This window comes from Euleptes europaea, chromosome 5 (assembly GCF_029931775.1).
Source record: "Euleptes europaea isolate rEulEur1 chromosome 5, rEulEur1.hap1, whole genome shotgun sequence".
In the NCBI taxonomy this organism is placed as follows: Eukaryota; Metazoa; Chordata; class Lepidosauria; order Squamata; family Sphaerodactylidae; genus Euleptes; species Euleptes europaea.
Genome location: NC_079316.1, coordinates 95,645,896 through 95,790,074, shown reverse-complemented (window position 1 = coordinate 95,790,074; position 144,179 = coordinate 95,645,896). Strand labels below are relative to the sequence as shown.

Below are 144,179 nucleotides of genomic sequence, written 5' to 3'. Positions count from 1 at the left end.
TTTAGCCCTTTTCAGGTGATGTATGGTAAAGACTTCGGTCCCTTGGGAAACTTGAGTCTCTTGGGTGGGGAGACAGATACCGAGGTGGGTGAATGGGTGAACATAGTGCAAAACACCTGGCCCTGGTTGCAAAAGAACCTGGAAAAGGCCAAGAACCGGTACAAGGCTCAAGAGGACACACACCATTCTCCAGGGTGGGACATCAAGGTGGGAGACAAGGTCTACCTGTCCACAAAAAACCTTCGCTCCCCTCGCCCGTGTAAAAAGCTCAGTGAAAAGTATGTGGGGCCTTTTTCGGTGTTTCGGCTCATAAATGACGTCACTGTGGAACTCGATCTTCCTAAGTCTTTGAAAGGTATTCACCCAGAGTTCCATATCAGTTTGTTATAAAAGTATGTGGCTGCCCCCGAGTGGCATCCCGAACCTGCCCCAGGTTCCCCGGTGTTGGTACAAGGTGAAGAACATTTCAAGATTTCCAAAATTTTGGACTCTCGGGTGCGTAATAAGACCCTACACTACCTGGTATGTTGGAAACATCTGGGTCCCAGTCATGATGAGTGGGTGGCGGAACACCACATAGCTGCCCCCCGCCTGGTCCGTCAGTTTCATGAAGCCTATCCTGAAAAGTCTTGTCCGTCGTTAGGGGAGGTGGAGGGGGCCTTAAGGGGGGCAGAATGTCAGGTTCTTCACCGAACATAAGATCCAGACGGGCTCTTGACATGAATTCAGGCCACGTTCTGGCCACAAGTCAAGTCCTTGGTTCCCAGGGCTTGGAAGCTCTTGTGTATACTTCGTTAGTGCCTGTTATCACAGCTGTGGCGTGTTGTGTCTTCATTCATGGGAAATGCCTATCTCCCTGTTGCCTAGCAATGTTTATCTTATTCTCTTGTCCCAATGCTTTTAAGCAGGTAGCCTGTACTAGCTCTCCATTGCTAACCTTGCCTGCGTGCAGTTCTTTTAATTTGCTTTTTAGTTCCTAATAAAGTTTTACTGCTTCAGATCTACCTGTCTGGATGAGTATGCTTGAGGGATGCTAAAGGCAAACGCCTGAGACTGACAGTAGGGAGGGGAAATATGGGAGAAAGCGAGGTGCCCCCCACAAGTCCTGAAGTCCACCACCATTCAACTAGCTCAGCTAGTACTGGGCAATTGGGCCTGACATGGCGACTGGTACAACACAATCATTTTGACAGGCAAAGGTTTCTGGGGGGAGAGTTGAAGCTGAAAATGGGGGGTGATATATGTAGGTAGGCTGGTGGGTGAGAAAAAGGCAGGAAAAAGGGAAAGGCTATATAGGGATTTTCAGGGAAGGGAAAGAGAAAATCGTGAGGGAGGGGAAAATGAGAGGCCCCCTGCAGGTCCCCAGCTTGTGGATACTTATTTTTTCAGCACAAAAAATTATGTGTTCTAGAAAATAAACCTTTCTCCCCACCACTAATAGCTTCAAATTTTATATCCCTGTTTTATACCCCTGTTGCGAAGAATACTCAGCAACCTCACTAAACTTGTTAGTGATATTTTTTTGGATTAGCATGAAAGTTAAACTGGTATAACAAGGGAGCTTTTAGCTGAGAGAACTTGCTAGGTCTGCTTCATTCACCACTGCTGCTGAAATGAAATGTATAGCAGTTCTCAATTAGTAAGCAAATTGTTAAGGCTCTCTACATGATTTTGACTGTATTATAACCTGGTGGGGTTATATCTGGGTTGATGAAGTGTGTGTTCATCTTTGTAAAGGAAAAAAACTTGAATGATCATGTTTTCGCTTATTGCAATAAACTAATGGCAGTACAAGAACAGTGGCTTCTTGGGATGTGTTGGAGGCTCACATGACAGCAGAAGTTGGCCAGACTGTCAGAGATGCTTTCATGCAGGCGGGAACAAAAGGTTTTTGAATCTTGTTGTCTGCTGCTTACACTTCCAATCCTTTTAAAGAACATAATGACAAAAAACAAGAATTCATAGTTTGACCTGTGTTGAAATATGAATACAGCCAATTGTGTGTGTGTGTGTCAGATGTATTTAAAACTAAAATGGATCAGCTTAACTGTTTTCATTCTTTCTCAGGTGCGGTGGATGATGTACTGGATTGTGTTTGCACTTTACACTGTTACTGAAACAATAGCAGACCTAATGATCTCTTGGTAAGAGCCATCTGAGCGCTAAACATAATACAGCTATAATGTATTTGTGACATACAAAGTAGGCATTTAATGATGTCAAAGATCGTATCAGGTTATCCTGTGAAGCGTAGAGTTATAATGTAACACTTTTGCATTTGGTTTATGTACTATAGAACTAGTATTCTCCCCATGAGCCCTGAATTTTTTTAAAAAAATGCTTAAAATGTCACCTTGGGTGCAGTGCAAAGCTAACTGAAAAAGCATAGTTGGTTTTTAAGAGCGTGTAACCTGATTCTGGACTCTGATTTATGTATTGCAGGTTTCCACTGTACTACGAACTGAAAATTGCTTTTGTTATTTGGCTGCTCTCTCCATATACTAGAGGGGCGAGTTTAATTTATAGGAAATTTCTTCATCCCCTTCTTTCTTCAAAAGAGAAGGTGAGACTTTCTCTAGGATTGTATAAAATACTTAAATGCACATACTGCTGGAGCAAAGGGGTATTTTTTTAAGTGTGTGTGTGTGTGTGTGTGTGTGTGTATGTGTATATATATATATATATATATATATATATATATATATATGTGTGTGGTGGGGAGAGAGACCTGCAGTAAAACCTTGTGTTTAACGCTAAGAAATGTATATGTTGTGGATTGTAGATGTCAGATTAGATTCATGTCTGTCTTATGGTGATTTTTTTTCTTTTTCCCTTTAGGAGATTGATGAATATATTGTGCAAGCCAAAGAACGTGGCTATGAAACTATGGTTAATTTTGGAAAACAAGGTTTAAATTTAGCTGCTACTGCTGCAGTCACTGCAGCAGTAAAGGTAAATATTGCATATTATTTGTTCCGTGTAAAAATATAGTGTGGGTACACAAAGAAAAGCTGGGTGACTTATTCTAACAGCATGTTCTAAAAGTGTGTTATCTTTTTAAACACTGAATCTATTATGACTTTTTAATGGTGAAGATGACCCTTTCTCTCTCTCTTGTTGCCTTTTCTTGCTGGTAATCACACTCCATAGGATTTCTGGCCTCTTTCTGCTGTTTTCCTTCAATCAAGTTGAGGTAATTGCTTGTGGAAAATAAAGCATGGAATAATGCTACTCTCCATACAAGTGGGAAATGGACATGAATCCATACAGAGCTCTTGTTTTGTTTTTGGAGTAAAATATTAATTCCACTACATCAACTTTTGCTACTATGGCTTGAAGTTGTATAATACTAGGAAGTGTTAGTTTGGCTGGGCTGTTTGATATGGACTTGGAGGTCCTCCTGGCTTCCTGTAACTTACCCAAAGTAATGACCGGCTCAATCCTTACTGTAATGCAGGCATGTAGCTAATAGTCACTAATACTATTATTGTCTTTTGTAACTACAACAACATAGAAAAAGTACCTATGTACCACTGAGCACATGTTTGACTGGAATGGAAGGTAAAACAGCATTTCCCGTTTTACCTTCAGTGAATCTGAATAAGCAGAAGGCAGTTTTGGGTGGGTAGCTTCGGTCTCCTTTTCTTGACATATAGGAGTCTGGGTAAAGGTATCATTGGGGTGGAAGATGGCATTTCCTTCACAATGCCAAATGTTCATGCTATATAGACTTTCTGATGAACTCTCACCACATTTCTTCATGTCAGTGGAGATGGCAAGAGAAGTCTACGAGAACTCTACGAGAGCCTGTGCTGCAAGAACATTTGGGATTTTGATGGTGCTTCCAGGAGTGCCTGATGAAAGATTGGGGTAGGGGAGACGTTCTGGAGATCTCATAAGGGAGCGATCCCTTGTGGTCTACCTTGAAAAATTAATCCTAACTGGAGGTAGGTCATGGTAACAGCCAGTACTCTATTTGCCATTGTGGCAGTGAAACTAAATCCCCTATTCACAATATACAAAAAACGGGGGGAGGGGAAAGAAATCCAACCTTTCCCCCTTTTTTAACAGCCAGTACTCACCATGTACCAAAGACTGGCAGTTCAATTATTATTGTATTTTAATACAGTTGTAAGTACATATACAAACTTCATATGTATTTATCTGGGGAATTAGATAGCTACAACCACATAAAATACTTTGAATAGTGAAAGTATTTTCTTTAGCAGGCTGAACTGAAGATTTAATCTGTTAGCAGCTCTTATAAATGTTGAGAAGGAACTCCTTTAGTGGTAGACTTGTGTGTATTTGTGAATACTGGCATGCAAAAAAAGGGTTTATAGCAATAGAGTTTTCTTTTCTACCAGATACTTGCAGATTTATGACAATTGTTTACAATGCTGATCTGATTAACTTTGAGGAGGTGAATTGGTATTTCAGCTCACCTCCAGATATGGGAATGTCTGTCAAATAGGTCTGTCTGTGCTTGGTATGGAAGCCAAAGATTATCCTACATTGGTTCTTGTAAGTTATCCGGGCTGTGTGACTGTGGTCTTGGTATTTTCTTTCCTGACGTTTCACCAGCAGCTGTGGCAGGCATCTTCAGAGGATTAACACTGAAGGACAGTGTCTCTCAGTGTCAGTGTTAATCCTCTGAAGATGCCTGCCACAGCTGCTGGCGAAACGTCAGGAAAGAAAATACCAAGACCACGGTCACACAGCCCGGATAACCTACAAGAACCAATGAACTCTGACCGTGAAAGCCTTCGACATTATCCTACATGTTCACAACATCTGAAAGCTGGCTTAAAGGAAGACTCCCAGCACAACCAGAATGGTTTTTATATATGGCAACATTCACTCGTGGAAACAATAAAACTCTCGTCGCTTGCAGTATCCTCAGAGCAGTTCCATCAGGCTTCACAAGAGCATGGTTAGACGTTAGTGTTTGTCATGGAGTACTGTTAAGGGAAAACCTTTTCCAAAAATGATTATAGGGATAACATTTTAACTGTGCCTCATGTTTTAGCTCTTGGTGGAACATGGCAACTACTCAAATTGCATACAACTGTTTTGTTCAGGAAACAGAGATTACTTTAATTGAAATGGCAGGAGGTACTGGGGGGAGGGTAAATAATTCCTAGTTGGCAAGGACTAAGCATTGCCATTCTTGGGGAGACTGCTGGATCCTTAATGGTTGCTACTGCTTATGCCATGTCTGATTAGACATGCCTGCCATTGGCATATGTTTCTTAGCATCTTGTGTGACTCTTCTTATTAATTTAGTAATCTCAAATATGACCCTGGCATGACTTATTTGCCAATGACATCCATATGAGTAGAATGTGAATTTGTCTTCCTTTATCTTGTGAGAGGACCAATAGATAAAACATTCTTAAAAATCAGGTTCTGGTAGAGCATAAGAGAAATCTTGGAAACATTTTCTAGGGTGCGGGCGACAGGAGACGGAACTCTGGTGTTGATGTTTAGCATGACTGAGTCTTTGTGTTTCAAACCTTTATGCTGAGCTATCCTTGCAGTGACCTTTTTAAGGAAGGTGATTGTCCACTGCCTAAAGATGGAGAATTGATAACGTGACAGTTCTGCAATGTTTTTGGAAATGCAGGCCAGCCTAAGGTACAGGCAAGGGTTCTAATCTTGCTGTGTGCATTCATTATCAAAGCAGGCTTGTCCTCTGTATCACACAGCTTGATTTATTTATGTAGGGGCAGGGGAGGCTGCATAAGACCATATGATGCTCAGCTTCCACACTGTGTGGCTTGTTTATGGATTCCACAATCGAGATGCCTGGTGTATCTTAAAGCATTTTACTTCTTCTGTTTAAACAGTGCTAACGCCAGATGGTGCACAGCCAAAACAGCTTCTCATTTTGCTTTCTAGTATAATATCAAATACTTGGCCATGGTTTGTCTGTTTACCAAATTCTTATCCTTGGATCTAGCTGTTAGTAACAGCCATTATGTTTTTGAATACATAATCTATTGTTGGAGAGATTTCCTCTACTAGTTTATCTGCAAGGGGATCATCATGGCCTTTGGCCAAGGCTAACTTTGTGCAGCTTTCTGCTCAAGTGGATTTTGTGAGAGAGCTTCAGACTGTTCTTGCCATGCTGCAATTTTGTTTGGATAGTTACTACACATCATGTGCCTCTAAGAAAAAAGTTTTTACTAAAATGTTAAGATTGAAAACCTCATTTCTTTTATTTTTGAGTTATCTTTTCAGTCATAATATCTATTCTTTGCTAAACCAAATGTCTCTCCAAATGTTGTTAATGGGGCAGCTATTATTGAATTAATGACAGCAGAGCTAGTGATGATCAAATTGTATAAGAAGAAAATACAATTATATGCTAATAAATTTGTAAATGTGCCTTGAAAGCAGTAGCTGGCATTTTATACTGAATGCAGTATTTTAATTTTAATAACACCTGGAACTCCTTGGCCAGGAACCAGGTGATACCAAATGGAATGGCTCTGTGAGGCACAGCTAGAGTGTCAAAACCTTGTAGGATAAGCATTCAAGGCTGGATAGGATAGCTGGGCTTATATATGTTTTCCTGAAAATCAGAAACCTCTTAAGACTTCCATAAAGTTTCAAATGTAACTGCATAGCTACAAGAGTATTAGAAATGGTTTAATTTTTAATGGAATGCAGAGAGACATGCTGTTTGGGGTTAGAAGATTAGAGTTTTGGAAGCTTCCAGTACAATTTAAATCAACATAGGAGACTTGCTAGATCTACCCTGAGTATTCTAATGCATGAAGTCTGGTAAAGTAGATGTACTGTGGGCATATTGTCCACTGCACTAAAGTTTTGCTGGTGATCTTGAGATGAAATTGGGGAGTTGGCTAAAGCAGAAAATATTATGATAAGGGATAACTTCAATTATTGGTCAACTGAAGGAATAAATATACATTCAGGTGGTGACAGAATACACAACACTTTTAGATGCAAGTGATTTGTGTGTTAGGCTAGTCATGGAGTTGACTTTTGACTTAGCATTGAGTGGTAGCCAGTGCAACACTGGAACATGTCCTTCTTAGGTACTGTTACTATAGGGAGGACAGGGAGAAGATACTTGGCCCTCTTTTAAGAAAGAGCACTGGTTATCCTGAATTTGTTCAATTTTATTCAGTACATGACTAGCAGAATTACAAAAAGTCTAATACACAGTTGTATCTAACCCGCCATCCATTTGTTAGAGTTAACATCCTTCTTAAGGATGAATTTTCTCAGGTAACAAAGTTAGTGGCCAAGTTTTGTAGAATAGTGTTTAATTATAGGAAATCTAAATAGAAATGGAAAGCTATAGAGTGGATTGATTGTTTAATTTTATATTGCTGACCAGTTTTAAAGAGAGTAATATTTTGTATAGTGTTTTAACCAAAAGGTATTGTTTTATACTGTCAGTTTGGGTAAGGCAATGTACCTGCAAACATTTTATGTTTGGTCTAAGGAACGTAAAATTGAATTTAAAAAAATTGAGTGGTAGTCAGGATCTAGTCTGAGATGCAGTTGTTGCCAACCACTTTGCAAAGAGTGGCCACCAAATACAGCATCTACATAAGTGAAGAAGTGCCCAGAAATTCCAGCTGTCACATTTAATTTTAGAAGAGGACACTTGGAAAATGATTCAAAAAGAAGGTAAAAGTGAAGCCCGGGCAGTAACATCCCTCTGGGAAGCTTGAAGAGTTATTAAAAAGCACTCCAGGAGAAATTCTTTTAAAATATATACCACAGATTAGAAAGGGTAAGTCAAAGATGACATAAAAAGCAAAGCTTCTGTTTTTAAAAGTGGAAATCTTGCCCTTGAGGTAAATAAAAAGGCCACAAACTCTAACAAAGCAAATGCAATAATTAAAGCACGTGAAGAAGGAATTCGAAGAACGATTTCATGCCTTTAGCGGTTCAGACATATAGTTGATGGGAGTACAAATAATTGCGTCATCCCCCACATCCATGCTGGCTTCTGACCTTTGTATGTGCCAGTTGTCTTGATTTTCATTACCTTTGTAACTTTATGACTTTGGTAGACAGGTATGAGACTCAAGGTGGCTTGTGAGGCTCAGGACTGTTTCAGACTTTTACTACCCTGGTCTCCTGTTCCAGGAGCAAACTTCTGCCCTTACTTCACGGTGTCTGATGACCTCCTGCATGAAGCAGGTTTTCCCCCGACATCCTCTTGACTGTTCTTCAGTATCTGCCCAGGTCCTGTTAAAACCAATTATATCAAATGATCGTAACTGCAATTATAGTGTAGTCAGATAAGATGACTTGGATGCTACAGGTAGACCTGTGTTTGGGCTTGGTTGAATCTACAGTTTAAACTTAGAACTTGGCTCTAATGAGAGCTATTGATTTTAAAACTCAACTATTTGAAGTCTTCAGTCCTTCAGAAATCAAAATCTAAATTCTAACTGCTTAATGATGGATTTCATAATTGGCTCTTCCTCTCATGAGAAGGTGCTAATAGCCTTTTCTCAAGGCAATGTAGCTCTATAGCCAAACCGATACGTAAAACTACTTTTGAAACATCGACCTGGTTTGATCATGAATGTTTAACTCAAAAAAGGAATTTGCGATCGGTTTTTGGGAAATCTAGGAAAGGAGGCCAAACAATTGATATGGAGCAATATTTATCGTCAAAAAAAGCTTATCAGGAATTAGTGGTTAATAAAAAGAAAGCCTATTATCAAAAAAGATGGGACCAGCTCTTTTTATCTCTGAAATCAAGTGACAGTAAAACCTTTTGGAGAACAATTTCTTGTCTATTAAACAACAAACCCTCTCCTGACCCAGGTATTATGCCTCAAGTATGGGTTGATTATTTTTCTAATGTATTTGGCCATCCTTTGGTCCCTCCATCTGATAATGAGGAAATTATTCCTGCAAATATCCCTCCATGGCATGCAGTAAGTAGGGAAGAAATTATGACCCTAATTTCTAAACTAAAAAGCGGTCGAGCACCAGGTCCTGATGGGCTCCCCGTCGAACTCTTTAAGAAATATGCTGACTGGTGGGCTCCACTACTAGCCAGTCTTTTTACATCACTTGATCATTATGGTATCCTTCCTGATTCATGGCTGAACTCAATATTAATGCCAATCTATAAAAAGGGAGACCCCAATCTACCGGGAAATTATCGTCCTATTATCTTGCTAACAGTACTGGGCAAGTTATATGCCATACACCTTGAGACCCGCCTTTCGGAGTGGTCTCAAGCTAAATCCATTATTGGCCCAGAGCAAATAGGATTCACTAAGAACAAATCATCTTTAGATCACTGTATCGTTTTATCCTTTCTTGTGGAAAAATACATGAAGATAGGTGGGGGGAAATTGTTTGCAGCTTTCATAGACCTAAAAAGTGCTTTTGACTCTATTCCTAGAGAGAAACTGTGGGAGAAATTGTCAAATCTAGGAATTGACCCCAGGCTGCTAATACTTTTAAAGAAATTACACTTAAATACCACCTGCCAAGTTAAATACTCACCTAATGGTGGACTGACTAAGAAAATCTTAATTCAAAGAGGCGTTAAACAAGGGTGTGTTTTAGCTCCCCTACTTTTTAATATTTTTCTTTCTGATCTAGTGCAGTCATTGGGTTCAGTTAATGGTCATCCACCTAAATTAGGGTCCCAGTCTTTACCTCTACTTCTTTATGCGGACGACACTGTCATTCTTTCTTTCACTAAAGTAGGCCTCCAATGATATTTAGATGCTTTTAATAATTATTTCCATTTTAATTTACTTTCTATTAACTCCTCCAAATCAAAAGTAGTGGTATTTTCCAAAAAATGGTCCTCATACAAATGGCACATTGGGAAGGATTCCATTGAACAAGTTAAAAGCTATAAGTATTTGGGAATTACTTATAACTATAATCTCAATTGGTCTATACATCGACAAAATACTATTAAAGCCACCAGGATTTCCTTAAATCAACTCAAGCAGTTTTTCTACGTGAAGGGGAATCAGTGTGTTCCTGCAGTGATCAAAATCCTGAATTTGAAAATATTTCCCCAACTTCTGTTTGGTGTTCCCTTATGGCTTGGAACTCTTAATCAAGAAGTGGAGAACATCCAAGCCATATTTCTTAGACAAATATTGGGAATACCTAAATGTGTCTCATATTTCACAATTTGTCGTGAAACTGGGCAAAACTTGATTGCCACCAAAGCCTGGATTCAAACAATAAGATATTGGCTCAAATTATATTTTCAAACTGAGCCAGGTTCCCTTTTATATTTCTTGAAAAGTGAACTTCATTATTTCTCATGGGACATATTGATTAGATCTAGACTCTGCCAAATTGGAATTGATTTAGATAATCTTGCTCTGGCCAATGAATCTTACATCTTTAAAAGAATCAAGCAACGTCTCCTTGATGTAGAATTGCAGAATTTTAACCCAGCTCTCCCCCCCATCTGCTCTCCGGCGGCCCTAGGCCTTAATAATGGATCGGGTAAAATGGCTAGGTATCTAGATAACCTAGAGATACCGTCTCAACGCCGTGCTTTTCTATTAGCTAGGGTTAATGCATTCCCATCTAGGATGCTCTTAGGCAGATACCTCCAGATCCCTAGACATGAACGCCTATGCACATGCGGTTTAAACTTGTTAGATACAATTGACCACATCCTTTTAGATTGCCCCTTCTATGTGACTCTGTGGGATAAACTGTTATCTACTTTGCTCCAGTACAAGACATACAGGAGTAATGAAGCGAAATGCAAATTTCTTTTGAGTGACCATGATCCTAAAATTACGGCTACCGTGGCTGAATTTCTTACAGGAGTTCTTAAAGAACAAGAAAAGTTTTATTAACCTGACTTGTAACTTATATGTATTGCCCTTTGGAGGTATATTGTGTTTTTTTTTCTATCTCTGTCTTTTGGTATGCCAATAAAGGTTAATGAAATGAAATGAAATGAAAAAATAATGATGGATTTCGAGCTAAATCTAGAACTCAGAATTCCCCCTACAGCTTTTGGTCTTTTAAAACTTGTGTTGGAGGTTTGCGTTTTTATTAATGTCTGGTTTTAAAGAAACAAAATCCTACTTTTTGGACAAAATTCATAATCCACAGTGAAATGGATTCTACACCTTTTAAACCTTTGATTTCTTTCCTAAATGTGATATCCTTGGCTTAGTTTTCAATATGAGAGGATTTTTAATTGCTACGTAATAACACTTGATTTCCATCTCAGGATCTAACTACTTTAACATTACCTTATTAGCATGTTCTGTTGTTATAGTTCTACCACAAAATGTGCTGGGGGTTAGGGTGCAACTCATTTTGGAATTTTGAAGGATAAGTAAGAGTGATGCGCTTGTACTAGTCATCTCTCTCTGTGTTATTGATCTAGACTGTCTTCAAGGTGCTAACTAGTTGTGGCTGTCAGTAGGTACCACTTCTGGTACCTTATGATGGAAGGACCCCTTATGCAAGTGATAATATTGCAGTATTTAGGGCTATATGCTTTTCCACAGTTAGAAGTAAACACTGAAACCTGCTATATATAACTTGTGAATTTGGTGCTGCAAAATTAGGAAGTTACTATTGGGCAGTAGATGGTTTGTGCTTGAGCAGAACTCTAATGTCAGACTTGAGCTACATTAAAACTTATAAAGTGAGAAAGAATAGCTTTATAAATTGGTTTACTAACTTATAAAATTCCTTCGTAAAATGGGGAAATGTTAGGACTGAACGAAGTGTTACCCAAAAGAACATGAATACTTTCTTGTTGGAGTCAAACATAAACATGGCATGCACAGTCTTGTCACAGCACAACCATATATATATTGAACTACCACAAATCAGTTTGGAGAAATAGATTTCTACCTCCTTGCAACACTTTTTCTTCCTCTTTTACTGTTCCAGAGCCAAGGAGCAATAACTGAAAGGCTGCGGAGCTTTAGTATGCATGACTTAACAGCTATTCAAGGTGACGAGCCAGTGGGACAAAGACACTATCAAACTTTACCAGAGACCAGAAAGAGAGGCAAAAGCTCCACCAATGAATCCTTAGGTTTGTACATTACTAAAAGAACTTTGGCTCTCTGTTTTTGTGACATCGCCTTCCTGTAGAAGACAAGAAGTGTCTTACATAGATACAGTAAACCTTGTTCTCGCTCTGAGGATGAAGGCATTTTGTAGCTTTGGGTTATTCCTGCCCACTGCTCAGGGAGGCAGGATCACTTTTTTCTACTTCATGTATGGGAAAAACCCCTTGGAGCTCACTTTATTACCTGCATAGAAAGGGAGCGCACGGAGAAAAGAGCTCTCCTTAGCCTTTGTTTTTTCGTTTTTTCTCTCTGAGTTTTTCTTCTTACTCCCCACAACAGCTTAGCTCCTCTTGCCTTCATTAGCTGCAAAATTGCTTTCCTTGTGTTTCCTTTCCTTGTGTACTTTGTGAGTACTTATTCATTCCCCACCATCCTCTTCCCATTCACTATGGAGGCTTCAGAGGTCAGAGAGGATCTTAGCCGAGATGGTTCTCTCTCTGAAGAGGATGTGGATCCGAACCTCGTGTGAGCCACACACATAGCGGGGGACAGAGAGGAGCCAGAGGAAAGAGGAAGAGAGCCAGCAATGTGGGGAAAAGGAGAGGTGCCAAAATGAAAACACCAAAACACGCAAAGGAAAAACGGCTGGAAAAGGACCTTAACCACAACAACAATGGTGACTGGTTCGGTCATACAAGACTATGATGGTGAGCCAAGCCCCCTGGAGGAGATCCCAGTCTGCCAACTACTGTCAACAGAGCGACCAGGGTGTAATGTACAGTCATTTCCCCTCCCCTGAGGTTACAGGCGGGTGGCCATCTTGTTCATCGGAACTAATGGAGGTGGTCATGGTGTTGATGGAGGAACTGCAGCATATTCGCTCTTGGTCTCCTCCATCCTCTTCCTTTGGGTCCCATTATTCTGCAGCAGATTTCCCCCTGCACGGCCCACTATGACAGGGACCAGACATGTGGAGGGGCAAACCAGCCCCCGCAGGGAGACTTCACATCAATGGCCTACCAAGTGGGCTAGGAAAGCTGCATACTCCAGCGCCACCCAGTATTCAGGCAGTGAGTCCCATTCCTCGTTCCCGCTCTGAGAAAGAAGGGCATCTTGCAGCTTGGATTATTCACGCCCACTGCTAGGGGAGGCAGGACTAAACTTTAACTTCCTGTCTCCTAGGGCGGGAATAGCCCCAGCTTCCCAGTTTCCCTCCTGCCTTGCTGGGGAGACAAGTGTATAGCAGAGCTCCTGCTAACTCTTAGATAATGTAGGGGACTACTGTCTCTGTCTATCCCGTTTTTTTTACCTTTTCTCCTTATCTAGATTCAATTCAATTCAATTCAATTCTAATTCTACAAAAAACCAAACCTCAGACCTGGCCTAAAGGGACAAAGGTCTACTTCCCTAGAGTGGGTGAAAAGAACAAAAAGGTACCTCTACCCGACTACTTCAAAAGACTAATCAGTTCAGAGTGGGACAAACCCACTATTAATAGACAGTTCCCATCTGCCATTAGGAAACTTTATGATATGTCCTCCCCGGCTATGGAACTTTTCCAACTACCAGTCGTAGGTGCTCCAATAGCAGCGTTGCAATCCACAGAGATTTTTTCAGAGGATGGAGTCGGTTCGATTAGAGACCAATTAGACCAGAAAATGGATTTTTTGTCTAGAAAAATTCATGAATCATCCACCCTATCCCTACAGGCCCCTACCATGGCAGCCATTATTTCCAGGGCTTCCATTGCCTGGGCGAAGAAGCTATCCAAGCTCCTGGTAGGGGCTGATAGCAAAATTGTAGGAGTAGATAGAGTGCTTAAAGCGTCCTCATTTCTAGCAGATGCCTCCTTGGATGCGCTTTCCTTCTCAGCCAGGTCAGTTGCTGCTAACACAGCAATCCGCAAGGGACTCTGGCTTAGAGCTTGGCAAGGTGGTTTCAGATTAAAGTCCCTTCTTCTGGCTCATCCACTACAGGCAGGTAAGCTCTTCGGAGACCATCAGTGGCCTACCAAGTGGGCTAGGAAAGCTGCATACTCCAGCGCCACCCGGTATTCAGGCAATGAGTCCCATTCCTCGTTCTCCACTGCAGAGAGAGAGGAAGGAGAGTTCTCCTTGGAGGAGGAGGAACCCATGGTTGAGGAGCAACAGGCTCGACTTTTTAATGGGGAAGACTCAGCAAGGCCGTAATGGCAATTTCAGAGTCTAACAATATGGGTGAGGATGAATAAAGAGAAAAATCTTGCCCCAAGGGTAGCAAGGAATGTTTCCCTCACTTCACTCCTTCAGAGAGATTGGTCCCCTTTCCAGAATATTTTGAACACCTCCTTAAGACTGAATGGGCAAAACCTCTGTCAGGTTCCAAATCCCACCAAAAAGATATATACACTGGCCTGGGATCCCTCAAAGATTTCCTGGATAGGAAGGGGGACTGTGCCTCCAGGAAGGCTCATGAGGCTAACACATTAACCATCAGAGCCACAGCTACAGCGGTCCTGATATCCAAGGCCTCTATTGTGTGGGCCAAGAAGCTGAGCCATCTCATCCCCAGAAATGACAAAAGGGCCACAAGAGGAGCCATTCAGCTACCAAGGGCAGTTACCATCATGGCAGATGCATCGCTTGATTCCATGACCTTTGTGGTCCATTACATGGCAGCATTGGCCACCACAAGGCACGCCCTATGGTTAAGAGCCTGGCAGGCAGATCTCCACTGCAAATCCATTGTTCTGGCCTATCCCTTTCAGGGGGGCAGACTGATTGGAGAAAAATCCTGTTTGGAGAAAAATCCTGTTTGGAGAAAAATCCTGGTGGATAGAGACAAAAAAAAGCAATGCCTAGGAACCCAAGGAAGGACGAGAGGAGAACATTCTCTTCCCACTCCTTTCGATCTTACCACACTCTATCCAGGTTCCAGTACAACTAGCATAGAAGCCAGTGGTCTAGCAATAGAGGCTCATTCAGAAGGGGCTCAATTTCAATTTTACTGTCCCGACAGGTCTGAATAATCAACCAAGCAGGGGAAGTAGTGATGCCAGGCTCCTGCCGGTGTGTGGGAGACTTCAAGTATTCCAGAACCAGTGGTTAAGATCTCAATTGTATATTTGGGTACAACAGGCCATCCAGTCCAGTTATTCAATAGCGTTCCCTAGTCTTCCCCCAGACCAGTTTATAGCATCTCCCAGGTCCATCAGGGAGGAAATATATTTAAGAACACTGACAGCAATAAAACATCTGATAATTATCTGAGCAATAGAATCCATCCCAACATGCTACGCTCAGCATCTACTCCGTCTTCTTCGCCATCCCCAAGAAAAACGGAGATTGGAGAGACATCCTAAACTTAAAAATATGTCAACAGGTTAATAATAAACAAATGCTTCCGTATGGAAACCCTGCAGTCCATCACAGAAGCCCTAATGCCAGGGGTATTCATGACATCAATAGACCTTACAGAAGCCCACCTACACATTCCCATCCACAACGGACATTGCAGGTTCCTTCGATTCTCCTACATGGACCATCACTTTCAATTCAGATCTCTCCCCTTTGGCCTTGCATCTGTACCAAGGGTGTTCCCAAAAGTACTAGTGACGCAGGTTGTGGTAGCTCACAGATTCACTCGTACCTAGACAATATCCTGATTTGCTCTCCCTTAAGGGAACAAGCCTTCAGGGACACTAAACACGTAATACAGATCCTAGGGTCTCATGGCTATCTTCTCAACAGGAAAAAGAGCAGCCTCAATCCTTTCCAGCAGTTAAACTACCTGGACATTACTATAGACTCACAAAAGAATATATTTCTTCCAGAAGACAAGGTGAACAAAATGTCATCCACAGCCAAGACTCTTGTCAAGGCAAAAGCAGCCCAACTGATGGCATTGCCTTGAGCTCAAGGTCTGATGATAGCTTGCATCGGTTCGGTTCCATGGGTACATTTCCATTCCAGTCCACTCCTGTGGTTCCTGCACCCTCACCAGTAAGTAGTCGCCCAAAAAAGGGACAAGAGGTTGATGTTTGCACCATCACTGCACAAGAGCCTGTTGTGGTGGACAAGGAAATGTGACTTAAGAAAGGGTCTTTCATACATTCAGGCTCAAGTGATCCAGATTTTCACCAATGCTAGTCTATCAGACTTAGGAGCTTCCCTACACAATGTTCCAGCTCAGGGTCTACGGTCCACGGAGGAAAGCAGAATGAGTATCAACATTCTGGACTTAAGGGCCATCAAAAAGGCACTATTGGCTTTTCAGGCACATATCAGGGACCAACATGTCCTAATCTGGATGGACAATGTTTTTGGCAAAAGTTCATATCAACAAACAAGGGGGATCCAGATCATCAGTCCTACACAGAGAGGCCAAGTTCATTGTATCATGAGCAGAGACCAATCTATGATCGATCACATCCGAGCATATACAGGGGGTCCTCAAAGCACAGGTGGAGTGGTTGAGCAGACAATGGATAGACAAGAATGAACGGAGTCTAAAGAAGGAAATCTTGCAATAGATCATGCACAGATTTGGACTGCCAATAGTGGATCTGTTCTTGGCGACCATCCACCAAGTTCAGCTTTTTTTACACTCGATAACTTCACCCTTGGGCGGAATGTGTGGACACGTTGACCTCTCAATGGCCAAAGGATCTGCTGTACACTTTCCTCCCTTAGTCAGGGTGGTGTAGTGGTTAAGAGCAGTGGACTCTAATCTGGAGAACAAGTTTGATTTCCCACTCCTCCACATGAGCAGTGGACTCTAATCTGGTGAACTGGGTTTGTTTCCGCACCCCTACGTGTGAAGTCGGCTGGGTGACCTTGGGCTAGTTATAGTTCTCTCAGAACTCTCTCAGCCTCACCTACCTCACAAGGTGTCTTGTGGTGAGAGGAAGGAAAGGCGATCGTAAGCCAGTCTGAGACGCCTTAAAAGTAAAGAAAATTGGGCTAGGAAAACCAACTCCTCCTTATCCTCCTCCTTATCCTCTTTTCCTCCTCTTCCTGCTGCTCCTCTTTTTCTCCTCCACCTCTTTTTCTTCCATTACTTCCAAAGGTCATATGAAAAATCCATCAGGAAAGAGAGGAAGTCATACTAATAACACCAGAGTGGCCATGCAGACCGTGATTTCTGGCTCTGATAAAAATGTCAATGCAAAAACCATGGTGTCTTCCAAAGAACCAGGACATTCAACAACAAGGACCAATATGGCATCCAGATTTGACATGGCTAGGTCTGACCGCATGGCACTTGAAAGGAGACGGTTTCTACAATTAGGCTATTCACCAGAGGTAACAGAAACAATCATGGCATCCAGAAGAAAAAAGGGTCTTTCAAATATACAACACTTCCAGGAAAGCGTTCTATAGATTGTGCCAAAGAAAACATGTAGACCCTTTAAAACCAGGATTATGACAACTTGTGTCTTTCCTTCAAGTTGGGGTTGAACAAAACTTAAAAGCAGCCACCTTATGATGACAGATAGCAGCGATAACAATGGTACTTCCTCGAATAACAGGAGGTCCTCTGACAAGTCACCCACACATTATTCAGTTCCTAAAAGGTGTGACACAGAACAATCTACCTTGTGATTCACTGTTTTCCTTCCTGGAGACTTTATGTGGTTCTATTGGCCCTTACCAAGGCACCCTATGAGCCCCTAAGAGAAGTGTCATTAAAATGGATGCACATGAAAACATTATTCCTGACCGCTGTGACCTTGGCTAGAAGAGTATCTGAATTAGGAGCCCTTTTGGCAAGAAAAGCCTTCTGCGTTTTTCAAGGGCAAGGTGGTGCTCCACCCAGATCCCACATTCATCCTTCTGTCCACAATCCAGACATGATAAAGAAAGGGCATTGCACATGCTAGACCTGAGAATAGCCCTTAAAATCAGGATAACAGTAGACATCAGGAAGACTGACTTTCTCTTCATTTCCCTAATAGCACCAAACAAGGGACTAAGGATGTCCAGATCGGCCATTAGTTACACCATCAGAACATTCATCTGTGAGGCGTATAAGGCCAGCGATATGACAGTGCCTCAAGGCATCACAGCTCACTCAGAAGTGCTGTTACCAATGCAGCTTTCGACTGTCAAGCTTCGGTAGAAAAAATATGTAAAACAGCCACATTGTCTTTTATATCAACTTTTGTCAAACACTACAAGCTTAATATCTTCTCATCTGCAGATGCACCTTTCGCGTGCAGGGTGCTCCAACATGTAGTGGAGGAGGGATGATGCCCACCCAGAATGGGGACACTGCTATTGGACATCCCAAAGCTACAAGATGCCTTCCTCCTCAGAGCAAGAACGGAACCTTGGTTACTCACCGAGAGGGTTCCTTCTGCTCTGAGGTAAAGAGGGCATCTTGCCCACACACCCCAAAAAATTAATTGAAAGAAGACACTGTTAGCCGTAAATAAACTGGAACGTCTTCAAACAAATAAAGTGCAGAAGAAGGAGGCTTGGTGATCTTCTGCATCCCAGAGAAGCTTTAGTCAAGGGAAGATCAAGGAAAAACATTGGATATTTCCATATCTCCTCACAAAATCCTCATTCTGTTAATGTTCCACTTAAGTTAAATGAAGTTGCCGTTTGTTCATTCCTTCTCGCGTTATTGTTACTGTTATATGTATGTTATATCCTTCGTCTTAACTCTAGCTCTGGAAGTAATCGAACTGAGCTCTGAGGGGTTTTTCCTGTGCTGAGACAGGAAGTAGAAAAAAGTAATCCCGCCTCCCTGAGCTGTGGGCGGGAATAACCCAAAGCTACAAGATGGCCTCCTTACCTCAGAGCAGAAGGAACCTTCTCAGTGAGTAACCAAGGTTGCGTTCTATGTACTTGATAAGAATGGCCAGAGACTTGGCATGATGTGACGCATCTCCCTCTTTACCTGGAATACATGAATACCATGAAACAGCTGTTTGTGTCTAGGCCTGAGTGATGATATCCTTCTTCCCCTGTCATGCTAGTTCTACTGAATTAATGCTTTCCTTATAGTTGATGAGATAGTTTGGTTCATCTTCGGCCCGGGTGCAGCCCCACATTGGGACTGCTCCTGCGCGCAGGCCTGCCACTAGAAGGTTTTTTCTAGCTGTTAGCCTATCAGGGGGTACCCCTCTCAGGAGTGAGCGGGAACAGCTTCCCGCCGACACCATCACATGACTCCCAGGAGGGCGCCTCCTTCCCCACAGTTCCTTCTCTGCCGCTGCCAAGAAAGTAAGCAAACTAGCGTTCTAGCCTTTTTGACGACATTTCTGTGAGTACGGGCTGAGACAGTCTTCTGATATTCTGTTCTATTTCCCCCACCCATCAGGCAATTATGGCCTCCAAGATCCTGTTTAAAAAATGCACCAGCTGCAGGACAAAAATGCCACACTTGGACGAACACGAGTTCGCTTGGGAGATTTGCTTGGGAGAGGCCCACAAGGTGCAGAGTTGCAAAATCTGCATGAATTTCACTCCCAAAGGCCGCTCAGACAGAGCAGCGCATTTGAAAGCAGCTCTCTGGTAAAAGGCCCTGTGCTCCCCTACCCTGGGAATGAGCTCCAGAACCCCACAAGGACCTTCACCGGCTCCACCAGCACCACCCGGTTCGACCTCGAAACAGCCATCCGACTCAGCCTCGATCCGTTCGAGTTCTGTTGCCTTTGGTCCGAGATTGTGTCCCACCTCCCTCGGATCCAAATTGACCCCTGCTCAATGCGCTCAGTTTATAGGTGCTACATTAGATTCTGTGCAAGGTAAAGCCTTCCTACCCCCTGACAGGGTCAAGGCAATAGGCACCCTGGTGTCATAATTTCAAAGATCCTGCTGGCAGCCAGCTATACTCATTCAGCGTTTATTAGGGCTCATGGCTTCCAAGTCACCCCCTTTGCCAGACTACGTATGAGAGAGCTCCAGAACTGGTTTATAAGGAGATTTAATCCCATGGTGAATAGTCAACACCGCCACCTTTCAATCCCTAGATTGGTCATCCGTTCTCTCGTTTGAGGAGGAGAGGAGTGCAACCTGAGACAAGGTCTCCCTTTTGGGGGATGGAGTCCCGACCACACACTAACCACTGACGCCTTGTTGATGGGCTGGGGGGCTCACTGCAGGGGCATGTCCATACAAGGGGTATGGGAACCTGAGTTTTCCATAGCTCACATCAGTTTACTCAAATTCAGAGCTGTACGTTATGCCCTTACCTCTTTTTCAGATATGCTCAGAGGCTGCAACGTTTTAATATAGTCCGACAACATGACAACAGTTTTCTACATCAACAAACAAGGGGCACAGGCTTTTACAAGGAGTCGCTGAGAGAAGATGGCTATTTCCAACGAGATCTCCTTAATAACCATTCATATCGCGGGAGTGCGGCATACTCTCGCAGACCGCCTCAGCAGGGTCCTTCAGACAAATCACGAATGGTCCATTCAGTACAGATACCTCTGCCCCATTTTCAGGGAATGGGGTGTACCCATGGTGGACCTATTTGCTACCCGCCTCAACAAAAAAGCAGTAGAGTTTTGTTCCCTCATGGGGAACGACAGCCTATTACTGGGGGATGCCTTCCAGTTACGGTGGGTCAACTGTTCTACGCTGTCCCCCCATTTCACTTATATCAAGGGTACTATCCAAAAAAGGGCGGAAGGTACAAGGCGTATTCTGATAGCACCATTTTGGCCCCACCAAATATGGTTTTCAGAACTGAGAAAGCTGGCAAACAACCATTACATCGGTTCTTGTAGGTTATCCGGGCTGTGTGACCGTGGTCTTGGTATTTTCTTTCCTGACGTTTCGCCAGGCATCTTCAGAGGATTACATTACATCCATCTGCAGGTAGCCCCAGACTTACTGAGTTGGGAAGGTCTCCTACATCACAATGTCAGTCGTCTACATCTCACAGCATGGTACATCGATCTGACACACTAAGATTCTCCAATAGGGTCCTTAAGGCCCTGTCTCATTCTAGAAACCATCAACGAAGTATTCATATGCCAGGAAATGGGAGTTGTTTGATGCAGGGGTTAGAGAGAAAGGTTCTACACCCTTTTCATTCCCCGTGCCATTAATACTAGCACACGGGTTTGTCTGTGGCATCAGTGAGAGTATCTTTCAGCCCTCTCGGGCTATCATGAACCAATAGATGGTCTCACGGTGTTCTCCCACCCATTGTCCAAGAGGCTCCTGAAGGGGTTGTTAAACTTGTTCCCACCAGTGCCTATCCTGGTTCCCCAATGGTCCCTTTCATTGGTCCTATGTCAAATGATGAGTTCACCCTTTGAGCCACTAGCTTCATGGATGTCTTGTCCATGAAGGTCTCCTTTCTGGTGGCTGTAACATCAACTAGGAGAGTGGGGGAGTTAGCTGCGTTAAGGATGGATGCCCCCTGTTGTGTATGTACTTAACACCCCCTTTCTCAGAGTGTTCAATGAAAGGGTAGTGTTGCATCCTAGTTTAAGTTTCCACCCAAAGATAGTGTCAAAGTTTTACCTGGCACAAGACATCATTCTGCCAGTGTTTTCCCCCACCCCGCCATCGGAAGCAGAAAAAAAACTGCATTCGTTGGATGTACGTAGAGCTCTACTATATTACCTAGGAAGAATGAAACACTTTATGATAGTAAAGTCCCTTTTTATTTGTCACTCGGGTCACAAGAAGGGTAAGGCAGTGTCTTCTCAGACGATTTCCAGGTGGGTGGTATCAGCTATCCGTACAGCGTACGAGGCAGCCAAGGTACCGTGCCCCTTGGGCATAAAGGCACACTCTGTTAGAGCACAGGGTTCCTTGGCAGCTTTCCACAAGAAGGTCCCACTGCAGGAAATATGCAGCTACGTGGTCTTCGGAAGATTTCTTCGCCAAGCACTACACAATGGACCTACAAGCAAGTAAAGAAGCAGAGGTCGGCAAAGCGGTGCTGCAGATGATGTTCCAGTAAGATCGCTACCCGCACCTTGCGCATGTGAGTAAGCTTGCTAAAATCCCAATGTGGGGCTGCACCGGGGCCAAAGATGAAAACGAAGTTGCACTTACCTGTAACTAGTGTTCATGGAGGCACCCAGTGCAGACACACATACCCTCCCTCCTGCCCCGCTGCTTGCTCTCTTACTGCCATCTCTATCCTATACTATTGGGCTGGCGGCGGCAGGCAGGAACTGCGGGGAAGGGGGGGTGCCTCCTGGGAGTGATGCGACGGCATTGCCGGGAAGCCGTTCTTGCTCGCTCCTGAGAGGGGCTACCCCCTGATAGGCTAACAACTAGAAAAAAACCTTCCCGTGGCAGGCCTGTGTGCAGGCACAGTCCCAATGTGTGTCTGCACCGGGTGCCTCGATGAACACCAGTTAAAGGTAAGTGCAACTTAGTTTTTTCATAGTCTGCATGGCCTGCAGCATGCCTCAGCATGGATCTTTTGTGTAATGATATGTAGATTCACAGTCATTTTGTGATTTCCTTGTTGAGCTGTTAAGGTTTGCTGTTCCCTTCTGCTGTGACTCAGCTCATCCCTAACTGGCAGGATTTGTGTTAAATAGCCTAAGGCAGGGAGACATCCTTCCTGTAACAAACTGTAATATTTCTCCCTCCCCCACACACCTTTCTGTTATGAAACATAAATGCATTAACCTAAGGCATGTACATTTCATAGAATCATAGAGTTGGAATGGGTCATATATAGACCATCTAGTCCAACTCCCTGCTTAATGCAGGATCAGCCTAGAGCATCCCTGACAAGTGTTTGTCCAGCCTCTGCTCAAAGATTGCCAGTCAGGGGGAGCTCATCACCTCCCTAGGTAGCCGATTCCAGTGTTGAACAACTCTTAGTGTAAAATCCCCCCCCCCAATATCCAGCTGGTACCTTTCCGCCTGTAATGTAAACCTATTATTGCAAGTCCTATCCTCTGCTGCCAACAGGAACAGCTCCCTGCCCTCCTTTAAGTGACAGCCCTTTGTGGGGGGAATTCTGCTTCCCCCTCTCGGTTCTTTTGTGATTGGATTCTCTGCCTGCTTACTCACCAAAGCAAAGCCCAGAGAATGTGATAGGAAAGGAGACCTTGCACACAGCATACCAGACATATAACAGTAAACCATGCAGTTTATTGAACTTACAAGAGAAATATAAGGCAAAGAAAGAAGCAAATACTTGACTAAATATATATAACAGAATTTAACAAACCCACATACAATTTGACAGACAGACAAACAGCAGAGTGCTCTGGGTCGTTCCAAAGAAGAGACAGAGTGGTCTCTCCCTGAGAAGGACCAAGACTGGACAACTGGACCAGCCTTTTATAGGCTAAACCGTGAGAAGGGGGGTCCCAGCCGGACACCTGCTTTCAAATTCTTCAGGAGATGGATTTTCACAAATCATGGCTAATCTTGTTTGGAAAATATCCTGTTCCAAAATAAGCTTCTCATATCCAGAGTCTCTGACACTGTTTGTTTGTCAGCCCGTGTACAAAAACAATTTTCCCCCATGCCGTAAGCAGATAACTTGCTGCCGGCCTAAATGACCTTGCTCTCCCTAAACATAATTTTGGCTTTGGTTGACTAACTCCTAGCAATGCAATCTCCTGTACCCTTTAAGGTCAGGAGCCTAGTTGAAGCTTGGGGTCAGCTAAAGGCCTTAGTCAGGCCTTCATGTGGTTTCTAAGCTACAGGTTATAATATTAAAAGATGGTTCTTCTTAAGCCAAACTAATGTTTAATATTAAAAATTCTCACCACACCCTTCAAATACTTAAAGAGCCTTTCCTCATAGGGCTTAGTCTCTAGGCCCCTGATCATCTTTATCTTTCTCTGCACCCGCTCCATTCTGTCCACATCCTTTTTGAAGTGAGGCCTCCAGAACTGCACACAATACTCCAGGTGCGGCCCGACCAATGCAGTGTCCAGCGGAACTATGACATCTTGTGATTTGGATGTTATACCTCTATTGATACACCAAGATTGTATTAACCTTTTTTGTCGCTGCATCACACTGGTTGCTCATATTTAGCTTACGGTCCACCCTTACCCAAGATCTTGTTCACACACACTGCTACACAGAAGTGTATCCCCCATCTAGTTTGCATGTAGTAAATGTTCCTCATTTTTGTTACCCAGATGTAGAACTTTTTGAATTGCATCTTCTTTACATCCGTCCGCTTTTCCAGTGTGTTCAGATCTTCAGGCATTTGGTGAAATGAGTTCCAACTCACAAAAGCTACCAGAAAATATTTTGTTAGTCTTTAAGGTGCTACTGGACTCTTGCCCTTTTTGACTACTGCAAACAGACTAACACGGCTACCCACTGTGATTTATCTTCACAAAAGCTTATGCTGGAATAAGTAAATTTTGTTAATCTCCAGGTGCTGCTGGAGTTGTGTCTTATTTTGCTGCTGCAGACCTATTGTTCAAGAGGGGTAATCAGCTGCTTCCAAAATAACCATTTTGTGGCTTTCTAAAAATTAGTGAATATGTTGCAGTATGTTTTTTTATTTTAATCTTTCAGTGTTCAGATAGATGCTGGTCCAAAGAAAAAATCAGAAACAACAGTCATGTACTATCTCTTAAGAGGCACGAAAATAACACACAGTGGTGTGCAATCTTGTGAGTTCTCCAGAACTCTTCACCAAGCTGGATGTTTGGGGAGGGAGTGGAGGATGACATGTTTCAGGCCATGATCTTTAATGTCTTTTGCCCGCATCCTGTGTCGAATGCCCTGCAGACTAATAGGCACTGGGTAGAACTGGTATCAGTTTGTAAAATACTGTGAGCCTTTCAGTATACCAAACAGTGACATCTTTTGCACCCAAATCTTAGCCACCTTTTAGATCAGCTAGGGGAAAAACTGGGAAGTGTGTTAAATGCTTTTCAGTGCTGTGGTCAAGATTCAAAGAGCTGCTTTAGGTGTGCTCAACAGTTTGTATGTTTCCGATGGAATTGTATTTTTTCCTGTTTGAACACCTGACCTGACACTGTCTGTGTGCCATATCACAAATTGCTTTTTCAAAAGCCCTCCTGTTGCAAAAGCAATTTAGCATATAGTGGTATGAGGTGGGGTGCTCTTGAACGAACAAAGGGTCAAAGCTGTTTTGGGAACATGGATTGTTGCACTGCACTGGATCCCCAACTTCTGTTCCATGAACAGTGGAGCCTTTCTCTATTGCAGGGAGCCTTGCTACAGTGAGGGAAGCCCTGACAGAAAACTCTTTGCACTATTGTGGAAGGCTCTACTGTTAACAGAAATAAATCTTTTTACCCAATCCATGGTCTTTGGATCTCTGCCTATGTTGGCTATTTTGAGCAGTTGATCTTGCACCTTGTCATGAATTTAATAATTTGAATATTCTGCCTTTTGTTCAACAAGAATGGCAAACAGTTGGTAAAAATGTCAATAATAGCTCTGGGTATTTTTATTAGGCTTTGGTATTCCAGTGAAAAAGGATTCAGAAGATGAAAAAACTGATGAGGAAAAAGAGGGGACATATTCAGAAGATGAGATGTTTGCTCAAAGAGGTCTCAAGCGAACACAAAGTATGAAATCTGTAAAAACTATCAAAGGCCGCAAAGAGGCAAGTATAATCTTTCAACATGTAAGATAACTAGGATGCTTCATTGTGTACAGCCAGAATATTTTAATAATGCAATTACAATTTCATTACAGAAAAATAATAATTGGTAATACCCAAAAATGACATTTGTTTTAATGGATGAATTTTTACTACTAACCTTTGGTGTCTGTAAACATCAGACAGCTTTGATCAAGTAGATTGGATGGGAAAACTTTTTGCAGCTAGAATATTCTTGACTATATATTGCTGATTTCCTCGACTTACTGTATGGTGGTTGTGATACAGAGGGACTGTGTGTATACTCTGGTTTGTTCTGAAAAACACTCAAGAGCTTCCCCTCCAGAAGGTGTCTTTTCACACTATTGAATTCCCCCAGGTTCAAAAAGCCTTTTGAAGACTTGTCATAGGAGCTGCTTTAAAAGAGGCTTGGGTAGAAGAGATGTGGAAATACCACAACTAAACTCATTTCCCTTTTAAAAAGCTTAAAATGTTTTCTGAACTTGGGGGGTTAAAGTAAACTTGGGAACCCTTTATGAATAAACTGAATGACACAATCTTCCTTTATAAAAAGCTGCTCCAACCAGAACATAACCCTCCTCCGTGCTAGAGCATCTCAAAGCTCTAGAATCTGTGAGCTATCTGCTGTAGTAAGGACAGATGGAGAACCAATGTGATATCTTTGCTAATGTGACCAAAATGCCCAAAATAGAGTGACTTGCATGACTTAAAAATAAAGGTGATAAAATGTAGGGTACTTACAGAATAACTTCTGTCTATTTTTTAAACTTCTAGCCATTTATAACGGTCATCTGGGATGAAACAGCCTTGTGGAATCGAGTCAAACAGCAATTCTTATATTATGTTCATTGTCTCAAGGGTTTCTCCTTTAGCTCGCTAGCTTATATATTCTCCAAATGGCTCACAATAAAATGAAATGCTAAGTTGCAAAATAAAATTAGAAGGTTAAGAAGATTAATACAGTAATTCAACCCAAACATCCTAGCAGTCCAAAGATGTACACTAAAATGGAAAACCCATTTATAATCAACAAAACCCAAATCTATCAGCAGACGTTTCTCTATAATATTTTGATTTTCCCTTTTATTCCTGTCCTTACATTGTGTGTCCACCTATTTATGTCCTAGCCTGACAGGAAATGCATAATAATGCAGAGCTTTTGGATTAGGGAACAGTTCTGGTGTTCCCAAAATGTTTCATGGTTCTCTTTTCTTCCTTTTCAGGTGCGGTATGGGTCGTTAAAATATAAAGTAAAGAGAAGACCACAAGTGTACTTCTAAATTATCTTGATAATTCAGCTTAAAACAAACTGCTGTGTGTGTTGCTTCTGCTACGGGTCTGTTCCTGTTATGCAGAGCTTTCCCGTTCTCTGAAGGGGAAATATTTCACATACGTGTGGATTCCCTGTTGCTAGTGCGAAGCTTTACCAAGCTACATAAAGAGAACATCCTGCATGAGCGGAGCTCTCCATGTCTATTTCAGTAACTGGCCACTGTGTTTGGGAACTTCATTTACCAAACACTGTGGTAGGGATTTATTGCTTTAAAGAGATGAGTAAGATACTTCCGTTTATAATTTTCTTAAAATTGACTTCTAAATATGGGTAAATAGTATTTTAGACTTTTGTATTGTGTAAATGATGAAATAATTTCATGACTGACTCAAAGAGGTTTTTAATTGTGGGTGACATGGGTGAGCATTAAGTGGTTGGTTAGTGTCCAATGCTTAATAAAAATTGCACAGCTCCAGCATTTCCTTTAATGTACACAGGAAATTTATACTTGAATGCATTTTAGTTCTGGCTTCCCATAAAATTCTTAGTATCTAATGTTAGAGAAGGAAATAAGAGGGGAGGGGTTGCAACTGATCTTTTTCATCTGCTTTTTAAACACCATGACTGAAAGCTAAAGTATGTCAGAAAAGGTGACCTGATGGAATTTCTCTTTTTTAAACAGCTGAGCCCCTGCAATACATCACCTTTGTTGGCAGTTCCTTTATTGTCCTGTGATGTGGGAAACATGGTAGTTCTAGTTTCATGGCAGGGTTCACCAAGGAATTATGGCTGCTGATGTCTTCCTACAAGAATAATAGTGTATGTAAAAGGGTGCAGTTAATAAACTGGGTCAGGTGCCTTTTTGTTTTGCTTCAAGTCTTATTTCTCTGTAGCATTATCTGTATAGGAGTTTTAGTACAAGTTTTTCACCAAAACCTTTCAGACCTGTCTATCAGATACTGAAAGTTAGACAACATACTGTGCATTTGATATATCAGTTATAACACAGAAGAGAACTATGCACATTATAAAGTTGCTTATTTCTCCTGTGGTTTAGAGTTCCATGAGTTTTTATTGATAGTTTTTAAAACTTTGCATTTTTGTTTTGTATGTCTTTGCTAAAGGATTTCTGTTGGGGACAGCACTCTGAACAGAAAGCCGTATTAGGAGCACAGAGTAGCTAGATAGTTGTACATATCACGTAAATCCAGCATACTCTGAAGGGTGTATGTTAACTTGATGCATTTATGTGATGTCCTTTTGGTGTGGTTTCAAAGTGGCACTTGATATACTTTTAAATCCTGATGAAATGTTAGCTCACAACTGATTAAATGTTAGCTCAAGAGCTTTAGTATCACCATCTCTAGATGTAAGAATCATGGCAGGCTCCGAGTCATTAGATGGTATTTAGAAATCATGTAATGAGGCTTGCAGTTTAAAACCATGTAATTGTGGGTGCTGGAACATTTTAAATTGAACACTTGAAAAATTGCTGCTGTATTTTGTATCACTTGGTACTAGGCTTTAACCTGAAGAGTTTCCAAAGAAACATAACTTCTGCTGCAGATAAAGGTTTAGAGAGTTCAGACAAAACGTATACATGGCACATTATTCTTATTTCCATACCATGTAGGAGTCTCTTTCTAGAAAAGTACATTAATCTCTTCTGCCAGGAAAGGATGTCACTATTAATGTTCGGTTCTGGCAACCTGTTGAATTTGAGGGACTGAATTACTGCTTTCTCTTCTGCTACAGGCTTTGTTGGTGGGATTGGCAGTATAGGGAAGGCAGTGCCTCCCTCAGCATTGTGTAATATATAATGTGGTTGTACTGACTGTAGAGAATATGTGGCATATGAATCAGAAGTGTGTAGCCACACCCTCTCTCAGTCTCTAACATTCAAGTCTTCCTATTCTGTAAATCTTCAACTAATATAATGCATTGGAGGAATGAAAACATATTGCATGTCCTGAATATTGGCAAGATGTTCCTGTAAACAATCAGGTTTGTTTTCAGTCTGCATCATACTACCATAAGCAGTTTGACACTTTGAAACACTAACCCTGGGTCAGACAAATTGCCTTCTTCTGCCTTCCCACAATTGATTTGAACTAGATGACTTCAGAAGCATTGAACGAGGAACAGTTGTGGAATTACGTATGCAGTCTCCACTACATTTCAGCAACTTGGCAACTGCAGGCTGAGGATCTCTTAAATAATGACTTGCGAGATTCCCTGTTGTAATGGCTATCGACAGGCCTATTGTTTCTGAATTTATCCAAGTCTTTTGGCTAGGAGACTTGACTTCTAAAGTTGGCAGGTTTTAAAGGCCACATTACATTTTTACTGAGTGCCTTTATTATACATGCTAAAAATGTAATGTGCAGTGGTTAAAAAGTGTGTGGGTATACTCCACAGAGAGGTGCTGATTGGTCAGAATACTGGAGGCTGCTTCTCATGAGATGCATGGAAGCTGCAAGTAGGTACACTCAATGAGCATGTCCATCAATGAATTGAGTAAGAGGCAGCCCCATCTCTTATTCTTTAGCATCTTGGGTTCCAAGAATGGCAAGGCAAATGCTAGTTTTAAACAAGGTATAGAGCTTCTGTCTACAAAGTGTTGTACATAAGATGCATGTTCTTAAGGAACTTAGGATTGCTTCCATTAACCAGTTCTTAAAATTTAAATGTCAAAATTCAAATTAAAATGATACCCTTTGAAACGCTGTAAGCTTTTAACTTTTCCTATTTGTAATAACTGGCAATTTGTTTACATATTTGTAGAACTGGGGAGCCTTTCATACATTTTGTACTAATATTTCTTTACCTTTGTAAATGCTATTTTTGAAGGCGCAATGGCTCTTATGACTTAAAAAAACAAACACAATGCACAATAAAATGAGTACACTCATGTCTGATTCAATTTCAATTTCAACATTTTGGGAGGAAGACTGAACACATTGAAGCAAGTGAACCTGAAGGAGTGGTCTCAAGCGGAAATTGCAAATTGTTGATTTTATTGTGTTGGTGAAGAAAAAAATGCAAAAACATTAAACTTTGAGGTACACAAAGGGCTTTATTTCAATTAACAGTATTTTGGAGAACAGCCGAAGCTTGCTGTATGCATTCTTCAAAATATACTGACTACACAAACAGACAATGACATGATATTTGCCCTAATTCCTTTCATTAGCTTTATTGTTTGTCTATGGCAGGGGAAGGTGGGCAAGTCCCACTGTAGATACTTCCCAGGCAATAATATAGAGGTCTGTATTTTCAAAGAGTTTAGTGGGATTTCTTCTAAATCAGTTTTGTCCTGACACTTTCTCATAGGGCTAGATTGTGTTTTACTTCATCATATCTGTAGCCCATCCTTCTTCCAAAGACCCTCAAGGTTGGTTCATAGCAATTACCCTCAGAGACGTTTTGTGAGGTAGGTCAAGCTTGGAGTCGGTGACTGACCCAAGTCAGCAACTTGAGCAAGAAGTGATTGAGATCCTGTTTCCTCCATCTATCACCCTGCCCATTACATTGCACCGGCTGTCACGTTGAGTCATGGGAAGGTAATTAGTAGTATGCAAGGGAGGAATATTAATGGAAGCGCTGTAGCACAATGGATCTATTTTATTTGTTTAGAGCACTGTTATGCTGTCTTTCCATTCCACTTAGAGTCTCCAAGGCGGTGAACAATAAAACAGCTTTTTAAAGTACATACTATAAAAGCAGTTAAAACACACCAACAGAAGAGAGGGCCAGTGAGGGAACACCAACAATACAGAACTCTTCACCTGCTGGTGGAAAACCATGATCACGGGGGACAGATGAATCTTCCTGTGGAGAGAACTCCATAATTTTGGTGCCATGACTGAGAAGGCCTCCTATGACTGCAGTGATCAGGTCGGTTCATATTGGAGTAGGTGGTCCTTAAGGTATGTTGGTCCCAGGCTGTCTGGGGCTTTAAAGAGTTCAAGACCTTGGCTAAACCAATATGAGAATTGTTTTCCAATGGGAAGGGGTTGGTCGAAGTATGGAGCTGAACATCTGACATGAAAACATGACCCACAGGGGAAGAGCCATGGTTCACTCCTCTTTGATCCTGTTCAGGTGGTATCAGCATGTACTGGTTGTTCTTACAATTCCCTGTTTATGGAGGTGTTCAGTCTTCAGACACTAGATTCCTTATTGAAAGCAAGTTGTGTATCTTCAAACGTGGCTCCCAAATTTCTGAAAAGCCCCCAAACTGCTGAAGAAAGAATGGTTAAGTTGTCACTTCAGCATCCTTTACAAAATTATTTTGTTTCCTACTCATGTTCATGTTTTCCACCCTTCCAATTTTAAGTGTTGCTGATAACTTTGGGTAGGAATTGTTATAATTAGAAGCATTTGTGACTGAGCTACACACGAGCTTCTTAGCTTTCTCCCCACTGGGATGCAAAACATGCAATTCTCGCTCAGAGGGAGAAGGGCATCTTCATTATGGGTGTTTCCTTTTCCTCTTATCTCGGGAGGCAGGAACCAAATATTTAAATTTTTCTGACCTCTGAGGGTAAACGCCCCCTTGTGACCAGTTCTATTTCCTGCCTTGAACGGGAGAGCAGCCTTCTAGCAGCTCTCTGCTACAGAAATAATAGAGAAACCTTAACCTTACTTATTAGACCTAAAAATATTCTTATTTTAACAAACCTAAACTTAACCTAACTAATCTACTACTCAATTCTATTTACTGTCTTAATTTTCTGCCTATTCTCCTCAGAAGGGTCTTTTCCCGCCAAAAAATAAAATAAAAAAATGGCGGATCGGCATCAGGACAGCTATATAGCGCCTGCCAATTTAGACCCTAGCCTGCTAGTGGCCTTACCACTACAATTAGATGAACCCTCGGACAGTCACTCTGGTGACCTGAGGACCAAAACTCAAAAGGGAAAGGCAAAAGCGGCAAGAACGGCGCAGGCAAGTACGAACGGCTTGGCTCGACCGCTAACTAGCGCGCCAAATGCCTGCTGCAAAACGCACGCTGCTCTGCCGCGCCTGAAAGACGCGACTGCCAGATCGCAACAGAAAGCGGCTGGGAGAAAACAGCGGCGGTAGCCGCTCCTCCCACACAGCATGAACGGGGGAAATGAAGGAGGCTGGCGGCTCGCCTTTTTGCCTCGCCCGCCGTGCTCCGTCCTTAGGCGGCTCGCCTATTGTTATTCAAGGACGGGAAGCAGCGGGAAGCAGCCAGGAGAACACAGCGGCTATAGCCACTTCTCCCACATTGCACAAACGGGGAAAATGAAGGAGGCTGGCGGCTCGCCTTTTTGCCTCGCAATGCTCCGTCCTCAGGCGGCTCGCCTATTATTATTCAAGGACGGGAAGCATCAACGGAGACATTGACTGCCGGTAAGGTGACTTCGCCCACCCCCCTCATAGATGCAGCCTGTTTTACTCCTGTAAGAGCAGAGCTCTCCGCCCTGATTAAAAACGCCTTCTCAGATGGCTTAAGGGCAGTACAACCTCCTTATCCTGCCCCATCCATACAGGGATCGTAGGGATCACACCCTCCAGCACCACAAACAGTAATCTGATTGCTAAAAGGGCAAAATATCAGCCAAAGCAGGGGAACGGCTGTGGCTCAGTGGCAGAGCGTCGGTTTGGCATGCAGAGGGCCAATTCTGGTAGTAGGTGATGTGGAAGACCTCTGCCTGAGATCCTGGTGAGCCGATCACCAGTCCAAGTAGTACCAAGAGAGTACGTGCTGGCCAGCCTTAAGCAGCGCTGAAAGCTAATTCACGGTCCCAAAATTGCCAATTGGTACCCAGACTGTCTATAGTATTTAACGCAGAAGATTTCCTTCTGCATTGGCATAAAAACCTAGCTACTCTTGATCTCTCAGAGGACTCAGAGTGGGAGAAAAGACTCCAGATAGGTTTGTGCCAGCGCTTGATTATTTCTAACTCTGTTGAAAGCAGAGCGGGAGAAACCAATGGCACCCATACAATGCTCCACAGCCTCTAGGAAGCCTTTATATTTGGTTTATCGGTGCTTCTAAAATTCTAAAAGTGCCTTCAGTAGAATCACCTGTCACTGCCTTCACTCCTTCAACCTTGTTACATGGCCTTGCCATGATTAGGGACCCTACAGATAGGAAGGCAGAGTTAGCAGGCATAAATGCTCAGAGGCCTTGGCACTCACTATCAAGCGCTTCTATCACATCTGCCCTAGTATACAGAGCGGCAATAATTTGGACTAGGAAGTTATATCAACTTTTTCCACAGGAAGAAAGAAACGCCTTTACAGGAGTACCCATGTTTTTTGAGAGTGGTATTCTTTCTAACTGATTCGAACTTCGATACCATACCATATGCAGCTAGGACACTAGCCGCAGCATCAGATGCCAGAAGGGCATCCATGTTTTTTTTTGAGAGTGGTATCCTTCCAGCTGATTATACCTTAGATACCATGTCATCCATGTTTTCGAGAGTGGTATTCTTTCTAGCTGATTCCTCCTTAGATAACATGTCATATGCAGCTAGAACACTAGCCACAGCCTCAGCTGCCAGAAAGGCTCTCTGGGTACGCCCCTGGCAAGCGGAGTATATAGATCAAAATTGGTTATTATGGGCTTCCTGTATCAGGGAAAGACCTTGCTTGGAGACAATTTGGTCCCCATATCAGTGGAGACCAAAGACAAGTTTCTACGCAAGGAATCCAAGGGATCACTCCCTCTATGTCCTTTCGTGCATACCATATACTTCAAAGATACAGACCTGATCAACCTAGAAACCACCGGAACCAGAATCGCAGCTCCTTTAGTAAAGGAGGACGATTCAATAAATCTCCAAAATCCTCCACCTTCCAGGTCAATAAAGGGGATAAACCCGACCGCCCAACCAAACAGTGACGCCAGCCACCAGTCAGTGGAAGGCAGGCTCAGCCTATTACACCGTCAGTGGTCACCTCCCAACCAGGCCTCTGGGTCACAAACATTATCTCACAAGGCTATCAGATAGAGTTTTTCTTACACTCCTTCACATCGACTAGTAATATCTCCAACATTCCCCCCCCCAAAAAAAATCAAAAAAAAAAATCCATAGAACTTCAGAGGCCTCTTAGACATCAAGGCGATGGAGCCAGTCTCACCATTAGAGCATACATTGGGAGTCTATTCAGTATTCTTTACTGTTCCCAACAAAGGCGGCGGATGGAAAGCCATCCTAGACCTCAAGTTTCTGAACAGATTATCCCATTAAAGCGCTTCAGGATGGAGACACTAAAGTCAGTCACACAGGTCCTCAGGGAAAAGCATTTTCTTACATTCTAATACACCCGGCACATTGTTGTTTCCTTCGGTTCCCGTACAAGGGACACCTCTTCCAATTCAGGGCCTTACGATTCGGGTTATCATCGCCCCTCCTTGAGTATTCACCAAAGTTCTGGACACACCAGTCACATCTCTGCGCAAGGAGGGCGTGAGAACGCACCCTTCTCAGACGACATTCTGATTTGCGCAAGCTCAAACTAGCAGAGCATAGATCATTCAGAGAGAGTTCTGAAGAGGTTAACAGAACACGGGTCATAATCAACTTCAGAAAGACCCACTTAGTTCCATCCCAACGATTGAGAGAGATGGGGGATGGACATAGACACACTGACAAACTCCTTATACCTTCCAGTGGACAAAAATCCACAACATTTCATCTCTAGCAAAGAAAGCGATTAATTCCCGGTCGCCTTCTCTAATGTCCCTGACCAAACTGAAGGGTCACATGTCTGCATGCATTCCCGCAGTTCAAGGGGCACGCTTACAAGCAAGACCTCTTCAATGGTTCTTAAGGCCGTACCAAAGAGACATACCAAGGAAGAAGTGACAGAAATCTCATCCTGACCGAGGAAGTCAGATCAAGACTAATATGATGGTTTCAGTCTCAGAATTTGACGAAAGGAAGTTGGTATCTCCGTCCAACACCAATTCAAATCTTCACGGACGTGTGTCTATCAGGTTGGGAAGCCACACTCAAGGGACAATGGCTCAAGCAACATGGACCATCAAGAACAGAATCTTCACATCAGTGCCCTAGAAATCAGGACGATCCTCAGAAGCGACTACATTTTTCCTTGGGCCAAGTCCAACCTCTCATCAAAATCAGCGGAACATATTCAGGGCACAGTCAACATACAAGCAGACTGGCTCAGCAGACAGGACATCAGCGAGGCAGAATGGTCTCTACATCCAGAGGTCTTTCAACTTATTACTCAGAGATTTGGCACTCCACAGATTCATCTGTTTGCATCCAGCATCATCCACCAGCTGCCAAGGTACTATTCCATGTACCGTCAACAGGGGGCGGAACAAATGGACCTCTTAATGTCACCAGGCCACACGACCTACTGTACGGGTTTCCCCCCTTCCTCCAAGGGTATTGAGAAAGGTACTTCAAAAAGCATCAGTCAGATTCATAGCTCCATATTGGCTGCGACGACCGTGGTTCCCATCTATAATTCAGATGTCCATACAGAACCATTGGAGACTTCCAGACAGACAAGATCTCCCTCTACAAGACCCAATATGCCATCCCAATCCAGGGTGGTACAAACTGACCGCATGGGCACTGAAAGGAGATGACTTATAGCCCTAGGTTATAGCCCGGTGGCCGTCACTACCATATTGACACAAGGAAGCCATCAGGAGGGACAGAGCTTAGGGCTAGCTACATGCACTCTACAAAGGCAACTGGCATCTATAGCTACCATAGTACCCAAGGTATCTGGATACCGCTTAACCAAACACCATCACATAAAAGCCTTTTTAAGGGGCGTCAGTTATTTAGCTCCTCCTGTTAAACACAGGTTCACAACTAGAGCCTCCACACAGCTTTGACAGCACTCACACAACTACCATTTGAACCAATTACTGAGATAGGACAAAATGTAGCTGCAAGTTTCACAGGGAGCAGGACATAGTGCTTACATCTTCTGCACTAACCCCAAGAATCCTAAGGAGAAGGCCTGGCACTAGCTAGACCTAAGAAGGGCACTACCTGTTTACATTTATCTTACTAAAATTATTAGGAACTCTGACTCCTTATTCGTTCATATCTCACCACCTGACAAGGGCAAGCATATGTCCAAGGCATCCATTAGTAAGACCATCACCTTATACATAACACAGGCTTATAGAATAAGTAACCTACCTGCTCCTGCGGGCGTTACTGCCCACTTGGGAAGAAGTGCGGCTACTTCAGCAGCCTTCGACTGCCGTGCTTTATGGAAGAGATATGTAAGGCCGCAACTTGGTTCTCGGTGTCCACATTTGTGAGACACTACAAATTAGATCTATACTTGTCAGCAGATGCCGCCTTAGGCAGACGAGTACTGCAAAGTATACTTCAGGACGTCTAACCCTCCCAAGGGCGGGGGACAGCTCTTGTATGTCCCATAATGAAGATGCCCTTCTCCCTCTGAGCGAGAAAGAGCCTTGGCTACTTACCGTGAAGGCTTCTTCTGCTCAGAGGGACGAAGGGCATCTTGCCCGCCCAGACATCAGTAAAATATAAATAAAACAAATAAAATAAAATTACAGGTAATCATGGTTACATCTAACTTCCAGTTGACATTCAATTCAAGTTAAATGCTGTTTGTTGGTTCATGACTTATAGTTATCCTAAAGGTTCATCGTTAATGTTTATTAGGAACTTATGTCTTGTATAGAATTATAACTAACATGTTTCTTCAGTCTATCTTAAATATATAAGGCTCGGAAAGTCTTTAACTGATCACAAGGGGGCGTTTACCCTCAGAGGTCAGAAAAATTTAAATATTTGGTTCCTGCCTCCCGAGATAAGAGGAAAAGGAAACACCCATAATGAAGATGCCCTTCGTCCCTCTGAGCAGAAGAAGCCTTCACGGTAAGTAGCCAAGGCTCTTTTTGCTGAAGACTATGTGTCTTGATCAGCCAAGAGGGTTGGCCATGCTCCTCATCTTTCTGAGTGTTTTATATTCAACACTTTTAACTTTGTAAGATTATAGTTATATGTTGTTAGAAGTAAATTTTTAGATTCTACTTATTTTGTATCTCACCTAAAGAAACTCTTGACAGTATATCTCCATCCATGGGCAGGTGCAGATCTCTAAATAAGTTTGTTCAATCCAGCTAGAAGAAGAAGAGTTGGTTTTTATATGCCAACTTTATCACTTAAGAACGAACAGAACATTTATTAGGTAAATATATAAGTTATTGTTGAAATACGATACAGAAGATGAACAGATTAAGCCTTGTCAAATCAAATGGATGGAAAATCTTAAGGAGATTATAACAACTGACGACTGGGAACAGCTATTTCGTTGAAATCTTAAATTCACCCTTTGCCAAGGGATCCAGGAAAACTGGCTGAAAATGTTACACAGATGGTACATCACACCGAGCGATGTACAGAATATGAATAGTTCGACATCTGGTCTGTGTGGGAAGTGCGGCAAAATCAGAGGCACCTTTTTTCACTGTTGGTGGACATGTACTCTAGTTCAAAAATTTTGGAAGAAAATACACAAGAACCTAGAAGCTATCATCGGTCAATCTATAATATATGATCCAAAACTATTCCTCTTGAGTAAAATACCAGATAAATACAGCAACGACCAACAGGTCATATTAAAATACCTAATCACAGTGGCGAGAACAGTTCTAGCGTCATTGTAGAAAACGGATAAAACACCAAAAATCGAAACTTGGATAGATAAAGCCTATGAATATGTAACAATGGCACATTTAACAGAAACACTACAAAAAGATATTCAAAGACCAAACAAAGATAAATGGAATGCCTTTTATGAACATATTAAAATTAAAAAATAACAAAAAAAAATATATTGGGAGATAGAAGTTGATGATCGAATGTATTATGTTTTTGCTTTTTGTCTGAGTGTAATATTGAGTTTTACAAGGGGGTCGGCGCGGCTCCAGTCCCAGCTCCCCCCCGGGAAATGGTTGGCGGGGCGGTGGGGGGAACAGGCTCGGAGAGGAGACGCCTGAAGGAAAGACCCACCCCACGCAAGATGGGCTGAGGGCGGGCGGAAGAGCCAGGGGAGGGCAACGACGAGGCCCCCGCCCTCTGAGACAACTCTCCTTGCAAGGAGAGGAAGAGGTGCGGGGGAAGGGATCTTTATAGCCTCGGGTTGAGGGGAAAGGGGGCGGAGCCTAGGTGGCTCTCAAGGGAAATCTCAATCGTTGTGCTGTTGATGTTTGGCTCTGTTGACTGGTGAGTTTGCAGACCACTGCCCTAGTCTAATCCTAAGGATTTTAATTAAACTAGGGTAACTCTGCATATGATTGTAGTATCAGTCATCTAAGAGTGCTGCATGCTGTATTAAAATAGTAATGGAGAAGAGAAGCTGCAGAGACTCCTAGAGGAAGGCTATCCAGGAAAAATGGACACACAGGCCCTCCATTCAGTATTTCTGAACATATTGGAGTTGTGTCTATATTTGTTTGTTGTTCTGGGAAAGGCTACACAGAGAACTACCGCAGGAGCCTTTGGATCCTAGCAAACTCCAGGCTTGGAATCCAGCATGGTTGGTTAGAATAAATGAAGGGAAAAAATAAAAAGAAACTGGAGGTGGTTTCCATTGAAGCGGTCAGAACTGCTTCAGGTAACTAGGTTTCTAGATTGTGTATTTTACTGGAAAATACGATACTTAACCAGTTACCCCATAAGTAATGATACAAGCTTTGAATTAAGACATTCCTTTTTACTGTAGAAACTTAGAAAATAGTAACATTAAAAGATATATGCACTATATATATATATATATATATATATATATATATATATATATATATATATATATATATATATACACACACACACACACACACACACACACACACACAGAGTACAATAAATGAATGTAGATCCAACAAAACACAATTATCAACCCATCAATAATCATGCCAGGGATCAAAGTCCCATACAGACAGCACGCAGCATGTCTGGGGGTTAGTGTCCCAATTTCTCTCAATTTCCAAGCCCCTTATATAGGAATTACCTGAGAAACTGTAATCTTGGGGATTTACTTATGACACTTTTCCCAAGGTTTTCCATACGTTCTCAAAACACACTTTAATCCTTTCCATCATAGTTAATCCTGTGCACCTGCTTTACACCTTTACATAGCCAGATGCCAAGTCTGCTGCCGATAAGGATGTTATCAGATATTCAGTGTCTCAAGCAAGGTGTGAAAAGGGCTTAGAAAGGCCATTTAAAGCATCCTTGAAAAGGATCCAGTGCAGTTAAATTACCCCCATTTCAGGCAGCATTCCAAAATTTAAAAGGGTAGCTTTCTGGCCTTCCTATCAGTTTATTTACTTTTTTGAAGGTTATTTGGCCACTTGCCAGGTAATGGCTCACCCTCATTTCTTTCTAGCCTACTATGAAGCGAAAGCATGGAGTTTTTTCTACCTGTCTGTTACTAACATGAAAACTAGCTGTTAATTAGCAGATGTTGCATTAAAATATCTTCTTATAAGCTAAATTATACTTAAAATACTGCTTGCCTACTACACCATCTACGCATTTTATTATCCTTTGCATGGGGAGCAGGGAATTGGATTAATTTTGGGGAAGGTTCTTGCTATACCAGAAGCTGTACACCCCCCCCCCCCAATTTTACCATACCGATTGGCAGAGAGGCAACTAGCAGCTACATCTAGTTTTTCTGACTCTGGCACTGCAGTGCCCACCTGAAAGGGAATTGTCTCTCTAACAAAACAGTTGGTATTTGTTTTAATTTAGTTTATATATTTGCATCCAACTAGGGATGCAGCTTCCAGGTGGGACCTGAGGATCCCCTGGAATTACAATGTATCTCCAGACTGCAGAGATCAGTTCCCCTGGAGAAAATGGATGCTTTGGAGGGTGGACTCCGTGGCACTGTACCCCACTAAGGTCCCTGTCCTCCCTACCCCCAAATCTCCAGGAGTTTCCCAGCCTTGATCAGGCAACCCTTACCCCCCCATTCCCCACTGGTGTCCAACTGTTCCTCCAAGGAGCTTGATGTAGTCTTTGGCAGATTAAGTCCATACTGACTATGATCAATCAAGGCTCTAACTTCAAGTAAGGTACTTTCATGTGTTCGTAATCTGCCAGATCAGATTGAAGCCTTATGCAGTGCCTTTAGCCCTAGAAAAGACAAAGTGCAAAAGTGCTTAAATATCTCTGCATAGAATCAACAGATGCTATAGCAGAGCTCCTAGAAGTCCTATCAGCTTATAGTACAACAAAGAAAAACATGTTCCTTAAGATTATTTTAGCCAGTAAAAAGTTTTCTTGTCCGGTCCTCTTAAAAGTTAGAGACTTCCATTCAAGGTAAAATTGGCAATGAAAATGGGCCAGTACATAAAGAAAATGGTCTATGAAATGCCCTTGAATTGCTATAAATCAGTGTGTGGGGGCGGGGGGCGGGATGCCCTAAACCAATGAGAAAAACTGGCTGTTCCTAATGCAATAAAATGATTTGCTGCAATTACTAGTGGTTTGCAAACATACAAAAAGAAACCTGTTTCCCCCCCCCCCTTGGCTCCAGTGACCCTGGGCTTGCCTCATAGTTGTTTATTAGTCTGCCAGTGAGAGACTCAAGGTGGAATGTACAGTGTAAATTAATGCAATCAGTAGGACGATGCATTTAATAAGCAATGTAATAGGAGTAGGAATTGCAGAAATCTGAAATCAAGTTGAACAAAAGCATAAGAATTAAACATAACATGTTAAACAATGCAGAGCATGGTATTACATTGATAGAAACTGCATTTTCCTGGGCCATTCTATTACAATGTAGCTTTATTTCCTTTATTAAAATGTTGTCTTGAACTCTTCTGTTTTAGATAGTTTGGGAAATGCCTGGAGCTTGGAAACCTTCCTGACCTCAGGCAATTCCACAGGGTAGAGCCCACCCAGAGAAGACGAGTGTAGGCAGTTGTTGGTATTGCCCATCTTCAGGGTGGCATCCACAGAAGGCCCTGTTCAGATGAGCAAAGTTGTTGTAGCAGGACAAAGGTGGAGAAGTGGTCTTGGGGATATGTGGGTCCAAGGCCATGAAAGGCTTTGTATGTGATTGGCAATACCTTGGACTGAGCTCAGTAACAGATGGGCAGCCAATGGAGTAACATCAAAATAAATGTTAGATGTATGCTCTGCCTAGCTCTTAATAATAACCAATCTGTGGCTTTTTGCAACTTCAGTTTGGTTCACACGTTATGTGGTGGCAAATGGGTGCTCCCTCTTATACATCTGTTAGGGAGCAATGGCTGAGTTCAGTGTGTACCTGCAAGATGTACCAAAAGGGAGAATTTGTGATGTGCACACAATATTTTAGGACTACTTATAAAACATTTAATGGGCATACCATAATTTTTAATTGCATCCTGCACTCTCAACACATGTGGATTCACAAACTGGCTTGCAGTAATAAATATGTGGCAGGGGAGGAAAGTTGTAACATCTTAGGGCTAGCTGTGTGAGATCTGGGCAGAGCTTTTCTTCCTCCTGTTTTGCAAGAATTTAGTCTGGGTGTGGCCCTTGTGTGGACTGCAGGGCAAGAGTCAAAGTGCTTTGGCCTTCTACTTTCAGCCCATGGCTTCCAGCCTGTGCCCCAGAATAAGCTAGGCCTGTGATCTGGCTACAGCAGTTCCTTACATATTGGATGTGATTGTTGGATGATGGATAACTGGCCAAGTCATGCTTGCTGCAGCTGGCACACCAGACTTTGCTTTCATTGTAGCATAGAGATCTGTGCCTCTATGTGTAAATTAGGACCTAAGAGGATTGTTGTTTGGTGAGCATGCTCTGTCAAAGGCAATACAACCCTATTCTGAACAGTTGTCTCTGTATTCCTCTACTAGTTTTCTGACTGATCAACAACTCCTTGTGTTATATATATTGGTCCACAGCATATCTCCTTACCACTTCCAAGTACCAATCTATCACATCTCCTGCCTCAGTTTAAAAAGAGAAATAGAGCCAAGTCTCCCCATATACTAATGATACCCTACTCCAGATCGGCAGACAACCACTCCCAGTGGCTTCATGTAGATGTGAAACAGCACGGAAAACAAGTTGGAATCCTTTCATAATATGTAATGTGTATAATGACCCTGAGGTTGAACTTCTTGTTTCATACAACCATCAACTGTTTAAACATGTGACCAGTCATCTCTCTAGATTCTATCAGCATCTAGTTTTCAAAGGAACAATCTGAGCACGGAGCAAAGGGTGGACAGTCACAATCCCAACCCTCATGCTTTTAGGTGGTCCACTGGCACACCCTGTTATCATAGACCCTAATTTCCCTGCACCGTCTTTTGTTTTAAGATTGGAAACTCTGAAACTGGATTTGGCCCAGAAGCCTCCAGTTGCTGGTCCCTATTTAAGACCATTTCCTGCTTCACTCTTGTCAATGTAGGCTGTCCTCTTTAGCTCTGAAACTAATGCTTAAGCTTTTGACTCATGATTTATCCCAGATCATACTTTGTGCCTGGAAGCAAACTGTTTTTGAGAATGCAACTTAGTGGCTGGCCTACCAAGAAGATATTCCAGCAATTCCTTGCTTGAGAACAAAATGTGTTTATTTTGGCACAGGAGTTCTTAGCATGAATTTCCTTTTCCTAGTGACTGCCAAGAGAAATAGCTGTGTGGTTCTCATTTTCTGTATGCATATTGATGGTGGGGTAGTGTACAAGTTGAAAAAAAATTTTTTTGAAGACCCACATAGAATGAGATACATGAGAACTTCCAACCAAAGTGGTCATGGAAGGACAACAATCCAGAACACTCTAGTCAAACTGTTGTTTTTCGAAGCAGGGACTCCCTAATGGAAACATAACTCTCAGTTCCTGTTTTATAAGAATCAAGAAAAACAGGGAGAATAATATTGTGAACTGAGCTTCCATTAAAAGTCAATTTCTTTACAGCTCCAATTTGATTGAGTTAAGGGTTTTACTGCACTCCATCCCAAAGGCTTTGATGGCATTTGAATTTAAAACTGCACAAAGATGTTGTTTTAACTATATGACTAACAAACTGAACAATACACATCCTAACAAAATTAAAATATTCCAGACTCAACCCTTTCCCTTGATACCATTTCAACCTCCTCCACCATGGATTGGTTTAAATATTTCCATGTAGGAAGTGGCATGTAAGTTGAACATAGATCATCTCTTATCAGAACTGGAGATTGTTACATTATGCTGTGCATGATATTATAAAAGTTACAGGTTGATTCCTACCAAAGAGAACCTACCGTTTCAAACCTCTAATGTGCCTAAAATAGCTATAAAAGATACCCCAGCCAAGATCTAGTTCTCATATTGCCTTTTGTTGGGTGGTTCCTGCTGTAATGCTGAACCACATGGAATCCAAACCACTATGTGGGTGCGTAAATAGCTTACACAAGTAGAGTTGCCAACTGCATGGGGGAAAAAAGTGTCTGGTTCCTTTAATAGAGGCTCCATGCCATAAAAGGCTGCAGATACTTCCATATTAAAGGGTCAGGGCATTTTTTTTCCAGGCATGTTGGCAGCTAGGGCTGTGCATATTGATACACCCAAACCGAAAATAAACCTGAAATTAGCTGTTTTGGCAATATTCGGGTTTTGTTTTGGCCAAATACCATAACTTGAGAATCTACCTGAAGCCGATTGGTGATTTCTGAAAAGTCAAATAGATATCCAGCTTTTTCAGGTTTCGGCTATTTGCCTCTGCACAGATGCAAGGCTCTGTGCTTTCTCCCATTTTTCTATCTTTGACTGGTTTTGTTAGGACCCCATAGTTGGGGCCCTTTTGAGGTAGGGGTCATGTAATTGGAGCCAACTTGATCTGATCAAACTATTCATCACAATTCAGTAGAGTAATCTGGATAGTCTGGAGGCAGAAGGGTCATTTAAAAGACAGGGCTCACCCAGTCCCAACTGGCGGGATATACCCTCCAACTAAAAAGTGCCAGCTTCAACAGCTGGTGAACAGGCTTCATTCTGAAGAGTACTCCTCACCCACATGGTTGAGCAATCTCCTTCACAAGAGATACCTTGGTCATGACTTCAGCTGGCTCCGATATCACCCCCCCCCCATGAAAACCTGCTCTCAAACTGAAGGTCACCCCAAAGAGTGGCTTCGTTTCCCTGCACCGTGACTATCTCTTGAAATCAGATTTTCGATGACTACAATAAAGGACGGTTCACAGGAAGTAATTTGCCACCAAAAGAAATGTTTTCTGTGCCTTATTTCTCTTGCATTTAAGCTGTTTTCCTCAGTTTGGAAGCTAATTTGCATGGACATCATGCTATGAGCCCCAGATACGAATGGAGGCCCCAGACTTCAAGGCGCCAGCCTGCCAATCGGCTCTTTTTATCAGTCCAGAGCAACGCTGACCTTCTGAACCTGAAAACCGATTGACAGCTTGGCTCACAAATGCCTGGAGGATGGGGGTGACCCTTTTGCGGGTTCATAAAATTGGACCCCCTGTCCCAAAGTTCACCAAACTTTGGTATTTGTCTAAGGAGAGTCCCTTGCAGCTATGCTGCAAATTTAGTGACTCTGCTTCCAAAAATGCCCCCATAGGAGCTTCAGGAAAAAAAATCCCCATAGACTATAATGGACTTGAATTTGTTCACTAAACCCAGAAATAAAGCCAAATACCCATTTACCGGTTTGGGTATTAGGCTTATTTCGGGTTTACTGAAAAAAATTGTTCCCAATAAACCCGAACCTGAAATTTACCAACAGAACTCACTTTTTTCATATGGTTGCATTGTTGTGGCTAAAATCACGCCCCATGTAGAAATCATACATATGGTTTTCACTTATGTTTGCTTCTCCATGGTTTGGCATGGTGGTAGCAGCAACCATACTGGGAATGTAACAGGAAAACTGGGATGGACCTAAAATCTTAAAGTACTTTTCAAAAGGGCTTAGAGATGTTTAATGTGCTTTATTTTTTTTTAAGTCTATTCTTGGTTACAGGAAATTTTTTCTAGTATTATTGCTTATGTTAAAAATAGCAATGATGCATGCTCTGACTCCCAAAGCCCTATATTAAATGACATGCAAGAGAATTAGGGAACAATCCTAAGCAGATCTGCTCAGAATGCTACTCTAGTCTGTTCAATGAGGCTTAAGATTCTGCTGTTAGATGTAAAGTGTCAGAAAAAACTTGAAGCCATAGATGTGTGTGTGTGTGTGTGTGTGTAGGGGGCGGCGGAACTGTATTATGTTTTTTAAAGAAAACAGACCCGGGTGTGTGAAAATAAAACAGACCCGGGTATATGCTACACTCACATCAGCCTTGCATTCGTTTTACTATTTTAACAACATAAAATGCATAATTTATTATTTAGCAAATAAAAATTTACTGTTTGACATTATGGAATTTAGAAGCATGAATGCATTCGTATTTTACAAGCAAAATTGTAACTATACCCAGTACTAGACACACACACACACACACACACACACACAGAGAGAGAGAGAGAGAGAGAGAGAGAGAGAGAGAGAGAGAGATCTGCAAACTACTGAACTCTATCATAGTTTCTACCATCTGAGAGGGAAGAAAGCTGAAAATAAAACACACAAATTTTGTAGTAAGCAAAAGGAAGATTAGACTGGAATAGAGAAAGCTGGATGCTTATTTTATTTATTCTTTTATTTACTATATTTATTTATTTTGCCGCCAAGCCTCATCTGACTTATGGTGACCCCTGGTGGGGTTTTCAAGGCAAGAATCATTCAGAGGTGATTTGCCATTGCCAGCCTCTACGTCACGACCCTAGTATTCGTTGGAGGTCTCCCATCCAAATACTTGCCAGGGTCGACCCAATTTAGCTTCTGAGATCTGACAAGATTAGGCTAGCCTGGGCTATTTATACTCCACCTTTTTCAGTGAGACTCAAAATGTATTTGACTATGGTAATTTTTACCCAAAAATATAGCAAAAACCAATAGCAAATAAAGTGGGAATTGTTGGAAATGCCAAAATTGTTGGAAATTGTTGGAGATGCCAAAATATGGATGCATCTTTCTATCACATGTAGTGGTCATGCAAGAAAGCAAGGCAATATTGAATAGAGATCCATGATCAAATGCGAAAGATTTTTGAAATTATGTTTGGGATGGACCTAAAAGTGCGCTCTTAAATATATTACCAAGCAGTTTGCCAAAAATTTATAATGAATTATTCAAATATATGGTAACAGCAGGAAGAATAATATTTGCAACAAAATGGAAAGCAGACAAATGCCCAACTCTGGAAGAATGGAAAATGAATTGGCAGAGAATGGTATCATGGCAAGTCTAACATCATCTATACATAACCGACCAAGATTGGAATTTCAGGAAAAATGGAATGCCTTTTACACATATATGGCAGGAGGTTCAGATGAGAATTAAAGGAAAAAGGAAAAGATTTAAGAAAGAAATGTTTTAAAAGAAGATTTTTGATAAGCAAATGGAGATGAAAATAAGATTAAGAGTTATTATGAATGCACTGTAATGAAACTATAGAAATGAACCATTCAACATATATGTAATAAGTTCTATATATAGATGTCTACTTTACTAATTATTCCTATATGTTGTAATAATAATAAAGTATTTTAATTTTAAAAATCACTAAACGTGCTGAACTTTTAAATAATATATTATAAGTGTTATCGAAGGCTTTCACGGTCAGAGTTCATTGGTTCTCGTAGGTTATCCGGGCTGTGTAACCGTGGTCTTGGTATTTTCTTTCCTGACGTTTCGCCAGCAGCTGTGGCCGGCATCTTCAGAGGAGTAACACTGAAGGACAGTGTCTCTCAGAGTCAAGTGTGTAGGAAGAGTAATATATAGTCAGAAAGGGGTTGGGTTTGAGCTGAATCATTGTCCTGCAAAAAGTAACAAAGGTACTGTGCTAACCATTGTCCTGTAAGTATCAAGATAATGTGCTAATGAGGGTGTGGTATGTTAATATGGAACCATTGTATCCTGAAGTGATCTGTTAATGTGTGAAATCCAAAGCTAATCTGCATGGCAATTGTTGACTGTAGCCAGAAAAACAGACCCCCATTTTTCCCCCTGATGTTCTTTGGGCCTTTACATCTCCAAAGAAAACAGAGTCAATGGGATGATTTAGATATACCACCAAATCAATAATGGCTTGGTATTACACACACCATCTTCCCCTTCCTCCTTCCCATATTTTTTGGTTGATCATGATAAGCAATTCCAGTTTGGTGGGAAACTGCAAACCATAGTTTTCTGATCACAAGGGTATAAGGGTGGACATTAGAAAGATTTTTTTTTACAGTAAGAGTAGTTCATAGAAGTCGAAGTCGAAAGCCTTTACTGGCATTAGAATGTAGCAAGAGTAGTTCAGCAGTGGAATCTGCTGTTAAGGGAAGTGGTGAGCTCCTCCTCTCTGGCAGTCTTCAAGCAGCAGCTGCATGAACACTTGTCAGGGATGCTCTAGGCTGATGCCCCTTTCCAACTCTATGATTCTGTGATTCTAAGGTATATGTGCAAACCTGAAGCATATTAATGTAATGCCAAACCATGATTTGGTGTCACACCTGACCGGAGATATTTTCTTGATGCTATAATGCCCTTTTCTAATACAGGATGACAAATGAAATGTTAGATGCTTCAAAACTGGAAACAATCCACCGGAAATCCAAACAGAGACTCCTTCACAAACATCTTCAATGTATGTCTAAGCTCTTTATCAACAGTGAACCACAAGCAGATTGTCCAAAAAATAAGAGAACTCAGGTTCATGTCAGAGTTTATTTAACTTCATCTCTGCAGAATATCAACATTAATTCCCAATGTTTGTATATGCAGGAATTTTCAGAAACTCCTCCTAATACATAAGCACCACCAGCTGGTTTACTGTAGCTTAGCCTCTTATCAGGCAAGCCAGATGATACAGAAAGATAGTTTTCTGACCATATGTGCCTTGAGACAGAGGCACGTTAGGATAAATTAAAAACAGCTTTAGTACTATCCAGCCATTTCCTGACTTTTGTTAGTATAAGCCAGACATTTGTCACAGTTTAGTGATTTGCCTGTAGGTACTGTCTACACAAGCTATTATTCTTCCCCTCTCCACAATCGTGCCTAAGCTAGTTATGAAAAAGTATATTTGCATGAAGAAAAATTAAATTCTAATGCATGGATTGCCTTCTTTGTTTGTAAATGATTATGGGCTAACTTTTTTCCATTAAAACACTGGTTCCCAACCAGTGGTCCGTGGACCACCAGGGGTACGTGAGAACTAAACCAGGGGTCCGCGAAACAAAGTTATAAAGTAAACCCATAATAAAATAATATTTACTCGGGTGCGCGCGGATTGCATGATCCCGTGCGCGGAGCAAGCGTGTGAAGGAGGGAAGGAAGGAAGGGAGCAGAGGGGATCCGGGCGCTGCCAGTGCGCGTTGCGTGAGCGCCAAAAGACAGTGGCGGAGTCCGACACCCGGTTGGTGGGCCAGCGGCGAGCAGCATGCGGGTGGCGGCAGCGCCCCGGGCGTGCGTGGTGAGTGGCTTCTGGGCGTCCGGGGGCTCTGGCGAGCGACCCGCTGCCTGTTGAGCGGGGCAGGGGGCGAAGGGGGAGGGCGGCCGCCCCATCAGAGCAAAAATGCACCCCCAGGTCCTACCCCAGCTCCCGGGCTCCTTTCGGTGGGAGGCACTGTGAGTGCATCGGTCTCCCGGGGCAGGAGCGCCGCCTCTCCCCTTCTCCTCCTCCTCCTGGGAGCCTTTCTCTGCTCCTCTGTTTCGAACTGTTGCATGGTAGGGCATGCATATCTCCCCCCCCCCCCCGGTAGGGATTTGTACTTGGGAATTGTGTTTATGGCAGACAATCAGAAAAGACTTTATTTTTTTTAATCGAAGGGCGGCGTTGGTTGCAGCCGCTCATAAAACAAAACAAAAAAGTACATTAAAAGGTTGTGGAAACCCTTTTTTCCAGTTGGGTGGTAAAAGGTGTTAATGTTGTACAAACCTGGTATGCAGTGAAGAGGATACAAACAAGAGGCATCAAGTGTCCAAAAAATCTTGCAGCTTAAAAAGAAGAAATGCATTTCCATAATCATGAAAGTAGCCCGTGTAGCTCTGTACCTGTAGCTCTGAGCAACAGTATTAGCCCCAGAATTGCCCAGTTTGTAAAAAGGATACAAGCTCAAAAATCACATTGATTTTCAATTAAAAGTTCTCTAGTATAACAAATATATTCAAATAGTATTCTAAGTTTAATGTTTAACTAACAGTTATGATTAAAGTTTATTTTTAAAATTCTCTGAATTTTTATTTTGAACCTTGGGGTCCCTGCACCGAACAAAAAAGTCCTAGTGGTCCCTGGTCAAAAAAAGGTTGGGAACCACTGCATAAAAGGTATTTCTTCAGCAGGGAAAGCTGAACAAATTATCTTTGCTTTGCCTAATTATATTGCAGAAGTATTCAGTCGGAAGGGCACACTCAGCCTCTTCTTTCAGATCAGATTTTCCATCTAACTTAATGCACAATCCTGATTCATGATCAGGACTCGTGTAGAAATAAAAACAAAATCTACAACAGTGATCCAAAGAGGATTATTGGGAAGGGATCAAAACAATAATCTTCATGGCACATGTGGTCCAGTGCTGAAGAGAATGTTCAGTCTTGGGTACATTGTGACTTCTGAGAGAGCCTGCTATTTTCCATGTTAATCTTGAAATTCAAGAATGAAAAAATGTTAATTTAAAAAATATATATTTCAAAAACTATCAGTAGGCATATCAGCTCTGTTGATGGATAGTGCAGATACGTCTGCCAAGTGAGGACCCACAACACAGCATTTGATGAAGTTAGCTATAGTCCATGAAATCCTAGATTGGAATATGGATTACAAATGTCTAACATGGAATATAAATGGACTTAATTCTCCACAAAAAAGGAGAAAAAGTTTTCTTCACTTGAAAAAGTTGAAAAAGGATATCTATTTGGTGAATAAAATTTAGGTGAAGAATTTATTTCTGCAAGTACTAAAAAGAAAAATGGGGTGGTGCTATATGTCAAGTCGTACTTAGAACTTAAAATGATACTGATGGATGACAATGGGATTAAAACTATGATATAGGGAATTTATGCCCCAAATGAAGATAAAGGGGTATTCTATAAAAATGTGATAAGTAAGCTTATAGATTTTTCCCTATGAAACTTGGTATGTGTTGGGAGATTGGAATGGAGTAGTTTCACCACAAATGGATAAATCTTCCCAAAAAGATGTTAAAAGTACACAAGGTAAATTACCAGCTGGTTTAGTGTGTAGGAGCGGGGAAACCAATCCAGTTCACCAGATTAGCCTCCGCCGCTCATGTGGAGGAGTGGGGAACCAACTCCGATCTCCAGATCACACTCCACCGCTCCAAACCACCGCTCCAAACCACTACACCACGCTGGATGAGTACAAATCCCCTGGGCCAGATGGTGTGCACTTGAGAGTGCTCAAAGAACTTTGTAGAGAGCTTGCAGAGGCTTTGTCCATCATCTTCCAGACCTCTTGGAGGACGGGAGATAAACAAGATTGGAGGAGGGTGAACGTTAATTTTCAAAAAAGGGAGGAAGGATGACCTAGGAAACTACAGGCCAGTCAGTTTGACTTCTATCCCAGGGATAGAGGAGCAGATATTAAAGAGATCAATAGGCGAGCATCTAAAGGACAACTTGGTGATCCGGGGAAGTCAGCATGGATTTGTCCCCAATAGGTCCTGCCAGACCAACCTTGTTTTCTTCTTTGATTGAGTGACCAGCTTACTGGATCGAGGGAATGCAGTTGATGTTGTTTACCTGGATTTCGGTAAGGCTTTTGAAAAGGTCCCCCATGATGTTCTGATGGGTAAACTAGAGGACTGTGGCCTGGACCCTAGGATAGTTAGGTGGATAGAGAACTGGTTACAGAACCACACTCAAAGAGTAGTTGTCAATGGCATTTCATCTGAATGGAGAGAGGTGTCCAGTGGGGTGCCACAGGGTTCGGGAACAAGACAAGGCTGTCTGTTGTCCTCTCTTTTGTTTATTTTGGTTCTTGAAATATTGAATAGACACATAAGATCTTATGAGAGGACTGGAGGTATAAAAATTAAGAAGGAGACCTATAAGTTATGAGCATTTACCGATGATTTGGTAGTTATGTTGGAAGATCCATTAAAGGGAGCAGAGTTTCTAATGCTGAATTTGAATGAATTTGGTGCATTAGCAGGTTTTAAAATTAATAAACAGAAAACAAAAGTATTATCAAATATATGACATTACAAGGCCAGATGAAAAACAGGCTTTAAAGTGGAGAAAAGGGTGAAATATCTGGGTATCACAATGACAAACATGAATTGTATGTTCTTTTGAAATAATTATGTTAAGACATGAAGTGAAATTAAAAAGGATTTGACAAGGTGGAACAAACTTCAGTTATCACTGCTGGGGAGAATTTCTGTAATTAAGATGAAAGTTCTACCAAGAATGTTATTTCTATTTCAAACAATACCTGTCTTTTAAGCAATGGCAGAAATATATATCAGTTTTTGCATGGCAAGAGAAAAAACCTTGGGTAAAATATAAAATTTTACAGGATGCTAAAAAAAGAAGAGGTTTAGGGTTATCAGATTTAAAGTTATACTTAGCTGCCAGCTCCTTACTTTGATTGAAGGAATGGATTATTCTGAGAAATGGAATATTGTTAGAACTAGGGGGTCATGATTTGGAGCAGTGGATTCTGATCTGGAGAACCGGGTTTGATTCCCCACTCCTCCACATGAGCGGCGGAGGCTAATCTGGTGAACTGGATTTGTTTCCCCACTCCTACACATGAAGCCAGCTGAGTGACCTTGGGCAAGTTACAGCTCTGTTAGAGCTCTCTCAGCACCACCTACATAGGGTGTCTGTTGTGGGGAGGGAAAGGGAAGGTGATTGTAAGCAGGTTTGAGTCTCCTTTAAGTGGTAGAGAAAGTCGGCATATAAAAACCAACTCTTCTCTTCTTCAGATTTGGTTGGCATGCCTATCTTTGGTATAATAAAGTCAAAGTAAATAAGGATTTTAATAATCATTATGTTAGGTGTGCAATCTTGAGAATATGGGATAAATACAAATTTAGACTGTGCCCCAAAACTCCTTCGTCGTTATCACCAAAAGAAGCCTTACTTAGATGGCAAATGTTATATGAAAACAGATGGATAACATATCAGGATACATAAGATTTTTAAAGAGGATTGTAAAATGAAAAGGAGAGAAGAAATAATGACAGACAGGAATTGGTTTCTCTATGCACAATTAATAAATAATTTAAAATTTATAAAAGATCTCATGGTTTTGAAGGTGGTGAAACTGAATTTGAAACAAAACTATGTACAAGTGATAATCATGTTGTTACTAAAATGAATAAGCTCCTACTGAGAAATGAAACAGAAGAGGAACAAGTAAAAGATTGAATGGTGAAATGGGCTACCAATTTTGGATACATCATAAAAATGGAACAATGGGGGAATATATGGTTAAAGGATCTTAAGTTTACTTTAAGTTCTAGTCTCAAAGAATTTTTTTATAAAATGATGTATTGTTGGTACTTGTCTCCAGATAAATTGGCTAAAATGTATTAAAGTGTGCCAAATACATGTTGGAAATGTGAACAGCACTAATGGCGGACTTGTAAAAAAGCTAATTTTTTGGTCACAATTTCATTCTATAATACCGAAGATTTTAATATTTGTTAATATACATATGAAACCAGAAGTTAATCTTTTGGGTTTTATGGATAGCCAGTTTAGAAAAAAATATGGATGTTTGTTTTTATATATGATTTCAGCAGCAAGAATATTATATACACAAAAATAGAAAAAATCAATGTATATCTGCTATAGAAGAATGGCTTGTCAATATGTTGGAATTAGTAGAAATGGCCAAATTGACTGCTGTGGTTAGAGAAAATAACTTTAAGATTGTAGAAAACTGGAAAACCTTTACTGACTTTTTGCATAATACAGAAAAAAAAATTGATGATTTGTGGATTTGAAGAATAGAATTTAGGCATGACAGAGAAAAGTTTGATTTTTAGTTGTAAGAATAATTAAAAATAATAATTCTATATTTGAATTTGCTTTGCACTGAAGAGGCTAGGTACCGAGCTCAAAACCATGAGGGAGTGCATCTCTGTTCACATTGGCTAGGCTGGAGTTCAGATGGGAAATGCCTGCTGGGAGCTCTACTGCTTGGAACATGGGATTGAGCCAGACGGGCGGATTCCTCACAGCCGGGCCACCAATGGGGGTTCTTCCTTTGGAGCGTTCTTCAGTGAAACAGAGTCAGGCAAGCACAGCCCAAGAGCTTTGTTTGTCGACCTGGAACCATCTGTCATTGACGAGATCCGCACAGGAACCTACCGCACCTTGTTTCATCTGGAGCAACTCATTACTGGCAAGGAGGATGCAGCCAACAATTATGCCCGAGGCTACTACACCATAGGGAAAGAGATCATACAGCCGGTGATCGACTGAGCTCGGAAGATGGCTGACCAGTGCGAAGGCCTCCAGGGCTTCTTGATCTTCCACAGCTTTGGTGGGGGCACGGGTTCGGGTTTCACATCCCTCTTGATGGGACAGCTCTCAAATGAATTTGGGAAGAAAGCCAAGCTTGAGTTCTCGGTCTACCCTGCCCCACGGATCTCTTCGGTGGTGGTGGAGCCCTACAACTCCATCCTGACCACCCACACCACACTGGAGCACTCGGTCTGCTCCTTCATGGTGGACAACGAGGCCATCTACGACAGCTGCAACCGGAACCTGGACATTGAGCGCCCGACCTACACCAACCTGAACCGGCTGATTGGGCAGATCGTGTCGTCCATCACCGCTTCCTTGAGATTTGAGGGCGCCTTGAACGTCGACCTCACCGAGTTCCAGACCAACCTGGTGCCCTATCCCAGGATCCACTTCCCACTGACCACCTACGCTCCCATCATCTCTGCCGAGAAGGCCTACCTCGAGCAGCTCTCCGTGCCAGAAATCACCAACACTTGCTTCGAGTTCTCCAACCAGATGGTGAAGTGCGACCCTCGACGGGGCAAGTACATGGCTTGCTACCGAGGGAACATGGTACCCAAGGATGTCAACACGGCCATTGAGGCCATCAAAACCAGGAGGCCCATCCAGTTTGTGGACTGGTGCCCGACTGGCTTTAAGGTGGGCATCAACTACCAGCCCCCCACGGTGGTGCCCGGTGGAGATGTGGCGAAGGTGCAGCGTGCCGTATGCATGCTGAGCAACACGATGGCCATTGCAGAGGCCTGGGCCCACCTGGATCACAAGTTTGACCTGATGTACGCCAAGCGGGCCTTCGTGCATTGGTATGTCGGGGAGGGCATGGAGGAGGGGGAGTTCACCGAAGCCCGGGAGGATATGGCTGCCCTGGAGAAGGATTACGAAGAAGTGGGGAGGGATTCTGCCGACTGGGAAGAAGAGGATGAATATGAGGACTATTGATCCCCGCGAGGCAGATATACTTTGGGATCAAACAGCAGGCTGCTTTTCAGAGGGTGGCGGCGAGAAAAAAAACAGACCTAATTAAAATGGGTGCTGCAAATAAAACAATAATAATAAAAAATAATTCTATATTTGTAGCTAGAGAACAGGTTGCAACTCTAATTAGAGTTACAAATGAAATCAATACAAATGAAAACGGAAGTATCCCTTTGTTTGTCTGTTTGTAGTTCTTCTTTTCTTTTTTATCTTGTTTATTGTTTTTCTGTAATTTTGTTAATAATAAATTTAATAAAATTCTAAATAAAAAAAAGCTGAGATTGGAATTAAAAAATTGTTCAGCTTTAAAGACACAAGACTCCTGTTAAGACTTGCTATTCATTTTTCAGATCATGAAAAGAATTGCCATTGAGAGAGCAATGCCTCAGCAGTTCAAATGGCAGCTCTATTAAACCTTTAAATACACTACATGTTTTAGAAACCAGCATACATGATGGGATTTTACAAAATACAAAAACTGTCCCTTTATGGAAGGATTTATAATTGTAATATTAAATGAGAAGCAAAACGGGGGGAGGATATAAAGGATAAACGAGGAGGCCTGCATGAAACTCATGCATGGAGAAGGCTGGGGAAAGAGAAAAGAACAGCTTTCCTCTTTGTGCTTTCTCCACATTCTCTGCAAATTTCTCAGCTTGCTCTGTGGGCACAGGAGAAGCTGTGGAGGAGGACCCCACTGGTCCTCCTCACAATCTCCTTCACTGGACCCTTGGGCTGGGCAGGAGGTCAAAGGGTGGTGAGTAAGCATGCTCTCCTTCGGTCCCAATCCTACTGCAGGGGTTTATCTGTGGCTCAGTGGATGACCTTAGGAAGTTTCCAATTCCTCTCTTTCAGGCTCCACATGTGCAAAAGAGAGGCAGCACATAGTACAGGATTTAACATGAAACCAGCTGTTTATGAGGTTAATTGCTTCGGCTTACCATGCAAAGCATACTTAGCAGCCAAGTAGGTCACACTGAAATGTTATTAATTTCAGGGCCAGTGAAATGAGCATCTGTGTGCCACAGGAATCCCAGCCTGGAAAATTCCTGGATATTTGGGGCTGGCTTTTTCAGAAAGCAGAATCAGGGGAGGGAGCTTAGCGGGATGTTATGTCACAACCAGGTCAAAGTTCAACTCCACCCCTCCCAAGCTACCAGTTCCTCCAGTGGAACTGATCTCTAGTCTGGCGATCAGCTGTAATTTCCAGAGAATTCCAGGGCCCCCACCTTCAGGTTGCTAACCCTAATGTTCTAGTGCACTGGTTCCCAACCAGTGGTCCGTGGACCACCAGGGGTCCGCGAAACAAAGTTATAAAGTAAACCCATAATAAAATAATATTTACTCGGGTGCGCGCGGATTGCATGATCCCGTGCGCAGAGCAAGCGTGTGAAGGAGGGAAGGAAGGAAGGGAGCAGAGGGGATCTGGGCGCTGCCGGTGCGCGTTGCGTGAGCGCCAAAAGACAGTGGCGGAGTCCGACGCCCGGTTGGTGGGCCAGGGGCGAGCAGCATGCGGGTGGTGGCAGCGCCCCGGGCGTGCGTGGTGAGTGGCTTCTGGGCGTCCGGGGGCTCTGGCGAGCGACCCGCCGCCTGTTGAGCGGGGCAGGGGGCGAAGGGGGAGGGCGGCCGCCCCATCAGAGCAAAAATGCACCCCCAGGTCCTACCCCAGCTCCCGGGCTCCTTTCGGTGGGAGGCACTGTGAGTGCATCGGTCTCCCGGGGCAGGAGCGCCGCCTCTCCCCTTCTCCTCCTCCTCCTGGGAGCCTTTCTCTGCTCCTCTGTTTCGAACTGTTGCATGGTAGGGCATGCATATCTCCCCCCCCCCCCGTAGGGATTTGTACTTGGGAATTGTGTTTATGGCAGACAATAAGAAAAGACTCTATTTTTTTTAATCGAAGGGCGGCGTTGGTTGCAGCCGCTCATAAAACAAAACAAAAAAGTACATTAAAAGGTTGTGGAAACCCTTTTTTCCAGTTGGGTGGTAAAAGGTGTTAATGTTGTAAAAACCTGGTATGCAGTGAAGAGGATACAAACAAGAGGCATCAAGTGTCCAAAAAATCTTTCAGCTTAAAAAGAAGAAATGCATTTCCATAATCATGAAAGTAGCCCGTGTAGCTCTGTACCTGTAGCTCTGAGCAACAGTATTAGCCCCAGAATTGCCCAGCTTGTAAAAAGGATACAAGCTCAAAAATCACATTGATTTTCAATTAAAAGTTCTCTAGTATAACAAATATATTCAAATAGTATTCTAAGTTTAATGTTTAACTAACAGTTATGATTAAAGTTTATTTTTAAAATTCTCTGAATTTTTATTTTGAACCTTGGGGTCCCTGCACCGAACAAAAAAGTCCTAGTGGTCCCTGGTCAAAAAAAGGTTGGGAACCACTGTTCTAGTGTGATATAGTGGTGAGAGATTAAAATCAGGGAGGTAAGGTAAAGGCAGTCACCTGTGCAAGCACTGAGGTGATGTCACATCTCAATGTTTATTAGGCAGACAATGTTTATGGGGTGGTTTGCCATTGTCTTCCCCAGTCATCTACACTTTACCTCCAGCAAGCTGGGTCCTCATTTTACCAACCTCGGGAGGATGGAAGGCTGAGTCAACTTTGAGCCATCTACTTGAAACCAACTTCTGTCAGGATCAAACTCAGGTTGTGAGCAGAGCTTTCGACTACAGCACTGCAGCTTACCACTCTGCGCCACTGGGCTCTTAAAACCAGGGACAGCTGGGTTCAAATCTCCACTCTACTCATGAAGGTCATTGAATGATTGTGGGCTAGTCACTGTCAATCAGTCTAACCTACCTTATAGGGTTGTTATGAGGATGGATATCCCTAACTTCCCTCTTAATGCCTTCCAAGTTGGCATACTGCATGTGAACCACCTAATCTGCAAACTGAAATGCAGTTTATATACATGGATTGAAGTATAGCAGAAGGAAAACCAAACAGGGACTTAACACATAAGCTGAATACCAAACCTGTGTTTGCATCTTGGAAACACTCCCTCTGCTGTTGGAAATGTGAATTCTGTTCAAATAAATAGATGTTAAGAGACTGTACTGAAAACATACGAACCTATAATGCTGCCTTATATTGACCATTGGGTCCATCTAGCTCAGTACTGTCTCCTTTGACTGGTAGCAGCTCTCCCATGTCTCAGGCACAGAGGTATCCTTTCCCTAGACCAGCTACCCTTTAATTCAAGAAAGTGAAGATTAAGCCTGAAATCTTTTGTGCAAAACTTTGCACTCTACCAATAAGACACGGCACCTCCCATTAATTCGGGTTGGATTTAAGCGCCAAGGCATGGAAGTTTGTAGACTGTACTGTACATTCACGGCAAGGGAAGTTGAGAATGGTTGCTGAACAGGGGCTGGCCTTTTCCTGGATATGATGCTTGTTCCCCTTTCTTCCGCCTCCCTCTGCAGGCATCACGACTCTTAGAAATACTTGCTAACACTACCAGCTGCCTTTGGCTTTGGAAAAAGGAATGTGTGTGTGTGTATTAGTGTTCCTTGACAGCAGTATCTCCTCCACCCCTGCTTTTTGCTTTCAGCTACAAAGCATCACTGTCAGGGTGCAATGCCACACCACAGATACAGCATCTTCTTTTGTTTAGGAAAATAGAGGCAGGCAAGGAGAATCCCAGTGACAACAGCAGAGCAACCATTTCCTAATATAAGAATGTAAGAAGAATCGGCTAGATCAGACCAGTGTTCTATCTAGTCCAGCACCCTGTTTCACACACTGACCAACCAGTTGCCCTGAAGGGCCAAACAAACAGGGCACAGAGGCTGGGACCCTCCCCTGCTGCTGCCTCCCAGAGCTGGTGTCCACAGGTCTGGTGACTCTGGATATGGAGGCTCCTTTCAGTCACCATGGCTAGTAGCCATTGATTTCCTCTATCAGTCTGTCTAACCATCTTTTAAAGCTATCTGTGCTCATGGCTGTCGCTCCCTTCCCTGGAAGTGAATTCCAATGTTTAATTACTTAGTAAAGAAGCATTTCTTTTTGTCTGTCCTGAACCTATTTCCAAGCAATTTCACGGAATGCCTCTGAGTTCTAGTATTATGGGGGTGGGGAAGCTCCCTCTATTCATTTTCTCCACCTCGTGTTATAAACCTCTATCCTATCTGCCCCCTATAAACCTTCTATCTGGAGGGAAGGAGGCATGGTATAGCCTGATGTCATCAGATCTTGAAAGCTAAGCCAGGTTGGTACTTGGAAGGGAGACCACCAAGGAAGACTCTGCAGAGGAAGGCAATGGCAAACTGCCACTGCTTCCCACTTGCCTTGAAAGCTCCTTGCTGGGGTCGCAATAAGTCAGCTCTGACTTGATGGCACTTTACACAACACATAAACCTCTATCATAGGGGTGGGGATCAGGCCCGGGGGCCATTTAAGGCCCATGAAATCATTTGGTCTAGCCCTTTGTGGGTCCTGGCAGATCTCTAGCTCAGAAGGATCTAAGACTATCGATCCTCCCCCTCATGCGGACAGGAATAGCCTTTATTCAAGGCGGATTTGAGGTTGTTTTGCCGAGAAAAGGAACCTTTTCCCCCACTTGCAGAAGAATCATTAGCTATGGAGCTGCTAGGACCGCCCAAGAAACTGTGTTTACCCTTTCCCACCTGAGCCATGGAGAAACGTATTCCCTCTGTACTACAAGAGGGCTGGGGGCGGAAGTGGCGACAATGGAGGGGTTAAAGGGGGCAGGGCCAGAATGTGCGGGGGGGGGAGTTCTTAGCCAGTATATCTTCATTTCATCCCTGCAGGCAGAGGGAGCAGGAGCCGGCTGTAGAATCTGGCCTCGACCATACAGAGCAGGAGCATGTGGCTAGACGGGTATGCCTGGCAGGTGCAACAGACCATCCTGTGCCACCAGGTGGGTGAGTGCGACACCAGTTGGATGCCTGCCTGCTTGCCCACACTGGGGGGGTCATCTGGGGCAGCTGCCTGCTTGGGGCTTGGTCAGCTAATTTTTAAGTTGATAATGTTGTATGGCCCGCAAATGATGTTATAGATATCCAAATGGCCCTTGGCGGAAAAAAGGTTCCCCACCCCTGCTCTATCATGTCCCAAACAGTCCAACCTCCTAATCACCTTGGTTGCACACCTTTATACTTTTCCCATCTCTACAATATTCATTTTGAGATGATGACCAGAACTGCGTCACATCATTCTAAGTGAGGCCACATACTAGCATTAGCAGCAGGCTTTTCAGTTGCATGTTCTGAAAACTGGCAGGGCCCTTTCTACTTGGGCAGTAGAAAGACAGCTGGCCCTGGGTAGGAAAGGGGACCCATGTTATGCAGGATTGCCAGCTGTGGGCTGGAAAATACCTGAAAATTTTGAGGTAGAGGCTGGGGAGGGCAGGGACCTCATCAGGGCATAATGCCATACAGTCCACCCTCCAAAGCAGCCACTTTCTCCAGGGGAACTGATCTTGATCAACTGTAATAGCAGAAGATCTCCAGGTGCTACCTAGAGGTTGGCGGTCCTACATGTATACCATACAAACTGAAAAAGGCATTGGCAAAGCCAGCCCCGTGACATCATTAGCGCAGAGTCAGAAGGAAGTCCAGTTGGTGTTCAATGGCACTGACTCCCAACTGCAATTGCAAGCACTTATGTGACTTCCACTCCAATCAATAGAACTTAATTATGAGGAAACGGTAAATGTTGTACGTGTTCCTAGGACTGAGGCCAGGTAACTAGATCTTGTGCAAGTTTATAATGAAGTTCTACATAAACGTGCGCAGGATTAGTTGATGCAAAACCAGTTAAGCGCTTTTTATTTCAATCAGGCAACCGAATCAGGCAACTCCTGCTAAACCTGAAGGCTGCGATTACTACACCGCCGAGTGACTCCCGATGAACTGAGATTGACCTCTTTGAGCAGGGTAGCGCTATAGGCGTGCACAGCATTACAGACACATAGCTGAAACTCGTGCACATCGCCACTACGTTATTCCACGGGTTGTACTCGCACTTGTGCGCTACACAGTAAAAGGATCGGGCTGCAGTGAAGCATTCTTCACCTCTCTCCTTGCTGTTCTTAACTCTCAGGCTGCAATCCTCAGCCGTTCACTAGACAGCTTACTTTTTGGGGAGGGAGAGGAAGTCTATAACAGACTGCAAATGCATTATTGAGATATATCTATGTATGAGCCTACATCATTAGGCTGGCGCTGCTCAATGGCTAACAGCCGGAAATCCTACCTCCTGTAAGCCCCCGCCCACACAGACCCTCTGTCCCAGAAGCCTTTGCGCTCTTGGGCTGGCGCTCTGGAGAAAGGGGCGGAGTCGAGCGACGCCCCTTCTTGACGCCTCCCCAGGCGCTCTGCGGGAGTTCGGCCAGCAACCGCCAGAGGGCGCGTCGGTTCCCCTCCGTCGCGGGCTTCTTTCCTTTTCCTGCCGCCACCTCAGCGTTGCGGGGATGACGACAGCGCCGCGCGAGTGAGCTCAACGGCCGAAGCCCTGCCGCCGCTCGCCGTTGGCGACTGGCGGGGATGCTGTGGGGAGGCCGAGCGGGGCCATGGAGCTGGACGAAGCTTTCGGCTTGGTGGGGGAGTTCGGCCCTCGGCAGAGACGCCTCACCGCTTTCCTGGTGCTGCTGCAGGTGGGCGTTGGGAAGACCAACCAGCCCTTCCCCCCCCCTTCCCGAGGGCCGCCCGGACACCCGTCCTTCTGCCCCCCCCCCCCCTCAGTCGCTTCTCTGTTGGTTGCCAGGCGAAGCTCGCGCATCGCCGGAAGGGAGGGGGGAGCGAGAGAGAGAGAGACGGTGGGTGGGTGTTGCCAAGGCGACAGGCAGGGCGCCACGCCGCTTGCTTGCTTGCTATTGGCTGGGGAAGGCGAGCGTCCCGACCTACCCGAGCGTCGGAGGGAGGTTCTCTGGAACTGTTGGGTCCGTCACGCGCTGTCAGCCTAACCTACCTCATAGGGTTGTTGTTGGGGTGAAATAATTGTAAAGGAGAGCCGTGTTATGCCGCCCTGACCCTCTTTGGGGGAAGGCCCCTATGCACAAGGTCGGGGGTTTGGCCCTACACTAGAACACCGGCGAGCCAGTGTGGCGCAGGGAGTAGAGTGTGGAGCAGGGATCAAATCCTTATCCTGCCATGGGAAATGTTGTGACAAAACCCCGGGTTCGGGGGGGGGGGGAGAGACCCAAGATCGTTATCAAGAAAACAGTTTATTTGCAGCTGGACCCAGATGCCCTAACGGGCCAAAATCTCTGGGTACCGATTATACTGGGGAAGAGATATTGATCCAAATTCAAGTTATGACGATACATCAACAAGTTATGCATATCTGATTGTATTACAGACAGAAAGGCGACTCAGTACAGTTGCAGTTTCGTCCAGTTTCTCCTTTCCTTGTTTATCGTTCACTCTGACACTCCGTGACTCTTAGCTCAGTTACCCAGTGCACAGAGCAGGCTTGTAGCTAGGCAGAAATTCCTTCCCTGGCAGTCTGGAAGCCAATTATTACCGGGAGATCTCTGGGGTACTGTCACAGTAACCTTGAGTCAGTCACACGCTCAGCGGAACCTACCTCACAGGGTTGTTGTGAGGAAGGGAGAGCCACGTGCACGGCTCTGAGCTCTTTGAAGGAATGTAGGAGACCGAAATAGGTGGACCTTGGCTGGCATCCCAAATCGGTCACTGCTGAAGGTGAACAGTATATAGGCAAGGGTGAGTTTCCCCATACAGGGCTTCAATGGTCCTGGCAGGCAGACCTCCTGAAAGTGACATGGCATGAGCAAAACGAGTCTTCACCTGTGGAATTTTGCCTGCTTAGGCACAGGAGCCCTAACAGAAAAAGGCAACAGTCTAAAATACACTGGGTGGGCAGCATACCCATATTTTGTCCCCGCTTGGTGCCCAGGGTATAAAAACAGCTGGAAGGAAGGGAGCATGCACCAGCCAACCAGTTGCCACTCTGCACTTGCCATATGAATTATATTTGAAGCAGAGCAGCATCTGGTTTCTCTTTGTTTGGCTTCTGAAATGTCAAAACTCTTTACTCCAGGGAAGAAGGAAGCCTGTACCATCCAAGCAACCCTGCATGTAGGATAATTATGGTGGGAATGACAGGAGGGGGCGGGGGGAGAGGAAATGTGTATTTTTTTAATGTAGGTTGTTATGTTGAAAGGCAGTCTTTAAATCGAATACATAATATCTACGTGTGTATGTTTTTCATTTATCTTTCATGGAACTCAAGGTGGCTTATGTAGGGGTCCTAGGTATTGTGCAGCTTAGCTACTAGCTTAAGCTTGAGCATGGTTGCTACATTAAGTGTCTGCCTTGCAGTCATATTTTGGGAATAAAAGTACCAGCAGGCCTGGAGAAAAGTGGCCTATCCCTTTAACAGAGGCTTAACAGGGTATTATCTGCTTGCCTTGAACAGCTCTACCTGCTTGTTTCTGTGCAGGAACAGTCTATTAAAGGGACAGGAGACTTTTCTCCAGGCCTGCTGGCAACCCTGCCTGTTGGCAGTCTTTTCTCAGTTGTATATTGCACTCTTTCTCCAAGGAGTGGAAGGTGGCTTATCTCATTTGTAGGGCTGGTTAATGAACCTTTGGTTGATTGTGTGAACTTAAGGTAATTTAATCAATGGTCTGCATAGATTTTTACGTAAATTGAGCATTAATTCTGAAATGGAAAAACTTTATGTTTAGAAGACGGCTGCATGTGTCATATTCTGCACCATCTTAGAAGAAGCTCAAAGGAAGGAAGGCTGCAGCAAAACCCAGAAAATAATAATGAAGAAGTTGAAAAAATCTGCTTAATTAATTAGGGGTATTTTCTAAGTTGATGAAAATGTGTTTTTAAATTGATTATTCTGCATTTTGCCACCTACCTAGAGTGGATAGAAATCAATGATTTTTTAATTTTTTTTAATTGATATTTTAAAATTTAAATTGGATTTTTAAAAATAACATACTTTTTGAGGAAAAAGCTATCTAAAGATATTTTCTGTTAAACATACATTATAGTACGAAGGTTATTCATCATGAAATAAAGAGTAATTTTTAATTATGTAGCATAAGGCTGTATATTCATAGAATCATAAAGTTGGAAGGGACCACCAGGGTCATCTAGTCCAACCCCCTGCACAATGCAGGAAATTCACACCTCCCTCCCCGAACCCCCAGTGACCCCTACTACATGCCCAGAAGATGGCCAAGATGCCTTCCCTCTCATCTGCCTAAAATTATAGAATCAGGATTGTTGGCAGATGGCCATCTAACCTCTTCTTAAAAACCTCCAGGGAAGGAGAGCTTACCACCTCCCGAGGAAGCCTGTTCCACTGAGGAACCGCTCTGTTAGAAAAGTCTTCCTAATGTCTAGATGGAAACTCTTTTGATTTAATTTCAACCCGTTGGTTCTGGTTTGACCTTCTGGGGCAACAGAAAACAACTCCGCACAATCCTCTATATGACAGCCCTTCAAGTACTTGAAGATGGTTATCAAATCCCCTCTCAGTCTTCTCCTCTTCAGGCTAAACATACCCAGTTCCTTCAATCTTTCCTCCTAGGACTTGGTCCTCAGACCCCTCACCATCTTTGTTGCCCTCCTCTGGACACGTTCCAGCTTGTCTTCATCTTTCTTAAATTGTGGTGCCCAGTACTGAACACAGTACTCTAGGTGAGGTCTAACTAGAGCAGAGTAAAGCGATACCAGCACTTCGCGTGATCTGGACACTATACTTCCGTTCATTCAGCCCAAGATTGCATTGACCTTTTTAGCTACCACATCACACTGCTGACTCATGTTCAGTGTTTGGTCTACTAAGACCCCAAGATCCTTTTCGCACACACTACTGCTCAGACAAGTCTCCCCCATCCTATAATTATGTATTTGATTTTTCCTACCTAAGTGCAGAACTTCACATTTATCTCTGTTGAAGTGCATTTTATTAGTTTTAGCCCAATTCTCCAGCCTATCAAGATCATCCTGTATCTTGGCTCTGTCTTCTATCGTATTTGCTACCCCTCCCAAGTTAGTTTCATCTGCAAATTTAATAAGCATCCCCTCTATTCCTTCATCCAAATCATTTATAAAGATGTTGAACAACACAGAGCCCGGGATAGATCCCTGAGGAACTCCACTAGTCACTTCTCTCCAAGTGGATGAGGAACCATTAACAAGCACTCTTTGGGTGCGATCTGTCAACCAATTACAGATCCACTTCACAGTAATAGATCTAAACCACATTTTCCCAATTTGTCAACTAGAATACTATGTGGAACCTTATCAAAAGCCTTACTGAAATCTAGATAAACTATGTCTACAGCATTCCCCTGATCCAGCAAGGTAGTATCTTTCTCAAAAAAGGAGATAAGATTAGTCTGACATGACTTGTTCTTGAAAAACCCGTGCTGACTCTTAGTAATCAGATCCATCCTTTCTAAATGCTCAAGGACTGACTGATGATTTCTTCAAAAACTTTTCCCGGTATGGAAGTCAAGCTGATGGGTCGGTAATTACCCGGATCCTCCTTTTTCCCCTTCTTGAAGATGGGGACCACATTTGCCCGCCTCCAATCTTCTGGCACCTCACCTGTTCTCCAAGACTTCTCAAAAATAATGGACAGAGGTTCAGAAATTACATCTGCAAGTTCTTGGAGTACCCTTGGATGCAATTCATCTGTCCTAGAGGATTTTTCATTTAAAGAAACTAGATGTTTGTGCACTACCCCAATGCCAATCCTCGGCTACAAATCCCTTCCCTCATCGTGTGTTCTGTTTAAGCCATGTTGAGCACAGCTTCCCTCGCAAGAAAAGACTGAGGAAAAGTAGGAATTGGGGAGTTCTGCCCTCTCTTAATCTCCTGTTATAATTTCACTTCCCGGTCCATTCAGTGGGCTTATCTTGTCCTTGTTTTTACTCTTACTCTGTACATAGGAAAAGAACCCTTTTTTGTTGCGTTTTACATCTCTCGCTAGCTTAAGCTCATATTGAGCTTTAGCTTTCCTAACACTCCCCCTACAAGAAGTAGTTATTTGTTTATATTCCTCTTTGGTTATAAGGCCCTCCTTCCACTTCCTAAATGAGTTTTTTATTTCTCTTGAACATATTTCCTATCTGACAAGCTGGTTGTTTGTCTTCAACTCTAATCCAGACATCTGCACCCAAGTTCCTGGGTCTGGCCACCTCAGCTATTAATCTGGGAACAAAATAGGAGGCATGGCACTTGTGGTCCCTGGATTTGGTGGCAGATTATTTTGGGAGTAGGTGTTGGACTCCAATCTTAAAACAGCCTGTGGCAAAACTGGTTGCTGACTAACAGGATGTAGTTAACAACATCATAGTTCCTTTATGAGTATAACCAAGAACAACCTAGTAGTGTAGTAAGGGGCTTGAACTTTATGTGTAATCTTTCATTTTCCCACTAATGGGTGAAATTGTAATATGTTTTCTGAAGTGACATATGATTTTTACAGATTTGGAAAATTCAGGGTAATGTAGTTGCCCTGATGTCTAAAATGTGATGCAGTTTGTATATCTAAAAAGAAGAAATTGCAGCTCTGTGCATAACTAACTTCCTTCGAGTATTTTTCTTTTCTTCATTTTCATATTATGACTGCAAGGTGGAAACAGATGCTCTGTAGGACAGTGAAATTGTCATGTATAACAAAATAAGAACCCTCTTCTCTGGGAAAGAGAAGATTCTTATTTCTGTCCTGGTCTTTGAGTCTTTATGGGATATGCTGTTATTAGAAGCTCTGGTTTTTTGTTTTCACAGTGATGGCTAGTCTATAATTGTTAGCTGTAATGCCTCTGAATATTCTCTCTAATCGTAACTTTTATATTTCTGTTAACTTGATCTCAAATATCAGGAACACGAAAACTTTGAATTATATGTGAATTAATTTGTATAGTGTAAGCTGGAGTTCCAAATGTGGTGCCCGTGGGTGCCTTGACACCTGCCAGCACATTTCCTGGTGCCCACCAAATTTTTTAGAAAGTGGTTGAGGCCAGGGATTGGCTATTGAAGATATAATTGGCTGTACGTGTTTTTAAAAAATTATTTATTATTTGGTTTTATACCCCACCCTCACTCCCTGGCCAAAGGCCAGGCTCAGAGCAGCTTAGAACAATCAATCAGTACAAAATACAGTGCACTAAAATCACTATAAAATCATAAAATATTAATACAGAATCAATACAGTACAAAGCTAGACTAATAATAATTAGTAAGTGGCGCTCTTTGCAGTTTAAGGCCACAGTTTCTTGGGCGGTCCTAGCAGCTCCATAGCTAACGACTCTTCTGCAAGGGAGAAAAAAGGTTCCTTTTCTCGGCAAAACATACAACCGCCTTGAATTGAGGCTGTTCCTGTCCGCGGGAGGGGGTGGATCTATAGTCTTAGATCCTTCTGAACTAGAGATCTGCCAGGACCCACGAAGGGCTGGACCAAATGATTAAGGCCTGCAGGCCTGACGTTCCCCACCCCTGGTCTAGTCCGTTGGTTGGTAATGGTGGCCAGCGGCGACTGTGGTCTGTTAAAACATCAAGAAGTTCCCCGAACCAGCCAGGCAGCTGGTTGTAATGGTGTTTAAAGCTGTGAAAATGCAGTTTAGGCATCAGACTTAAAATATTGAGGTCTTGAAAAATATTCAGACAGCTTCTGTATATGTCTACAGTGGAATGGAATCTTTGAGGAAACTGCGACTAAATGCAGAAAAAATGCATTATGAGGAAACGTGAATGTTCTTTTAATGGTTAATTGGATATTATATTTTTGCCATTTTATCTTAAATCAGCTTGAACTTTTTGCATTGGCCAGCTGTTGCTTTATTTCTTTTAAAAGTTAGATACTGTTGAAATATTTTTCATCCATTGACTTCTTCAAACTGAGTTTACCTGGCACATCTTTAGCATGCATATTTCTGGTCCTATATTTACATAAAGTAAACATTAAATATTCTTTCACAAATTTATATTCTTACTTTGATCATATACGTGACGTTGTTTCTAAGATAATTTTTATTATCTTGGTTGCTGAGGTTGTAGAAAATTATTTTGGAAGGTTGTGATTTGTTCTTATAAGGTGTCAGGGTGAAAGATGTAAAATTTCATCTGCGTGGCTTCTATGCAGTCCCAAATTGGGACTGCACAGGCCAGCCACGGATAAGGTTTGTCAGCTTCTAGCAAAATCTGAAAAGAGAGTGCTCCCCCTCCCCTTGGGGCATGCAATTTCCCCGCCCAGCGGTCACATGACCCAAGGGGGAGGGAGCACTCTTCCCTCCAGTTCTCTTTCTGCCGCCATGGAGAGACAACGTGTTAGCTTCGTCTCTAGCCATGGTGTCCAAGAAAGCTCCACTTTTCAAAAAATGTACCTCTTGTGGTACCAAGATGGGGAAGACTGATGCTCACCTTGAATGCCTCCTTTGTTTGGGAGAAGGCCACATTCCTGCAACTTGCAAAAGTTGCTCCAAACTCACCAACAAGGCCCTCAGGGTTCGGTCGACTCACCTGCTCTCTCACCTCTACAAAGAGTCTTTGCGTCCGCGGGGTCCATCTACTGAGCCTGGTACTTCGACCGGTAAGCCACAGTCCAAAGCGGGACCCCCAACAAAAAAATCCAAGAAGGGTGGCCCTTCTAAGAAACCCTTGTCGGTCGTTGTTTGTCCAGCAAAGTTTACTGCTCCGGATTCCCAAGATGGCCATGGCTCTTCGCGCCATGCTTCCCGCTCCAGATTACCTCGGCGCCGATTGCGTTCACCGAAGTCTCTTCGACGCTGATCACCCTCGTCATCTCCTCGACGCCGATCTCAGGCCAAGTTGTCTCCTCCCTCGGCGTCGCTCGCCTCCGACGTAGCTGCGTAGCAGCCCATTACTATCGAGGATTCGCCTCCTCATTCCCTGGCTACCCCCTCGGTTCCGTGTCTGAGCAGGGCCCAGGAAGACTCGGCTGAGTTCAAACAGCACCTCCATCTCTACAAAGTTGTGCCTCCGGTGCTAACAAAGCCCCCACAGCCTGGCGATAAGGGGCCTCAGCCAGAATCTGCAGAGCTCCAGGAAGGTGCCGTTCAGCCACCCCCTCCTGTGAGCACCCGTGTGTCACAGGTTTTATTCGAGGGCGGGAGCCAGCCCGGGCTCACTAGGGGATGCCTTTCAAGCATTTTGGAACGGGGCTCTCTTTTATCTCTTTCCCCCATTCCCTCTACTTCACAAGGTCCTGGCCAAATTGAACCATGACAAAGACAGATGCCATCATTGTCACTCCGTTTTGGCCCAGGAGGTCGTGGTTCGCAGTGCTCATTTCACTTGCGCAAGGGAACTACATCCTTCTTCCGAAGGATCCCTCCCACTTCCCCCCAGACCTACAACTTGCTGCCTGGAGGGTGCGGCCCCAGGGCAGTGGTCTGACAGGGTAGCTAAGGTTTTACTATACTCCTTGAAGTCCTCCACACGGCGGTCCTATGACGCTAAATGGAGACATTTTTCTAATTGGGCTAAGGTCAAAGATGTTTCGCCAATTACTTGCCCGTTATCTACTGTGTTTGATTACTTGTTAACCCTCAAAAATGAAGGTTTATCTAGTTCATCCATTAAAGTTTATTTAGCCGCTATTTCAGCTTTTCACCCGGATATCGACTCCTTTTCAGTTTTTTCTCATCCCCTTTCCAAAAAGTTTTTGAGAGGTCTCACTAATTTATATCCTCCCGTCACTCCTCCCATTCCTCAGTGGAGTCTCTCCTTAGTCCTCTCACAACTCATGAGACCTCCGTTTGAGCCGTTACCCACCTGCAAACTGGCTCTACTTTCATTTAAGGCGGCCTTTGTGGTCCCAATCACCTCGCCAAGGAGGGTAAACGACTTACCTGCGCTCTCACATTCCCCTCCTTATACTAAGTTCCACTCGGATAGGGTGGTACTGAAGCCAAAGATATCCTTTTTACCTAAGGTCATTTTGGCCTTCCACCTTACACAGGACATTGTCCTCCCTGTTTTTTTCCCCTCACCCATCATCAGATGTTGATAGGGCGCTACACTCCCTTGATGTCCGAAGAGCCCTCCTTTTTTACATTAAGAGGTCTCTTTCGTAAGGACGATAACCTTTTTGTTTGCTTCGGGGGACACCGTAAAGGTCGTCGTGCTTCTCCTCAAACCCTCTCGAGGTGGATCACGTCAGCCATTAAACTGGCCTATGATCTTGCTCACCAAGAATGCCCTCCTATGATTAAAGCACACTCTACCGGAGCGTATGCGGCTTCCTTAGCCTTTTCTTCCAAGATAGATCTCCTGGACATCTGTAAGGCTGCCACCTGGTCCACGCCCTCCACGTTTATGAAACACTACGCTGTGGATGTGGATTCAGCGAGAGATGCAGCCGTGGGGCGTGCCGTACTGCAGTCTTTATTTCGGTGACTGTCCCACACCCACCGTCCTGGTAAGCGAGCTCGCTACTCTCCCAATGTGGGACTGCATAGAAGCCACGCAGATGAAAAACAGAGTTTCATTTACCTGTAACTGTTGTTCATCTGGTGTATCTTCTATGCAGGCACACATCCCTCCCTCCTTCCCCGCTGTGGGACCGTTCCGCTAGACTGGTGGTTGGTTCCGTGGCGGCAGGTTGGAGAACTGGAGGGAAGAGTGCTCCCTCCCCCTTGGGTCATGTGACCGCTGGGCGGGGAGATTGCATGCCCCAAGGGGAGGGGGAGCACTCTCTTTTCAGATTTTGCTAGAAGCTGACAAATCTTATCCGTGGCTGGCCTGCGCCTGTGCAGTCCCAATGTGTGCCTGCATAGAAGATCCACCAGATGAACAACAGTTACAGGTAAGTGAAACTGTTTTTCTCAAATCTTTGAAGCCTTGGGGGAAAATGGAAATGTTTGGGGAAACACTTATCAAACTTATTTCGCTGCTTTAGCAAGATAAAAAACATCAGCATCTAAAATGATGTTATTTTGCATATTTATGACTTGTAGACACCTAGTTTTAGAGATGCAAACTGCTACAGTTTATGCTACCTTAGCATATGTATCTGAGAGGTAGGGAAAAATTCAAGCTGAAAATAGAAGACACTAATTGTAGTGCTAATAGCATATTCGTATATCAAATTAAACTTCATATCGTTGACAATTCTGAACTATTCAGTAGTGTATTATACACATTATAGCATATTAATTATGGACATAATTAGTTACATTAAAACCATAAACATATGCTTGATAATAAGTATGTCTACAGTATATACAGGAATGTTCCTGGAAATTTTGGGGAATAATACTTGTTCCCCAAAATTTCCAGTTCTTCCATTGGAAAAATTTGAAAAAAAGGGCTGAAGGGAGGACTTTTCCTGTCTCCCCCCCCCCCCCCCAGCCTTCACATTTCTAGTTTATGGCAATGGCATGTTGCCTTCTATTGTTTCCATAACTGGAATCTTTATTTGAAAGGCTGCTTATAAACTTAGTTCAGCTGCTGTAACAACAGGCAAAGTGAGATGATTTCTCAAGTGTAAACTTTGATTCAGCAGCCGTCTAATGTAGGAAATAAAAGGTCATTGGGAATCCCTAGAGCAAACATTTAGGTTTTACCCATATTTTTTGAGTTGCCAAATACTTCCTAACAGGTTGTGATCCTAATTATGTTTATCAGAAGCAAGTCCTACTAGTTTCAGTGTCCAGCCTTAATCTGTTTACTTTCCCCTGCCATTGTATTTTAATAGAAATAGTGACGGTATCAGGTGTGTGCGTGATAAGGATGCTGATTAATGTTTGCAAATGAGTAAAACATATGGCACTGAATTTTTGAAGAAAAGATGTGTGTATATCCCTGGGGATTATAGCTCATTTGTGCTATACACAATGAGTTGCAGTCTTCTAGGGTTACTGTCTGTGAGAGCCTGTCGAAGGTAGAAGAGTAGGTTTCACCGTCACTGAAATGGGGTCCCAAAGTATAGTGCTTTACTTTGTCTCATAGGAGTGAATAGAAATAGTTAACTTACGTGGAAGAAAGTAAAGGGATGACTTAAGAGACATCATCGAGGTAACCACTGTGACCCGTTGTGACTCATGTTTCCTTCTGCCTGACCTGCCTAAACCTATCCTATATTATATTTCTATTTGTATATAATATCCAATACCCCTTAACAAATTCTTTGTTTTACTTTTAAGGTGTTCGTGGCCTTTCAGTCTATGCTTATTTTAATAGTGGGAGCTGTGCCTGAATATCACATCGATCAGGAAGAGATTCCAACAAGTACAGAAGCTCTTGCAAAACATGTCAGATTTGCTAATAACTTCACATCCATAGCAACAGAGGTAAGTCCATTAGGTTACTGTTAAACAGTTTCCCGCATTTTATTTTTAAAACTTGTATCCTACTCTTTCCTGGCTGAAGCTGGGCTCAGAGTAGCTAACATTCATAAGAATCATGAAACAGCAACAGAATATAAAACATAAAAGAGCCACAGAAAACAAATTATACAATTTAAAACAACAGTTTCTGAGCTAAAATCAACTGGGCATATATTTGTTGGTGCACAGGGCCGCTGCCAGGCCAGGAAAAAGCAGACAGGGTCCCCTATCCAAGTTCAGTTGAAATGTAAGAGGGGAGGGAGGCCTGCTATGATGAAAAACCATTGCTGCCCTCAGTATTTCAGGCCCTGCAAAACTGGTTAAATCCTGCAGGCCCTGGTCTCATTAGAGAGAGAGTTCCCCCGGGTCAGGGTCAAGGCCGAAAAAGTCCTTGTCGAGGACAGCCAGGCGCTTGTTGGGCCAGGTTTCTTAACCATATGGCTTTGATGTAGGCCATTGCCTCTTGAAATCTTGGGAGAAAAAATGTTTTTACTGGATTTGCACATGCCTTGTGGTTCTTCTTTAAATTAGTGTATGGAATTTGGTAATAAAGAAGTAATTTCAACTAGTACGCTTGCCTCTAAAAAGGACTACCATAGTTTAAACAGTGATTCTTATTTTAGAATTTACTAGATTAGTTTGAAATCCTTAATAATAAAGTGGCATATTGCATATTTAAATTCTGTTTTCAGATCTGATGTGCCTGTTTCCATATGTGCAGTCAAATACTGCTGTTAATATTTAATAACTTCCTTTTCTGTTTGCTCTGGAATCTTTGGGCAATCCGGACAGAACTTCCCATTTCCATGTGCTAGAATACCCTGCACACAAGTTCACTTTTCATATACTCTTCCAATATGTGGAAGAAGCTGGAACAATCTTCCCATACACAATTTTACATGCATAGGGTTCTCTCTGTGAGATCAGAAAATTAACGTGTAGAAGCCAGGAGTGAGGACAAGTGCAGTCTTGCTCCCCTCCCCTCCATGTGCTGAAAAAATTCTTGAAAAGACTGTGGTGAGCAGGAAATGAGGGTCATGGACAGCAGTGAGTCACTTTATTCTCGCCCTGGTCCTTTTCAGAGTGGTGTGTCTCAGTTTGCTTGGATTATTTAGTGTACCTGGCAGATAGATGGCACACACATCTCTGTAGTCAGCATAGTGAATTTTCTTCTTCTTAGGTTTAAGCTTTCAGATAACGCAACAAAAAGGAGGGGAAACAGGAACTAAATGCTGATGTTTGGTTGTGCAATTCTAAATGGATTTGTTGTTGAACGTTGGAGAGCAGTTATAGCCTTTCCTGAGTTTTCAATGTGGCAAATTAATGCTTTGTAATAAAAGCCGAGATAAATATTTCCCTCCAATGGAGCATAAAGTGAACTTTAACAAAAGCATCATACAGTGTGTGGAGACGATTGCAGAACGAAAGCAAAATTGTACTTTAGACTTCATTAATGCTAATAAACATTGGCTTGGATTCAGAGGTCCTTGGATTCAAAGATGGAAGATACATCTGCTTGGCCAGGGTGCCTGTGATTTCCACGTCCCCCAACTGTAGCCTCCCATGCCATTCTCAAGTCCCCCCCAACCTTCTGGATCAGCCTTTGTGGGGAGCTATGGAAGGACTGCAGGATGAAGGGGGAGGTGGGAAAGGTCTGTTCTGTGATTGGAGTTGTGTTCATGACTCATTGGATCCCTGCTTGTTGAGTTCATTTATGACTGAGTTCTGTGTAAGTGCCTGCTACTTTGAAGTACAGTAATCAGGAAGCCAGATCCCTTCTTCAAGGAGCTTACAGTCTGAATTTGGGCAGAGAAAAGGCTTGGGAGGGGAGGAAAGAGCAGGAAGAATGTATGCAAATACAGTTACACATATTTAGGTTTAATTTGTATAGGGATGGATTTATTTGTTTGAAGGTAGTTGCTGCATTTTTAGAGGAAAGAAAATCTATTATCGGGGCAACTTGCAACAAAATGTATGTATTCATTTTGGGGTATTTACATAACCTGCCTTTCTCTCAGCGTAGTCGGGACCCAAGGCAGGTAACAACAATAAATAAAATTAAGAAATGGTTTAACTCATTAAAGATACCATTAAAACAGATTAGTCAAAGGTAGGGCTGCCAGCTAGCCTGGAGAAAAATGTCCTGCCTCTTAATGTGTAGAAATGGGCAGCTAAAGCTTTTCATTACATGGAGGCAAATAAATAAAATGGTTAAAGATAAAGGGCACTTCTTTTCTCCAGGCAGTTGGCAACCCTAGCCAGAGCCCTCGTCTGTAGCTTCCACATAGCCCTGTACTTTCCAATATTTTTAATAAATGATCTGGATGAGGGTGTGAAGGGACTACTCGTTAAATTTGCAGATGAGACCAAATTGGGAGGAGCAGCGAACACACCAAAAGATAGAGATAAAATTCAATGAGATCTGAACACGCTGGAAAATTGGGCAGATGTGAAGAAGATGCAGTTCAACAAGGATAAGTGCCGAGTTCTACACCGGGGTAACAAAAACGAGGGACGTGCATACTGGATGGGGGATACACCTCTGGGCAGCAGTGTGTGTGAACAAGATCTTGGGATATGGATGGACCGTAAGATAAATATGAGCAGCCATTGTGATGCAGCGACAACAACAAAAAACTAATGCGATCTTGGGGTGTATCAAAGGAGGCATAACATCCAAATCGCAAGGTATAATCACTGTACACAGCATTGATCGAGCTGCACCTGGAGTATTGTGTGCAGTTCTGGAGCCTCACTTCAAAAAGGATGTGGACAGAATGAAGTGGGTACAGAGGAGAGTGACGGGGATGGTTGGGTCCTGGAGACCAAGCCCTGTGAGGAAAGGCTGAGGGAGTTAGGCATGTTTAGTCTGGAGAAGAGAAGGTTGTCAAGATTACAAGTCTGTCAGTTTAGTTTGACAGGTGCAAATTAGATCAGTTAGATCTAATGATGATGCAATCAGCCTGGAAAGTCCCTGGGGAGCTAGAGAAAGCTGGCCTGATCCAGTTATAGCCAGGTGGCTGATGCAATGCAGTAGCAATGTCAGGATGATTAGGTATCTACTGTGATTGGTGGCTGCGTCCACCAGGTGTATATATTGGAGTGAAACTAAAGTTCTATGCGGGATGCTATGAGCGGAGTGTGTGAAAGAAGTATCTGTATTATATCTTTGCACTGTAAAATAAACTACACTTTTCTAAGTAGCAGAGGACTTTCTGATGGTTATTCTGGACAGGCTGCCAATCCGTTTGGCTTCTGCGTCAAAGGTTGAGGCGGGACATGATTGCTCTCTTTAAGTATTTGAAAGGCTGTCACTTAGAGGAGGGCAGGGAGCTGTTCCTCTTGACAGCAGAGAATAGGACTCAATAATGGGTGTACATTGTGGGCGGAAAGGTACCAGCTGGATATTGGGGAAAGATTTTTTACAGTAAGAAGTGTTTAACATTGGAATCAGCTACCTAGGGAGGTGGTGAGCTTCCCCTCACTGGCAGTCTTTAAGCAGAGGCTGGACAAGCACTTGTCAGGGATGCTCTAGGCCAGGGGTCAAACATGCGGCCCGCAGGCCAGATCTGCCCCCCAGAGGGATTTTATGAGGCTCGCAGAGCCGAGGCACCTAGTCCCCCTTTCCCTCCACCCCCAGCCTTTTCTGGGCTTCCCGGGGCCCGTGCACGGCCCAGTGTTTGTGGGGGAGGCTTCAGCCTGGTCGTTCCGGCCACGTGCGTGGCTGGGTGTGGGGGGAAGGCTTTGGCCCAGTTGTGCCGGGCCGGGTGTGTGGCTGGGTATGTGTGTGGGGAGGCTTTGGTCGGGCAGTGTGGCCTGGTGTGTGTGTGGGGCGGCTTCGGCCCAGTCATGCCTGGCTGCAGGGCCGCGTGCGCCGCCGGGTGTGGTGGGGGGAAGGCTTTCCTCTTCCTCTTTTTCTGTCACTCACTCTCCTTTTCATTCTCTTCTTCTTTTTCTGTCTCTCCCTGTTTCTTTCTTTCTTTCTTGCACATGGCCTGGCCTGACCAAGAGAAAAAAATTAGTACAGAGACACCTTTTGAATTCGGCTTGTCTGGCTTTTTATCTGGCTAGACGAATTTTTTAGATGTTCCTTTGCTTTAGATGTTAATCAAGATGCAATATATATATAACTTTAAGATAGAAGATGCTTTGACTTAATAGCTAGACAATGGGTGTGAAACTTGGAAATGCTATGTGAACCTTATTTGTTTATATGACAATCTCCTGATGCTATTCATCAATTTATGACTTCAAGGGTAAGGTAGATGCTTGAGAACAGACATTTAATCTGATTCCATGCATCACAAGTCCTTTGAAGTCCTTTTGAAATCTGGGAAAATGACAACATTCCCAAGACACAGTCTTATTGGTTCCCGGGACCAGAGCCCCCAAAATTGTATAAAAAGGGCTTGAAAATTGAGAGAAATTGGGACTCTATCCCCCAGACCTGTTGCTAACAGTCTGTAAGGGACATTCTTTACCAAATATGCTTGCGTGTTGTTTGGTTTGAGAACTCTCTCCTGGCATGATCATTGATGGGTTGGTTACTGGCTAGTAACTGCTTTGTAACTGCATTTCATATAAGATCTATATTCTTTTGTTTGAAGCTTGTATATATTGTGCATATATATTTTCATTTTACTATTTTTTGAAGTATTTACAATAAAAAGGACTTGCTTTTACAATACAAAATACGTTGTATCATCACTTACAATGTGGTTTACTAAGGTAACGTGGTTTTTAGCAAATCACAAAATCTAAAAATCTAGTTACAAAAGTACAGTGATTGACTACTTCACAATTTATGGTGACCCCATAGGATTTTCAATGACAAGAGACATTCAGAGGTGTTCTGCCATTGCCTGCCTTTGCATCACAACCCTGGACTTCCTTGGTGGTCTCCCATCCAAATATTAGCCAGGGCTGACCTTGCTTAGCTTTCAAGATCTGATGTGATTGTGCTAGCCTGGGCTATCCAGATTAAGGCTGCTCTTCATGCAAAATGATTAGTATTACTTCCCAGTCTCCATATTTGTGGCAGGTACTACTTTTAGGTTTTTTGTTTTTGTTTAAATCAAAACAAACGATCTTAATGTATTTCTTAGTATATTGCCTTTTAAGTTACTAGTCTAATCTTTTGTATAGTCTGGATACTGTTTGCATAATGTGGTGTAGTGGTTAAGAGCAGTGGAGTCTAATCTGGAGAACCGGGTTTGATTCCCCACTCCTACACATGAAGTGTGTAGGGTGACCTTGGCCTAGTCACAGTTCTCTGAACACTCACAGCCCCACCTCCCTCACAAGGTGTCTGTTGTGGGGAGAGGAAGGGAAGGAGATTGTAAACCGGTTTGATTCTTCTTAAAAGGTAGAGAAAGTAGGCATGTAAAAACCAATTCTTCTCGTGTAAGAGGCTTAATTGCATTTTACTTTGTTTCCTTTTTCAAGATTGCTGAATAAATTGACACCCCTAAGGCCTTATTTAAGCTGGATACACAGTTAATTTACTTATGCGGGAGCCTGATGTCACATTTCAAGGAGTCTTAACCCATATTCTAGCCCAGGGGTCCCGGCCAGGGTGCCCACCGCCAGCTTTCCTGGTGCCCACTGAGTGTTTTTAGACATGTGGCAGGGCCAGGAAGGGCTTTTGCCCAGCAAGGCTTCTGATTAGCCATTGGAAATTTGATTGGTTGTGAAGATTTTTAAAAACGCTGCTTTGGCAGCAGCTGGCACTACAACACAGGGATTTTCGCTGTGTGGTTGAAGGTAAGCTGCAGCAGTAATTTTGACTCTGCGTCCTTCAGCAGCCATTTTGTGGCTGCGCCCACCACACTGTGTCAGGTTTGAAAAGATGCCCTCAGGCTCAAAAAGATTGGGGACTGCTGTTCTAGGCCTTTGCCGTGGGATGCTCATCAATTTCCTGGAGGGAAGATATCCATGTAGATGTGTGTAGCATGTATAGTGAGAAGTGCCTGGGATACAGTTTCTTCAAATGTGCCCTGGGCCACATGGAATCTTTCTCAGGTGACTGCTTAGCAGGGCATCAGCCTTTTGGTTAAGTAAGGTGTAAGTCAGTGTCCAAAGAGAAATGGTACAACTAGTAGTTTAACATTTTGTTTTCTTAGCATTTCCATTGAACTCTAAGCAGATGCAAGTTTACCCTGGCCCTTATTCTGCATTCCTTACCATTACACTGCTTTGTCATCATTGTATTTTAATGCAAGTCGGATTTCACTGTACATTATAGTTTCAGAGGGCAGCTGTGTTGGTCTGCACTAGAAGAGCTGGATTCAAGTCCAGTAGCACCTTAGAAATCAACAAGATTTTGGTGGCATGAGCTTTTGAGAGTTAAAGCCCCCTTGGTCAGATACTGTATTTTATATTATGGAGAATGCGGGGTGGTGTGAAAAAGAGAAGTTGTTAGTGATTTATAGCATAATAAAATTTCTACTCTTGCAGCTGTATGTGTGAAAGTGCTTATGATTATCTGGAACACTGCACCTATATGCTTTGGTCAATATGCTAGAAAATAATGGAATTATCTGTACATGACATTGAGAGTTACAAATTCATTATTCATCAGCTAACTCATCTATGAAATGTTACAACTTCGTTATGTCCTTGCAAACTTACAGTAAGTCTTGAGGGCACAATGATCTTGCGAAAAAATATAAAAATAGTATTATGAGTTGGTTTTCCTCTACATTGTTAATGCTTTTGTCTCATTCAATAGTCAATACAATAAACCTTGTCAAAGTTGGTACTTCGCAGCTTTTGAAGACTGCTTCTTATATTGCTATCGCAGAGGAAATGTCTAAATAATCTCACCCCTTCATCTAAGCATTTTCAGCAATGAAGGGAGCTTTTGTCTAAAGAACTGAATGTGAATTTCCCCCATCTGTAAAATGAATGGAGACAGACATTTTGGAATTTGGTGTAGGTAAAGGGCTGCAGATTGCAGAAGAAACGAAACAGGAACCACATGTGAGAAATGTAAGTGTGAAGGGATAAAACCTTAGGGACTGACGAAGTCTGTAGATTCTGCATGTTATGCAGCTACACTTATATTTTCACCAAATGTGGTTCGTGTAGCTCATCTGTTTTTTTCTTCTTGGATTAGCACTCCAGTGTGTAGCATTGTTTATTTTTTGTACTGATGATTAACCCACACATCAAGGACTTCATCAGAGGCTCCAAATCTGTAGCTTCCTAGAATTAGATTGAAATACGAGGCCCAGCTGTTTAAACATGTAGCCGGTTATGAATTCAGCTTGGTATTTTGCTAGTTACCATAGTAACCAATGTCTGTTGGCTGCTGTTACCTACGCAAAACTCCAAAATGTATTCCAGACCAGAGACCTCTGATAGTCTGAGATAAATGTGCTTTTCCTTTTGATAAGTCTTCTGATAGTGGGGGTAGTAGAAGACCTCTTGCAGCCCTTTTTATGGGATTCTAGAATAGCTCACTTTCCAATCACAGCCAGGCTTTTTGCAATGTGTATGCCACGTGGGTAAATACACAATTGATGGGAGCGTAGGAAAACTGAAATAGTTCCAGCAGTGGGGAGGCCTGGAGAGATTTATAGAGCTATCCTAAATAAATTTTCAGCCAAGAAAATATGAGCTAAAGTTATATCTGAAGGGTGAAATGTTTTAACTGGATAAGCACTTTTAGATCTGGTTATTTTAATGATGTTATGATTAAGCATATTTGTATTACCTTCAGTGGACTAAGAACGGTATGACTCTGCTTAGAATGGCATTGCTAGTACAGGGATTGCATTAACATAGGAAGAGCCGTGCTGGATTAGACCGCTGGTCCATTTAGTCCTCCAGCATCCCGTTTCACGCAGTGGCCAACCAGTTGCCCTGAAGGACCAACAAACAGGACATAGAGGCCAGGCCCTAGGGTTGCCTCGTAGCACTGGGTTTCAGGGTTTTACTGTCTCTGAATATGGAGGTACCCTTTATTCACTATGGCCATTAGCCATGAATAGGGTTGCCAGGTCGCTCTACACCACTGGCGGGAGGTTTTTGGGGTGGAGCCTGAGGAGGGCGGGGTTTGGGAAGGGGAGGGACTTCAATGCTATAGAGTCTAATTGCCAAAGTGGCCATTTTTTCCAGGTGAACTGATCCCTATGAGCTGGAGATCAGTTGTAATAGCAGGAAATTTCCAGCTAGTACCTGGAGGTTGGCAACCTTAGCTATGAACCAGAGTGGATTTTATTTAATTTAAATCATGATTTAAATCATGATTTAAATTACTAGTCAGTAATACTCGATTTAAATCATGGTTTTCTACGTAAAGACTTATTCTTGCTGGTATAATATTAATATTTACAGTCAGATGAAAGTCTCGTTTTTAGAATAATAACTTTTCAGATTAGTTTTCCAGTTACATATACAAATAGTGATTTGGTTATACTGTTAGAAATACATAGATAGTTCACCTTGCAATAATTTCATAATTATCTCCCGTTTCATTTGGGCCACCAGGCCTTGCATTTCTTTGTTTCAGTGTTTGCATTTTGCATGCATGCCTACCTTAACCATAGAGGGACTTGATTAAAATATTCCCAAATTGGGTCTCTTTTATGGCCTGCTGCCATTATAGATTTTCTCCTCCAAGAAGAGAGTAATATGATAAACCTTCAGCTATGCACCCAAAGATCCCAAGACTTGTGGAGTATTCTGCTCAAAAGGTTTCACTTTCATTTTTACTGCTTGCCCTTACCTCCTCACACTTAGCCTCTTGTGCAGATCTATTCCACCCCAAACAATTTTCTATTCATTGAACTTCTTGAAATTTAGCACTTAAGAGGTAAAGGGTTGATTCTGTGTACACAGATTTGCAAAGGAACAATGGGATTAGGGTCTTTTTCTCAACTCTGCATGTTTATTTTAAAACATTTTTGCTGTGAAGAAGAGGCATGTTATTTCTGCTGATACAAATCCATTGTTTTGAGAATTGCAAAACCAAGCATCTATGATATCTTCTAGATAGAAAAATTGCCCAAAATAATCTTATAGAAACCTCTGTAACATTGTGAATGGATTAATGGAATTCATTTGTGAAAAACAGGATGTCCTGCGCCTAACCACAAGCAGAAAAACAAAAGTTGCAAAGGTCTGTGTGGTTTCATAGCCAAATCTATTTTTCAGCCTGCTCCAGTCTCCTTGTTCCTCTTTCTCCCAGGATCCCCGGGCAGAAGCTTTGGGTTGCTATCTAATAGCTAAGCTTAGAGCCTAATACCTACATCTCTATTACCTTGTCATAGGCGAACAGGTGTATCTCTTAGTTCACTCTGCCATGCAGCCTGACCTGGATGGCCCAGACTAGCCTGATCTCATCAGATCTCAGAAGCTAAGCAGAGTATGAACTAGTTAGTACTTGAATGGGAGACCACCAAGAAAGTCCAGGGTCTCTATACAGAGGAAGGCAATGGCAAACCATCTCTTGTTAGTCTTGAAAACACTATAGGATTGCCATAAATTGGCTGCTACTTGATGGCACTTCACATACACACAGTAGCCATACATCTGTCTAATCCCCTTTTAAAGCCATCTCTGCTCATGGCCATTGTTGCATCCACTGGCAGCGAATTCCCCAATTTAATGACTTGTTGAGTAAAGAAGTATCTCCTTTTACCTATCCTGTACCCGTTGCCCATCAACTTAATTGAGTGCCCCTGAGTTCTAGTATTATGGGAGATGAAAAACCTATCTCTATACATTGTCTCCACCCTATGAATAATTTTATAAACCTCTAATGTGACCATGTAGCTGTCTTTTTTTTTTTTAAACTGAAAGCTCCCAGACTCTTCAGCCTTTCCTCATAGCATAAATGCACTAACAACTTGATCATTTTGGTTGCCCTGCATTATAGTCTAATTCCAAAATAAATTGATAGCACATTGTGATCTTTTAGGAACACGTTTCCTCTAGTGGTATGTCCATTTTTAGAGCCTCACTGATTGAACATTGACTGAGTGTAAGCAACTTTTTTGGACGGGAAATGTGGGTGAGGAAGGGTTTAGCGCCCCTCATGGCCTTTTTAAACTGCCCACTTTCCCAAACTTCTGTTCTGTGTGAAGTTGTCAGCAAGCTGATTCTCAAACACTAATTTTCTAAAAATTCATTGGTTTGTTATTGTATTGTATTGGTTTGTTATTGATAAAGTACTCCTTTTTTGTTTCCAACAGTGGTATTTAATCAAACATGAAGCATATAAGGTGAGCCTGGCATCATCCTTGTATTTTGCCGGGTTACTCATTGGAAATATAATGTTTGGCCCATTGTCAGATAAACTGGGCAGGAAGCCTGTGTATATGTCAGGTAAGATCTTGTGGATTTTTTCTGCATGGTCTCCCATTTATTTGCATGTTTGCACTTTGTTAGTTAGTATGAATATTGTTTGTTTTACAAAACTATATATTGTATTAGACTTTTTAGGATTAAAACAAGTGTTGCTTCTTACATGCACTTGTATGAATTTTATTGATGTAAACTGCAGCATTCCAGAACGACTCTACAAAATCATGAAGTTGCAAAAGAAACGCTGCAAAAATTATGCCAGGTTTGGAGAATTTAAATGTCAACTTAAGTTTATATGACAGCACTACAGTAATATTTTTCAACAGATAATACTTGATGTCCCTCAGGCTATATTGGCTCAAATGATAATCTTATGAAATAAAGTCTTATATTTGAAAAGAAAGAATCTTTACAACATTGTGTATATTGTCGTTGGTTCATTTGGTTCATTGGTTCTTGTAGGTTATCCGGGCTGTGTAACCGTGGTCTTGGAATTTTCTTTCCTGACGTTTCGCCAGCAACTGTGGCAGGCATCTTCAGAGTAGTAACACTGAAGGACAGTGTCTCTCAGTGTCAAGGGTGTAGGAAGAGTAATATATAGTCAGAAAGGGGTTGGGTTTGAGCTGAATCATTGTCCTGCAAAAATCAGAAAACTCAAGAAAAACAGTCTCCCATAGGAAAGGTATTCTTGCCATTTATTAAAGGAGTCACTGATAGGATGGAGAAACTTTTGAAAAAACATAAACTACAAACAGTGTTTAAACCCACCAAGAAAATACAACAAATGCTACAATCAGCAAAAGACAAAAGAGACCCCCTCACCTCTGCAGGAGTATATCGTATACCTTGCAGCTGTGGAGAAGTTTACATCGGGACCACAAAACGCAGCATACAAACAAGGATAAAAGAACATGAAAGATACTGCAGACTTGGCCAACCTGAGAAATCAGCAGTGGCTGAACATGGACTAACACAAACAGGACACAGGATCTTATTCCAAGACACTGAAAGACTGGACAATTCTACCAACTATTTTGTCAGATTGCACAGAGAAGCCATTGAAATTCATAAACATCAGCACAACTTTAACAGAAAAGAGAAGAGTTTAAGAATGAATAAGGCTTGGCTTCCTGCCCTGAAAAACCTCCAGACAAAGACAACATTCAACAATAGCCATACAGATTAGCTTTGGATTACACACATTAACAGATCACTTCAGGATACAATGGTTCCATATTAACATACCATACCCTCATTAGCACATTATCTTGATACTTACAGGACAATACTTTTGCAGGACAATACTCAGCTCAAACCCAACCCCTTTCTGACTATATATTACTCTTCCTACACCCTTGACACTGAGAGACACTGTCCTTCAGTGTTACTACTCTGAAGATGCCTGCCACAGTTGCTGGCGAAACGTCAGGAAAGAAAATTCCAAGACCACGGTTACACAGCCCGGATAACCTACAAGAACCAACATTGTGTATGTTATCTAAATAACTGGTCTGTTGCACCAATTTAGATGAAGATGTTAATGATTAGATTAATTGTTGACAGGTTTCTGTTTATTAAAATTATTTTATTTATTAAAACATTTCTGTCTTGTCTTTCCACTTGGTTCAAGGCAACTGACAACAATGATTAAAACATCCCCAGCTAAAACCAAAGATAATCATTTAAGATTTTAGAGTTAGTAGGGTTTTCACTTTACAGATTTGCATTGGTGTCTTTACTAATCTTATAATCTAATCTAATAGAACCACCTTTGGGATAAATTGTAATTTATAAGTTGTTATAAATATTATATATCTAATTAAGCTAATCTTAATTTTGGATAGTCCAGTTTATATAGAAATTAATCCTATTTTCCCTTGGCCAATATTTTTAGTATTCACTTTATATCAACACTAGCAGCACTATGTTGTAGTCTTTAGGTGTGTCTGAACACTGTTTTGTCTGGTTATGTTTTAAGACACTAAAAATGCAATATGATCATTTGCTTCAGTGGAGCTCAGGTTTCACCCAAGGCGCAGTAAGAAGGTAGTGTGTTTTTCTTCCCCCATAATTGTTCATTATTTAGGATTAATACATTAGATTTTACCCACTGTATGTGTTTTGTGCAGGTCTCTTCTTCGACGTTATTTTTGGGTATATCTCAGCATTTGCACCAAACTATGAAATTTTTGCAGTGTCACGCTTTTTAATTGGAATTACAAATGGTGGTATGTCTTTAGTGTCTTTTGTTTTGACACAAGAATATGTAGGAAAATCATTCTGGGCATTGACAGGTAAGATATCAGGAGTTGGTTCAATCTCTTAAAATAAATGTAATTCTAAATATTCTTGCAAATTATCTTTACGTTTAGTGGGTGTTAGAACTTGACGTATTGGTATTCTTAGTGCAGAGTCTATTGATTTCAGGAGGGAAACTTGCCAAGGAGTACTTTATTAGCCCATTGTGCTAAACCTTAAGAACAGTGTTTGAAGGTTTTGGAATATGGCAGTTGGTTGTTTTTAATGAGCATTTAATATTACATTTTTCATTCCCAAAACTCATCCCTAGTTTCATTGCTCAGCAACTTTGGAATGGCAGGACCCCAAACTTTTCTTTTTTCCACAAAATAATTTTCTGTCATAGTATTTTTAAATCCTTTATATTACACATGTACATTTAATGTTTTTCAAAGTTTGAAGGAAGCCATCTTTCCCAATGCCTGCCCCACCTCCTCTCTCCATCAGTACAGTACAAGGAGGGAGGTTGTTTGTTGGGTTTGCAGATGACTGAACAGTACTCTGTTTTCATATAGGTTTTGATTTTCATAGGATCTGCTCCCAGAAGCAACCTGAGAGCATGCAGGATACCTACTTTGCCCACTTCTGATCATTATGTGTATGAAGGGCTGTCAAGTCACAGCTGACTTCTGGTGACCCTGTAGGGTTTTCAAAGCAAGAGACTTTGGGAGGTGGTTTGCCATTGCTTGACTATCCAAATACTTTCAAGAGTCGAGGCTAAATGTGTGTGTCTGGTCCAGGGACACCCAGCAAGTTTCCATGGCAGAGTGGGGATTCGAACCTGGGTTTCCCAGATCCTAGTCCAACACCTTTATTCCCTGTAATAGTAGAGATCACTATATCAGCAAAATGGGGCTACTTTAAAGTAGGGGAAGGTTTCTGCATATCTAGGGAAACCCCGAACATCCACAGTACCTATGTCTTCCTTTAACCCCCCAACAGAGGGTCAACTCCCCCCCCAAGAATTGTGAATGCGTGCAAGTGCAAGTCTCAGTTTCCCTGATTGTCCTATGGGTGAAGGCCTCTTGCCTACAACTTAAGGGTGAGTGGTCCCCACTCATTTCCCAAGTCCTCCAAAGACAAAGGTCTCTGTCTCCTCACAGAAATCTGAAAAGCATTGAGATACTTTACTTCCCTGATTTCCAAATGTCTATGAGACTAAAAGAAAAGAGACAGAGATGACTCCACCTTTCTCCATTGTCTGGAGAAGGAATGAGGAATCTCTCTGTCTTGGGCTGAGTCTCTTGAAAATCCTGAGACAGATTTCCTTTCCCTTCTCCAGATTACAAAGAAAGGTGGAGTCTATCGCCTGAATTGGGTAGAGGCAGGTTTTGTGTGAGTGCGTATGTGGGGGGGAGAGGAAAACTTCAAGAAAATTAGCCCACTTCAGTGATAAATGGCTGATGTCCAGTCTAGCTGGCTGCCCAGAACTTTTCTAAACAGTATGCATGCCTGTACATATGATTAAATGCTTTATCACTCTATTGTGTACTTGAAGGAGATTTTGGATGGTGGGAAAGAGAACAGGTATCCTTTTTTTTTACAGCCATCCATTATGATCCCCCACAGACTCACCCCTGCATGCCTGAATAGGGGTGTTATATCGTGCTCCAACATATTCTGTTCCTGTTTGACTGGAGCTGAAAAAAATCATACTTCTTAGAGACAGAAAGAGACAGCAGCATTTTGTTGCTAGTTTCCAGATGCCATTGTTAGGTAATTTATTCATGACAGCGGGGCACTATATAGGGTTGTTAAAAACAATGTCCCTGCCCAAAGGTTTGTGATCAAAACTTTTGACATCCAAATGAACATTTGAAGACTAACCATCTATCTCTGATGCATGTTGTTCCATCACTAGATAATCGTAGTATGAAGTGGTGGCTTGTATATGTGAATGAGTTCTCACAGATCAGGCACCACAGATAGAACATTGATATCCCATGATGGAATTGGTTCATACATTCAGCTGTGCTGTCAAGCAGTGGCAGATGTATGACACAGGTGGACACTGGCAGGCACACTCAAAGTGGCTTGACCATTTGTTTTCTTATTTTGGAGGGGAGTGTCTTTCAGTTATACCACTGTAGATGAGTTGTCAACAAAATATGGTCTCGTACCTTTTTTGATTGTCCCTTTATCTTTCCAGTTATATATTGTCTTCTATCCTCCCCTTCCCCATGTGTGTTCTTATTACCTTGCAGAAACTGTAACAAGTCATGCCTTCTCATTCTCTTGCTGATTTTTCTTCTTCTCTCCAAATGCTTCCTTCCTGTCTATTTTCCCTTTCTGGTTTCTCCCTCCTGTTGGTCAGTCTTGGCTCACCTATCATTTCCCCCAGCAGAGCTGGCCCTTGAGAGGTTGAAGAGGTGCTCCACTCCCTGCTGCCTGCCATTTCAGGTGCTGTGTTGTTTAGTATCTCTCAGCCATCAAGCAGGCTGAGACGGTTGATTAGTACTTGGCAGGGAGAGGGAGCCAGTGTTTCACATAGCATTGATGATGTATTGGTAGACATGGCAACCGTGTCAAAAGGTCCATAAGCTACAGTTTCTCAGCTGCAGTGTGTGAACTCCCTTTATGGTACATATTATTAATTATACTCCATAAAATAGATAGCAAGCATTTTGTTCTTTAACTGTTCATTGTTCCATAATTGCCTTGACTGAGAATGTTTTTCAGAAATTTCTGTTCAAACCACATCTTTATAAGGCCAGGATCCTATGAAGGTTGGCTTAGAATATGTTTAAACGAGTCAGTGGGGTTTAGTTTTTCAGATCAATGTGATTCTGAGTGAAGTGTTAATAAGTTCTGGTGTGTGTGTGTGTGGGGTGTTCTGCATTAGTCCTGCAGCTTCTGTTTCCCTCTGGATTATTTATCAGTATATACAGAGATACATCAGCTACATTTCTTTGTCCCTCTCTGCTCAGTTTTAGTCTACTGCATGTCATTCACGTCTCACTTTATCTACCTAAGTTTAAAAAATAACTGGAATGTAATACATTTCTTAATTGTTGAGATATGTAAGCTGTCCTAAGATTAAGGAATGTAGAGAAAGAGTTAAGATACTAGGAGCAAAGTGTTTCATTATAAATGGTTTCCAATGTGTCACACAGAAATGTTTCATGTCTTTTAAATTTCAGGTGGTTTGTAGACCAGAACATACATGAAGTGATTTACTGATGTAATTTGGATTCTTCATGAGTAAGGGTTTTTTTAGAACTGTGGTCCTAAAACATTGATGCTATTGAGAGAATTTGAGGTCCTGGAGAAACAATACTAACGCAGTAGTATTTAACGCAGTAGCTTATTTCTTTGTTCTTCTTTCAGGCTCATTAACAAATGTGACATTTGCAGTTGGCATAGCAGTTTATGCCTTATTGGGTTATTGCATAAGGGAATGGCGCTTCCTGGCCTTCGTATCAAATTCTCCAGGACTTTTCTTTTTCCTTCTCTCTTTGTAAGTAACTATTTTATGTAAATATAAAGTAACTTGGAATTTTTTTTGTATATCACTGGAGGGTAGAATAAAAGCTTCCCAGCTATTTTACTTGCCATATTAAGGCTACATTGATGTACTGCACCCAGGATGATAAGTTTTATTTATTTCATATCCCTCTTTCTCTTTTCAAACAAAAAATCCAAGGCTGCAAGCCATGAAAGTAGGTTACAAATGAGTGAAAGCTGCCCACCCCATTGAAAGGGACCCTGCTGTATCTCACACTCTCTTCTGCAGAGTATCTCATTGCGGATAGAGTGATGGGTAGTGGTTGGGCCAGGCAGGCTGATGGAAAGGACCTCTCCCTGTGTTTCTGCCAAGTTGCAGAATGGCCGGCAGTGATGGCATCAGAACAGGAAAGGCCAGCCTGGCTGATAACAAATTCAAACCTGCTTCAGATTGCAGTAGAAAGCTAACCCTGGTTAGTGTTGGCCTGAGTGCTAATGTAAAGTTACATTTAGGGTTGGATACTTTACTTGTATTATTACAAAAGGGAGGAGAATTTTTACCAATTTCCCCCTTACTGTTTCCAGAGACACACCAAACCCCTACGGACATAATGTTGGAGGGCACAGCAGGCTGGAGGGGGGCTATTTGCATCTGTGGGCACCACTCCACTCATGCTAGACAAGATCCACCCCACTGTGATCACTGCTGACAAGAGAGGAATAGGGATGGGTGTGTCGTAGCCTGTACCCAGTTTCTCTTAAACACTATGAATCCAGACATGAGTCTAATATTTATTTAAATATTTTAAGCTGCCTTTGCACCCAATTTAGGGTCTCCAAGGAGGCAAACAAAAATACTAAAACAAGCTTACCAACACACAGGCACACATGAAAAATAATTACAACAAAACATCACACATAAGCAGGAACATGTTTATAACAAGGAAGTTATGATTCTTATGTATCACTGGAAGTTCCTAAGAATTTCTATGCTGGTTGGCATAATTACAGAAGAAGAAATCTACAGGGAAAACTTAATTAAAAATAAAACAAGTAAAAGATGTTCTACCTCTTGCACATTGCCATGTGATTATGGCATTATATTACATGAAACAATACTATAATTGTTAAATTGGTTATGGGTTTCACGTAACAAGCAATTATGATGTGTCAGTTCCAGTAGGTTCGTCTTCCTCTTGTCACATTGAATGAAACTGCTTGTTTAGTCTGTCTTTCACCCCAGCTAATAGTAATTTAAAATGAATTGAGTGGTAGGGATATCTCATTTGCCATTTGGAAGTCTGATGTGCTCTAGTTAGCTTTCTACATTTTGCTACACTGATAGTATGCAATGAGAGAATGCGAAAAAAAGAAAAATGAGCTTGGGCACGATCCATCTCTCTGAATGCATGGAAGGCAAGCATGCCTACAATAAAGCTCATTAGAATGAGATGAAAGAAAATGTATGTATTTTTCTATTTTCTTGAGACTAAATAGAAGAAATTAAAATTGTGAAACGCAAGCATAAAGGGTGGATGCAAAAGAATGATTATTCTGCCCTTGATTTAGGAAGCTGAAAGGTGTATATATTGGTTCTTCTGTTTTGTGACTGAGGATGATTATTCACAGTGTGTGCGTTTTTAAAAGAATTTTGGGGTAAACTGTATGTATGTGTATAAAGTGCTGTCAAGTCTCCCATCCAAATACTAACCAGGGCCGATCCTGCTAACTTCTGAGATCTAATGAGATCAGTCGAGCCTGGGCTATTCAGGTCAGGTCTTGGGGTAAATTACTAGTGCATTATTCTCTCAGTGGTTTGTAGGGTGTTTCAATATTTTAATACAAAATATTGTCGAAGGCTTTCACGGTCAGAGTTCATTGGTTCTTGTAGGTTATTCGGGCTGTGTGACCGTGGTCTTGGTATTTTCTTTCCTGACGTTTCGCCAGCAGCTGTGGCAGGCATCTTCAGAGGAGTAACACTGAAGGACAGTGTCTCTTACAGTCAAGTGTGTAGGAAGAGTAATATATAGTCAGAAGGGAGTTGGGTTTGAGCTGAATCATTGTCCTGCAAAAAGTATCAAAGGTAATGTGCTAACCATTGTCCTGTAAGTATCAAGATAATGTTCTAATGAGGGTGTGGTATGTTAATATGTTAACCCCTTTCTGACTATATATTACTCTTCCTACACACTTGACACTGAGAGACACTGTCCTTCAGTGTTACTCCTCTGAAGATGCCTGTCACAGCTGCTGCCGAAACGTCAGGAAAGAAAATACCAAGACCACGGTCACACAGCCCGGATAACCTACAAGAATCAATTTTAATACAAAGTTCTGTATATTTTTACATATTCTCTGAGCTAGACAACTTTTGTGAAACTTCGTAAAGTATTTAATATCATAGTTGGATCCAGACAAAATATCATAGAGTTCGATCCAGACTGACTCCCTCTTCTGGCTGCAGACTTTCCTCACATAGTTCTTCGAAGTCTTCTATCCACCAGGAGCTGCATTTCATGGAGATCAGTGGGCTGCAGTTGGAAGGGGAAGGTGAGAAAGTTCCATTCTACTGATGGAAAATTGAGTCTGGATCCAACCCTATGATTATTATATAATCCAACACTTGTATTAATATGCAGACAAAAAAGTATAGCATTTCAATGAGTAAATGCAAGTTGTAATGTTTTTCTTTCAGTATGCTTCCGGAATCACCAAGATGGCTGTACACCCAAGGCAGAACTGCAGAAGCAGAGAAAGTTCTACAATACATAGCCGTTGGTAACGGAAAGGAAAGAGTGGCTTTGAAACTGAAACAGTGTCCTGGAGCAATGAAAAAGGATGACTCAGCATCTGATGTCTTAAATCTAGTTCAACACCCAGTCCTTCGGAGGCGCACTGTCATTTTGATGTACATCTGGTAATTAATAACAAAAGATTTAGAGAGTGCATGAATTAATTTCACAGGGGGAAGGCAAATCCTAATGGGTAGAAATCTTATTTTGAAGCTACATTGGAACATTTTTAAGGTTATCAGTACATCAAACAAATACATACCTAAGAAAGAGCTGGTTTTCCTGATCACATTTTCTTTTGAAATCATGAGGGAATCATTGTCTTGATTTTTATAACATTCCCCCCTCTTCAATCTAATGAGCTGAGAATTGAGGCTCCTCCCACCCCATGACAGCACCACAGATGTTTATGTGGCATGATTGTTAAACAGGTGAAATGTGTGGGAAGTACAATATAAACTTACAACCATTTCCATTTAGAAATATAATTGTTGGTGTGTTCCTTAAATATGCACATAAAGAAGGGATTTGGAGTATATAGATGAGAGCCAGAGCACAATATCCTACTGGAGACTATATTTTTTATCTTCCTGTTTTGTTTTGGTTTTTTGCATGGGGGCAGAAGGGGCTGAGTCCATGTCTGTGAGCTCTCAGCAGGATGAGAATTTTCTGCTCCACATGTTGCTGTCTCCCAGAAGGGAGAGGGCGGAAGTGGGTGGTCTGAATTCTTTCCTGCTGAGAATCCAGTTCTCCTCTAGTGCCTGCTCCCCTGCCCCCCCAACGCTTGTTGCGGACAGGAGAGTGCTGATCTCATCCTGCTGTATAGACACAGGGCAAGATTGTTCCCTTTCCATCCCAGGGAGGAGGGAGTGTTGAAGGGCAGAGCTGTGTCTACTCATAGTTTGATTCTAAATTTCCTGTATCTAGTCGAAATGAAAGCTGGTAAACCTTGTGGCTTCAGCAAAATCCATATTGGGTGTCCCAGTCCGTTATTAATTGCACCACTAAGAAGGGTAGAAGCAATGGTGTGTTTGGAGGATTCCCTCCCCCCTCATGAAATCTGATAGCAGGGTCTCTGCTAAAGTTCTTTTTGGTTTATTTTGCGCAAAATTATGTTTTTTTCCTGTTGTATATTCTTTATATGGTACTCAGCTAAATAAAAGTTAGTGCTGCTTGAATAAAGCTTATAGCAATCATTATCTGCTGATCAATCTTTCATTGATATCTTTAGGTACGTGTGCAGCCTTGTATACTATGGCTTAACACTGAATGCAGGTGAACTAGGAGGGAATCTTTATCTAAATGTGGCTCTTTATGGCCTTGTAGAAGTTCCAGCATTTCCACTCTGTATGTTCTTCATTGAGAAACCTTGGTAAGACTAATAAGCATCTGACTGCTGTGGGTATAATGGATTGTTAGAGCTAGCATTGCATTGAGGAGTTTTGCATTAACTTCAGTTTTATTGAGGTACATAAGAATGTGATTGTTGTGGATGTCAGAGGTCCCCAAATTGCCTTGGTGTGCTGAGATGAATAAATCTTAGGTGATCTTATCACCACAGCTGAGGCCTGCTAGGTTTGCGCCTAATGAAGTCATACCTGCTTCATACACTGGTGGACTCATCAAAGATTAATATTCTATTTAGCACTGACCTACTCAATTTCTGAGACTTGGAGAAAATTGGAACCACAGTACTTGCCTAACTGGTTCTTTTAATTAATTTTCCTCATTGACAACCATAAGAATATTTCCAATATTTTTTTAAAAATACGAATCCTTGTTGAGCTCCAGAATGAACTTGTGTTATTTTTCTTCTGTAGGTCAGGAAGACGTAAAAGTACAACTGCTTTTTTGGTATTTGCAGGCCTTGCTTGTATGTTTACTGTGTTCTTACCAGAGAATACAGGTGGTGAGTATGTGCTTTCCCCCCCTTAAAGTAAATGTAACTCGTGCCTCTGTGCACACAGCTGGTCTTATCAGAACACAAAATACTGAACACATGTTGTATTTTAGTAGCAAATAAGAACACCATTGTGAGATTTTCCTAAATAAACTTAAAAGCTTGCATTTGGAACTGTGCACATTGGCTCAGTTCAGACATGTGAAAGAGATCTCAGAGAGACACCATGACAAATGCAAAGTTCAATGCCATACAGTTTAACACATTGTCTGAAGTGAGCCAATATGTATTTGCAAAGTACGTATTCACTTGGAAGTCCATTTCCTTGATTTCAGTGGAACTTGCTTTGAGTAAGAGCAAGCCAAATCAACACCATGTCTTTATTCACGGCTTTTGTTTAATAAGGAAAAATATTAGAGCTGCTATTAGTCATTTAGCAGTGCCCCATAAATAATCCCTGGTAACATGAAGCATTATTCTGTAGTTGCATAAAAATCTATGCCTGGTATTTGCTTGCTATTAACCCATTCTGAGTGGTATGAGTTGTGGTGTTGGAGCTCTGGATGGATTTACCCTCCAATGCCTTCCTTTTCAACCCCTTGGCTATCCTCAGGATGGGGGAGATGGTTCACTTTCGCCCTTGCCCATCTGTTCCTCTCTGGCCTGAAGGTAGAGCCTCAGGCCCTCCTCCCTGGCCTGCATCTGGGGCCTTGATGTGAGAGAGGATTCTAGGTGTATGCCTGCCTTGTAGGGCTTGTCAGCCTCTCACAGCGAGAGCTCCCCTTGTGAGAGGCTTGTAGGGGCATGGGCACCTTCCTCACCCATCCTTGCGCACTGCTAGCTGGGGGTGGAGGAGCCCCCCAGCTGGTGGAAATGCTGGCTGCCCTCTGGGTAGGCCTGCTGCTGCTCCCAGCTCAGCTGAAGGTGTGGCCAGTGGCCCACCTTGTCCATTTGTGGGTAGCATACGCATGCACACCTCCAAGCTCATCTTCCATGGGACTTCCAGTGAGTGCATGTGTGACCCTGTGCCACCTAGGCATGCAGTTGTGCTCTCACTAGAAGGTACCTATCACTGGAATTTTTTTGACATTTGTTGCTGCATAACTCATTAATTGCCCATCTTATTTGAAGTTCCTTATAGAGAGAGTAAAAAGAGTGCCAGGACTGGGAAAGGAAAGAACGTTATACTGTGGCCCTCCTTCTTGTTCCATTGCTTGAAGAACCTTCTGAACGGTTTTTGTATGGAAACAATTACCGGAAATGGAGGTGTGGCTATACATAAATGACCACCACATGGTGGCCACTATAATGGAGGCTGTTGTCTGCCTGGAGCACTTTACCATTTGGAGAAGCTTATGTTCACTGTACCACTGTAGGATTGCATTTTGTAGTGATATATTAATAATTGTCTTTCCTCACTGGGAGGCAGTTTCAAGCAAACAGCTGCATTACATTGTTCATACTTATAAACAGCCCCATTTATGGAAAATAGATGTAAGGCAAGTCCAGATAAGTACCAAACTGTTCTTTAGCTGGATATACAAGAATAAATGTTAAAAGGTGCATTTAAGACTTTTTTTAACCAAATGCAGCTTGGTCAAATACAAAGTTCAGAGACAGAACGGAGACAGAACAGATATTCCAATGTCCACTTCTGCCTCCAAAATAGTCAAATCTATTAAATGCTCTGCAGCCTTTTCAGTATTGACTACTGTGAGCTTTTAAAAATATTTTTGGGTAGGGGAAATCACAAAACAAGTTTATCATTAACTGTTAAAACAATCAATATTGTAATGATTCTTGTAAATCTTTAAAACAAAATTACTTCGGAAATGAATGATCTCAGACATCAGTTGTAATTATTAAGGCCTGCTTAGGAGGACTTTGCTCAAAGAGGAGAGGAGTCATGTTTACGTTTTTGCAAGTGATTGTATTTTTACTTTTGTGTTCTCTTCTAGAATTTTTCTTCAGTCCCAGTCTCTTAGCCTTATACGGAAAATTTGCTGTGAGTGCTGCCTTCAACATCATATATATTTATACTTCAGAACTCTATCCAACAGTAGTGAGGTAAATGGAAACTGAAATTTTAGTTAGAACTCTTTATTTTCAAATCACATAAAATCCTCAAATAATGTCAATGATACAGTGCGGGTCAGTTTGAACAGCAGCAGTGTACATGCTGGACTTTTGCAATTTTAACCTTTGTGCCCCCAGATTGGCCATTTAGGGATTCATTGACTTTGCTGAGCACAAATAAAGTTGTTGGCTGGTAGTAAAACAATTCTGTGGTTTACTCTTTACCTAAGAGTCAGATAAAGTAGCTCCGAACTGTATTAATGTTCTTCAGTGGAACAAAATCATGCCTGTTACCCATGCCTTGGTAATGTCCAGGTGAGATTACTACCTTTAAAAAGCATTCAGAAATTGCAATTGGTTTGGGACTTGATATGCAGGTTATTATTTGGGCCCACCATGTTGCTCACATTTTGCCAGTATTGCAGGACCTTCACTGGCTTTCTGTTTCTGTTGGTTTTTTTAATTTTTTTTTAATTTTCCCACCACCCCAGATTCAATTTAAAGTGCAGTTTTGGAACTACAAAACTCTAAACTTGCCTTGAGCTAGAGGTATCTGAAGGGTCACTTACTCCAATGTAAAGCTACCATGTACATAGATTGACATCTAAGACCCTGTTCCATGTCTCTCCCCATCCTCCCCATTGTAGATTACTTTATCTGTCATGGTGCCCTGGTTATAGAACTCTCCCCAAACAGGTTCACATTAGCTCACCCTACTATTCTACTATGGGTATAATTACCCATTTGTTCATATCTTTTACCTGTTCATCATTGTGTCTTTGGTGCAGTCCCGCATGGGACTGCTCAGGTGCGGGCCAGCTGCAGGATGTTTTTACAAGCTTTTCTGAAGCTTCAGAGCTATTGGAGCGTCCCCCTTTCCCGCCCAAGCGGTCATGTCATGGGGGCAGGGCAAGCACTCCTCCCTCAATTCTCTTCTTGCTGTCGTGGGAAGGGGACGTGGACTTCAGAGCAGCTTCTGTAAGAAAGAGAAGATGGCTTTGTTCAAAAAATGAGAATGTGACACTAAGATGGCCCAAAGTGACAGCCGTCAGAGCTGTTTATTTTGTCTGGGGGAAGGAAGTATTCCAGAGACATGCTCCATCTGTAAGTCTTTTAACCCCAAAGCCCATCATGAGAGGGCTTCCAGGCTGAAGGCCTCATTGTGGGAAAAATCTATGAAGGCCATGAATAAACCCACTTACAGCATGCTGGTACGGCCTCAGTCTTGTCCTTGCCACTTCCCCCTGCCAAAGCTCAGGAGACTTCTACAGGGCAGAAGGGTGGCCTCAAAGCTCCCCACAAAAAAGAGCAAAAAGAAGCAAAGCACTTGTCTGAAACCCCTAAACCACTGAAGGATGTGAAGTCCAAGAACCAGGCCTGGACTCTTACCCCACAAACAGAACCGATACAACTAGGAAGCCCTAGTGGTTCCAGTCAGTTCCGACGGTCCCTGCAATGCAGTTCTCCAAGCCCATCTCGACACCGGGGGAGGTTCCTGAGACTAAGGGCTCACATGGAACTCTCACATGCAGGACTCACATGGAGGACTCAGACCACCCCCAATCTCTAGGTGTTAAGGGCAGATCAGCCTCACTCCCTGCCATGGAGCTCACTGGGAGTGGACAACCTGCTTCCCTCACACCTGAGAACCCCGTCTCCATTTCAGGTGCGACCGCCCTCACTGTTGTCATCAGGAGATGAGGTGTTTGAGGTGCCAATCCCAGGTTCATTGCTCTCGGATTCGAGAGAGGAGGAACAGGAATCTAGGGGCTGTAGAGAGCCTCAGATCGTGACTGGGACTTAGAACAGGCCAAGGATGGTTCTCTATCTGCACAACACCCAAGGACCCAGAAGTCAGTCAAGGAAGGAGGCATGGAACTAGAAAGAGACCGAAATCGCTCTCATCACTCCGAGGACCTCCCGTGGAGGAGGAGGTTTGACCTGGATTGGAATTGGAAGGTGACATGGAACACACCTCAGAACCAATGCCAGAAGAAGGTTTTGGAGGACCAGTGTCTATTTCCTATTTGGAGGGTGTATGTCTCTACTCAGACCAACTGATCTGGATGGCCAGAGCCATGGACTTGAACTATGTCTCAGATCTGATGGAGAGGATCCGATTATGGATGTTCTGGACAAGCCAGACTCGGGCACCATAGCCCTCCTGTTAGTGAAAGGTATAAAGAAAATAGCAGAAGATGTTTGGGTGAGGCCTGTGTCAGTGCAATTGACCATTAAGAAAGTTGAGGGCCTCTACACAGCGAAAGACCAAGAATATGACTTTTTGGCACACCACCCAAAGGCCAGTTCTATGGTCACTGAGGCCCTCCCATCCAAGTATAACGCCTCTTTCCATTCATCTCCAGTAGATAAGGAAGGGTGCAAACTAGACTCCTGTATTCATCAGGAGCACTGGCATTGAGGGTGTCCAGCTTCACAGGCATGATGGGCAGGTATCAGATATTCTTATGGGACCGGCTGGCCCAATGTATGGAATACCTACCTCAGGACAAAAGGGCCCTGATGAGAGGTTTACAAATGGAGGGTACACATCTAGGGAGACAGCAGATTAGTGTCCCCAAACATGCGGCAGAGTGCACCAGCAGAGCCATGTCCTCAGGGGTGGTGCTACGCTGGCATGCATGGCTCTGGACATCATATCGTCCGGCTGACACCAAGGCTTGCATTGAAGATCTTCAATTCGAAGGCAATAATTTATTCAGTGAACAGACCGACACCATCCTGGACAGGATGAGGAAAGGAAAACAAGCTGGCAAATCTGTAGGACTCACGGCTCCTACGAGTACATATAGACCAAGGTACTTCCCTAGACACAACCAACAGTATTTGTTTAATAGAGGCCAGAGGTACCAATGTCATCTCCAGTTTGGCCAAGGGTTCAGACAACCCTACACCCCGCCGTATTCAGTCAGTAGGGGCCAAAATAAGGGCAGGGGCAGAGCTGGGGGCTGTTCCCTTGAGAGATCACTCCCAGAAAGGGAAGTCAGGCATGTGACTAAGCCACATAAAGTTGTTCTGAACAGGTTAACCTACTTTGTTTACCAGTTGGAGAAGGTCACCTCCAACCAATGGGTGTTTTCCATAATGAAGTTTGGCTATCGTTTAGAATTTAAAACTGTGCCTAAGTGTTCTTTGCGTCTGGTGGATTCATTCACTCCCTCAACTGAGCTAAAAGACAAGATAGCTAAGTTAACAAATAAGACAAGTTCCTGATGCAATAACGTTTAGAGGTTTTTATTCCAGATATTTCCTGATAGGGAAAAAAGATGGGGGCAAGAGACCCATCTTAACTCTCAGGGAGCTAAATAAGCACCCGAGAGTTCCAAAATTGCCTATGCTATTCTTGGGAGATGTGCTGTCCTCTGACTGCTGGTTTGCCATTGTAGATTTGAAGGATGCCTATTTTCATATTTCAATTCACGAGGCAGATAGAAAATTCTTAAGGTTCTCGTATGAGGGCATAACATATGAATACACTGTACTCCCCTTTGGCCTTGCCACGGCCTCACATGTATTCACCAAGTGCATGACTGAGGTGGTAGCACACCTAAGGCTCAAAGGTTGCACTTTCTACCCATATTTGGCTGATTGGTTGATTGTGGCGCCTTCGCCCAGGAGACTGGAACAGGAAGTGCAACTGATCACCACACTGTTGGGTGACTTGGATCTCATAATAGACAGAGAGAAAATTACACCTGATATGAGCTATTGATTTCATAGGTGCTTTGTTAGATGCTGATAAGCATCGAGCCTTCCTACCGATCCCGAGAATCAGGGCCATTCAAAATCTGGTTTGTAGATTCTCTAGATGTAGGTTCCAGAAAGCAGTATATATCAAAAAACTTCCCAGCCTAATGGTGTCAACCACAGCAGTGGTACCTAATGCGAGACTCTGGATGCGGAAACTCCAGATCTGGTTCCTGGGGATGTTCGACTCTAGCAGGAGCCCTCAGTGGAGAATGCTTTCCCCAGGATGGTTATTAGATCATTAAGTTGGTGGTAATTGGAAACCAACTTGTTTCAAGGGGTCAGACTAGGCACCCGCCCCCCCCACAAATTAATGCTATACACAGATGCTTCGCTGCAAGGATAGGGAGCACATCTGGGATCCCAATTCAGATCGGGAACCTGGGCAGGGGGTGAGACCACTATGCACGTTAACCAGCTGGAGATGCGAGCAATTTGTTATGCTCTTATTTCTTTTGCAGACACTGTGTCGGGAAGGAGAGTGCTGGTGGCTATGGACAACATGACCACCAGGTACTACGTGAACAAGCAAGGGGGCACAGGATCAGTGATATTGTGTACAGAGGGCATGAGACTGTGGTTGTGGGCTATCAGCTATTCACATAGCAGGCAAGGAGAATGTGCTAGCAGACGCCCTCAGCAGAGATCTCAGGGTTGAAGAAGAAGAAGAGTTGGGTTTAATATGCTGACTTTCTCTACCACTTAAGGGAGAATCAAACTGGCTTACAGTCACCTTCCCTTCTCCTCTCCACAGTGGACACCCTGTGAGGTAGGTGGGGCTGGGAGAGCTCTAAGAGAGCTGTGACTAGCCTAGAGTCACCCAGCTGGCCTCATGTGTAGGAGTGGGGAAACCAATCCAGTTGGTCCCTAAACGAATGGTCCCTAAACAATTGGTACCTTCGACCAATATTCAAAGAATGGGGTCAGCCACAGATAGATCTCTTTGCAACCAGGGAGAATGCCAAGTGTGCCCACTTCTGCTCAAGAGCTGTGAAGGGAGAGGGTTCACTGGGAAGGGCTCAACTGTTACGCGTTTTCCCCTCTTCCCCTGTTACAGAAGGTACTAGTGAAATTAAGGGTGGAAAGGGCACAGTGCATGCTGGGGACGCCTTTCTGGCCCAGAAGAATGTGGTTCAGCCTGTTGTGGAAACTAGATACAAACTGCTTCCACCAAAGGTGGATCTTCTAGAGATAGGACCGCTCAGGCATCCCGGGGTGCAGACCCTCCACCTTGCAGTGTGGTGGATCCACCCATAAAGCATTGGTCTCAAGAGGTCCTGGAAGTAATGATGGCAGCTAGGAAATTGTCCACACACTGTTCCTGTGTAAGCAAATGGAAATGATTTGAGGTATGGGCGGAGACCCAGAGATTGAATCCGGAATCGTGTCCTCTACAGGACATTTTCCGGTATTTATTAGAGTTGCAGAGGCAGGGTTTGGCCACTAACTCTTATCAAGGTCCATTTAGCAGCAATTTCAACTTTTCACCTTCCAGTGGGTCCTAACATGGTATTTGCGGATCCACTTTCCAAAAAATCTCTAAAGGGGTTGTATAATTTATACCCACGATGAAGTGACCAGTTCCCCAACGGAGTTTGTCTCTGGTACTGATTCAATTAAGGAGGCAGCCATTTGAACCATTAGCCATGTCACTGCTATCTTATAAGACAGCCTTTTTGGTGGCAATCACCTCTGCAAGGAGAGTGGGAGAGTTAGCAGCACTACGTGTTAGCAGCACTACCATTCACTAAATTTCATGCAGACGAGGTAGTACTGCATCCCAGTTTAGAATTTAGACCTTAGATAGTATCACAGTTCCACATGTCACAGGACATAGTTTTGCCAACCTTTCTTCCGAACCCGTAGTCACAAGCTGATGAAACCCTACACACACTGGATGTGAGGAGAACATTACTTTTTTTTTTTAGACAAAACAAAGATAGTTAGAATGGACATGAACCACTTCATATGTTCCAAGAGGCAGAAGAGGGGAAAGGCGTCAGCATAGTCAATCTCTCGGTGGGTGACGACAATGGTCAGGTGACCATATGAGGCAGTGCAATAGGACTGCCCGTTAACTGTTCATACTCATTCTACAAGAACATAGAGTTCTTCGGCTGCGTTCCTGGCCAGAGTCAACTTGATGGACGTGTGCAGAGCCTCGACGTGGTCGACACCATCAACGTTTGTGAGGCACTACTCCATGGACGTTGACTCCAGACGGGAAGCAGTTGTGGGGAGAGCAGTATTGCAGTCTATCTTCCAACAAGCGGCCCACACCCACCACCAAAGTTAGTGAACTTGCTACTCTCCCATGTGGGACTGCACCGAAGACACGACGATGAAAACAGTGTTGCACTTAACCTGTAACCATTGTTCATCGAGTGTCTTCAGTGCAGGCACACCTCCCTCCCTCCGTCCCTGCTGTGGGGTGTTACATGAAGGAGTAAGGTGTATTCTTCCCATGACGGCGATAGGAGAACTGAGGGAGGAGTGCTGGCCCCACCCCAACACATGACCACTTGGGCGGGAAAGGGGTGGGGAGCGCTCCAGTAGCTCTGAAGCTTCAGAAAAGCTTGTAAAAACTTCCTGTGGCTGGTCTGCACCTGCGCAATCCAATGCATGCGTGCACAGAAGACACTGGAACAACAATTACAGGTAAGTGCTACACTGTTTCAATGCTGGTGCTGCTTTACAATGCCTGTTTTGTCTGGTTTGTATTTTAAGCTTGTACTGATTTAATTTTGTACAGAAGCTTCCTTGATCTTTGGGGGAGGTGGGATATAACTCTTTAAATCGGCACTAAGAGGTGAATGATACACAAGGAAATATCTCTGTGCCACTTTAAGTATTGGAAGCCATTTTAGCTATCACAATACAAATTATATTTGGGGTAGCTGCAACCTCCTATTTGGAATGATTAATGGTTTCCTAGAGATTGTGATATGTTCACGCATACAGTTTCCCTCTCTTAATGGAAAAACAGGCTTGGGACTAGAGATCCATCACACATTTTAAATCAGTATATCTGAAAAAAAATTATATACTGCTTTTCAAGTAAAAGGGTGTTGATGGCACCCCCCCCCCCACATATTAGACTTTTCCATCCATATGACCAACTAAAATAATATTGCATGCCTCAATACTTTTTAGGAATGTTATCTCTAAAAGGTTTTATTATTCATTGAAGATTGAAAACATCTTTGAAAATAATGCTTTGCTACCACCTAGTGGTAATACTTAAAATCACTTAGCTTTCTTCATCTAGTGTTCACGATATAATGTGACTTAATTCACTATGCACTAGCCATAGATTAGAATGCAAAGATGGCTTGAGTTCCAAATATACAGGCCATCTGTGGCTTATTGCTGCCTGTCTGCTTTCTTTTCCCATCTGGTCAGCATCATATTTTCTAAATGTAGTAGCCCCTGGAGGCAGAGCCATTGTTTATCAATTCAGATACCCATACTTAGTATCATGACAAATCAGTTCAAAGTTGTATTTCCTGTTCTTCCTCAGGGCATTTTATATTGATTTTATTTATTGGCTGTTTTATTCAATGGCTGTTTTAAAACGGCTGTTTTAGATTTTAAATTGTACTCCATTATTGTTGGAAATTACTTTGAACTGTGAAAAAGGTGGCATGCAGATTCTTCAAATATGTAAATAAAAACAAGTTATTCAAGGATGCAGATTTCTTGATGAGTTTTGCTGATTTCTTGGTAGAAGAGGTTTGGTTAAACTAGAGGTGCATCGCCCAAAGTTACACAGGCCAGGTTTGTCCTTGATTGGAACTCAGTGGGTCATGCCAGGCCCCATCCCATGACATCACCAGATGAAAGTACAGCAGTGCTCCAGTACGGGGTAAAAGAACTGATCTTACCTTAAAGGGCTGTTTTAAAGATTGCAGAGATAATATGGTGCAAAGAGCTTTGTACACTTGAAATGCACTGTATAAATCATATCATCATTATGCCTATTGTTATCAGGGTTGTCCGCCAACTGAAGCCTTCTTACTAGATTCATTTGTTAAGAGTGGAGCTATCGATAGGTGGCTGGATCCAGGAATAGATTTTGCTACTGGAAAGGAGGAGGATTTGTATCAGTTTTCTCCTTACACTGCAAACTCCCCAGCTTGGCCCTCATGCTGTTCCTTGGGTCTCTGTCACCCAGCAGTAGTTTTTGGGGCAATATTATAATCTGTTGCTGGACTAGGGGGGAGAGATAAAAAGTGCCATTTTGCTGACAGAAATACCTCCCATCAGTGGAAATCACTACTTGATCCAGCCCTATATTTAAATAAACTGAATGTTACCTTATTCCTGAGACATCATTTGCCCCTTACTAGGGGAAGTCTCAACGACCCTCAGTCCTCTTTGGTGGGCACTTTAAAGGGAAAGAGGGAGGTGCCCACCAGTCACTCCTCAAGGGAGGGGTGCTGGGCTTCAGGGCTTCCAGGAGTGCCTCAAGTCTAGGAGGGGCGCAGCTTGCTCCAAGTCCAGCCTGCCACTTGGTCCAGCCCTCCAGTAACCCGGGCCTAGTTCAGCAGAGGCTGCATGCAATACAGGATGGCTCAGGAGCTGGGGCAAGATGTGAAAGCCAGGAGGGACTGCTGGGCAGGGTGGTACGTACCCCTCTGACCTGGGAAGGAGCAATCTCTTCTGGATGGCTGCCTGTCCTCTGTTGCTGTGACAAGCAGCAGGGTCTTTTTATCTCTGGGCTCCTCCATGCACTGGATGGGTCCAAGCTTCACACTTGCAGCCAGCTGATGCTGTGTTTGCAATTGTGATCTCAGCTAATTTCTCCCAGCAGAATGGGCACCCTTTCAGCTAAATCTGAGGTGCTGTAGCCACCCTTGCAACTGCAGAATCTTGGCCATTGGATGCAACTGAGGTACTGAGGCTACTGCTCCCCGTGGGGGAAATCTGTATGTCTTGGCTGAGTCCAAGGCATTGCGCTCCTGGAACTTTTGAGGGACTGATTTCTCATAGGAGGAAGGCTTCTCCCACAGCAGAAACAGCGCTCCTGTGAGAGCTGGCCAAGATGATGCAGTTGCAAGGCAGTTGTCCCTTTCCTTTGGGGAAAATCAGTGCCTCTCAGCTGAGTCCATGTTGCTGCTGTGACAGCTGCAACCCCTTGAGCCTGGCCTAGGATAGCAATTAGTGTTTGGATGGAGTGCCTCCTTCACCAGCCTTTAAGGAAGGGGAACATATGGTTGCCAGCAGAAGCTTTGCATTGTATGACTTGCTTCCATGGACCATGTGTGTTGTACAAGAGTATGGTTTAAGTCCATGTATACGTACCGCACTAAACTAGAATCCTTCCTCTTAGTTATAGGCTCTTAATTAAAGAAAAAAGAAATAACTGACCACCACATCTGGTATCACTCGATATGATACTAGCGGTTGTTTCATAGCAGGAATATTAAATGAACAGAAGAGGTCTTACTATCTTTTAATATATTTGTTTCATTCCACATTTAATATAGTTGATAACAGTAGTTTACAGATGATTTGGCAGCAAGTACTGGCACAAAAAAATTATTCCCAAGTTTTGGAGAGTAAGTGGTGGGAATTGCTTATCTGTGGACCCTGAACAAAGATGAGATTGTTTTGAGAACTGGTATATTCCCAGTTTTCCATGCCTAGTATAATCATAATTAACATAAAATTAAGCTGTATCAATTGTGATTGGCCAATATTGTTTTATCCCTTTTGATATAAAAGTACTGTGCAGATTGAGCAATGAAGATAAGGCTTCGGGCTCTGGAGAAGGGTTTGTATTGCTTTAACAACTGTTCTTCAGTGAAGTGAATTTTTAACTGTTATTTCAGTTTTTCTTCACCATTATTTTAACAGCAGTATTTGATGTCTTGTGGCCTCTGGATGAGATATTGCAGATTGTTTAATATCAATATGAGAAATTTGGAATCCCTGCTCTTCTGCCCACCACAGGGTCTTTGTTGTCTCTGTCTTCCAGTTCCCTCAGTTCCTTTTCTAGTCCTTTAGTCCTGCTAACAGATAGCTTATTATTAGGAAAGATGAACAAAGCAAAGGTATGCTTTTAATAGAACCATCATGTGGTATTGCTGGACACTGGTCAGCTACATGTTTTGGGGGACCAGATACCCTCCAATGTCCCTTCCCCAACGAACTCCTGCATGCAGCACATATACCCCACTCTTCCCTTCTGAAAGGCAACAGTAAAGTGCATCTTCTTGGCATTCCTTTTATCCTTTCCGTAATGCCCCAAATAATTGTTTTCTGCTGCCAACGCTAGGTACCATTCTAATCAGCGTAGGAGGGATTTTCCTAGAGACACTTGCAACATCGCAAGGGCCTCTGGGGCAAGACAGAGGGTGAAACGAGTGAGCAGCTCATGGTGGTGGCAAAGAGCAGCAGCAGTTCTTTCTGCTGCTTTGACAGTTGCAGCCTGCTCAGTTATTTTCCTGAGCAAGTGGAAGCAGCAACTACCCTCCTGTCATGAGGGAAAGGGGGAGAAGAGAAGACACAGCAGAGAGGTGGGGCGGATAGGTCTTGTAGGTGCCCAGTCCTTGCAGCTGCCCCAAGGGAGCGGACAGGTGGAGGCATTTGGTTGGAAGGTGTATGTGGCAATTGGCATCTGCCTACTGATACCCGTCGCTGACACTGAGCTTGATACCATGTTTCCTTTTAAACAGAAATGCTGGCTTAGGAGTATGTTCAATGACTTGTAGATTGGGTGGCATTTTGGCTCCATTTGTTCCCTCTATGGTAAGTGCATATTTTCTTTCTGCTATGAAGGTAGGGTATGTCAAGATTATTGCACCAATATTGCAAATATGACACTTGGCTTTGCAAGAGAATGGCTTTTCTATGGCCATCTCACCAGTTCAGGAAGAGTCCAGAATTGAAGTGGGGACTTCCTAAGTCACTGGCCAGAGTCTTAGCCAATGTGCAGTACCAGCTCCCAGTTCATCTATTCTTCTCCTTGCTTTCAGCTTTTAAATCCATTCATACTTTTATCTTGTACAATTAATTGTTTTCATCCCTATTCATGCAATCAAATCAGAGGATAGGGGGAATTGTGTAGGAGAATGCTGGGGTTAGGCAGGCTTGGAACTGAAGTAGCAGGTAATATATTTTTCTGTGTTTGTACATTATTTATATGTATTGTGTGCAACTGGGCATCAATTGATGGAGGATTCATTATTGATTTGTTTTAGAAATCTCTTGGTCCATCAGTACCATTTATGATCTTCGGCATCAGTGGGTTGTCAGCCGGTTTCCTGACTCTTCTGCTTCCAGAAACTCTTAACAGACCTATTGCGGAGACCATTGAAGACTTGCAGACTCCTGCCTACCAAATGCTCAAAAACAAAAAGGCAGAGTAAAAATGATTTTTTTGTTTCTAATTTTAAGATGTAATTGATATACTTTCCAGAATGGAGGCAAAGTTTTTCATTCATTTGAAATCTCTTCTGTTCTTAGTTTTCCCCCCTCTTCAAATGCATTTGTTGTTTCTCTCCGAACCCAAGAAAAATGGCTTCAGTTTGCCAATAAAAACAGACAAGATTCAGAATTTTGAGAAGTGACGTGCCTGGCAGAGTCCTTGTTTCATCCACTTTCTAGCTTGCTTGCCTTTGCTTAGTTATAATACTGACAGGTTGATTAATAAGTGATATCAGGAAGAACTCTTGGTTTCATATTTCTTACTTCACATTGTTAGAAAAGCCATTGGGAATATTTTCTAATAACAGATGTAGCTTAGTTTGGTATATTTATTGATTTTCATGCATAGATTCACTGTGGTCGATTTAAAAAGATATATTTTAAGTTTGGTGACCATATTGTTGTGTTGGCCTTTAGGGAATTACAGATGTTTAACAGCACCTTTTCAAGTTTTCCCCAGAATGTCTGAAAACCCAATGTCAAATTAAATTCTCTCAATAAAGACTTTTGTGTCTTGTTTGGCGTACTTCCAGTATACTTTTATTGGCCCTCCTCTCTGGTTGTGTGTTTGTATATCTGTATTTGTTTATTGTTTTGTTAAATATATGTATGTTTTAAATGTTTTAATGCAGGGGTGGGGAACCTTTTTTCTGCCAAGGGCCATGTGGATATTTATAACATCATTTGCGGGCCATACAACATTATCAACTTAAAAATTAGCCGACCAAGCCCCAAGCGGGCAGCTGCCCCAGATGACCCCCTCCCCGTGTGGGCAAGCAGGCAGGCATCCAACCGGTGGTGCACTCGCCCACCTGGTGGCACAGGATGGTGTGTTGCACCAGCTGGGCGTAGCCGTCCAGCCGCACGCCGGAGTTGCTCCTGCTCTGCATGGTCGGGGCCGGATTCTACAGCTGGCTCCTGCTACCTCCACCTGCAGGGATGAAATGAGGACACACTGGCTAAGAACTCCCCCCCCCCCCGGCGCATTCTGCCCCTGCCCCCTTTAACCCCTCCATTGTCGCCACTTCCACCCCCACCTCTCTTATAGTACAGAGGGAATACATTTCTCCATGGCCTGGGTGGGAAAGGGTTAACACAGATTCTTGGGCAGTCCTAGCAGCTCCATAGCTAATGATTCTTCTGCAAGGGGGGGGGGAAGGTTCATTTTCTCAGCAAAACAACCTCACATCCGCCTTGAATAGAGGCTATTCCTGTCCATGGGAAGGGGTGGATCACCAGTCTTAGATCCTTCTGAGCTAGAGATCTGCCAGGACCCACGAAGGGCCAGACCAAATGATTTTGCAGACCTTAAATGGCCCCCGGGTCTGACATTCCCCATCCCTGTTTTAATGTCTTGATGTTCACTGCTTTGGAAAGGCAGCATATAAATGTTTTAAATAAAATCAATGTTTTCTCACAAAGAATTGAATGTGGTGGACATTTTGTGAAAAGAATCATTTGCTGATGTAAAATATGCAGTCTCTGATTTTTCAATTACATTCAAAGTGTAAAAGTGAGGACACAGAAATAGTAATGTTCTTGCATGTGCAGAGCTGATGGTCTTGTGGCAAAAACCAAGTAGCTTTTACAGGTTCTGAAATATTCATGTAGTAAAGCACTTGAAATAATTGAGTGCAATTGAAATGAGCAGTTGGAGCTGTTAACATTTCTTGTTTGTAAAATCAGTTTATCTTTTTACATAAGCCTATGGAAACTGGTCATCAAAAATTGTTAAACATTCTAACTGTTCACATTTTTATCTGTTTTAACAGGTAACTCTGTTAGAAGAAAACAGGTAAAGTTTCAAAAAACGTTGTGGTTGAAAAATGAAGTGTCTTCTGGAGTGGTGCTTCCTGTGCTGGAGTGTGGCACCATCAAGATGATCACACTGCAATGCTCAAAGTATTGTGGGATTTATAGTATGTTCAGTTATTTATTTTTATGCAGGCATTAATGGTGAAGAGGGAAATAAGTTAAGGAAACTTATAAGGAAAAATTCAGTGGTTAAATCTTTACCTTAAAATACCATACTGTTGTTAAAAAGGCAATAGCCTCATAAAATTCAAAGGAAAGAATACAAGATTAATTAGATGCCAACATTTGGTTAAGGTTTTGAAATTGTAATCCTAAACACACTGTTAAGCATAAAGTATCAAGGTTTATTTGTACATCTGTGTTTAGGCTTATTGATGTGGACCCAGTCCGGGGGAGGGGGGTAGATAGATGGCGGCCAGGAACAGCGCAGCCACGCCGCCACCACAGAGGCTTCTCAGCCAGAAAAGAGGAAAATAAAAAAACTCAAAAATTAGTCAAAAAATCGCCCATTGCCTTTAGTGAGGCTATGCCAGCAAAATAACTGGTGTAGCATCGCCGCACCGTGAGGGGCTGTTCCCAGAGCAAAAGAGGTTAGGAAGCTGCCTAAACGCCCCGAGAATGCCTCCCAGGATGCCGGTGTGGGGAGTTGCACTGTTGGAATGTTGAGTGCCTCGCTGATGCTGGCATCCAGGAGTGCTGAAAATGCCTTTATGCTGGTGTATGTTCCAGTTTATCATGGCACAAAGGGGCACTTATGCCGGCACAAGGTTATGCCGGCTCCTATGGGCATTCGCCCCCCCTTTCAGGATTGCACACTTAGGATGTTAGTTGGAAAGTTAGCACACTGCTTTGTAAAGTACCTTCTGATTGGAAGACTACAGAACAACCTGGAATATCTAGAGATGTTTCAGTTCTTAAATTTTACAGACTGTGCAATGCCAATATCTTCCAATTTATGCTTTGTAATGAATGTTCCACTATTTATAAAGACCAAAGATGCCTTTTGCTACTGTTTCTATTAATTTTTGCTGCAATATGATTTATCTGAAATATAGATAGCAGTACACATGGGCTGTAGGAAACATGTAAGTGTCAAGACGCTATTGTGGATTTTATTTGAAACGTACTGATTTGAGTTTATTTGAAACCAGTATTGTTGTGAATCACTTCACAAACTAGCTTTATAAGCTAATGAGAGGAGAGTGTTTTGCACAGCATGCCGACACCATGCTAATGGAATTCCCCCACCAGGCCCTTTATTTATAGGGAGAATCCTGAAAGTTAAAAATAGTATTTTGACAAGCTGTTTTATGTTGGCCAACATCCTGCAATGTATGGCATTTAGGCAGACTTCTGGCAGCCTGTCTAATCGAGTTGATGTCTGGCAACTGACATAGCTCTACATTTACAGTTTGTGGTTTCAAGGTCAACTTTAAAAACAATATACATACCTACAAAAGCCAAGATTTTTAAGTGATGGTCACTTATTATTAATTGATTATCCTAGTTCTCCCCTTAGTAATAAATTGGGCAGACAACCAGGGTGTTTTTTTTCCTTTTATGCATTCCATTTTTTCCTGAGCTTTAGAGCACAGTTCTTTAACATGCCAAAACGGTTGAAAAAGATGAAGACCAATTTTTATGTGGAGTTTTACATTCTTGTATTATAATAAAAATTACTATGGAAAGCTTTATAAATCTATATTTTTATAATAAAATGCAGCATAAAATTGTTCTGGAAGTGAGAGTGAGATGCAAAGGTAATGTTCTCAAAATACACTGCCATATCAATAAATGGTTCTTATATCATGAAATGGTTCTTATATTAGATAAGTACTGTATCTTTATAGAAGCTGTTTTCTTTGCCTTTTGTTCCCCATGGTGTAAAAAGATGGATAATAAACAACAATTTCCGTTTAAATGGGCAGGAATTTTGTGGTCTGTCTCTTTAACTTTGAAATGATCCTCCTAAGCTTATACCATAATGTTGGTAGTTTGTCAAGTTAACTTCCTGTGTATGTTACTATGTTGTCTCAGAAAGGAACAAATGTCACTATTGAAAATTAGAATGAAAGGGCACGTGTGTCTTCACATATCAACAGAAACTGGACAACAGAAATGAATTAGGGAGCTGCCTTGCCTTGCCTTGTCTTTCAAATTGAAAGATGTAGTTTACTAGTTTAAAATGTTGCTAAATTGAATGATCTTATGAATCTGACCAGAAGAATCCTGTAGCATTCGGCCAAGCCTTTCTGTAGAATAAGAATTTTGTATTCGTCCTGTTTTACTTACCTGTCTTGAGTTGTAGTTTCTTGGGATTATTAAGGTCCAAGATGATTTCTGAGCATTTCTATACCTTGGGGGCCATTTCACACTCGGAAACCATAAGGGCACTATGAGGACATCTGGGTAGAACTCTGAGGAAGGGAATTGCTAACAATAGCCTAGATGGGGTGATCAGCCAAGATGCTTAAGACACAATCTGGCTGGTTTCTTAATTAGCTATTTATAGACATTTTGTGTTCCCCTGGAGACTACCCTGTGTCAGATGCTAGAGAATTGCAATACAAGGTGTTGCTGCAAATAGTATCACAAGCAATAAAGTGGTTTGAGAGAAACGTGGGCTACAACTTAACCTTGGACCCCCAGATTGTGGGCCTGCACTGAGGGGAGGCTGGTGCCTACCTTGGGGGTTCCTGGGGCCTGATGTGCCGGGCAGCGAGTAGAGCAGTGAATCCCATGTGGCGCCGGGAATGTGCCACATGTGATGGCGGTTGCTGTGGCTGTATCAGGGATGCTCCTGGCCTTGCTGTGCTCCGCTCACCCCACCCCCAAATTCAAATGGGCTAATCAGGGCCCTGTTGGGGGAGGAGTCTTTCTGGCCAGCAGGCTTGGGACCTGAATTTTTAACTCAGGTCCGCCAGCCGGGTACTTAGAGGGGCTTGCTCTGCTCCCGGCTCAGTTCGCTTCTCATTGCTTTGAGAGAATTCTGGAGCTGCCATGTTGTCTTATAAGACCTTTACAGGGCAATCCTATGCAGCATCAATAGATTTAGATTGGCTATTTTGCACAGGATTTTATGTCTTTGAAGTGAGTTTTTCTTCTGTTTTCATCACTACTACTTCCCCGAAGACTGCTGTTCATGAGAAAGGATTTATGGAAAATACCTTTAGCAGTTTCCTCTTTTTGCTGCATTCAGCCTACCCCCAACGTTTCTCACTGTATGCAATTCCAGCCATTCCCATTCAAGGCCTGCTGTTAATATTCCACAAAGCGCTCTTCACAGTGCTGCAACCCAGTGGCTGATTCCCAGAGCCTGTCATACACTTCCTCAGTCTTTCTAAGACTTGAAGAACATTGCTCACAGCTAGCCCTTTTACTTTTGATGGGAAAACAATTTTAAATTCTCTCAATTTCTGTGACAATCCATAAGAACATAAGAAAAGCATTGCTAGATCTGGCCAGTGAACCAAGCATCCTGCTTCACACAGTGGCCAACCACTTATTCTGGAGAGCTGACAACAGAGCATAGAGGTTAAGGCCTTCCCCTGAGGATGCCTCCTGGAACTGGTATTCAGTGGTTTAGTGCCTCTGAACATAGAGCTTCCGTTCAGTTACCATGGCTGGTAGCCACCAGTAGGCCCATTCTTCATGAATTTATCTAATTTCCCCTTTAAAGAAATCTGTGCTTGTGGCCATCACTATACTCTCTGGCCAAATTCCTACACAGAGGCAATACTTGTAGACAATTACAAGAGTATGTTGGTAATTAGAGGTAAAGGTAAAGGTCTCCTGTGCAAGCACCGGGTCATTCTTGACCCATGGGGTGATGTCACATCTCAACATTTTCTAGGCAGACTTTGTTTACGGGGTGGTTTGCCAGTGCCTTCCCCAGTCATATTCCCTTTACCCCCAGCAAGCTGGGTACTCATTTTACCGACCTCAGAAGGATGGAAGGCTGAGTCAACCTTGAGTCGGCTACGTGAAACCAACTTCTGTTGGGATCGAACTCAGGTCGTGACCAAAGCTTTGGACTGCAGTACTGCAGCTTACCACTCTACGCCACGGGGCTCCTCCCCGTGGTATTGGTGATATTGGTAATACACAGATCTTAAGTTAACTATTACAAAAATAGCCTTCTGCAATCCATGAAGTGTTAAGACAGAAAGTCACTGCTTCAGACTTATTCCGAACCTCAAGTAAGTTCTAAACATGGAGTACGAATTAAGAATGACTGTTTAGATTTATTTGGTGTTTCCTGTGCATCAACAGGTGATTTTTGGTTGACCATCAATATGATGACCTGGTATAGGAGTGGCATAGGAGTTACACAACTCCTGAGTAATTGACATCCAATACTATCAAATCCCCTGGAACAACCTCCCTGAGAGAAAGAGGAAAGCCTAGGTGAGGCTGTAAGGTTGAATTCTATAAGCAAGTGTTTGCTAGTCTTTAAGCATTCTTGGTTTTTAAGGAGAAGAAAGTTTTAATTGTATTAACTTGTCTGTTAATGGATTTTAGATGTTTTTAAATGTTCTTACCCAATTCAGGTTCTGATTTATTGGCAGAAAGGTGGACTTCCAGATTTTTTTAAAAAAGAGTCACTAGTTTCATTTGGTGAGACCTCCAGCAACTTAGGGTTTTTTTTAGCTAAGAACTTGAATATTGAATTGGGTTTTCAAATTTACGGGTCTTTGAGCACAAATGTACTTGGCAAACAGTGCCTGCATTGACAAAATCCAGTGGGTTAAATCCAAAGGTCATTTTCTGGGAGCAGGAGGAAGGGTGACTTTTGCAGATGCTCCTACTCTGAGCTCCAAGAGCAGCATTCTGGGGGGTGTCAGGCTGCAACTGGAGGAGGAAAATTGGCAAGTATCTCACTCGTCAGCTGGCCGAACTGCCAACCTTTGTCCATTGACACTCCAAATCCTATTCCTAGGATGTTTACCAAAGGCCATAACTTTTGTTTTCTCATAGTTGATCATTAATTGTTCTTTTTCACAGAACACCGCCCCTCTTGCAAGCGCTCTCCTTAATCCCACTGGTGTCCCGGATAATACCACAGCATCATCCGCATAAAGCAAAACAGAGATGTGCCTATTTGCCAGTTTAGGTGGATGAAATTCTGGTGCATTAAGGGAACTAACCAAGTTGTTTATATAGAAGGTGAAAAGCATAGGAGCAAGAAGACAGCCCTGTCGAACTTCTCTATAGATGTTTATAGGATCAGTGAGATGCCCAGTTCTGGTACACCTCTTAGCACCGTCTGCTCATGAAGGGCATGGCATCAGCAACAAGAGCCTTCTATCTACGTTTGAGGATTTTAGCTTGACCAGAGTAGGGGTCTAGATATTGAATCAAGAGCTGCCTTGAAACCAATGAATGCAGCATATAGTGATGACCGACCTGTTGCAAGGTATTTCTCTATAAAATGCTGTAAGGCAATGATCTATTGTCAACCTCCCTTCCCTGAAGCCTGCCTGTTCTATAGCTAGAATGTCCTCTTGATCAAGCCAACGGGCGAATTTATCAAGCAAATGCCTTGCATATATTTTGCAAATAACATTTAAGAGACTGGACTGTAATTGGAGGGTTCTTCCCTATTGCCTTTTTAATATAAAGGCACAATTACTGTTGACCCCCAGTCTCTAGGAATCCACCCTGTAGCATCGATGTACGTGAATAAAAAGGATAAAAAACCACTCTACATTTTCCTTGATAAACTCTGGGGGTATTCCATCAAGCCCAGGAGTTTTGCCCCATTTGAGCTGATTAATGTGTGACTCAACCTCCTTTAATGTGACCGGCGCCCAAGGGGAAATATTTATTTGCTTTGCGGGTGCCAACAAGGGCAAGGGTGTCACCACTCAGACACAGTCTCGGAGGGTAGTCTCTGCTATTAAGAGAACCTACGCAGAGGCTGGTAGGTCCTGTCCACTTCCAGGCCACTTCCATTCTACCAAGGCCCATGCCTCTTCGGCTGTCTTTGCCTCCCATGTGGATTTGCAGGATGTCTGCCATGTTGCGATGTGGTCCACGCCTTTGACTTTCATCCGACACTACCTGGTGAATGTCAACTTGGGAGCAGATGCTGCTGTAGGGAAAGCGGTGTTGAGCTCTATCCTCCAGTGGTCAGCCTTCACGCCCACCTCCACAGTAAGTGAGCATGCTAATCTCCCATGTGGGACTGCAAAAAGGCCATGACAATGAAAACAGTGTTTCTTACCTGTAACTGTTGTTCATCGAGTGGCCCTCTTTGCAGGCACACATCCCTTCCTCCTTCCCCGCTGTGGGCTGACTCACTGCCTAGTGGGTCTTGTACCACGGCAGCAGAAGGAGAACTGAGGGAAGGATGCCCCTCGCCCCTCCATCACGTGTCCGAAAGGGTGGGAAGGACCATTGCTGAGGGGAGGGGGAGCAATCCTTGTTGCTGGGCTAAAAAAAGCTTTCTAAGCATTCTGCGGCAGGCCTGTGCAAGCGCAGTTCCCATGTGTGCCTGCAAGGTTCCCCATGATGTTCTGATGGGTAAACTAGAGTACTGTGGACTGGACCCTAGAATAGTTAGGTGTATAGGGAACTTTTTGGAGATCTGCACTCAGAGTAGTCAATGGCTTTTCATGTGAATTGAGAGAGGTGTCCAGTAGGGGTGCCAAAGAGTTCGGTTCTGGGCCCGGTACTTTTCAATATTTTTGTAAATAATCTGGATGAGGGTGTGGAGGGGCTACTATTAAGTGTGCAGATGACACCAAATTGGGAGGAGCAGCGAACACACCAGAAGATTTTAGAATTAACTAATTCTTAGTTAGAATTAGTTTAGAATTAACACACTGAAAAAGTAGGTGGATGTGAACAAGATGCAGTTGAACAAGGATAAGTGTCGAGTTCTACATCTGGGTAACAAATGAGGGACATATGTATTGGATGGGGGATACACTTCTAGGTAGCAGTGTGTGTGAACAAGATCTTGTGGTACGGGTGGGACTGCAAGTTAAATATGATCAGCCAGTGTGATGCAGCGATAAAAAAGCTAATGTGATGTTGGGGTGCATCAACAGAGGCACAACATCCAAATTGCAAGATGTCATAGTTCTGCTATACACTGCGCTGGTCAGGCCGCACCTGGAGTATTGTGTGCAGTTCTGGAGGCCTCACTTCAAAAAGGATGTGGACAGAATGTAGTGGGGGCAGAGGAGAGTGACCAGGATGATGAGGGGCCTGGAGACCAAGCCCTATGAGGAAAGGCTGAGGGAGTTGGGAATGTTTAGTCTGAAGGAGGTTGAGACCATACATGATTGTTCTCTTTAAGTATCTGAAGGACTGTCACTTAGAGGAGGAAGGGAGCTGTTCCTGTTGACAGCAGAGAATAGGACTTGCAATAATAGGTTTACATTTCGGGAGGAAAGGTACCAGCTGGATATTGGGGAAAATTATTTTTTACAGTAAGAAGTGTTTGACATTGGAATCAGATACCTAGGGAGGTGGTGAGCTCCCCCTCATTGGCAGTCTTTAAGCAGAGGCTGGACAAGCATTGTCAGGAATGCTCTAGGCTGATCCTGCATTGAGCAGGGAGTTGGACTAGATGGCCTGTATGGCCCTTTCCAACTCTATGATTCTATGAGTGTTTGACATAGAAATAAGAGTTTAGGAAACATTATCATTTTAATTAGATGAATTTGAATCATCCGTGTTAGATTTTGTCCATTCAGCCATTGTTTGTTTCAGTTTTTTATTGAGTGTATCATAGCCCTGACCTGGATGGCCAGGCTAGCCTGATCTTGTCACATCTCAGAAGCTAAGCAGGGTCAGCCCTGGTTGGTATTTGGATGGGAGTCCACCAAGGAATACCACGGTTGCTGTGCAGAGGAAGGCACTGGCAAACCACCTCTGTTAGTCTCTTGCGATGAAAACCCCAAAAGGGGTCTCCATAAGTCAGCTGCGACTTGACAGCACTTTACACACACACAAGAAAAAGCACGCTGGGCATAATTTCTTTAAGGAGCCCCATGGCGCAGAGTGTTAAGCTGCAGTACTGCAGTCAAAAGCTCTGCTCACGACCTGAGTTCGATCCCGACAGAAGTTGGTTTCAGGTAGCCGGCTCAAGGTTGACTCAGCCTTCCATCCTTCCGAGGTCGGTCAAATGAGGACCCAGCTTGCTGGGGGTAAAGGGAAAATGACTGCGGAAGGCACTGGCAAACCACCCCGTAAACAAGTCTGCCTTGGAAACGTTGGGAGGAATGACCCGGTGCTTGCACGGGGGACCTTTAGCTCTTTCCAGGATATGGGATTCCATTTAAATCAATATTTTGCTTTAATATAATCTTCTGTTACAAGCTCAGCCAGCTCTATTCACAAAAAGGAAAGCCCCCACCCCTGCCTTCAGGGAGATTGTAGGGGACACTACACTAACAACCATTGCTGTGTCCAGGTGGACAGTCTGAGGAGTAGGCTGTTCTGCTGCAGCAGTCAGAATGGCCCTCAGTGCTACTGAGACAAGGCTAGGAGCTGTACCACTTTGGAGGTCAGGGAAAGCCTTCTTCACACCTTTTTTGTTAGTCGAGCCAACTTGCTTTCATTTTGAGGTGCTGGATCCCCCCTCTTTGCTCTGCTCCTTGGAACCACAGGAGTAGCTGCCGGAGGGCTCGTTGTGGAGCTGTATTGTTCCTAGGAGCAAGCCCGAGTCCAAATCCTCTGACAAGATATACTCGTCATTGAGGGCATCCACCATCTTGTTTAGGCAGGAACTGAGCCTTGCTGTTGCTAGAGAGACAAGAAGGCAGTGAAGAGAATTTTATGGAGACAGAGAAAAAATGAGAAGTATACAACGAAAAAGAAGGACCAAAAAGAGTAGAAGGTAATAAAAGTAGCACAGAAGGTAAGTTTCCTATAAGTAGCCTAACAGCAGTAGAGAGCTGCACCAAAGCTGCTCTCCCATGCAAGGCAGGAAATGAACTGAAGAGAAGGGGGGGCTGATTCCGTCAGGAGACAAGGTGTGAAATCTTGTTCCTGCCTCTCTGCGCAAGTGAAGGAAATCACTCCGTCTGAAGATGCCCTCCTCCTCAGAGCGAGAATGGGGCATCTAGATATTCCTTGTGTTCTATTTTTAGTTGATGCTTAGTATGTTTCAACAAGAATTGTTTAATATCTGTTACACTAAGATATTCAGATATATACACATTTGAATAGTAGTCTGCAAAAACATTGGCTATCACTAAATTTTAAGAGGCCATTAGAGTCTTTTATCTTTACAATTAAATTAATTCCTTGCTGTCATGAGTCAGTCTGCCGAGGACACCTCAGAAGATGGGGACTTTGAAGCAGAGGCCTCCTCAGAAGGAGGGGACTGTGAAGCAGCAGACAGAGTAAGGGAGGAACCCCGGCTGGCAAAGCAGGCACAGATGGATTGATGTTCCCTGTGCCTACAACCAACCAGGACAGGGAACTCACTTATGACAAACAGCAGCCCTCCACAGCCACTGGAGCAGCTGCACCAAAGGTGCAGAACATTCCTACTTGAGTGTAGGAGTGCTAGGTTACAAATACTACAAAGAGCACTGCCAGTGATAAGGATAATGAGCTCCCTCCAGCAAAGAGAGCTGAGTCAAAGGAACCAACAACAGCTGGTTCCTCTTAGTCTTATTTAAACAGATGCTTGCATCCAGGCTGACATGGGAACTTGTGCTACCACCCCGTGCTAACTGCAATTATACCTGTTTCTGAGCTCTGTGTGCCATTGACCCCGGACTGAACTCTAACAATTCTCTTGGATTACATTTTGCTACCTCTGGCAGCCTATGACCCTGGATTGAGCTCTGACTATTCTCTTGGACTATGTTTACTACTTGAAACCAAGCTCTTCAGGTAACTCGGCTTTGACTTCAGATCGCTCTTGACCCCACATCCCTGCCTCCGGCCCTGGGCCTTGACACTTGCCTTTGGGCTACCCTTTTCGCTAACAATTTATTGGCCCTTGGCCCATTTTCCCAGTAGCTTTGCTTTAAATAGAGTAATGATTTTTGAATTTTGTTGTCTCCAGGAGGTCTAATTTGTTTTTGTTTTCTTGATGTAGTTTCTGGAGTGGTTTTTTTTTTTAACTTCCAGTTTGCTTATGTTTAAGATGTAGAACATTGATGTTATGGATAAGCCAAGTTGCCCTTACCTGTAACTGTTGTTCATTCAAGTGGTCTTCTATGCAGGCACACATGGGACTGCGCATGTGCAGGCCAGCCACCGAAGATCTTTTAAGCTTCTAGAACTATCAGCTCTGCCGATTGCTCCCCCTCCCCTCAGCCGTGGGCTGTATTTTCCAGCCTAAACAACCATGTGACTGAGGGGGAGAGAGCGTCCTTCCCTCAGGTCTCCTCCCTGCCGCTATGGAGCTGGTTTCAGAATATAGATGTGCAGTCCACAACAAAGAAGGAGGGAGGGATTTGTGTCTGCTCAGAAGACCACTTGATGAACAACAGTTACAGGTAAGTGCAGCTTTGTTTTTCATTGTCGTGGCTTCTGTGCAGTCCCACATAGGAGAATAATAAACTCGCTTACTAGGAAAGTGGGTGTGTGACTGCTTAACAAAACAGTGACTGTAACACTGCTCTCTCCATCTTTTACATCTGTAATGACAAACTACATATCATGCTCCAACAAGGGGATAACCTCCACTAAGGACAGTATTAGAAATTAACTAAAGTGAAGAAATTTATTCAGGCCTCAGGTCCATGATGGGTCTTTTACTTCCTTCTTTCTTGTCTATTAAAAGGTAATGTGAATAATATCCCCTACCCTCCTCTTCTGGGAGAACTTTCCTAATTGCTTCTTTGGCTAGAAGTCCTGCTACTTGTTCTTTCAGCAGCGGGGGTGCATTGGAAGTAGAGGAATTCAGAGGAAGGCAAGGAGGCAATGAGCAAAATTCCAAAAAATAACCAAACATTATTTTCAACAAACAGGAATCAGCTGTAATTCTCTACCATTCAGGGAAAAAAACAGGTAATCTATTCCCAAACTTTGCTTCACCCTCTTAGTCATGCTGACTTCCCTTTATGCGACCTTGGTGGTGGAGACTGGGCACCTTTTCGAGACCTTGCTCTAGGTTGAAACTTTTTCTCTTGCTGTGAAGCAGGAAAAGTGGGGCGGTACTGGGGCTGCTGGGATAGCCACCCCAAAATATCTGTACGGCCTTTGGAATTGGGTATTGTGCCCAGGGAAGTATCTTTGTTTGTATCAGGTGGATGGCTAGAGAGTGATACCCAGGGATTTAGCAGACTTAGTTTTTCTTAACCTATCTAAGAATGTGTCTGTCTGATCACTGAAGAGGGTCTGTTCCTCGATGGCCTTATCCTCCATCCTGGCTTCAGTGTCAAAGGGAAGGCTAAAAGCCCCCATCCAAGAGTGCCTCGTAAGCACAATGGAAGATCCCATGACTTTGCTGCAGCTGTCAGCAACGTATATAGCGACACTCAATTCCTGTCTGCCCAGACATCCCTCCTGCTTTTAAAACTTTTTCCAGAGTTTTCTAGTTATACCCTTCGAAGCCCATTGACTCCAATGGAGTTAGAAGGATGTAACTGCTTAGGACTGTACTGTTAGCCTGTCATTATTTCATGGGAGACTGAATTTTCCCATGACTCTTGGGTACGGATGCGGCCATTACAGACTGTGAAAAGTAAGTCTTTTTAAAATTCTCCCGGGGGGGGTGCATTTTTGGAGATAGAGTCACCAAATTCACAGCGTAGCTTAAAGTATGGTAAAGTTTACAATGCTTCTCTATGGATGGGGGGTGACCCCTTCCAGACCCCATAAAATCGGACCCCCTGACCAAGTCTTAACCAAACTTTGGGGTTCATGCAAGAAGAGTCCCTTGAAGCTACCCTGAAAATTTCGAAACTCTACCTCCAAAAATGCATCCCCCAGAGCTCATTAAAAAATTCCATAGGGAAAAGCCTGGGGAAAGCTGAAGCTGAAAAAAACCCGAATACCAATTTGGCTGATTCGGCGATCAGCTAACTGGCTTTGGCTTTATTCCCAGGTTTTGGTATTCGGTAAAACTGAAACCCGAATAGTGCAAAAATGGCTACTTTCAGGTTTATTTTCAGTTCGGGTTTATCGATATGCACAACCCTATCATGTTTTCAAAATGTAAGCAACATAAAGCTGTAAAACTGTCTCAAACAGTTGATCAATGCTGTCAAGCTACTGTGAAATTGAGAATGGAATTAAATTACTCTAAGTAACCTTAAGTAACCAGCAAACAATTTAGAGCTTTCAGAAGAGAACAGCTTAATCAATTACAAAAGTAATTAGCTTTATTGCATTTTTTGTGCTAGCATACATCAATTTTCCTGTTTTCTGGATTCATCAATTTCAATATTCCAATTTGCAAGTTCTGCAAACTTGATTAACTGCAAAAATACTTGGCTTGATCCTGGCACTTTATCATAAATAAAAGGTAGTTCCATCATTTAGGAAGCAATTTTAAAATGAGAAAGAGTTGATGATGTATCTTCTATAAACTGCTGGAAGGTAATTGCTTATACTCAGGTGTGTTTGTAAACGCAACATTATTTAATTACATTTCATTAGATTCTTTGTAATTGAAACATTTGATAGTTGAATGTTGTCCTATTAAACTGATTAAGAACACCTGCAATACGCAATTAGTTCTTCCAACATAGTTTAAAGTACAAACCTTCCAATTACATTCCTCCTTTCCTGACTGATTACTAATATTGGTTATGATCTAAGGAAAGTGTATGCACTTCATTGCAGAAAGCAGAGAGGCAAAGACCAACTTATCAAGGAAGGGAACAATAACAAACATGTAATATGAGAGTTTTCTCTTGTAGCTACTTTGTCACTGGACATTGAAATGCAGATGAAAACCATCTTTCCCTGAAATGACTTTCAATCCTGTCCCCACCAGCAAAGCTAAGACACGGAGCTGTCCAGCGATTCCACCTAAACATTAGGAAGAACTTTCTGACGGTGAGGGTGGTTCGAAGGTGGAATGCGCTGCCTCGGAGGATGGTGCTGTCCCCGTCTTTGGAGGTCTTTAAGCAGAGGTTGGATGGCCATCTGTCAGGAGCGCTCTGTGGGATACTGCATGGCGGGGGGCTGGACTCAATGGCCCTTGTGGTCTCTTCCAATCTTGTGTGATTTTGTGATTTTTGTTTATGCCCAAAAGTTAGTTTATTTTGGGACAAGTTCTTGAGAAAATAGAATTAATCACACAATACAAAGTCCCTCATGTAATTGACTTATTAGAAAAATTTGATATACAAACACTCATTATTCTAAAAAGGGAACTGATTTTGATACTGCTACTGGCAGCAAAATTTTGGATTGCCTCATACTGGAGAAACGTGACGATAGCTTCCATTGGGCAGTGTGCCCCAGAGCACACCCACCATAGTTTGCTGGCTGCATAATGAAAAGCAGGTCAGTAGTGGAGGGGCAGCGGTGTTTCAGGGAAGTCAGTTTTCTGTTCCTGGTCTTCTCATTTTGCCAGGATAGAGAGTGGGATACAAGTCTAATAACAATAACAACAACAATAATAATTTATAAACTGATAGACTACAGAGGAACCCCAGGGTACCCTGGCATACAGTTTGAAAAACTGTCCTTTGGGATTTAATTGCTGCACAGGATATAATTTCCTGAATAAAAAGAGACTTGCAGATTTCATGAATTCTCTGGGGAGAAAATTAGAATAGGAAAAAGAGGCCACACCCTAGAAAAAATATTGTTATATCCAGCATTTTTAGATCTCTCCGATATTCCATGGCAGGCTTAGACAGGAAAAGGGATAATTACCAGTTAATTTATCACTCAAAGTAGAACTTAAAAATGGATGTGAATTCATTTTACTATTGTGTTTTAATATCTGATAAGGCTATAGCAACACTCTATCGACCAGACATAATTTGCGTCAGAAGGGGTGATCATATGTATAACATAATTTACCCAATTAAAGGGCAAGAGGAAGCAGACTGCAAAAGAATAGTTCTCCTGGTTCTCCCATAAATTACACTTGCTTATAATGAAATCAATGGTATAATGTGCTGAGGAAGATACATTTTTCCATTTAGCTTAGACCATTAAGTTCTGAAAAGTTAAAGGGTTTGGGGACTTTCAATTTGTAAGTAACAAGATGACTAATGGAGGACATGATATGTAAAATCGTGTGCTATGTTGAAAGTAGATAGAACTAATTATTTCTTCTTTCAAAAAATTTCTATTGGAGATGATGGACAACAAATTCAGGATGCACACAAGAAAGCACTTCTTCCCACAATGCATAATCAGGATGGACGAAGTGGTTAAAATGGTCTAGGCACAAATCAGGCTTAGTGGCCCATCTGGTGCCACTATACCATTTTGCAGGGGACACTCAGCTCAGACCTGTCCAACAGGGCTACTGGACCGGTCTGAGCCAAGTGGCGCCTCTTGGACTTTGGGGCTTGGCTCAACTGTTCTTGGCTGCCAACAACAGCCTTCTGCAGCCCACCAGGAACTTTCTGTGTCAGTTAAATGGCCAGTCCACCCCTGTGAATAATCAACTTGAGGATCTTGCTGCCTCTGGATATAGGGGTTGCACAAGCCGATACAGCATTCAAAGGCTTTTAGGGGGATTAACGGGAAATGGGCCCTTTATCAATAGCACTCATTTGAAGTCAGAGACAGAGGCTAAATTCCATCTGATTGGGAGGCAGCAACAATCCTCTGTTGTGGGTGTTTCAGAGCATCTGTCAAGCCACTGAGAAACAGGATGCTGGACTAGATGGAACATTGATATGATCCAGCAGGCAGCTCTTAAATTCTCTTGGAGCATAGCACGGCTGGCCAATTCAGAGGTTTTCTCTGCCTGCACAGGAGCCAATACTATTCATGTCTATTCTTTCTTGCTTCTGAAGTGGATCTGAGGCCCAACTCATCACAGATCCAGGTAATTCTCTAGGCAAGTTCCAAGTCACTGGCCATTTCCGCTGTAATTATTTGTAATGTTTAATGAAACAGTTTATCTTTTTGTGTTTGTACCATTTCCCCTCCATTTGGTATCAAATACATTTTCCAACCATTTAATCTCCATGTTTTCAACAAACACTTATACGACAATGTTTCCCTTTACTCCGTTTCCAAGACAATTTCCCCTGAGGTGCTGACGAATTTGGGATGTCATTCATTTCTCTGCCCCTCCATTGTCCACACCCACTTTGTAGCCCATTTCCCTCCCATTCTCCCTCCCCTCCCTGCCTGCCAACCATTTCCGTGCTTTAAGTTTTTTTAAATTTAATGTATTTTGACTAGCAAAGGAATGTAGGAGCTTTGGACTAACTCCCCTTGATGATTTTTTTATCCCTTTTCCCAAATACTAGGACCCTTTGAAATGGATGGGCAGTGGATTCCTGAGAGACAAAAGCAAGTATTTCATCACACACTGCATAATTATCTTGCGAAACTCACTTCTACAAGAAATGGCTGCTAGCTGAGATAGCTTTAAAAGGGAGTTGGACAAATTAATGGACGATGGTCCAATCAAAGACACTCCTTCATGTTCAGAGGCAGTATACCAAATGTCATTTGCTGGTGGGGGAACACTTTAGGCCTCTGTATCCTTTCTTGTGAGTGTTCCTGATTTGCAAAAGCGGGAAACAAGATTCTGGATTAGGGGTGTTGTTGGTCTAATCCAGCAGGGTTCTTCTTATATTAACTACTGTGTGTGCACCTACTAAACAGGCTCAACTGCAAAAAAGCATCTGGATAAAATGAGACTCAGATCGTAATATAGCTGAGCATTCTGAGCTAGACACATTTGTATACTGAATCAGATAATTGCAAGCTTTGGAAACCAGTAAAACGCTCTCTGAACATTAAACGAGTATTAAATATTTTGGCTAACTGTTCCTGATTCAGCAGCCACTAATTTAAATAGCAATTTGTCACTGTTGTTCAACAGAGAAAGACTAAAGTCACATTTCTTTCATATTTGCTACTGAATTCCCAGTGTAGTGAAAGTAATGCAGTAGTATTGATAGAATTCTTCAAAATGGTTTTATAAATCTTCCTTTGGGTTGTCCTTCTTTACATTGCAGCTAAAACATTCTACCAATTTTAAAGGGTACATTCCTAGATGATATAATAAGGCATGATTCTGCCCAAGCTAAGCTTTTTAAAGTCCCACATGCATTTCCCCACAGAAATCAGTGAGATTTAAGTGTGCTTAACTTTGGCTCTGCTTTTATAATTTTCCATGATTATTATTTATCTTATTTATTTAGAAAATGCATATGCCACCACTTCAGAGACCTCCTCAGGGCACAACTAATTCAATAAAATAAAAACAACAAGCCATTAAAAATAAATCAGAGAATAGAAACAAGTGAAACAAACTGTAAAAACAGAAGTATTGAACAGCCTCAAATGATACTCGTAAAGCAGTCCTCAGGGTGGCAAGCAGGCCATAAAATTGCTAAAAAATATGAGACCCCTTTAGTTTAAAAGCCTGTGAAACAAAAAACTCTTTTGGCCTGGTGTCTAAAGGGAAAGTATGGTACACAGACACTCGGTGATCCTCAAAGGGGAGGGCATTCCAAATATGAGATGCCACCACTGAAGGAGTCCTCTTTCTGGTCTCCACCATACTCACCTCTGCAGGAAGGGGCCCTCTGACCGCTGTGCAGCTGCCCTGCTCCTGGTGTGTGGTCACTGGTTCAAGGTGGGCAGAGGGAGGGGGCACCTTCTGTGTGGCACTGGTTTCCCCACTCACCTGCCCACCAAGTCAGTCAGCCCCAGCCAGGCTGTACCCCTTCTCTCAATCCTGCCGTAGTGTCAGCAGAGCTGTATATCCAGCTGCCCTTTGGTCTAGCTGACTGTCACACTTGGCTGCAGCTGGGCAGGAAGAAGGTAGAATGGACACATGAGTGCTCCTTGCTTGCACAGCAACCTTCCTCACTACCACCACAAACCACAGGGATGTGATGGCAGGAATAAAGGGGATGTAGGGGACATTCTTAATCACTAAGAATCACTAAGACTGCGCTTGAGGCTGTGGCATTTCCAGTTAAAAGGGTTTCAGGGGCTGAGAAACACCTTTCTCTGCCTGAGAGCTGCTGCCAGTCAAAGTAAACAGTTCTGAGTAGGTGGACCAACTGTTAGACCTTGAATAGGACAGCTTCATAGGTATGAAAAGGGCAAGGCAATATTATTTTACACTTCACATAAAATTCACTGTAATGTCAAATCAGAGATTCTAGGAGAAAAAAGGAAACCTGAGTTGTTCTGTTCTGCATTCCTCCTATCCAATATCCACCTTTCCTGTGAAAGTTAAAGCAGCAAGTACAGTATGCATTGAGAGAGAATGCCTACCTAAATAACATATTTTAATGAATACATTCCATGCAATGTCCCTTTCTATGCTCAAGGTGGCAGGAAACCTCTAAAAATCCACCACTCTGTTTCAAGTGGCAATATCAGTATGATATTGGTAGATTTTTTTTTCTGTGTAGATATCTGAATGTACTGTTGACCATTTTTAACTTTCATGCTGTGACTATTTTTCTGGGTTAAGCTCCATCATCCAGCATCCTGTCACTGCTATTCTTTATAAGGAAACAGATACTAATGCTTCCATTACGTTTGCATTTTAGCTTTTGTAACTGTACAGATTTTACACATTATCAACCACAATGAAGGTATTAAGTTGCGCGTGCATAGCCTACATTTGCAAAAGATGTGCTGAATAGTCAATTTGATCAAGAAAGGTCTCTAATCAACTGGAGCTGGTTATCTTTTTCTCTTATCACTATTGGCTCCTTCTGCAAGTGCCCTTGGTTCAGGGGAAATGTGAAGGCATTGTTAGTTTAATTTAACTACTGTTAACGGGTCATAGAGTCATAGAATCATAGAGTTGGAAGGGGCCACCAGGGTCATCTAGTCCAACCCCCTGCACAATGCAGGAAATTCTCAACTACCTCCCCCCACATCCCCAGTGACCCCAACCCTCCCCCCGCCATGCAGGATCCCACAATCAAAGCACTCCCAACAGATGGCCATCTAACCTCTGCTTAAAGACCTCCAAAGACGGGGACTCTACCACCCTCTGAGGCAGCACATTGCACCGTCTAACAGTCCTCACTGTCAGAAAGTTCTTCCTAATGTTTAGGTGGAATCGCTTTTCTATTAGTTTAAATCCATTACTCCGTGTCCTAGTCTTGGAGCAACAGAGAACAAGCTGGTTCCCTCATCAACATGACATCCCTTCAAATATTTAAACATGGCTATCATGTCTCCCCTCAACCTTCTCTTCTCCAAACTAAACAAACCCAACTCCCTAAGCCTCTCCTCGTAGGACATGGGTCATCTGAAAGCCACAGCCATTGGCTAAGGTGCCTCTGCACTGAGGCTTGGGGAGGGATGGGCCTGGGGAAAGCAGGGACAAGGCCAAAGAGTCTACGGCCTATCCCAGCCAGCCTCAGGGCACAGCCAATGGGAGAGATGGCTGGATGAGGAGGGAAAGCTGGCTGCCTTGCAGTGGGGAAGAAGGAGGAGAAAGCTATCACTGCTTCCCCGGAATAGTCCAGTTGTGGCTGGGGAGGTAGGGGTCAGTGGGCAGTGGTGGAGGATGTGGCTAGACAGCCTCTTTAAAAAGGGCTCCTGCAAGAGGCCAAGGAGGAAGGGTAGGCACAGCTCCAGGCTGTCCAATCTGTTGCCTGGGGAAGAGGAAGGAGCCAGGTGATGCAACCCCTTCCCTTCTCATTCTGAGTCCTGGGGAAGCCCATCAGCACCATCTAGCTAGGCAGCCAAAGTTGCGGGGGTGATAGAATCTTTTCCTCTGCCATGCAACAGTTCATGGGAGGGGAAAGGACGGACTGAGATCTGGTGGCAAAGCAGCAAAAAGTAGTCTGGTTGGGGGCATGGACATTCTGTTGGCAGAAGATGAAAAAGACAGTGGAATACCACTGTTCCTATAGTCCACTGTGCATGAGCCCCCAAACGATAAGGGCAGTGGAGAAACAATGTTTGAATATTTTTATATAACTTGGGTTATATGATTATATGATTAGTAATGCCGAACTAATTTTCTTTTTTTCCTTTTTTTTCCAGATTTTGGATCATTATTTGATTGTATTGCCACGCTTTTCAGAGCCATTATACAATCTGTTTGATGTGTATTTTTATTTTTTTAATTGTACTGTGGAAACCCTTACTCTTCCCCTCTCCCCTTTTTCCCTTTTGTACCCCTTCTTTTATAAAAATAAAAATGATGAAAAAGAGAATAATGGTCATGTGGCAACACAGCAGCAGAGGGGCCTCCAATGCATCATCAGATGTGAAAGAGAGAAAACAGATTGCCCTGAGCCATCTGGAATCTGCTGCAATGGTGATTTCACCCACAATAGCATCAGTGACACGACCACCATGCAAACATACACACATCCCGGTGTGGATGCAGCTTAGCCTTTTGGCTGGTGTTACAATGAAAATCAGGACGGCATCTGGGGGTGTGATTGGAATGGGGGAGAAGCTGAGGCTAGGAATTGTCAAAACAAACCACGACTGGGTAAACATTTATTGGTGAGTAAAATCTTGATTTTACAAACTTAATCCAGTAAAAAAAAAAAAAAAATATATATATATATATATATATATATATATATATATATATATATATATATATATATATATATATATATATATATATATATTGCGAGACGATGCGAGGACCCTGAATCAGATGGGGGAGGGGTGTGGCTCAGTGGTAGAGCCTCGTAGCCTGCAGAAGGTCGCAGGTTCAATCCTTGGTGATCCAGTTAAAAGGATCAGGAAGTAGGTGATTTGAAAGACCACTGCCTAAAACCATGGAAAGCTGCTGCCAGTCTGAGTAGACAGTATTGACTTCAATGGATCCAAGGCAGCTGATTCAGTATAAGGCAGCTTTGTGTGTTCCTGTGTGCTTGTTCAATATGTTTAATGGGAGTTTTGTGCCCCCCGGACTCACATACACCTTTTTCTCCAAGCTGTTTTATTCCTCCTTAAAGCCCCCCATGGAACCGGGGTTGGCACCATCTATGAATCATACAAGTTTTACAACTGAGCTAATAGAGACTCCATTACCCCATTTAAAGAGAACTGCCCTGAGGGGGAAGTTTGCAAGTGCTTCTGGAAGCCTTGTGTCCCACTTGTGAAGGGAGCTGGGGAGGCACAAAACTCCCATTGAACATCTAGTCAAAGTCCTCATGCTGTCACTCAACAAACACAAGGAATTTGTAATGTGAAGATGGGCACAAAGCTGGCATTACAGGTCATAATAAAGCACAGGAAATTTTAATTCATTCCCAATTCTCTAGCACAGGCCAAAGTAAGCATGTTCAATGAAGTGGTAGAAAATCGCATACAAGTAGGCCTTTAGGTGTTTGGTTTAAATAAGGGGAGGGAAAACCCCCCAGAAAATGTGGTTTACCATGGAATAACAAGCTGCCAATGGAATAACAAACTGCCAGGAAATTGAGAATATTGTTTACCATGGAAGTGGTAATGGTGTCATTGGCCTTAGGCAAGATGTAAGACAGTCTCAAAATAGAGCATTTGCACTCTGTTGACGGTAATGCACATGTAAGGATGTTTTTTGGCTGTTAGCCTCAAATAATATATTCTGGAACGGGAAGTGTTTCACTGAAATGCAGTTGTTTCTAAGGGGTTTTGCAGCAAAACTGCTCAGTGGATTGTACTTTGGGGGGGAGGAATCTGCTGGTCAGAGGCTCTCATTATCTGCTTTATTGCTTGGTAATCCTCCTGCAGTTTGCAATTGGACCCCCCCCCCCATTTTGTAATTTATTTAGAGGCTCATTGCTTAGCATTCGGGGACAATTGCTATAGGAAAACTGCTGTGGTAGGCTCTGAAGTGAAAAAGGCTAATTAAATATAGCTTTCAAATGGACCAGCAGATGGCAGTAAGGGATAATGCACACACTAAATGGCCATAATTTTTCTTCTTCTTGATGGTGTGGCATATAGCAAGATTTTATTATTCCTGCATGGAATTTCCTCTTTAGCCTAGGATCCAGTGTCTCTCTCCCCCTCCCTGTTTTTAAAGGCTTGACATCTCCCAGTAGGAAGAGAGTAACAAGTTACCAATCATTTAAATGACTCTCACCACGCCATTGCTCATTTCTGCAGTATTTTCCCCCCCAGGATTTTTGTCTCACTGTGGAGACTGTTGATATAATGCTTAAATTATTGATTGAACTTGGTCATTTCATAATATTGTCACTATATAGATGCAAAAATATTGCACAAGATAATCTCTTAATTGAAATCATTTGATTTTTACTCATAGCACTTATAGATTTTAAATAATTTATTGATATTTTATCATTTAAAGATTGTATTTTAACCATTGATTACTGTATTTAAAAGATCTCTGCCAATAAAGGTTTGAATTGAATTGAATTGATACTCACAGGGCGATGTAAGGGATTGGATTAGGTGTACAAGAAAGGGTGAATGAACTAAATTTACACTGCAATCCTATGCACAGTTACTCCACTCTCTAGCCTATTGATTTCAATGGGTTTAGACTGGATCGTCTTTGCATAGGACTGCATTGTGTCTGTGTTATAATTATATCAATATAGAATATAACAATTTATTAAGAGAATGATAGAAGCACTAGGAAGCAAGAAGAAACATTGGAAATCTTTGATAACCAGCAGGTGGTTTTTATTTTTCTAAGCATGTGGGTAAACACAACAGAAAAAGGAATGCTTTGGAATTCATCAGGAAGCTGCATCGTTCATTGCCAACAGGCCTTCTATATTCCTGTAGAGGCGATGTGATACAGTACAATCCTAGGCACAGTTACTCCAGTCTAAGCCCATTGATTTCAATAGGCTCAGACTGGAGTAACTGCCTAGGATTGCACCATCAGCCACCCTACCTGTGGCTGTCAATCAAGTACCTTTATTGGCATAAAAAAACATTTAGCTAATACAGTAACACATTGAAGAGCTATTTTAGGCCGAACGAATTGCAATCATACCGACAAGGAAATTAGCCACAGCTTCTGTAATATTATAATCCTGATTATTAAAAAGAGTGAGAACCATTTGGTAATTAGGGAATCTCACAATCTGGTTAAGATAGGATTTAAAAATTTTAAACGTAGCGATTGATAAAAGGGGCATCGGAAGAAAACATGTTGAATAGTTTCAACCTCTTCATTGGAACAGGGACAGAGTCTGTCAGAGAAGGGAACACCCTGATAATATCCGGTTAATAGAGCTGACGGTAATACGTTAAATCTAGCTAAGGAGAAAGCCCTGCATAGAGCTGGAGTAACCAGTTGATATAAATATAGGGCAATTTCACCAGATTTAGGAAAGATTCCATGAAACAGAGGTGAATATGTCTTATTGGCAGCCTCATATAATAAGTGCCTCTCAGACTGCAGTAGTTTAGATCTTATAGTTAAAAAGGCCTCAGATTCAGATGCCAGTAAAAGAGCGTTTAAGGTAACATCTAAGGATTTAATTTTTGCTTCTATAAAGGAGACCCAATCTGAATCATTGGAGTCTGAAAGAAATTGAAAAAGGTAACTAGAGGGCTCTGAATGAAACAAAAGACGTATTCAGTATTTAATGGTAGTAAGCCACATCTTAGTTATCGTCAAGTTTTGACCACACTCTAAACATAGAGCAGCATAGGGTATACATGTTGGAATACCAAGGATTTTCCTCAAAAAAGCTGAATGAGGTTGTTCTACGGACATGTCAGCTGCCTGAATCCAGATAGGTGCACCATAAAGTAATTGGGACCCTACTTTAGCATTAAAGACCTTTATGGCCGCTGGGATGTATTTATTTCCTCTTCCAGAAAAATAAAATTTGGAGATTGCTGTTATATTTACTTTAGCGGTGTTAATAACTTTATTCCGTTGGTGAGTCCAAGCCTGTGGCTGTCTGTGTTGTCCTGGGAGATTTGAACATTAAACTGGTATAAAAGAAGAATTAGTCTTTCTCCTCCATCCATAATATCTCCGATCGAAGCCTATCATGATAATGTCAAACTGAAAACGGCTGTTTATTTCACGTATAGTGACATGGTAGAACCCACAGGAGAAATCAAAAGTTTAACCAAACTTCAAGAAAAATTCCAAAAGTTAAACTGGCTGACTTACCTCCAACTTAGGTCCAACCTACAAAAAGACTGCTTATATCCTTGCCCATTTCGAGAACTGACTGAATTCGAACTGACAATAACTAAGAATGCTGTTCACTTATTAGGAAAAATCTACAAACTCCTTTTGAAATACGACACAGAAGAAGAACAAGTGAAAATTAATATGATCAAGTGGATGCAAAACTTTGGTGAAATGGTTACAATGGAATCATGGGAAAAACTCTGTACGTCTGAATTGAAATACACTGTATGTCAAGAAGTGAAAGAAAATTGGTATAAAACATTTTACAGATGGTACATGACTCCAAATATGATTTCACAGATGATTTCCTCCGGAAAGAAAGGCGCTTGTTGGAAATGTCAAGAAACGGATGGCTCCTATTTCCATGTTTGGTGGACATGTTCCAAATTACAAACATTTTGGAAAAAGATCCAACGAGAATTACAGACAATAACAAAAACAAAGATAACACTAGACCCTAAATATTTTCTGCTCAGTATGGTCCCATCAAATCTGCCTTCGAGATTTCACGATGTTTTTAAGTATGCCACAACGGCAGCCAGAGTGGTTCTGGCAAGAACCTGGAAGCAAATGCAAATACCCGAAATAGAAGATTGGAAAGAAAAACTACTAGATTATGCCAGTATGGCTAAAATGACTTTTATGCTGAACCCCAATCATAACGAACTTACAGAACAATTTGATTAAAAGTGGGAATCATTTTACACTTATATGACTTCCAGTTAGTCAAATGTTTGAAGTACACTGAACAGTATTAGAATAAGAAATAGGTAATGTGTGATCCAGTATGTTCTAACCATTTGTCATGTAACCCCTGGGCTTTCAAACGGTATAATACATTTTTATTATGTAATAGGTAGATAATTTGATTGACTTTCATATCTTAACAATTACATATTTAGATATATTTTATTTTACTTGATTAACATTCATGCTTGTAATATGGTATGTATTCGACTAAGTTTATTTTTTTTACTGAATTTGCTTTATTGTTTTTGTATATCAAACGGTTTTTACCCTTCCCCTTTTTTCCCTTCTGTATCCCCCTAATTATAAAAATAAACCTTAAAAAAAAAACTGGTGGAATTTTGAGCTCTAACTAGGATTGTCATCTGTAACCTCTCAGACACAAGTAAATGGATGGCAAAACTCTTTCATTCCAACAGATATGGCAACCCATGCCTGCCGACTTTGACAAATCCAAAAGAGGAAAGTGCCGCTCCCTTGTCCCTCATTACTTGTTTCACGATGAAGGTAAAGCTAAGAAAACAGAAACTTCTGCCATTACTGTTTGCATTGCTTTGTAGCCCCAAAGCAGAAACTAGCTATGCTTTAGGGCTGAACAGTTCTATTATGCAAACTCTAAGCTGGTTTCTCCTGCAAAGCCTACATGGAAGACCTTAGCACTAGCAACTCGTGCATTGAACTTCTGGAGGGCTACTGACTTGCACTCCTTGTGAGAGGGAGACTTGATTCCCTTACAAGATAGCATAATATGGCAATGGAGTTCTTTCTACCTGTCTGTCTGGCTATTGTTTCATCCAAAGGAGATCAGGACATCGTACATGGTTCTTCTTTCCCCATTGTATCTATACAACAGTCCTGCAAGGTAGGTTAGGCTGAGCAAATGTGACTGGTCCAAGGTCACCCAGTGAGCTTTCATTGGCAGTGTGGGGATTTGAACCAGGGTCACCTAGATCCTAGTCTGACACTCTAACCACTATATTACACTGGTCTAGGGGTTGCTACCTCAGCTCTCTGCAGGTATGGAGTGGATTGATGTGCTCTGCAGGTATGCTTTTTTTTTGAAAATTTTATTGGTTTTTATAATATAAATTTTCCATGTTGACAAACAACAATAAAAGTAATATAAAAAACTAAATCATGTTGTTATAGTTATTTAAGTACTTAATAAAAATAAAAAATAAAGGAAAATTTGTTGACTTCCCCATCACCTCCGTCCGCCTCTTAATAAAGTATTCTATCCCATCGTGATCTGATCTGATCTTAATTATTCTTATATCTCAGTTAAGTTTCAATCACAATATTCTATTAATATAATTAATTACACTTCTTTATGTTAGCAATGTCATCTAGATCAGATTAAAAGGTACTCTTCCATTTTCCCCAGTCCTAGTTCATATTCACAATATTTCATCCAAGCCTCCCTTTCCCCCATAAATTGAACATTGTCCTTTTGGTTTAAAGTAGCTGTAAGTTTTGCCATTTCCACCAGTTCAAACATTTTCATAATCCAGTCTTTTTTTCCCAGGAGTGTCTGCCCCTTTCCATTTTGCTGCATAGAGCAATCTTGCAGCTGTTGTCGCATAGATCAAAAAAGTCCTTTGTATTAACAAGTCATCAGGTATCATACTTAATAGCATCATTTCTGGTGTTTTGGGTATATTTTTTTGTACTATTAGTCTTAATTCATTATAAATCATATCCCAAAAATCCTTAGCTTTGTCACAAGTCCACCACATATGATAAAAAGAACCAACTTCTTTATTACATTTCCAACATTTAGGGGATGTCACTTTGTAAATCCTTGCAATCTTCTTAGGTGTTAAATGCCATCTATACATCATTTTGTAGATATTTTCTCGAATTGACTGTGCATTTATTCCTTTCAGGTCCTTCGACCATAGTCTTTCCTATTTATTTAAAGCGATGTCGTGTCCCACAGTTTGAGCCCAATTGATCATTGTTGGTTTAATTGTTTCCTGCTCACAATATATTGTTAAAAGAAGATTATAGATTTTGGAAATCAGTTGGGTATTATTATCTAATAGCATCCTGTGAAAAGGCGATTTTTCTTTAGAAAATCCATTTTTCATATCTTGTGCAAAGACTGATTTGATTTGGTAATATTGAAGCCATTGTAAATCGTCTTTAAGTGACTGATAATCTTTTAGTGAGCATTTTTTCCCTTCCCAGTTAGTTAACTCCTGATAAGTAACAAATTTATCCGGTCTAAGTGGGCGTAATGTTAACATTTCCTGAGGTGATATCCACATCGGTGTTGCTGGTTCAAGAATATGTTTATATCTCATCCAAATACAAATTAAGGAGGACCTGATTATATGATTACGGAATGATGCTTGTGTCTTAGTTTTGTTATACCACAAATAGCCGTGCCATCCACTTATATTGTTAAATCCTTCAAGATCTAACAAACGTGTATTTGATAGGTTAATCCAGTCCTTTAGCCATACTAAAGCGGCTGCTTCAGCATAAAGTTGAAAGTTTGGTAGTGCTAAACCTCCTCTAACTTTAGAGTCTACCAAGTGTTTGTAAGCAATCCTCGGTTTTTTCCCTTGCCAGATGAAATTTAGTATGTCTTTCCTCCAAGTGTCAAAATATTTAACATGTGATATTATTGGCAAATTTTGAAATAAGAGTATCCTTGGCAAAATATTCATTTGGACTGTTGATATTCGACCCAAGAGTGACAATTTTTTATTTGACCAAATGATCATATCAGTTTTTATCTTATCCCATAATTTAAAATAATTATTAGTTATCAGTTCTTTGTTCTTCGCAGAGATCCAAATTCCCAAATATTTGACCTTGTTTACTCTCTCCCAACCTGTATATGATATAAAGTCCTGTTGTTCCCTTTCAGTCAGATTCTTGAATATTGTCTTTGTTTTTTCTTGATTAACTTTAAAACCCGATATTCTTCCAAAATCGTCCAAAGTTTCCATCAATATCTTCATTGATTGTGTTGGGTTTTCCAAAATTAACAGGAGGTCATCCGCGAAAGCTCTCAGTTTAAATTCATGTTTTTTAATTTTTAATCCGCGAATGTCCTCCATAGCTCTTATCTTGCAACATAGTGATTCCAACACCAAAATAAATAGTATTGGAGACAAGGGACATCCTTGTCTAGTTCCTTTCTTAATTGAACAATTATCAGACATCGATTCATTCACCAAAATTTTTGCTTGTTGGGATGTATATATGGCCGATATACCTCTCAAAAAGCGGTCTCCAAAATTTAATTTCTCCAAGATCTTTTTCATAAAATCCCAGGAGACCATGTCAAAAGCTTTCTCAGCATCCAAAAATACAAAGGCAGCCGTTTGTTGGATATTCTGGTCATAATATTCCATTGAGTCTAATAAAATTCGTATATTGTCTTTGATTTGTTTTCCTGGAACAAAGCCTGCTTGGTCTTCATGTATTAAATCCTTAATAAAATGCTTCACCCTATTCGATAAGACCGAAGCATAAATCTTATAATCCACATTTAACAGTGAAATAGGTCTATAATTTGACGTTTTTTCTGGATCTCTTCCTTCCTTATGTATTAATGATATAAATGCATGTGACCAAGTCTCTGGGGATACTCTCTTATCCAAAATTGTGTTGCAAAGTAATTAAAAAAATCCACTAAATTATCACTAAATGTTCTGTAAAATAGCGCTGTAATTCCATCTGGTCCGGGTGTCTTATCCGTTTTTTGCTTCAAAATTGCTTCTTGTAGTTCCTCCTTTGTAATTGGAGCATCTATCAATTGTTGTTGGGTTGTTGAAAGAACTTTCATCTGTATTGAATTTAAAAACTTGTCTATTTTTTTTTGGAAATGTTATCTTTCTGATATAGCTTAGTATAGAATGAAACAAATTCTTTTTGTATATCCATAGTTGTATATACTGGTCCTTTAGCGGATTGGATTTTCGTTATAATCTTCTTTTGAAATGAGTCTTTCAGTTGGGTTGCTAAAAATTTTCCAGTTAGATCATATATTCTGAGGCTTCCGGTGGTGTCGCTGGGGTGAGTGCCACGTTTGCCCAGGAGCTCCTGGGTGAAATCCAAGTTTGCATTAATCTTGGGGTGTGTACCGCACCCCAACCCGACCCTTGCAAGTGGGTTGGACAGCAGGACTTCCCTGCAGCCCATTATGCAGTTTGACCTCCTAAATACTCTGAGGGAGCTTTTATAAGTCCCCCGGAGTTTTGGATGCCGGTCCTGTGGGCACCGAGGGAATTAAATCGCCAGAACGCAACTTTGGCATAAGACTCTACCCTCCACCACCTTATAACCAACATAAGGACTACTTTAAGATAAGAACCTCACCTCTAGATGCCCAAGTGAGTACATAAGAATCCTTCGTTGTTTACTGGCGTTACCGAATAACCGGGGGGTAGATGAAGATATTTCCAGTACCCTTGCTCCTCCCTTAATCGAATCGGACAAATTTGATTTATAAAATCCATCAGGAAAAGCGGCAGGAGCCTTATCAAGTCGATCAGCTTAACCCAAAACAATGAGTTAGAAGGACGCTTACGTGATGGACTAAAACTTTTACCAATGAGAAGCACTTTCAAAGGAAGGGGAGGGAGAAGTACCTTTTGTTTCTCCGGCAAAAAAAAAAGATTCCTGCCATGTTGCATAACAAGGGACTTCCTGGATCGGAGGACCCTCTATACTATCCTCTCCCTCTCTATCATCTGATCCACATCAACAGGAAGCAAGTCGTAGGACCGGATACACGTCGCACTCGAGTAACATAGAAATAGTTCCTGAAGGAAATAACCATTGAAAAGAGGCGGTAGAAGGTCCGTGGCGAAAATAACTTCCGGAATACTTCCTGGTTGAGCCGATCTAGAGCGTCCGGAAAAACTCGCTGGTATTTCAAAACTTTAAAAGGCTATTTTAAAGTGAAAAATAGATCTTTTCAACCCGAAAAAACTGTTAAGCTGATTGTTGGAGCATCCTTTACTAACTACAAGTTAGAGGGCCCTGTCTGAGGACATGCATTTTACCAGCCTAATGTCAATGTAAATGTCTGGGACTTGCCCTCGTTCTGGCTCCTTACATAGCCCTGCCTATACAAAATTAAAAGAATCTGCACAAACCTTAACCATGGATAAGAAACTACAGGAAATGTTAGCCAAACAAACAGAGGCAACAACTAAGCAGTTTGAACAGATGTCAACTCAGATGGCTCAGCTGACATCTATGATGACAAACCTTGGCCAAGCATCTCAAGCTATTAACCAGAAATTGGACATGGTTACAGAAGACCTTAAAGATGTAAAGACTCAAATGAATACCATGAAGACTGATATGCATGCAATGGATTCATCAATCAAGAAAGTGATGGAAGAACATAAGGACACAAAGAAAAAACTAGAAAGCCAAGAAAAACAGATTGAAACAATACAAACTAATCAGATTGCAGCCAAAGATCAAATAGCCATGATGGAGATGAAAGTCAGAGAAACCAACCTTCGTCTGCGCAATTTACCAGATATGATGGGAGATAACAAAGAAATTTTAATTCCAAACTTGGCTTACTTATTTCAAATAGAAGAACAAGTGTTAGACCAAGCTATTAACAGAGCTTATAGAATACCATTACCTGCAAGAATGAAAAGATCAAAACCAAGAGATCTCATGATTGTTTTTTATGATACAAGGATTAAAGATAGGATCATGAAGATCCACTATGACAACCCGGTCTCAGCAGGAGACATCCCTTTGATACTTTTAAAGGACATACCAAGACATTTACTCTCACAGAGGAGTAATTATAAAGAATTTGTATCTGTTTTGAAAGCTAATGGTATCAAATATCGTTGGATAATGCCACAGGGCTTGGCCTTTACCTTCAAAGAAATTAAAATGACAATTACATCTCCAGCGGACGTGGGAAAATTTCTGAGGAAATATAAGAAAGAACTGAAAGGACTAACTCTGGAACAAAAGGAAGAGGAAGAAGAAGAAGAAGAGGAATCACAGGGAGCAGAGGGAGGTGCTGAATTATAGACTTAATATTTTGCTTCAAAAATCATTACAACATGGCAAAAGTAATTTCTTGGAATGTGAATGGCCTGAATGAAAAGACTAAACAGGCTAGAATTTTTAAATATCTACAGAAATATAAATACTCCCTAATTTTTGTGCTCTGCCGGTATGCTGAGTGGATTGATGTGCTCAGCTCACACAGTTGACCTGTAGCCTGCTTGGGGCACTTCTACCCACTCAGCAGCTGCACAGTGCCGAAGAAAGAGCTCTCATGCCTCCACTTCCATCTTCAGACTCTTCCTAGCACAATGACGCTCTGTAGTCCTCCAGTGAATCCCTACATAATCCACTGCTGGACCTTTCATGTGTGCAGTCTACCAACTCATAGTACAAGTAACTTGTGAGAAGACACCTTTTAAAGTATTCTTCATTGATTTAAGCAGCTCTGGTTTGGGGTGGGGGTGGGGGTAGGCTTACTAATCACCAAGACTGAAGAAAGATTCCCTGGACACTTCTAAATTTCATAAGTTTTGCTTGACTCCAATGTTCCATTTTTGGGCAATGTTCTTGAGCAGGCATCAACAACTTAGCTTCATAGATGCCTGGAGTTATTATTTAGATCCGTTCCAATATGGTTTCTGGTCTGGTTTTGGAAAGGAGACTGCCTTGGACATCCTGAGGGATGACTAGCATTGGAAGATGGACAGGGGAAGTGCATCCCTGTTTGTTCTTCTGGACCTCAATATGGCTTTTGATACCACAACAGTGATATCCTTCTAGACCACCTGTCCTAGTGGTATGAGTTGGGTATCCCCATTTTGTAATGATAGTCTTTGTCATGGTCTTTGTCATGTAGAAGGCAGGGGTCCTCGGGGAACGTAAGCGTCCGTTTAACCCAGTCTATGGAGGGATTATGTCCCTGCAACCAATTCATCCCTAACACCACGGGGGCTACAATGGGGGCGATGGTAAAATAAAGTCTTTCCCAATGTTCCCCAACGGCCATGACCACTGCCGTGGTGCGGTGAGTAACTGGCCCTTTTTTAAAGTCGCTACCGTCCATTTGTGAAAAACGGAGGGGGGCCGGGAGCCGTTTGCGCCTGACATGTAATTTCTTGGCCACTTCCTCACTCATTAAGGTCCGGGCGCACCCGGAATCAACCAAGGCGGGAAACTCTAATCTCGGGCCCCCTTTGGCTAGGGAAAGGTGGACCCTGATATACACATTTTCCTCTTGGGCGCTTACCATTGGGGGAGCTCCTTGCACAACAATCGGAACGGTCTGCTGAGGAGCCCCTCTTACAGCAGACCGACGGCGTTTTTTGCCGGTATTTCCCACTCTTCCTCCTCGCTGGACGAAGGAGATGGGGTAATTGTATTCCGTGACTCGGCGGAGTCAAAGGTGGCATTTGTAATCCGGGATCCCGATGGACCGGAAGAAGTGGAAGCTTCTTCTTGGGTGCGCGCGTGCAGCGCAGAGGGCGCGCTCCGGCGTCCAGGAGCACTACTCCGGCGTCGAGGTTGGCCCTCCGCCGGGGTTTTCTCCGGTTCGGTCAGACGGGGCGGAGGAGGACGCCCGGTACGGGACGGGCATTGCGAGGCGAAGTGACCCTTGCCTCCGCATACCAGGCACACTCCAGCTTCGAAGCGCTTGCGGCGTTCAGCGGCCGAGGGACCGCTGCCGCCCGGTGTTCGGGGATCTCTGGGCCCGCCTGGTTTGTCCCCTCGCCGCTGAAGGTCGCGACCGGTACGCTGCTTGGACAGATTCAGAAGTTGCTTACGGTTTTCGATATCTGCCGCATGGCGTACCCAACCCTCGACATCAGGGGGATTACCCTGCTTGAAAGCCCAGTGTTGCAGGTCCGGATTCAGTCCCTCCCTGAAGCACTGTACCCGGGTGGCTTCGCTCCAATCCAAAATTCTACTCGATAGGGACTGGAATTCGCTTGAATACTGCGCCACCGACTTAGTCCCTTGGCGCAGTTGCATCAAGTTGGCCTTAGCCCGCTCCCCCAGGTTCGGGTCCTCGAACCGGTTCCGGAGAGCAACCATAAACTCATCTAGACTCCTTAGTACAGGGGAGCGGAGTTCGTACTGCAACACCATCCAGGCTGCCGCCTCGCCTTGCAAGAGGGAGGCCACGTACTGGACCTGGGACTCTTCGGAGGGGAAGGTCCGGCCCTGCTCGCGCATAAAAATATCCACTTGGACCAAAAAGAAAGTCAACTGGTCCCCCGACCCATCGTACGTGATCTTCAGGTCACGGCGGGTCGGGGCGCTGGGAGGAACGGGAGAGATTACCAGTGCCCCGTCTGGGGGGTTGCCGGGAGGTGGCTGTACCTTAAGTGCGTCCAGGGCGGCTGCCATCTGGGCCATCACAGCCTGCATGGTGTCCATGCGTCCCAGCATGGTCTGGCGCTCCTCTTGCCATTGCCTCCGTTCCTCGTCCATCAGGACCTCCCTTCGTGCGAGGTCCTCTTCGAGTCCCGTGCCGGATAAAGCCAAGCGGCGATGTTTCGCCTCGGTCCGTGAGAGCGACCAGTCCTTGGGGGAATCCAACCAGGAGTTGAAGGGGTTCTTGGGTTTCGTGCCCAAGCCCGGTCCCGGAGGTGGGGCCACGGGTACCTTCCGTTTGGCCCCTTCATCCTTGGGGTCCGGTAGCTCCGGTGCGTCGGGTTTGTCCGGCGAACCCGGGGGGGGTAGCGGGATCCTCCTCGCCTGGCATGGCTGTCCCGTCCGGTACAGATGCAGAGCGAAAAGGCAGGGACTTGTAACTTAATGTGAGAGTCCCAATCCCCTGTGCCACTTCGCCAAATCACTTGCTCAGACTTGGTGCAGAAACAAAGGATTTATTGAAGGCTTCAGAAGATATGAGCAGACACGGATTCAAAGTTACAAGTGAACTAGCTTATCGGGGTTACAGTATATATCTACTACAGGGCAAGAGGTTCACACTCCTATTGTGAGAAACAGTAAGATAGATTGGTGCAATACAAAACATCAAACAGTTCCAAGGAGACAGTGAGGGCTATCAGCACTTCAAGGCCGGACTCGGCCTGAGGGAGTGTAGGCAGGAAGCACAGCAGGGGAGGGAGAGCTGGCACCTGGGCCAGATAGATGGGACGTGAGACCCAGGAAGGCACGGGGAGGTGTGAACTGCTCTTTACGAGTTCAAAGGGGTTGGGATGAGAAGTCGGAACACATAGCCCTCACACCCTGGAGGTTAAGTCTCCAAAAGAACTACAGTTCTACCACATGGCTGGCCTATGGAGTCTCTGCAAGAAACTGCTTGCAGAAGTTGTCTGAAAATTTGGACTTCAGTATCATAAATATGCAGATAACATCAATCTCTCTGTCATTTCCATCAAATTGGGGTGGTGGTTGCAGTGGAAGTTCTGAACTGGTACTTGAAATCAATGATGGACTAGATGGAGGGCAACAAACAAGATTATATCCACTTAGACAAGAGGTACATTTGGTCAGTAACAAGACAGACCTGGGAACAGAAGTTGTGCCTTACAGAGTCATAGAATCATAGAGTTCGAAGGGACCATACAGGCCATATAGTCCAACCCCCTGCTCAATGAAGGATCAGCCTAGAGCATCCCTGATAAGTGTTTATCCAGCCTCTGCTGGATAAAGAAAACAAGATTGGTCTGGCAGGATTTGTTGGGGACAAATCCATGCTGACTTCCTCGGATCACCAAGCAGTCCTTCAGATGCTCGCAGATTGACCTCTTTAATATTTGCTCCAGTATCTTCCCTGGGACAGAGATCAAACTGACTGGCCTGTAGTTTTCTGGGTCATCCCTCCTCCCTTTTTTGAAAATTGGCATAATGCTCATTAGATGAAGCTGTACTGTTATTGAAAACTAAATTTTGCAACTCAAAAATGGATCTGTTGCTGTTCCTGGATGGCCAAGTGCCAGTAGAGGCCATGAGCACTTATCATTGCCTTCAGTAGGAGTGCCAGTGGGTCCCTTTTTTAGAGAGAAGGAACCTGGCCACAGATGCCCATTTATTTTATGATTTCCAGATCAGTGATGTACTAACATGCCTCTGCTCAAATTGTAATTTGATTGCAAATTGCAAGCGGTGCCTCCAGACACTCTGAAGGAAAAATGTTTGCTTTTTGTCAAGCTCTTGACTTTGTTCTAATTGCAAATGATAGTGCATGTGTGTTCTTGCACTGCTTTCTTGCTCCTGTTCCTCTCTACTTCCCCCATCCACCCAACCCTCACCCAGCAGAAGAAAATATTGTTAAAGAAAGGTGTTTTCTGTGATTATTGCAATCCTGATGGGGTGGGTGTTGGTTGGTTTCTGTTTATTTTCCAGCCTTGCCCATTTTGTTGGCCTGACTCTCAAAGCTGAGCATGGTTGAGTATTGTGCATTGGATTGTGCACAATACCATTCCCATTCTCACAGTGCTCCCTGGGAACCATATTTTGATCCAGTAAGGCCTGAGCATGTGCTGACTGACATGATGAATACTGGAGACTGTACAAGTGCAAAAGCAACACATACACTCAACGTGTAGCTGTTTTTAAATAATAACCTGTCCATGATGGCCCTGGGTCATGTGCAAGCCAAGAAATGGTTAATGAAGGCTTACACAGACCATATTGGCATGATGAAAGAAAAATATTTTATTACTGATGGACCAGAGAAGGAGATCTGGGTTTTTGCAGAAGGGGCTGCAGTTTTGAGTATTTGAGGTGTTCCAGCTGAGGAGTAAGGAAGTCCTTGGAGCAGACAGGTCTAGTTGTATGGAGGAATCACTTGGTTGCTGTCCTGAGTACCAAGTTGCCTGGAGAGAAGGAGTGGTGAAGATCTCGGAGCTTTATATCATACAGTGGCATGGTTTGGTCCCTGGTGGCATCTGATTCCCCAGGGGTGGAGGATTCTAGGTTCTTGAGAGAATGTCTCAGTTTGAACATTGCAGTTCCTTTCTCCCCTCAAAAATTCTGGGGGCACATAGAGCACAAAACCAGCAACTGATCCACAGGGCTTGTGTATTAAGGTATACATTAAATGAGCCTGTAGCCATGTAGTTCCAAAGATTTAAGGGTATATGAGTATTTGGAAGAAGAGAGTAGCGATTTGGGGTGTTTTCTTCTCTTGTCTCCCTTCAGTGGGCTGCAGTTGGAGGGAGGAATTGGTGGAAATCACCAATCACCTTAAGAAATGTAAGTGTCCTTAAGTCTTTTAAATATGTGCTTGGATACAGGCCACAGAGTCAATGTATGACTTAATTTTTTTAGGGGGGGGGGCTGTCAAGTCACAGCTGACTTCTGGCAACCCCTGGTGGGCTTTTCAAAGCAAGAGACATTAGGAGGTGGTTTGACATTGCTTGCTTCTGCGTCATGCTCCTGGTATTTCTTGGAGGTCTCCCATCCAAATACTTGCCAGGATCGAGGCTATGAGTGTGGTCCTGGCCCAAGGTCACCCAGCAAGTATGCATGGCAGAGGGGAGATTCGAACCTAGGTTTCCTAGATCCTAGTCTGACACCTTAACCACAACACCACGCTGGCTCTTTATGACAATACATGAACCTTATTCTAGGAAGAGACCTTTCTCGCCCACCCCACCCTCTTTCTAAAAGGCACTGAAGCTCTTGGAAGGGGTGATGGTAGTATCTGTTGATTACTCTTCCCCATTGCAACCCCATACTTTACTCCCTATGCTGTGTTCCTGAAGCTTCACTGACCAGAAGGAATAAAATGGGGGGGGGGGCGTCATTGGGCTGCAGTTAGAAGGGAAAGTTGGTGGAAATCACCACAACCCCCACCCCCGTGAATTTGTGCCCCTCAGACGTCAGAACTGTGTGGTTGGATACAGGCCGGTGTGGGATGGCAGTGGGGACTTATTGAAACAGGGAAAGGAAATCTATTAAAATGTACAATTCTGGTGACAACACAGCAGTTGCAATATTAAGTGTTGCAATTTCAGACTTTAATGCTGAAAATAGCTAGGTAAAGAGGAAAAGATAAAATCCTTACTCAGGTAGAAATGCATGCCTACTCCCCTCCAGCAAAATGGCAAATTTTCCAATAAATTATTGGCACTATTGTAGGATAGCAGTTCCCCAGGTGATATGCTTGGGTAGTGTTTTGCACTTGCTGTCTGTTTTCTGTGAATATGGGATTGACTTAAAGTGATAACATCTAGTGGGAGCTACAACCTATGACAGAAGAAGTTTCTCAATGGATGCTAAGAGGAGATTATCCCTTGATAGTACAGTCCAGGACTCATCAGAGATTGAAGAGGATGACCCCTACCCAATTGAAAAGAGGTGGAAGAGGTGTGTGAGAGAAGGAAGAATTTGGAGTGAGTAGAGGGAGGGATTTGGCTGAAGTAGCTTTAGGGTAGAGATCCTCTAGAGAGCTGATGTGGGAAAGTACATCTGCTGCACTGTAGGCCCGGGTACCCAAGCTTTTTGAGCCTGCAGGCACATTTGGAATTTTGACACAGCATGGTGGGCAGAGCCAGAAAATGGCTGCTGCAGCTTACCTTCAGTCACATGGTAAATATCCTCGTGTTGCGGTGGTAGCTGCTGCCAAAGCAACATTTTTAAAAATCTGCACAGCAATGAAATCTCCAATGGCCAAGCAGAAGCCTTGCTGGGTAAAAGCCCCACCTGGCCCCACCCACTTTCTAAAGACACTTGGTGGGCACCAGGAAAGGTGTCAGTGGG

General features: G+C 42.7%; 2 protein-coding genes and 1 pseudogene across 2 annotated transcripts in view; all 3 read left to right on the top strand.

Moving 5' to 3' along the window:
- REEP3 (receptor accessory protein 3) overlaps positions 1-26,912 on the top strand; it is an 87,382-nt gene extending 60,470 nt beyond the window's left edge. The window contains exons 3-8 of the mRNA XM_056849760.1: positions 2,068-2,144; positions 2,443-2,563; positions 2,839-2,952; positions 11,905-12,052; positions 25,405-25,556; positions 26,798-26,912. Coding sequence (XP_056705738.1) covers positions 2,068-2,144; positions 2,443-2,563; positions 2,839-2,952; positions 11,905-12,052; positions 25,405-25,556; positions 26,798-26,854 — 669 coding nt within the window. The 3' untranslated portion in view covers positions 26,855-26,912. The remainder of the gene's footprint in view (positions 1-2,067; positions 2,145-2,442; positions 2,564-2,838; positions 2,953-11,904; positions 12,053-25,404; positions 25,557-26,797) is intronic.
- A 26,097-nt stretch (positions 26,913-53,009) lies between these two features.
- Positions 53,010-54,353, top strand: LOC130477394 (tubulin alpha-3 chain-like; annotated as a pseudogene).
- Positions 54,354-60,899: 6,546 nt separating this feature from the next.
- LOC130477694 (solute carrier family 22 member 15-like) lies at positions 60,900-107,545 on the top strand. The gene is made up of 12 exons (XM_056849741.1): positions 60,900-61,012; positions 71,519-71,665; positions 81,901-82,033; positions 84,142-84,306; positions 87,638-87,767; positions 90,450-90,671; positions 91,778-91,918; positions 92,367-92,455; positions 94,405-94,513; positions 104,971-105,043; positions 105,496-105,659; positions 107,494-107,545. The coding sequence occupies exons 1-12, from the start codon at positions 60,929-60,931 to the stop codon at positions 107,495-107,497; spliced, it is 1,461 nt and encodes a 486-aa protein (XP_056705719.1). The 5' UTR covers positions 60,900-60,928; the 3' UTR covers positions 107,498-107,545.
- Positions 107,546-144,179: the final 36,634 nt, after the last annotated feature.

Excerpts from the sequence above, each read along its gene's own strand:
- LOC130477694 (XM_056849741.1), top strand. The coding sequence starts at position 60,929 with ATGGAGCTGGACGAAGCTTTCGGCTTGGTGGGGGAGTTCGGCCCTCGG. Across the intron at positions 87,768-90,449 it reads TTCTTTTTCCTTCTCTCTTT|TATGCTTCCGGAATCACCAA; the intron begins GTAAGTAACTAT and ends TTTTTCTTTCAG. Across the intron at positions 90,672-91,777 it reads GTCATTTTGATGTACATCTG|GTACGTGTGCAGCCTTGTAT; the intron begins GTAATTAATAAC and ends TGATATCTTTAG.